The following is a 121146-nucleotide window of genomic DNA, read 5'->3' as shown; positions in this document are numbered from 1 at the left end:
TGTTGACCTTGTTTGATTCAAATCTGAACTAGCTAACTGTAAAAAACATTTATGAGCAATCGGGGGAAATTCGAACTCTGATGAGATATTTAATGATATTAAGGAATTATGGTTAACTTTTCAAGGGGTGATAATGGTATTCGTGTGTGCGTGTGTTATGTGTTTAAGTCTTCAACCTTGAGAGATTCATTCTGAGGTATTTATAGGTGAAATGACGTCTTTGCTTTGCTTTTTAAAATAACCCCAAGGTTAGGGATGTGAGTATGGTCATAGGCTGGCTGTAAGTTGATAATGGTTGAAGCTGGGTGATGGGTACACAGAGATTTGTTAAATTCTTTAAATTTGTGTTAGCTTGAAAATTCTATAATACAAAAAAAATTTTTTTTTAAAAGATTTTATTTATTTATTTGACAGAGAGAAATCACAAGTAGATGGAGAGGCAGGCAGAGAGAGAGAGAGGGAAGCAGGCTCTCCAATGAGCAGAGAGCCCGATGCGGGACTCGATCCCAGGACTCAGATCATGACCTGAGCCGAAGGCAGCGGCTTAACCCACTGAGCCACCCAGGCGCCCCATATAATACAAAAAATTTTTAATGGAGAAATCTCTCCCCGAATCTTTGAGATTGGGCATGAGGTGGTGGGATCCTGTTTTGTTGGTGAGGAAACTGATGGCTCAGCGAGACCTGCCCCAAATTACGGTTAGTGGGAGAGCCAGGATTTCAACCCAGGTCTGAATACAGGTCTGGGCTGTTCTGCTGCCCCTGCCTGGCTGACTTCCAGGTGGAATTCCTAAGTGGCCTGCGGGGGTGGGGATGGGGAGGAGGGGTGGGGGTGTTTTCCCTTGGAGAGCCCCTCCCTTCTCTGTAGCCCTGGTCTCTGGCTTGGGCGGGGGGGGGGGGGGGGGGGGGGGGAGGGGGGGGTTGTCCTGAAGTGACCCTGAGAAGGACCAGCCACCACAGTCAGCCCTTGGGCCAGGCTTGTCACCCCCAACCTTTGGGGCTGGGGAGCCAGGCCTGTCAGACAGAGTGAGGAAGATAGGCCTCATCCACCCTCTAGCTTAGAACCTTCTGGGGACTTACCCTGAAGAAATTACTGCGGCCAGGCATGAGAGAGGTACCGGTTTTGTTTTTTGTTAGCAGGACTCCCTCAGGCAGCAGGGACCAGAGCAACCTGTTGCCTGCTGCCTGCCATGGTTTCCAGAACCATCCCATCACCAGCTCCTCCTCGGGCCTGAGCTGACTGGTGCTGGCTATGTGACTGGCCAGGGATACCCAGGTCCCCTTCTAAGGTGTGGGTGCTAGGGGTCCATGCTGGGGTGGGAGAAAAGCAGCCAGAATGAGTCATGTCCAGGCATTTAAGCTGTATTTATAAAGCCCGGTGTCTCTTCATAGCCTGAGGCACCAGTCAGGGGACAATGACCTTCTATGTCAATCAGCTAATTAGAGTATGTGGCACAGATACGGTTTTCACTTCATGCACAGGAAACTGAGGCTCAAAAAGCATGACCCACCTGAGGTCTTATATGGAGTTAGAGGCAGAGGTCAGACTCTGCCCAGCTTTAGGTGGTAGAACGTAGCCCTTCTCTGCCCTTCATTCTCTGCCCCCTCTGTTCTTCTTCTTTTTTTTTTTTTTTAAGATTTTATTTATTTATTTGACAGAGAGATCACAAGTAGGCAGAGACGCAGGCAGAGAGGGGGGGGGGGGAAGCAGGCTCCCCGCTGAGCAAAGAGCCAGATGCAGGGCTGGATCCCAGGAACCTGAAATCATGACCTGAGCCAAAGGCAGAGGCTTAGCCCACTGAGCCACCCAGGTACCCCTACCACCTCTGTTCTTAGTGCTGGCTACTGTGAAGGACCTGGACCACTGGGGACCCTTTGAGGAGGCAGCTGGCTTGACCCTGAGCAGCACACTGGCAATCAACAGATGAACGTCCTCACGGGGTGGCTGAGATCTCTGACTTCTTGGAGGAGAGGCAGCTGCTGAGAATGTGGGGGACAAGGGCCCCTCAAGATCAGCTTGCAGAGGGATCCAGGACAAGACTCCCCAGCTCTGAAGACATGGGAAGGCTGCTGTTCTACTGCCGAAGAGGCTGAAGCATGACCCACAGAGGCCAGACGGCAGAAGGGACTTCCATGGACAGCTGCAGTGTGGCTAGTGGAGGCTTGTGGTTTTGATGGAATCTGGGCTGCTGGGAGGGCAGCAGGGGCCTTGTGGAGAATGTACAGACCAGCACCTAACAAACTGTCTTTTCAGTATCAAGCTATTGGGTTTGATTTTAAAAAGTGTATGTGATTTTTTTTTTTTAAGATTTTAGTTGAGGGGTGCCTGGGTGGCTCAGTGGGTTAAAGCCTCTGCCTTTGGCTCACGGCATGATCCCAGGGTCCTGGGATAGAGCCCCACATCAGGCTCTCTGCTCAGCGGGGAGCCTGCTTCCTCCTCTCTCTCTCTGCCTGCCTCTCTACCTACTTGTGATCTCTGTCTATCAAATAAATAAACAAAGGCTTAAAAAAAAAAAAAGATTTTATTTGAAAGAGAGAGCGGGGGGAGGGGCAGAGGGAGAGGGAGAGAGAGAATCTCAAGAAGACTCAGCCCAGAGTTCAGAGCCTGCCTAATGCGGGGCTCGATCTCACAACCCTGAGATCATGACCTGAGCCAAAATCAAGAGTCACATGCTTAACCCACTGAGCCACCCCAGTGCCCCAAAAGTATATGTACTTATTAAAGAACATTTCAGAAATCAGAAAAAGACTTTGGAAAAGAAAAAAGAAGATTCCCTGTCATCTCCCTGAGGGGGAGCCAGGCTTTGACAGGGGGTGGCACATGGTCCCTATCCAGGCGCTGGCCCAAAATGGTCTGTAGCACATCCTGGACACCAGCTCTTAGGGCTATTATGACTGGTGTGAGCCTGGAGCCGGGGTATGTGGCTCACCCCAGGCCTATAGGAGGACGCGGCCACAGGGCTGACCTCCCTGCCCGGTCAAGTGTGGAGGGCAGGGAGGGCTGTTGGCAACTTTCTGGACTTTGAGAACAGGTGAGCATGATTCTAGGGAAGCCCACCTCCCCCAGGATGCCCTAGGTGGGACATCCAGACAGACAAAGCTCTGGACAATTGATGCTTTCACTGATCCCCAGATATCCTGTTCAGTGAAATCTACACGGACTCCAAGTTCATGGGTGGAGGGCATCCTGGTGCCAGCGGTGGGTTCAACACTGGGTCAGTGATCCTGCCTGGCTCCTTCCTTGTGCCCAGTGCCAGGCACCCTGAGGAGGGAGAGAGGAAAGAAGAAAAGGAGATAGGCAAGAGAGACCAAGGCTATTCAGAAGGATCCTTTCTTCCAAAACATCTACATAAGCAGTTTTCTTTTTTTTTCTTTTTTTTTTTTTAAAGATTTTATTTATTTATTTGACAGACAGAGATCATAAGTAGGCAGAGAGGCAGGCAGAGAGAGAGAGGAGGAAGCAGGCTCCCCGCTGAGTGGAGAGCCCGATGTGGGACTCGATCCCAGAACCCTGGGATCATGACCTGAGCTGAAGGCAGAGGCTTTAACCCACTGAGCCACCCAGGCGCCCTACATAAGCAGTTTTCTACTGCCTTTCTGCAGTCCAAAGGTTCCAGCAGGAGTTGGGAGGCAGGTTGGGGTGGGGTTGGGGAGAGCATTGCCTTTGTATATGGTAGTTCGGCTTCATGGTATAGTTGGAAAAAAAGGCTTCCATGACTATAGGACTGGTCTGGTCTAGCAGACAGAAAAGAGGGCCCAATCGCACAGAAGTGGGGTCTGTGGCAGAGTCTGCTTTCCTGTCCCATGCTGTTGGCAGAACCTTAGCTTTGCGGCTTGGGAGTGAGATGCAGAGTGTGACTTCTTAGGACAGGATTCTCAGCTTCCAGCTGGGGCAGGGAGTTGAGCAAGGACGGAAAAGACATCAGGATCTTGGGGAAGTTGGTGTTGCAGAGTCTAGAGCCACAGAATGGGTGTCCCTGGGGGCTGAGGCTGGTCCCCAGGGGTTCTCCATGATTTCCATATGGGTAGGGGTGTTGGGAAGTGGGGGTACTATCTGGGCTGAGATGGATTGTGCTCTACCGGGCCTTAAGGAAGTCTGAAATTCAGTCCCTTGTGGGGTGAGCTGTGACGGTAGCTAGCGCCCTATGGGAGGAGGGCTGCATCTGGTCTGAGGAAGAGGCAGGTTTTTCTTTGCTGGGTACCTGGAGAGGTGTTAGCTGGAGTTGCGTTTTCATGGTGGGAAGCTTGTTTTTACTTGGATCAGGTTTATCTTGGAGTGGTTTAGGGGCGACTGAGGGAGACTGGGAGGTTACCTGCACCTCCACAGAACTGCTGCCGAGGCAGTATTCCTCTACGTTTACCTGAACACCTCGGGCCCCGAGGTAGATGCAGGACGTGATAGAAGTTGGTATTCCCACTAGACACGAGCGCGATTTTTCAAAGGATGCCAGGGCATCTCCTCCCTCCCAGCCCTCTTACATCCATCAGTCCCGATACAGGTTCCCACCTTTTGATTCTCTTCTTTCCAGCTGAGCCACCACGTCCCACAACAGCTAAGGAACGAGCTGGAGGTGGTGGTGGGAAGGGCAGCGGCATGAGTAAGGCGAGACCTGAGTTGGACGAGGCAGGAGTCACCGTCGCTCTGGTCCCCCAGCACGTGCGGAACGCTCAGGTCCCCCACCCTGCCCCCGCTGCCCGCCCCTGGGCTCCCTTCTTCCCGCGGCCTGCGCGCGGTTGCTGGACGGAAGGGCGCCGAGCCGTCTAGGGGCTGCGGGCGCTGGGTAAGTCCGGCCCGCTTCTCCAGAGGGCGCGCTCGGGGGCCGCAGAGTACGCGCTTCGGTCCCCGGTCCCCAGGGAAGGAGGCTCGCTTGGCGCCACAGCCGTACGCCCGTTCGTCTCGGGGCAAGGAGTTAGGTTGTTCTTCACTCGAGTTGGTGGGCTGCGTGGGGGCCTCCGGACGCCAGGCGGGGAGGGAGGCCTGAGCGCCGCAGCCAAGCTTCTCGGGACCTCAACGGCGAAGGCGGGGCAGGACCTGGTGGGCGCCGCGGGCCGGACGCTCTGGTTCCTCGGGACCCGCGCCCCCGCCTCCTGACGGCGTCCGAGCCTCTCAGCCGCGCGGCGGCAGTGACACCCAGTGGCCGTGGCGGGAAGTGCAGGCGCCGCCCCTTGACTCCCGCTGCGCAGGTCGACGCCTCTCGAGGTTCCCACTCGTGGTTACGCGCGGGCACCCCCAGGAGAGAAGGCCGCGCTCTGCAGACTGCCCCGCGGGGCACTTCCCCTTCCCCTCCCCCAGTTTCCTCCCCGGCAGTCGCCCGAGCCCTGGGAGATCCTGCGGGGCTGCAGTGCCCGGAAGGGCGGGGCGGGGCGCAGCGGCGGCGCTGGGCTGTGACCCGGAGCAGTTTCACTTCTGGATCCCACCCCGGTGTGAAGGGACAGCATCTGGGGTGGGGGTGGAGGAGAGGGGGGGGACACACAGGCGTGCGGAGGGCTGGCGCTCAGGACCCCGGAGGAGGGATGGCCTTTTACCCCCGGGTGTCACGCGCCCCATGCCTCCCTGCATTTTCCACCCCCACCCCACGCCACGGGTTCCACCACGCTGTCCCCGGAGCTACCGCTCCTCCCCAGCAGCCGCCTCCGCGGGGGCTGTCGACCCCCGGAGAGGCCCCGAGCGGCGTGGGCGGCAGGAGGAGCGAGCTGTGAAGCCGCAGGCAGGGGGTTAGGCTGCGGGCTGCTGAGACGCCGAGCTGTTTCTCAGAAGTGCAGCTGCCCCTCCCCTCACACCCCCCCTCAGCTCCCACCTCGCACCGCACCCCTTCCCCCTCCGCCTGGCCTTCGCTATCCTCGTCTGGGCACTCCCAACCCGGGAATCTGGTGTCTGAGTCCACGCAGAATTCAGAGAACCTGAGAGAGGCCGGGGCCGGGAGTTAAGACCCAGGCTCCGTGCCCATATTCCGAGGCCACAATTCCACTGTCACCTCCCTGTCCCCCAGACTCCTGTGGGCCAGGATTGGACTTTCACAGAATGGTTTACAACGTGGCCACTTGGGGAGATCATAGGCCGCCATAACCCTTGCTTCCAGGGCCCCACCTCCCTCAGTGCCTGAGTGTGATGGGGAGAGAAGGGAGAGGGCACAGGACCCTCTTTCTCTCCTCTTCTTTCTGGAGTTAGAGGAAGGGCCTGGCTGGAGCCATGGGGTCGAGGCTAGGCTTAGTCTCCGTTGGAAGGAACTTGAGAAGATTCAGTTCCAGGGAAAAATTAAGGCCGGGAGAGGGAAATGGAAGTGTCCAGGGTCACCGAGAGAGTGACAAGGCTGGGGTTGGAAGCCAGGAATCCAGACACTGAGCTGGAGTCTGCACCGGGTTGTCATTTGCTTTATTCATTGACCCTGTACCCTTCTCCCCAACCCCAAGAGTCTCGGGAGGGTGGCTAGGGCCCGTGAGTGACAGGGAGGTTGAGGTGCTGAGACTAATCCAGTGGGGGTGGGATGGGGATTGACCTGGTGGAAGGACAAGTCTGGGGAGGAGGTGGCATCTGCCCCCCTAGTTCCCACCAGCCGCCCCCAGGGCTGTGGTTTATTTGACTAGGCAGCTCTTCTAGGGGGCCTGCGGGGTGGGCCGGTGATGGGGAAGACTGCTGGAGGGCTTCCTGCCCCTTCAGTCCTGGGGAACGGGGGCAGCCTACATCACCCACAGGTCCTCTAACCTCCATACTTTCCACTGCAGTGCTCTTTCCTTGGGTAAATTCATGTTCTTCTGGGGGAAGATCTGTTATTTGGGGGGCAGGGAGGCAGCTGCCTACTTTACGGGTCAGGACAGAGTTAAAAACAAAACCGCAGCAAATTCAACACCCCGTGTCCTTCAGGGACTTTCCATGACACCTTCCTTCCCCCTCTCCCCCAAGCCAGGGAGTACCTCCCCAGAGGGCCTCCCCACCCCAGGTGCAGTGGCTTTTGGCTTTTATGCAAACAACTGTCTGACCGGGAATGCTCCCCAGCCAGAACTGGTATCCCCAGCCCCGCTCACTCTCCAACCAGCCCTCAGCATTCCTGGCCTTCCCTGAGCTCTCTTCTCGCTTTTCCTCAAACTCCGGGTGCTAGGGAACAGGAGGTGAGGGAAGAGACACAGGTCCTTGTCCCCCTGCTTGCCCTTGGATGGCAGTTGCCTGCAGGTGGAGGTTTGGCCTGGTTGTGTTGAGGGATGGGGGAGGGGGAGGAAGAATGTGCAGGTGTGGGGTGGCCTCCCCTGCTAGGCCCACTACCCTCTGAAGTGTCACATGAGTTCCCAAGAATTAGGAAAGGAAACTGTCCTTAGGCTGGAAGCCCAGCCAGTCCCCAGGCTGTCTCCATTGCTCACTGGCAACTAGGAACAGGTCTACTGGTCTTCCTTACTCTTGGAGCATCTTTTGCTTTGGGAAGGGAGTGGGGAGGAGGAGGGCCACATACCACTCTCTCTAAGGCTGGGACTTAGCCACCCATAGACCACTCTGCAATGTATTTAGTGTTACACTAAAAAGGCAGGCAGCAACACAATTCCTCTCTCCCTGCCCTGAGCGCTGGGACTGCAAAACCTGCTGGAGGACCTCCCAACAATCTGGCCCTGTGGGAGGGAGGTGGTGCTGAGCCGGGAGCCAGAGGAGGCTGCCACCAACCCGACCCCATCTTTGTTAACCCTAAACTTCAGAAATGGCTTCTTCCTGCCTCTCTCACAAAGGAGGGGAAAGGGAAGATGTTTTGGAAGAGGCTGAGCTGAAGGCCAGATCATCTCCTAGACTCTTTACTGATATGTTCTAAGAGAGAACAGAAGACAGCAAGTCAGGGAGAAAGCTGGATAATTTTTATGTCATTCTCCTAGGACTTTGTCTTCAGCGCCTTAGGTTTAGGCCTCCAAGTACCTTAAGACTATATTTAAATGCAGCTGGGGCCCCTGGCTGGCTCATTCAGTAGAGCATGTGACTCCTGATCTTGGGGTTGTAAGTTTGAGCCCCACATTGTGTGTAGAGATTACTTAAAATCTTCTTAAAAAAAAAAAAAAGTAAAAAGGCAAGTGTGGCTGAGTTTAGTGATGGTGCTTGAATTTCCCAGATTCCCAAGAAATTTGGATGTTTCTGAGACCCCAGAGATGAAAAAGCCAGGACATGTCTATCTTCTAGAAATAGCCTCTGCTGAGAGCAAGGGCAGAGCTGTGTCTTGGAACTGGGAGACACTGCGGTGTTGATCCTGTCAAATCCAGTTCCCAAATTTCTCGGGCCCCCTTAGAGAGCTAAGGGCCAGTGGAACCAGTATCCCACTCTAGGGGGCTGGGAGCCAGCAAGAGGACGCCAATGGCAGGCTCAGCAAGGCATCAGAACAGATGCCTTATTTTGGTGGTCATTTGTTTACCTTGGTACTTGGACTAAGAAATAGTCAGAGGGGCTAAATTAAGAAAATAGTCCTAGGGGCGCCTGGGTGGCTCAGTAGTTAAGCATCTGCCTTTGGCTCAGTTCATGATCCCAGGGTCCTGGGATCTGGAGCCCTGCATCCAGCCAAGCACCTGCTTGGCAGGAAGCTTGCTTCTCCCTCTCCTGCTCCCCCTGCTTGTGTTCCTGCTCTCACTGTCTCTCCCTCTCTCTGTCAAATAAATAAATAAATAAATAAAATCTTAAAAAAAAAAAAAGTCTTAGAGGCAAAATTAAACCCTTCCATTTTCTGACAACTACAAATGATAGGCATGCACAATGACTAATTTTAAACACACCAGTATTTTTTATTTCTCAGTGTAAAAATCAAACATGATACAGAAACCTTGAAATCTATCAGCAGGGTTTTTTTGTTTTTGTTTTTTTAATGTGACTGTGCACTCATTATGGTTCTAGCAAGGTTAGCATTGCTACATTTCAGAAGCTGACTTTCTTTAAACAGTCTTTACAGAGGAGTAGGACACCTTATAGTGCTCCCAATGGTTGACTCTGGGTAAAACTCAAGAGGAGTTAAGAGGGAAGGTCACTGCTGGGCAGGGAGGGCATTTCTGAGAAACCCAGATGAGAATGTTATGAGCACAGGCCGTGTCAAAACCACTCGGCAAGGCCTCCCTCCCTTCCTCCCTGGGGGAAGGCCACCCTGAGCCCCTTTGAACCCCCAAACCAGGTTCCCTTCTTCCTCCGCCATTCTGCAGACAAGGGTCATCCACAGACCACACGTGTGGTGGCTTTGGCAACCAGAAATTAAAAATAACCTATGGTTTTTCCAGTAGCCAAAATGATCCCTCACCAAAGCTCATAGACTGAGAACCTGAACATGCAAAACCACAGTCTGGGTGAAGAGATGTCTGCTTTTCAAATGACCTGCTAATTCTTTGCAACCCACAGTAATTTGGTTTCTGTGAACCCACAGAAGCAGGCCCACCAAAAAGGGTTTTTGTTTGCTAACCTGGAAAAGTCCTTGTATAAATGAGTCACTGGCACTGGGATCATTTTGAATGCTGCCCCATTTTCCTAAAGTGTTAAAATATCTGTTCTCAGTCTATTTAGGAGAGGAAGAAGCAAAGTAACCTCAGAAGCTAGGTCCCACATGCTTGAGAGGAGGTGGGTGACATTTTGGGATGCTCTCCAGGATTTCTAGAGTAGGGTCAACAGGGAGATGGACAGTGAGGACCATTTGAGGAAACTCTAAGTTACTTGGGGAGTCGATAGTCGAGAGCTCATGAGACAGGGAGGGAGCAAAGCCATTCTACTTCCCTGGCTACAATGTCATGAAGTATCTTTAGCATGAAGTTCACTTATACTGGTTCTAATTGTCAGCATATTCTTTACTCTTACACATTAAAATAACATGAAGGAAACTCTGTGTTTGAGATTAAAGGCCTCCACTGGCTACTGAATTACTGAATCATGGTCCTAGAATGGCCTTTGAATATCTCCATGTCTTTAAATTCACATATAGTGCATACAGTAGAAAACTTGTAACCATCTCAAACAGCCCCTGCCCAGTAACACCATCCCCTAGACAAAATTACGTAAGAGCTCATAACATACTCGGGAGGTAGATACTACATCCTTACATTTTTTAATCAAAACATTAACATTCCATTTTCAAACGTCAGCTCAATCAACATCAATGTATACAATAGTCCAGTCTTGTAATATTCAGAGGAAACTTGCATTCAGCTTTTTCAAAGTCCAAAGACCTGGTTATCATGTTGACGGCATGGTGGGGTACACACTATCTACAGCTTGGGTGAATGGAGCTACCGTCCTGTGTTCTGAGCTCATGCAAGTCTGAAGCCTACACTTCTCTTGAGGGCTCTTCTAAGTCCACGGTCCTTAGAGACAATGGTTCCAGCCCTGGCTTCACTGATCATTCAGAGAACCATTCAGTCCTTCAGCTTTAGAGAACAGAATCCTTTTCCTAGGGTGGCCCAGGTCTAGCCTTTGGTTTCAGGCCAAAATTGTCTTCTTTACAGGCACTTAAGTCCCAAATCCATTGTTTTTCTGAACTCTGCTTATAGAGAGAGGTTCTCTGATCTATACTCTCTGAGCATAAAAATAGCTCCCAATTCTTTAAAAGAGAAGAGACATCATTGTGTATCTCTTATCTTCCTCTGCAAAGCCTGATGGTATTTTCTAGGACAAAATTTACCTTGCTCCACTATCTTTTTATTTTTTATTTTTTAAGATTTTTATTTATTTATTTGACAGACAGAGATCACAAGTAGGCAGAGAGGCAAGCAGAGAGAGAGGAAGGGAAGCAGGCTTCCCTGCTGAGCAGAGAGCCCAACGCAGGGCTTGATCCCAGGACCTGGGATCATGACGTGAGCCAAAGGCCGAGGTTTTAACCCACTGAGCCACCCAGGCGCCCCATTCACTCCACTTTCTTGTCTTTAGCTCTTAAATCTCAATTCCAAGTCTTTGTGAAAGAACTTGGCTGTCTCTGAAGGTTCAAATCTTGAGTGGTTTGGTTTCTAGATCTCCACTAGAGACCAATGGATCTGTTATCTGTGGGGTACACTTTAAAGTTAGGATAGTAGCCATTTATTTTATTTTATTTTTTTAAAGATTTATTTATTTATTTGACAGACAGAGATCACAAGTAGACGGAGAGGCAGGCAGAGAGAGAGAGAGAGCGAGAAGCAGGCTCCCTGCTGAGCAGAGAGGCCGATGCGGGACTCGATCCCAGGACCCTGAGATCATGACCTGAGCCGAAGGCAGCGGTTTAACCCACTGAGCCACCAAGGCGCCCCGGACACTAACCATTTAATATTTCCATTATGATCTTACTGCCTGTGTTGGGCTTTTTCCTTTAAAACATGCTAAACCTCACATTTGGCAGAGGGGAAAAAGCAGAGGAGGAGAGTAAGAACGGTGATACAGAGACTACTTGGAAAAACTTTATGTTGGTGTGAGATTTGTTCATAACACAGTGTTTCAACTAAGCAAAATTTTGTGCTTTTTTTCTTTGCAAAAGAAATCTGAGGTCACTTTATATCTGGGCCACTGTGAATATGGGCCTAGCAAAATGTTAAGCACTGCATTTAAAGGGTGAGAAAAGTTGTCACTGACAAAGTCAGAAGCTGCGTCAGGAACAGTTCAGAGTCGGTAATAAGGGAAAAGATTAGTTAGCTTATCTGTGTCAAACAAGGATCTTTTAGGGAGAATGACTTAAGGAATCTAAAGGCTGGTGGATTTATCTATATCTTTTTTTCCCCTGGTAGTGGTGGTGGAAGTAATGGGGGAGACACTTCTGTTTAGTTCTTGCCAGTAGGAAGTACCTGTGCAGCAATTCAAGAGGAGTGATGAGGAACATCTGGAGAGCCAATTCCCTTCCCTTCCCCCCTCATCCCAATTCTGTCACCTTGGCTGCAAGGGAACTTTTCGTGGGGTTGGTTATTCCCTGGATTGTGGCCCCCTGGGTGTGTGGTGGGAAGTGACAGACAGCTCAGATCTACAGGCTGCTGCAGGACCTCACTGTCCAATGTGGTTGAATGTGAATCCTGACTCTGCCCTTCTCTTTCAGCGACCGTGCTAAGATTGTCCTTCACCCTCTCCCCGACCCCCAGCACAGGGAAAGGGCATTTATTGACATAAGCGGTGCCTACAGAAGGACATGTTTACCAGTGTGGTGATAGCCACTACATACTACCTGGTTCAACTTGATGGTTTACAAACGTGCAGTTTGCATATACAAATTTTCTCTGCACTCCATGTGCTCCAGCTAGGCCCAGAAGGCTACAATGAAAGTAGCATTTGTGAGTGGTCACTGCACTTAGAAAACTGACCTCAGAAGAATGGAAATCATTCAGAAAATCTGTTAGTCACAGGGAAAATGAGGCATGTCTTCAAAAAAAAAAAAAAAAAAAAAAAGTCCCCAGCTTAGTGGGATGGGCCTCTTTCACTATCTTAAGGAGCCAACACTGGTTTCTTCAGAAAGACTTTCCCACTAATCTGTTGGAAATGCTTGCTTTCCCCAGTTTTCTCTCCAACCAAATTCTCTTTCTTTTGTCCCCTGAAGAGTCAGCAGGACGTGTGGCATTTCAAGAGTATAACAAGGAGCTCCTCTGCCACAATGCGTGTCAGTAACCTGGCGTAGCTTGGAGTCTAGGATTACGGAAATACAGTGAAATGCTGAGGACTACGAACTGAAATACATCCAGTCTTTTAGCCGAAATCTCAAACATGTTGGGACTGTTACCATGGAATTTCACAAAATCTGTTTTCCTGAGACAGACACCATGCTACAAAGAAGGCTAAGCCATTTGTGCAGTCTGAGGGGGAACATTTTAATTACTGGCAGCACATAAGTTAGTTGAGTTTGAATCTAATGCCTAAGCCCTTTTGAAATACCAAGGCAGATACGTAAAATGCAAATCTAACAGGAATTGGGGATTCTTGACTCTGGTAGAAGTGTGCATAAAACTACTCTCGATTTGTAAATAGATTCCATGAAGTTGTCCCTGGAAGCAGAATTTATTCTAACACCAGTTCTTAAAAAAGAAAAAAAAAAAAAAAAAAGGCTTTGGCAAGCAGCTGCAGGTGCCACTTTGTGTGTACACTTTGGGGCAAGATCAAAATACCTTCCTGTTTTTTGTTCCTCCCCACCATCCTCTTCACATTCACAACTCAGTAGTTAAAGGAAAAATTTAACACTACCATTTTCACACCAAAGAAATGTGAAACAGGTATTCACATACATATTCTCCTGCTTAGTACCCATACATGAAAAGGCTTAAAAGATAACTGAAGCTACAGCATAATCACATAAATTTAAAGCTGGAAGGGACCTTAGAGAGCGTTTAAGCCCAATTCTTTATTGTTAAAGAAATTTAGTTTTAAGAGTTTAGTGATTTGCCCAAAGTCATATAGCTAATTAGCAGCCAATATGGAATTTGCAAACAGATCTTGGGACCTCTACTGCAGTACTAATTTTACAATTATCCCTGCACTTTTCCTTGATAGCATATCTCTCATAATTAATGACAAAGCTGGCCAATAGATCTGCAGAGCCAAGAGCAGACTTTCAGGAATCTTCCTGGCATACAGCAGCTTAAAACAGGGAGAAAACCTTATCCGCCTTGATGAAGGAGAACCTGTTAGCAGGGGTACGCCTCTCTTCACTTCTTCAGGAAGCTTAACACTGAACCAGACAATACTCATGATATCTGTCCCTCATTCATCTCCTGTGGGAAAGGGGAGACTAAGTCATGCTTTTTGGATTGTCTATTTTCTGTCAAAAAAAAAAAAAAAATTATCGGCAAGTGTGCCTTAGGTCTGTATACTAATGCTCCGTGAAGGAGACCAAGAACGTTCACAGAGCTGCCCCTCTCCTCCTGCTGCTGAACTATTTCCCCATCAGAGTCCAGTTCTGCCAATTTCAACGACAGGAAATGTATGCCTTAACAGACAACTTTGTGAAGTTTCAATGATAGTCTATGTTTAAAACCATTAGTTCTTCTGGTATAGAATTTCTCTTATACAGGACTGGTTTAACCCAAAGCAGTTTTTTAATTGGTATGGGAGGCTAGAAGCAGAAGTATCATCGAATAACTTGATTTTTTTTTTTTTTTTCCTTGTGTGATAAGAAATGGGTCTGCTGCTTGGAGACTGGGGTCTTCAGGAACTGGTAACAGATACTTATTTTATCACTGTTCTTTTCCTTACTATTAGACTCTAATTAGGGATGAGGAGATTATATCCTAGACTTTCAGCCTCTGTTAAGTGCAGAAGGGCATGTCTTCCCACCGAAGTTAGCTGGTGAGCTCTTCTTATGGACCTGGGTGTATGACTTTTCCACATATGGCACTGTATCTCAGAAAGAATGTCTCATGCAGCACAGCTGGGGGACTCTTTTGACTGGCAACAAACTCCAAGGACTGCTTGTTCTATTGCTGCAAAAGGTAATGACCAAATACTTCAATGGCTTTTAAATGTCATAAAAACTCAAGTCCCCGATGAGAAAACAAAGGTCTCACAAAAATGATAACATGATATAAAAGCAAACAATTTCTGAATGAAGACAGCATTTCTCTGTTGTCCATGTGAACTTGACCCTTTGGACACTAAAAGTGGTATGGAAAGGGGTTTGGAACTGAGTTTGTTTGGAGAATAGCTTGTTAGGCGGGGTGTCGGTTTTTACAAATTATGTTGAATGCTCAGGCATAAATCATCTCTGGGACCAGATGTTCACTTTAGCATGGCTCTGTGCTCTCCTCTGGCTATGTGAGATGAGAACTCATACCGATCATGGCTTCGATATCCGCACATGTTACACTCAAAAGGGTCACGAAAGCCGTGGCAACCCATGTGAATAGTGAACATCACGTAATCCAGGAAGAGGACTCGACAGTGGTCACACCGATACACATCCATCACCTCCCCTTCTTTGCTGATCACTTTGATGGAGTCTCTCGGACAGATGGGTGGGGGCTTGAGGAGTTCATAAGAGCGGGGGACCTCCTTCAGAAGTGGTATCCCATTGCGGGCCCTAGCGGGGACCATGTGATTTTGCTGGTAGATGTGATTCTGGCGTTCTTCGTGGTTGCTGTCAGTGTCCGTGGAGTCATGGCCACTATTGTTGGGGGAGAGGCCTCTTTCAGAGGGCAAGCTCTTCTCTGGCAGGTGGATATTCTTCTTTTCTAGGTCTTGGGGGGTACCGTTTGGCATTTCGGCACGGGTGAGGGCTATCGGATACATACTGCTAATTACTGGAACCATCTCTGAGGTGGGAGCAGGTGGGGTCTGGACCAAGGGGCGCAGGGCTTCAGCACCAAGGTAGCTGATGGCATTATTGATGGCTTGGTCCATCATCCGGGTCTGGATTATCTCACTCTCTTTCTCGTACATATAGCTAGGATTATAGTTGACGTCAAAGCAGTGACGCTTCTCACCTAGAAGTGAAAGAAAGAATTATAAGAGGAAGAACACAAAGGCAGAGCTTGTTAAATAATCTTCCGGAATCCTTGAAAAGGGAGGAAAGACATGCGGCTTGCTTAAGAACACCCAGCCCAGGCAGGATGCTTCCATTCGGAGCTGGGGACAATCTCAAGGGACAGTGGCTGACAGCACACATTTGGATAGTCAAAATGAACTAAGCCAGTAGGCAAAAGGGGGAAGTCAGAGATGTTGTTAAGCTGAAGCTACAATGTGAGCTGTTTCTACCACTCACATCAGAAGGGTGTGCTGGAGAAAAGCAGAGAAAAAGAAACAAGAGGACAACAGGGCAGGGTGCCAGGGAGCCAGGGAGCTGCCCCTGTGCAGGAGCGTGGCCACCTGTGCACTCCGACTGTCCATGGCCTCTCAGCACCCAGTCAATTCCCAAACTATTATTGTGCTTGTTATTTTCTGCTTGTAATACAAGGGAGCTCGGGGGACGGAAGTGCTGCAAGAAGTGGAGACACTCAGCAACTGGCCTCGGCAGCTTTTTAAATAGCTACAGAGGCAGAAAAAATAGCCCCCAAACCTCCAACTTATCACTCCCCAAACACATCGTCACCAGACCGAGATTTAAGTAAAAGAACTTCAAATGTAGAAAGTTTTAGAAAAGTTTTCTTGAAAGATCATGGTCTTTGTCCCTTTTATAAAGTACATTATTATTTTGCTTGAAAAAAAAAAAAACAGTATCATTGATACACATGTGATCATTAGGGCCCATCTCACATTTTTTTTTTTTAAAGACTTTATTTATTTATTTGACAGACAGAGATCACAAGTAGGCAGAGAGGCAGGCAGAGAGAGAGGAAGGGAAGCAGGCTCCCGGCTGAGCAAAGATGGAAGACTCGCTTCCCCACTGATGGAAGGCTCGATCCCAGAACCCTGGGATCGTGACCTGAGCCGAAGACAGAGGCTTTAACCCACTGAGCCTCCAAGGCGCCCTGGGCCCATCTCACATTTAACTGAAAAATTTATTTGTGGTCACCCTCTCCCACTGCTCATGTCAAACTGCTGAGAAATTCTGAAAACAGAGTTTAGCCACCTTTGGGGCGTGTGGGTGTTGTGTGTTAGAAAACAGAGGCTCTCTGGCCACAGGGAATGCAGGAGCAGGGTCTGCCGTGATGGCAGATGTGCTCGGTGGTGAGTGGCTGGTAGAAGGCAGAGAAAGCAGGATGTGTTAGGTACTGAAAGTGAGGCTACCGTATTGCTAATGCTTTTCCATTCTGCAGACACTAGATTCTGGAGAGATTTGCTGAACCATATCCTCTCTTCTGCAACACTCCCTAGGCATGTTATGGTTCCCAGACCTGTCACTGCCACACAGTAAAGGGTCCAATAATGAAAGAACACAAGGAAACAAAATAATTGGAAAAGCCGGTTCCTGTTCTTGAGGAATTTCCAACTTAGTGGGAGAGAAACAAGACCTGTATCCGTGGAATCGGAAAAAAAATAAATGTTAGAAGTTGTGAAAGAGTTGTCCTGCTCTGTGGGGACCTTTGATTTTATTCACTTTTTTTTTAAGACTTTATTTATTTTGAGAGGTGGGGAGGAGAGCACTCATGGGTGCAAGCGGGGAGAGGGGCAGAGGAAGAGAGAGAATCTCAAGCAGACTCCACATTGAGGGCAGAGTCTGACAAAGGGCTCAATCTCATGACCCTGAGATCAAGATCCGAGCCGAAATCAAGAGTTGGACCCTTAACCAACTGAGCCACCCAGGAACCCCTGATTTTATTCTAAATGCCATGTTTGAGGCACTTAAGCAGGGGAGTAACATGTCTTCTGTAAAAAGAATTATAAGGCACGATTACAGCAGGTTGGTGTAAATTGCATATTTAAGTGTTAAGGAAGTGCAAAAAATTCAGGAGTACCTGGGACAGGGAAAGCATTTCTTAGAAAACCCAGATTTTGAGAAGAGTCAATATTACTAGTACAACTTAGATTTTCAGAGAGGTCAACAAGACAATCGAGGGAGGAGCCTGACTGAAGGCAGGGAAGTGGGACTACATAGCACATGACCAGGGAAGAGTAAGAGAGTCTGGCTGTAGCTGTATCTGGAAGTATGAAATGCAGAATTTTCAAACTTCACTTATTCCTTCACATTCTGCAATACTGACACCTCAGGGTAATGTGGTGGTTGAATGCCTGGGTTCTTGGATCACGTGGACTGGATCTGACACTGGCTCATCAGTTACTCGTTGGATGACCTTGGGCTAGTTATTTGACATGTCTGTGGCTCCGTGTCCTCATGTGTAATGGGATAATAATTGTATCTACCTCCCACGGTCACTGAGAAGTGCATGGAACAATGCCTGATATATAGAAAGCACCTGGTAAATGTGACAGTGTTTTGTTTTGTTGCAGTGAGCTCACATTTTTTTTCTTTCTTTCCTTCTCTTTCTTTTTTCTTCTTCCTTTCTTTCTTCCTTCCTCTCTTTCTGCCCCTCTCTCTCTCTTCCTTCCTTCCTTCCTTTCTTTCTGGCTAAAATAAATTTCCTTTTTTTAAAAAAAATTTTATTTTATTTTATTATTTTTAAAGATTTTATTTATTTATTTGTCAGAGAGAGAGAGAGCGAGCACAAGCAGACAGAGTGGAAGGCAGAGTCAGAGGAGGAAGCAGGCTCCCCGCGGAGCAAGGAGCCCGATGTGGGACTCGATCCCAGGACGCTGGGATCATGACCTGAGCCGAAGGCAGCTGCTTAACCAACTGAGCCACCTAGGCGTCCCTAAAAAACATTTTAAAATTTATTTTTGAGAGGGAGCATGTGTGAGCTCACAAACAGGGGGGAGGGGCAGAGGGAGAAACAGACTTCCCGCTGAGCAGGGACCCCCCCCCTCATTGCAGAACTTGATCTCTGGACTCTCAGATCATGACCTGAGCTGAAGGCAGAGGCTTAACCAACTGAGCCACCCAGGAGCCCAAAATAAATAAAATCTTTTTTTTTATTGTTATTTATTTATTTTGACAGAGAGAGAGATCACAAGTAGGCAGAGAGGCAGGTAGAAGAGAAGGGGAAGCAGGCTCCCCACTGAGCAGAGAGCCCAGATGCGGGACTCCATCCCAGGACCTTGAGACCATGACCTGACCCGAAGGCAGAGGCTTTAACCCACTGAGTCACCCAGGTGCCCCTAAATAAAATCTTAAAAAAAAAAAAAAAAAGAAAGAAGAAAGATAAGGAAACAGAGAGATTTATTTAAGTTTTGATCATATATTGTGAATACCTGGACACAAAGAACCCCTCTCTTTGTTAAAAACAGAGATTACCAATTGTGAGATCAGTTTGAAAGAAGACTAACATCAAATTAAGTCTAAATCTTTTTCCTTGGTATAATCAGGGAGATTGAGAGAGAACTTAAAAACAAAATAATTTTCTTGCCTTGTGGGCTTCCTGGCACTTTGCATCCCAGATTTAGGGAGATATTGAAAAAAGTTAACACGTGGTAGAACCAAAAGATGGGCATTCTGAATGACCAACCATATGATTAGATTTGAACAAAGAGCAAACCGCTTCATGCCCTTAAGCAAGGTAGGCTTGCATCAAAATGTTATTTTCCAAATATTACTGGAAGAACCAAGTGTAAGACCAGAACAATGAGGAACTGGAGCCAGAAAGACCAGCTAAAAGATCTAATCGAGTAAGATGGATTTGTCCTGTGTCCACACTATCTTAAGGCCAACCTGACAGTTTCTAGAAAAAAATCTGCAAAGAAAAATACCCTGCCTTAGCAACTCAATGAAAAACAACAGGAAAGTAGACCTTTTCCAAGGTCACCAGTGGTTCCTATTTTCAACTTCCAGATTGGATATATCTTTGATCAAAGGTGTTTGAAAGAGTGAGGCTGAGAACATGAAAGCCAGCTAAGGTCACAAATATTCATTCCCCTGAAAGTGACACAGAAATAATGAACTTTGGTTTCTTGGCCTTTTCGAGGTCATTGATGATTTCCCAGTGTGGCTGGCTCTACTCTGCTCCTCAAATACCAGGGTCCCCTGAGAATGTTTTTATCTTTTTGTCTAACGGAGAGGTTCCAGAAAGTTTCCGGGGTGGGGCAGGCACATCACAAACTCTGCTTTTATCCTTTCTCCCAAGAGTTTGCTTTACTGAACTAGACCTACAGTTTCACAGTCTCTCCCACCTGCAGCACATGTCAGAAGACAGCTGAATGCTCAAGTTGTAAGAGGCAAAACAGTAAGAGGAAAATACACCCCTGGATGAGTGGAAATATGTGACTGAGTTCTGTGGTTAAGGCAGACCATTGTTCATTGTGAAGACAGGAGAGCCTCAGATCTTCACGTGCATGCAACCTGCAATCATCAGATCCCCTCATCTCTGAGTTACGGTAACTTGAGTAGTGCAGATGATTATCAGTCACCTGTAGACACGATGACTCAATGTGTATGAAACCCAGAAGGGGTAAGCTACAGTAATTGAAAAGCCAACAGCTCACGTTTCTTTAGTAACACACTCATAAAAAAGGTTAGTCAAACCACAAGAGTATAACTTCTCCCAAACCTGCACGGAGCCTCTAGTCCAGCTTGTAGTCAGAATCATACCACACCTTTGAATGATTAATGATCGCAGCTTCAGGCTGAATTAGAGGTTTCCTTCTGATCACAACTGGCAACAGCAAGTCCTGACTTTAAGAACCAGGACCATTCCTTACCTGTGCTATTTTTTTTTTTTTTTTAAGGTGTCCATCCCTACCATCAAGGCTTTGGTAAAGATTTTAAAGATTTTATTTATTTATTTGACAGAGATCACAAGTAGGCAGAGAGACAGGCAAAGAGAGAGGGGGAAGCAGGCTCCCCGCTGAGCAGAGAGCCCAATATGTGGCCTAACCCAGGACCCTGGGATCATGATCTGAGCAGAGGCTTTAACCCACTGAGCCACCCAGGCGCCCCAAGGCTTTGGTAACTTTAAACCGAGTAACTGGCTGACCCGAAGAGCTGCACTGGGGAGAGGGTGTACGGTTGTTGGCTTCCAAGTGCCAACTTGAAAGTACAGAATCACCACCTAGAGCTAAAAGGGACCTTAACTGAGCACGTGAATTCAGACCTCTGCCTTTGGGGCCGAGTGACAAGATCCACCACCCTAATCTGTTTACCTCTGGTTTTTATACTTCACGCTATCTAGCACTCTGCCTTATATATACTGCTACCAAGAACAGCTATGATTTATTGAGCATTTACTATATATCCAGTATTGTCCTAGGTACTTCTTGCATAAAATGAATTAGCATCTCTGAGTCAGATGAAAAGCCTAACCTACAAACAGGTTAACTTGCCAAGGTCACTTAGTTAGTAAATGGAGAACTAGGATGCAGCCTAAGGGCCAATATATATAATCTGTCTGTGTCTTACCAGGGAGAGGGAGAGAGAGGATCTTAAGCAGGTTCCACGCCCAGTGTGGAGCCGGACGTGGGGCTCTATCTCACGTCTCTTGAGATCATGACCTGAGCTGAATTCAAGAGTCAGATGCTTAACTGACTGAGCCACCTGGGTGCCCCTGTGCTTGAGCTTTAAGTGATGTTTCCTGGCTGCTACCATGGCTGCACAATCTCACCACTGGGAGTGGCTTCAGATTCTCTGCTGGGATCGTCCCATAAGCAGTGGACAAACAACTGTGCTTTGTTCCATGTGGACCAGCACCGTGCATTCAAGAAATATCTATGATGCACAGAGTTGCTGTGGTGTTTGTATGTGCTTAACAGAGTGCCTAGCATATGTAAGCACTCAGTAAGTGCTAGATCTTTTATTATTACTATTGTTATTATTAGCCTCACACCATGTTAGGTGCTTTGAGGAGTACAAACAGAACTACAGTCCAACAGGAGATGCAGCATTTACACAATTTCATTACAAATTGGTACCCCTAAAACTATGTGGTGGGACAAAGTATAGTCAACAAAGTGAAGAGAGAAAAATACAGCTTCTCAAATATGCCAAGTAATGTGGGACAAATATTACGTTTATTTTTAAAACTCTCCTTGTAATCTGAGGAGGTGGCAGTGGTGGTGGTGGAGACAGTTCTGTACATCATAACAAACTGTTAAACTCATCCTGAGTACAGTGGGAGAACAGAGCAGAAAGAGAACTCAGGAGACTATGGGAATGTAGACCACGTGTACTTTTTTTTTTTTTTTTTTTAAGATTTTATTTATTTATTTGTCAGAGAGAGTGAGCACAGGCAGACAGAGTGGGAGGGAGAGGCAGAGGGAGAAGCAGGCTTCCTGCTGAGCAAGGAGTGTGATGTGGGACTCAATCCCAGGATGCTGGGATCATGACCTGAGCCAAAGGCAGCCACTTAACCAAGTGAGCCACCCAGGGAATCCTTTTTTTTTTTTTTTTAAGAGATTTAGGATGCCTGGTTGGCTCAGTCGGTTAAGCCACTGCCCTTGGCTCCAGTCCTCCATGGGGCTCCTTGCTCAGCGGGGAGCCTGCTTCTCTCTCTGCCTATGTCTGCCACTCTATCTGCTTGTGCTCTCTCTCACAAATAAATAAATAAAATCTTTAAAAAAAGATTTATTTATTGGGGCTCCTGGGTGGCTCAGTCAGTTAAAGGTCTGCTTTCAGTTCAGGTCATGATCTCAGGGCCCTGGGATCAAGCCGTATGTCGAGCTCCCTGCTCAGTGGGGATTCTGCCTCTGCCTCTGCCTCTCCCTCTGCTCTCTCTCTCTCTCTCAAAATAAATAAAATATTTTAAAAAAGAAAACAAATAAAGATTTATTTATTTGTTTTAGAGGGGGAGGGGCAGAGGGAGGAGAGAGAGTCCTAGGCAGACTTGTCACCAAGTGTGGAGCCTCAAGCAGGGCTCCATCCCAGGACACAAGATCACCACCTAAGCCGAAACCAAGAGCTGGATGCCTAACAGGCACTCCAACCACATGTGCTTTTTTTTTCTTTTTTTCTGTGTGTACTTTTAAGGGCAGATGGGAGGGAGGGCATTCCAGACAGACAGCCTGGACAGAACCATTACATACAAAAGGGAAAGTATTACACAGAAGTGCAAGTAGTTCACTGTGGCTGAATTAAAAGATTAGTTGGCTGAAATGATAAATTTAGAAAAGGTAACTTGGAGACAGATTGTGCAAGGCTCAGAACACCTGGGTGGTTCAGATTTTATTCCAATGGGAAGCCACTGAAAGGTTTTTTGAAGGGGAGGGGGATGATTTGAACTTTAGAAATATAACACATTTCCACTATTATAGGCACCATGAGGGGTGATGGGAAATACTTGGGTTTTCTTTTTAAGTTTCTTCAAGTCACTGAACTGTACCTTCTTTTTCTTTTTTTTTTTTTTCTTTTTAAAGATTTTATTTATTTATGTGACAGAGAGAGAGATCACAAGTAAGCAGAGAGCCTGACACAGGGCTTGCTTCCAGGACCCTGAGACCATGACCTGAGCCGAAGGCAGAGGCCTTAACCCACTGAGCCACCCAGGCATCCCTGAACTGTACCTTCATGCCATCTCCCATGTGCACTAACGCTTACAAAAGAGTTGGGGACCAGGCAGGAGGGTAAATGGAATATCTGTGAGGTGATGGCTCTGCTCTCAAGCTAAATGAGAGTAAAGTGACTAACATTTCTTTCAGGAGGAGGAAAGTAGAAGGGAGCCACAGAATAGGCAGGAAGGAGAGCAAACACAGAGAGAGCCATGGGGTGGCGTGGGGTGAGGAAAACTGAGGTGAAGACCATGTTCTGTTGGGGCAGAAACCTTGTCCTCTACGAGACAAGCTATTCGGGTGTCACCGGTTCCGATGGAGTCACCAGGGGAAAACTACTTTTCTCAAGAAAATACACCCTCTGGGCGGGAAATGACCACCCTTCTTCAGGGGCTTTTTCTTCCACCAGCTTTCAGTGACTACATTCCTCTCTGTCCAGAGCCTTGGTGCAGCACACATGACACACGCTGCTCAGGGTGACCTCCCAGGGCAGGAAGGCCTTGGACTGTAGCTCGTCGTAGGCCTTTGGTCCTTACCCTGCTCTGTCACCGCTAGGTGCATCTCTCCATCTCTCCAATCCTCTCTCCTTCCCTGGGAAAAGACCTCTGCTGGGTGTTCCTGATATCCCTTCAAGCTCTAAAACGTTATGATTCTGTAGTACTTATAGGATTATAATTTCAGCCCTTCGGGAAGGGGTAGTAGAAGATACTTTTTGCTGTTAGAAACGGGTATTCAAACTGCTTCCTGCCGCTCTGTTAACCAAAGCAGACAATTTCTCATTAGTTACTTCACAGGGAGAATAGATGGTGTTTGTTGAAGTGTCAAAACCTCACTAACATGTTTACCGCGGGTGAGTGAGATCTTTTTTCATGTTCTTTTCAACATGCAAACTTCCTTTAATAAAATAATACATAAAATTAAAAATAATAAGGAGATGCTATGGTAACCACTTTGGTCGGAATAACACATCTGTTTTTGGAGAAAGAATGAAAATCAGAAAAAGAAATATGCAGAAATGTAGTCATTTTCCTCCTCCCTCCAGGAGAGAAATCTGGCCTCTATTTTGAGCCAAGTATTTGAAGATGGCCTAGTTAGAAGTCTAGTCAAACAAGTTTATAATAGGAGAATAAGATGCAGAGAAAGGACAACTTTTAAGAGGGTTAGGTGCTAAAAGAGCAATGAAGAATTATTTTGATGATGTAAAGATGCTGATTTCTAATGAAGGTATGTCAATTTATGTCTAAACACAGAGAATGAAACAAAATTTCTTGGAGAATTAAGAAAGAAAGGATTTTATTTTTCATCTACATGGGCAATTTAATTGTACTTTTACTCTTCAATAGAGGAGTGTTTTTGTGTTTCTAAATGCACTTAGACTTAACCCAATCTGTCTCTCTTCCTCAGTTCACTTCTAATGTGTGAAAAATGCTACCTACTGGTAGTTCTCTTGAGCCTGCTGAAAAAGTAGCAGGCTGCCCTGAAGGCATAATTTCACCTTTACCCTCATAGTTCAAGAGGTCAGGGAAGCCAAGGTTGGTCTGAATGCTGTGCAACTGTCAGCAAGGATTAAAGGGAGTGACTCATTCTTCCTTCACACTTTACTTTTTGCCATTTCTCTGGCAGCTGAATCTTTTCAGAAGACGGCGCCGTGGAGAGGAAATACAGGAGACAGGAGAGAAGAGGAGGGAAAACATTAGCCCTGTATGTTCTGCAGCTCTTCATCCCATTCAGGGTCAAAATGCTCCTTCTCTCTCCCCAGTATTACTGTTTTCTCTGGAAAAGGTTGATTCTATTAAATGACTCAAGGGGTTTCCTTTATTTGAAAATGATCTCCAAAAGGGAGGTTCAGGTTATAAGCTAATTCCAAAAGATTAGAACAGGGCTTAGGAACAAGAACATCGTGGATATGGCAGGAGCGCTGTCGCCACTTCCAGAAGGGAATGAATGGGTGGGCGAGAGAGCAAATGAACAAGCAGTAATGAATGGCCTCAGTAAAAGAGATGAATGTTGGGCTAATGCAGCTGTTTTACAGATTCCCAGATTTAACCACACCTTCCTAAAAAACAACAACAACAAAAAACCCCACAAAAAACCTAAAGTATATGACATGGTTCATAACATAAACATGTTGCCTGTATAACCTTGAGAAAACAGTTACCTGAATCTACACATATGGGCTTAGAAACACAAAATGGTATTCATAATTGCAGCCTTTGCTAATTCATCGTGCAGACTTGTAGAATGAGAGAGCTGAGAGGGACATTCCCGATCACCTCATCACCTATTCAGTCTCCTCATTTCACAGATGAGTAAACAGAGGCCCAGAAAGGTTATGTGATTTGTCTAAACACACACAGTTAAGAAATGACTGAGCTAGAATCGGAACCTGGGTCATTTGGCTTCAAATCCAGTGTTCTTCCTACTATGCAATACCAAATTTACCAAACAAAATTTCCCCTGGTTACTCAGGGCCCTGAAGCCCTGAAGTTGCTACCTCAGCTTAAATCAAGAGCTAACTCTTACTAGGTTTCCTGATTCCAGCATAGAGAGAACATAATGGTTCTGAAGATGATAGACATCAGTACCTGTAAGCATCTCTCCTGAGTCTGGAAATGAAGGAGTAAAAATCCTCTGCTTACAAGGGTAACAAATGGAACAGATCCCTGATGCAACAAGCAGAATGGTATGGACTTGGACACAGGAAATGTGTTTTCTTTTCTTTTTTTTTTTTTAAGTTTTATTTATTTATTTATTTGAGAGAGAGACAGTGAGAGAGAGCATGAGCGAGGAGAAGGTCAGAGGGAGAAGCAGACTTCCCATGGAGCTGGGAGCCCGATGTGGGACTCGATCCCAGGACTCCGGGATCATGACCTGAGCCGAAGGCAGTCGTCCAACCAACTGAGCCACCCAGGCATCCCAGGAAATGTGTTTTCTTAAACCCATGAAAATATCACAGCAAATTTTATTATATTAAGTAGGGTTTCAGCTCAACTATAGGTTAGGACAGGGGCGTCTGGGTGGCTCAGTTGGTTAAATATCTGCCTTTGGCTCAGGTCATGATCCTAGGGTCCTGGGATGGAGCCCTGCATCAGGGCTCTCTGCTTCTCCCTCTCCCTCTGCCTGTTGCTCCCCCTGTTTGTGCTCTCTATCAAATAAATGGATAAATCTTAAAACAAAACAGGGTGCCTGGGTGGCTTAGTCGTTAAGTGTCTGCCTTCAGCTCAGGTCATGATCCCGGGGTCCTTGGATGGAGCCCCACACTGGGCTCCCTGCTCAGCGGGAAGCCTTCTTCTCCCTCTCCCACTTTCCCTGCTTGTGTTCCCTCTCTCGCTGCATCTCTGTCAAATAAACAAAGTCTTTAAAAAACAAAACAAAACAACAACAACAAAGCAACTATATAGGTGTAGGACAGCTACAGGAACCAAGCATCTTCTTTCTTATGTTAGTTCTCTTAGACCAAAGAGCCTTGACCATAATTCCATTGAAATTGAGTCACTTCACATTTTTTTCCTTGCCCATTTCTCCCCATGTCCCTCTCCACATCAAGTACAGGCATTTCTAGAGTCAAAACTGTCCCCAAATCAAATTACAAAGTAAATTACACTTACAGAATAAAAACCTCTACTTTGCTTTGTTCTGACTCCAGTCAGAACTTCTTCACAGAAGTGGAAATCAAAAGATGTATGAGCAATGTCTTAAGATCATGTCTTGGAATCACAATTGGCCCACTTGATCCACTGCTCCTAAACCCCAAATGAAGGTCACTACACGCCCCCTGACATTTCTCACAAAGGAGGGGGAAGATGGTAACAGGGGTGGGGGGTGGAGGGGTGTGTCTCTCTAAACTGAAGTGCACCAACTTTATTCAGTCTGACACAATTCTTTAAGTGATTAAAAGGATACAAAACTCTCCAGCTAATCACAATAAAATAAATAAGGCATAAGCACTTAAACAAGCATAAATATTTACCTAGGTAATTTAAAAATATATTAGTTCTTTTTATAATGCATATAAAATATCTGCCTGTAAAAAAAGATCTAGACCAGAATAAAATTTAACCAGATTTAAAAACTAGGCAGGTACTTAGTATCTATAAAAGCTACTGAAAAGAATTAAGCACAAAAGGATTGTAGTAAGACATCAGCAGCACCAAATAGCTTTGGAAAAAGAGATTGACAGGTTTCTAAAATTCTACTGGTTTTGAGGGAGATCTATTTTCGTGTGATAACTATTTTTGTTTGATATCACCAAATTTCAGTTTATAGCAAAACTGATACATTCAATTCAGCTGCCCCCTTTACAAATACAAATCTATTTTAAATACCATGGTCACATTCATGTAAACATCTGGGAGAGCTGGGCAAAACATCTCTGCCGTTCAGCAGCCTGAACACTTTAAAGAATATAATTCTTTCTTTGCCATTTCATTCTGCTATATTATTTGACAATGTGAAAACCGGTGGCAAAAAAATTAACTCCAGTGAGACAAATGATTGAATCCAGACTTGTTATTTAAATCTATGTTTTCCCAACTTTCTCTTAAAGCCAATCTTCAATTAAATTCAAGAAAGTATGAAAAAAGAAAAAGGGAAAGTATGGCAATTAGTTTTAGAACGTGAAAAAAGTTGGGGCATGATTACGGAACCCACTTGTAAAATATAATTACAAAAGATTACAAAAATGCTATCTCAAACATCTTACTGGTGTCAATTGCCTAAACTCTCTCATGCAACATATGTCATTCAGAATAAAGAGGAAGGAACAGCATTTTTAACACCAACTCCATTTAGGAAATTGGATGTCAAATACTCCCACCATCAGGAGTTAAGATTATTCAGTTAAAGTATTCTGTTCTATTTGCCCTAGTTATCAAAATGAAGCACGAAGAATAAACGTGTATAATGGAAAACCAATTATCTTATTTTAACAGAGATTAAGGGCCTGTGTAGTATATAAGCATCCTACGTTATCTCATTTAAACTATCTACTAACAACAGCAGGAAAAAGGCTCGTATTCTTACCAATGAATTTCTGAGGCATTGAGCTTTTTCGTTTTGCCACATTGCTTGCTAATCTGTCCAGAACGAGAGCTCTTTCACTTCCCATCTCTGCTTTGATGTGTCTTGCCTCCGCACTTGCTGGTTTGGAAAAATGTAAAAAGAAGAGGGAAAAGAACACGGTGGTAAATGAGGGAGAAAAAGGAAATAAAATGGAAGGAAAAGTGTCAGAGATCTGATGCACACTCTGTTGTTACCTGTTATTACTGCTCAGATTCTTGCCTGGGGTACCTGCTGTGGTCAGTGAAGCCAGCACCAGGGCACGTTCAAATCTTGCAGTCTTATGCTGAGATGGAAAAGCCCGACCCATCCCCAACGAGTATCTTCATTAGCAAGAGGAAGTATTAAATAAACAGCCTGGACGTGGTTGGTTGCAAAAAGATAGATAGATGGAGATCTTCTAACCCCTGATCAGCCTTCTTTCTGATTCTGAGTAACTGCGTGTGACACCTGCAGACTGATATAATTCTTCTTAACAACTTAAAAAAAAAAAAAAAGTATGGTGCCCCAGATTTACTGCTCTGTTTATGTTAATAGCACTTTTGAAAATAGATACACTTACCCAGACAGCAAGAAATCTACTCAGTGATTTGTGTATTGAGATTTTTAGTGTTTTTTTTTCTTTTCTTTTCTTTTTTTTTCCCGGCATGTTCCTTTCAGTTCCTATCTTTTAAATTCTATTTCTCTGGGCTCTGCATTATCTGTTTCATATGCTCCTCACATTTCAAAGTTGTCTCAGCTAAAATTTCCCTGAGCAACACTTCTGTTTTGAAATTAAAGAGCAATTTGTATAATTCATCTTTATTATATTTCTAATGAACAATGTGAATAAAAACTGCCTAAGAATATGGTCTAGTTGTTAATCCATGAATAGACCATTAAGTGGTTTAGGCCTGTGGTTCTCAGACCTGCTTGAACATTAGAATCAATCTTTCTGAAGAGAATGTAGGAAAACACCTATGCCCAGGTTCTCCTTCAGATCCTGAAATCAGGATCTCTGGGGTAGGCGCCTAGGCAACAGTATTTTTAAAGCTCTCCAGATGATTTTAAAATGCAGCCAGAATTGGAAACCACTAGATTATATAAATAGTACTAACATCTAGTCAACTAAATAGTACACTAGAATAAATAGAGTATAATTTACCCTGGTACAGCAGGCAGTAGTCCATAAGAGTCCAAGCCTAAAGTTCAAAGAGATACCAGCTGCTCTAAATGTTAAGGCTTTGAACCTGAACACATGATGCCAGCCCAAGCTGCAGATCTGCAAACTTTTCTGTAAAGGGCCAGATAGTAAATACTTTAAATTTTGTGGGACACATCTAGTCTCTGTTCCATATTCTTTGGTTTTTCCCCCAACCCACTACCCTTTAAAAATGTAAAAACCTCTGCACACTGTCTGCTGCCTACATTTGGCCCAAGGGTCACAGTTTGCTCACTCCTGTCCTACACATTCATATTGTGTTACTACAAACATTTCTTTCTGTTTTAACATAAACATTTCAGCAGAACCAAACTAAAATGATGTATCCATACATTTCTAACATCTCTAAGGAGGAAGAAATTGAAATTAGCTTAAGAGACTAGAATAAAAAGAAGTGATGGTTGCAGAATAGATTTTTCCCCCAAACATATGCACAGTTTTAGGAATGGTCAGTGATCATTCTGTAGTTGAAGAGTTTGCTGTGTGAAGAGATTCTAATATACAGAAATAATGTCACGAATTCTATGGTCCTCTCAGACATTCAGTACCACAAACTGACATGTCCAGAGAGGGAAAAAAAACCAGTCACCTCTGCAAGTAAACAAGCGAAAAACCTCCAGGGCAAGACTGTCAAGTAAGAAAACTGTCAGGGCAAGAAAACTAAAGCCAAATTAAAGAAAGAGAATTCAAAATATTAAATATGTTTTATTTTATTATTAGCATGTTTTTGTTTGTGTTCCCAGTCATTGCACAATAAATTATAAAGCTGATGGTTTTTAAATTCAGGAATAAAATGAAATCTGGCTCCAAAAAGGATTAAAAGGACAATGACCATATTTACTAGACTTTGGGAGTTTCTTGTCAAATGTAATTATATGCTTCAAAGAAGTAAGTCCCAGGCTCCGGGTTCAGTTACTAACAATACTATTTGTGTAAATGAAAACAGTAAAGGTTAGAATAGGGGGCCTGGGCAGCTTTGGGCCTGGTGGTAAAGCACTATCACTTTGGCTGACCTGCTGTTGCAAATAATGGGCACTTTAGAGACAGGACATTTTGTTACTGAGTGAAGTGGGTCAAATTCTGTCCAGCACAGGGATAGGTTTAAATGACCAAACAGGAAACTATTATATATATATTATTTCCTTTCACACAAACCACCACCAGATGTGGCACTACCCAGAGCCCCAAGAGCAGAGAGATGAAAGACAAAGGCCTGGGATTTGAAATCAGTTCCTGAGGCTGTTACAAAGACACTTTTTCTTAGAATCATCTGAGAGGCAGTGAAGTGGTGCTTTGACTGAGAACAGTCATTCTGGTTTGAGCAACTTTGAGGGGATTAAATCCAGGTTAACCCCCCTTTCCCCCTCCCACCTCCCCTTCCAACTCTGTATTATTATCAGAAAGCTTTACAGCGAAACATGAATGAAAAACAGTCCTGTGGGAATTTTTAAGTCCACCCCCATTTTACCACTATTCATATTGGTTCTTCAGTCACTCTTCTAATGGGCTAATCATCCCCCAGAAATCTGTCCCTTTAAGCCCCAGGACTCACCCCAAGCATTATATCACCAGCCTACTTTTCCCGTTCAGCTCTCTGCAGTCACTGTCTACATTTTACCAAGTCACTATCAATTACCACTAGCAGCTTTCTGAGGACACATACTCAATACCTTCTATATTCAGGAGGATGCTAGAGCGGGGATGCATGACCTAAATAACATAATGAGGGCATGTCACTAAATGGCAGCCTTCGAGATAACATCACCTTTTATCCCTGGTTACTCACCAAGCTTGTCTTGACAAGTCATTTCTAGATAAATCTTACTCTGTAGAACAGTGGCCAAATGCCTGACATTTAAAAAGATAACATTCTGAAGTGTTTGGATGGACAGATAATTGGGGGCATGGGTGGAGACTTTCCCATCTCCACAACTCTGGTTAGAGCCTCAGTCCTCTGAGGCGAATCGAGAGGGCTTCCCCCACCCCACCCCCTCTCCCTGGTTTGTTCACTCAAAATATGAACTCCAAGATCCCAACTGTCATTGGACATGTAAACACACTCTAGAAATTAAGTTCATCTTTACCAAGTTAACTGTTTTTTATTTGGCAAGTTAGGCAAAGGTTCCAACTTTAACAGAATATGCTGCACTCTTTTTTTCCCCCAAACTGCTGGTCTTTTGCCTTGCAGTCAGTTGGACAGCTTGCTGGGTACTACTACTACTTGGGCACGCTTTAAAACAAAAGGAAGTCCTCTGGAATTAGAGGATCTCTCGGGATTATAAACTTAGGCAGTACTCTTTTCAGCAGAGGACCTCTGCCTTTTGGTCCTCTGCTTCAACTTGAAGACCCAACTGTCTATTTATATAGTCTAGACTTGTTATCTTGCCACATCATGTCTCAAAAATGTAAGTGGAGGGAAACCAGTTTGGCAAGATAGCAACGGGACAAGATAATGGGTTTAAATGATGAAATAGGAAATCCGTTCCTGGGTGGTGTTTGGCAGTTTAATGTTGCAAGAGGTGGGTGTGGAATACGGATAGTGGCCAGGAGTACAATTTACATACTTGGTTCATGAGAGCCTTGGAGGAGGGCTGTAATTCTGGATCAATTCCTCATGTCACTTGCCTACTATATAGTGGATGTATCAATTTTCATTAGCAAAATGATTTTAAACACACGTTGAAGATATAAATAATAAAACTAATATGAAGCCATAATTACAGAACCGGTTTCTATCTTTCATCTCCATATAAGTATTAATTGTCTGGTTTTCAGTTAACTATTTCCATGATGCAATTCCTATCTCAAAGTGACTGCAGATTTAACCATGTAATTGGTTGTGTTTTTGTGTTTGTTCAGAATCTTTCATTTGATCTTGAAGTGTTAAATGGAGCTCAACTAAGAGGCATTGCTTCCTGTCTCTTCTCTGGTGTGGTCAGTAGGTAGCTGATGGACAGTGGAACAAAGGGGTGTTATTGTGTAACAAGAATTGTCTAACAAAAGATTGCTATCAAAGATTGAGGCAGGTTCTAGCAAAAAAGTTACATAAAATTGTTGCCTTTTTGAGCAAGTAGAATAAATACTACCTGTCAGATGGTAGCACTTTTTAAGAAGAAAAATCAGTTGAGAAAATCAACTTTTAAAACATTTTAAAGTTTTTCATTGGCCTCTTACTTCGCAAAAAATGTAAGTTTATTTGAAAATTCTCGTGCTTGTATTGGCTCAGCCAAAACAATGAGCATGAAGATAAAAGGCTGTGACTCAAAGATTCATAAAGAAATTTAATCATTCAGGGAGCCTGGGTGGCTCAGTGGGCTAAGCCGCTGCCTTTGGCTCAGGTCATGGTCTCAGGGTCCTGGGATTGAGTCCCGCATCGGGCTCTCTGCTCAGCGGGGAGCCTGCTTCCCCCTCTCTCTCTCTGTCTGCCTCTCTACTTGTGATCTCTGTCAAATAAACAAATCTTTAAAAAAAAAAAAAAAAAGAAAAAAAAAGAAATTTAATTATTCAATTACTTAAAAAAATCTTTTTTTAAAAAGATTTTATTTATTTATTTGACATAGAGAGAGATCACAAGTAGGCAGAGAGGCAGGCAGAGAGAGAACGGTAAGCAGGCTCCCCACTGAGCAGAGATTCCCAATGTGGGGCTCGATCCCAGGACCCTAAGATCATGACCTGAGCCGAAGGCAGAGGCCTACCCCACTGAGCCACCCAGGCATCCCAATTACTTAAAAAAAATCTTGTTATTGCTAGAACTCACGGTCAAAAAATGTCCCACTTCAAGTACTCATAATGTGTGTGAAATTAGGCTAAATGAATCTCTATTCCAGTCCCTTTCTGGAATAAGAATCAAGCTAATGTGAAAATGAAGTTCGTGCTCATCTCTATTCTTCTTTTCATATGTACTCCATTAAGACCGCAGAATTGGAGCATCGGATGACATCATCTGTGAGGTCAGGAGTAGAAACCTGGACTGATGTAGCAATATCACATGTGCCTCTACTAGACCTTGGTAGTTTATTAACAGATCAAGTACCCATTGCCTTGCTGGATTGCGAGTTGTCCAAGGGTAGGGGCTAAACTTTCACTCATTTTTATGAACAGCTCTGGCACACAGAGAATCCAACGACTGCTATCTGAATGAAATAAAAATTATTAGTAAGGCCAGAAGTCCCATTACCTAACACAGCATTCTTTTGTAGACTGGTGCCTAGCCCAGGGCTTTTTTTCTCTTTTGCTTCCATAAAGACCTGCTTACCCAAAGCTAGGGATTTACACTAGGCTGCACTTAATTGACAATAAGCACTTGATGAATAAAGTGCCATAGCCACAGTAGCAATGGAGTGTCATCTCTTTAAAAGCAAGGGAGGAAGGGGTAAGATGTACCACTGGTCAGGTTGGTCAGGTTCAGAATGGAACATGATATCCAGACTGGGACTCCCAATTTAAAGAAGAAAACAGAAATGAAAACCACATCAGGAGTAGTGGCAATAACAAAAGGCTTGGCTTGTGTGAACTGAACATTCTTTACATTTTAGGGGCACCTGGCTCGCTCACTCAGAAGAGCCCATGACTCTTGGTCTTGGAGTCATGGGTTGGAGCCCCATGGTGGGTGTAGAGATGACTAAAAGAAATAATAAACTAAAAAAACCACATTCTTTACATTTTGGATTTCAGGAAAAATCATGGGAACTATCTGAAATACAAAAGAGTAATATATCGACTGACATGCTGTTTTTATTTTACTTGATTAAACTGTGACTTTATACATTTTATAACATGAAACCAACATTACAAAATATTTGTTTTAAACAAAGAAATCAAAACTTGCTGACTTAGTTAACCCTTTATTTTTTGCTGAGACTTAAAGAATTTGCACGCATCAAACCACCCTATGAAATGCAAATTAACTCAACCTCTGTATTTCAGCATTTCCTGAATCACCGTAAACCACTGAAGATAGCTAAAATATTTCTTTCATACTTTCCTAATTTGACATTCCTAAAAAAATAAAAAAAGCGTTATGGGGATGGGAAATAAGGTGGTAACCTCACTTTGAAATCAGTATTTTGAACTTAATACTCATAGAGGATAGTATACTGGTTTTCCCCCCTAACTCCAAGAAACTCAAGATACACATACACGCATATGTGTCTACTGGTGTGTGTGCTTCTCTATTTCTTTCACAAACCAGATAATATATAACTTTAAACAACAACTAATCAAGCCATATTTTCCCAAAGTGGAAAAAAACCAAGATGTGTAATTTTTTTAAAAGATTTTATTTATTTAGGGATGCCTGGGTGCCTTAGTCGGTTAAGCCACTGCCTTCGGTTCAGGTCATTATCCCAGGGTCCTGGGATCGAGTCCCACCTCGGGCTCCTTGCTCAGTGGGGAGCCTGCTTCTCTCTCTGCCTCTGCCTGCCTCTCTGCCTGCTTGTGCTCGCTCTCTCTCTCTGACAAATAAATACAATCTTTTAAAAAATTGTCAAAAGAAAGATTGTATTTATTTACTTGACAGAGAGAGATAACAAGAGAGGGAACGCAAAAAGAGGGAGAGAGAGGGAGAAACAGGCTTCCCACTGAGTGGGGAGCCCCATATGGCGCTCGATCCCAGGACCCTGGGATCATGACCTGAGCCAAAGGCAGACACTTAACAACTGAGTCACCCAGGCACCCCCCAGATGTCTATTAACTGATGTACGGATTTAAAAAAAACAACAACACTAAATCCATACAATGGAATATTATTAGGCCATAAAAAATAATGAAGTGCTTATATGGGATACAACATGGATGACCTTGAAAACATTATGCTAAGTGAAAGAAGCCAAACAAAAAAGGCCATGTATTGTATGATTCTATGTATGTGAAATGTTCAGAATAAGTAAATCCATAGAGACAGAGAGTAGATCAGTGGCTGCCAGGCGCTAAAGAGGAGGGAACTGGAGAATGACTGCTAATGGGTACAAGGTTTCTTTTGAGGGTGATGAAAATGTTATGGAATTAGTGGTGATGGTTGTATAACTTTGTGGATATATTAAAAACTACTGAATTATACACTTTTTAAAAAGGTGAATTTTTTTTTTTAAAGACTTTTTATTCATTCATTTGGCAGGCAGAGATCACAAGTAGGCAGAAAGGCAGGCAGAGAGAGAGAGGAGGAAGCAGGCTCCTTGCCGAGCAGAGAGCCTGATGCGGGGCTCGATCCCAGGACCCTGGGATATGACCTGAGCTGAAGGCAGAGGCTTTAACCCACTGAGCCACCCAGGCGCCCCTAAAAAGGTGAATTTTATGGTAGGTATATTATATTGCAGTGAATTTTTGAAAATAAATATAGCTAACCATGAAAAAAACAAAACTTCCAGTGATTTTGAAGCAAGTCACTCAATTTTTTATGAGTTTCAATTTCCTCACCTCTAAAATGAGGTGGTAGGATTAGATGCTGTCTTTAAACTTCTAGCTTTAAATATTAATAATTTTATTTGGAATATAATAGATTTTTATAACCTGGGAATGTCTCACAGAAAGAGCTCTATTGCAAACATTTCTCTTTAGAAATAAGGAGGAAATCCAACTCTTTGATAAAACCAAAGATGCCATCAGGATAAAAAGCAGAAGCATTGCAAACAACAGAATTCAGTTGGCCAGCTCCTAACACCATAAAATAGGCTTTATCTAAAAGAAAAGTTTCCTCTCACTCAAAGTAAGTACAGCTAGGCTACTAATGATTTCCACTCCATTTTCCCTGAGTTTCACATTATTTTTTTTCATATTTTTGTAATCTTTCTGTTTTACAATATTCAAACCATTCAACAGCACCTACTGCTGGCAAACAACACATCCCCTAAGGATTCAATACTCGGAATACACAACATGTCCAATTAACCAAATAAAAATGTCAGGCAACCCAATCTATGGAACCAGAATAACAGTCACCTGCATGGGACAAAGGACAACTGCAAAGATGTGACACAAAGACGTTTCATGCTGTTTCAACTGTAGAGTGAGAAGGAAATAAAACCACAATTGATATATGAAAAGCATCTAGTGTTTCAACCAATTGCCCCTAGGCATATAATTCAAAACACTGAATAAAATATGATATTCCTGAAGCCAAAGACAGACATCACAATAAATCATATGAGTAGATAAGTATATGATTTGAGGGCTTTGGGCAAAGAAAATCCTTGTAGTGTTGTTGTTGTCAGTGTTTAAAGATATTTATTTATTTATTTATTTATTTATGAGAGAGAGAGAGTGGGGAGGGGGAAAGCATGTGCATGGGTAGGGTCAGAGGGAGAGGGAGGAGACTCCCTGCTGAGCAGGGAGCCCAATGTGGGGCTCGATCCCAGGACCCCAAAATCATGACCTGAGCCAAAGGTAGACACTTAGCTGACTGAGCCACCCAGGCGTTCTGAAAATCCTTGTAGTTTTAACTGACTCAGCCTCAGCCAGCCCTCAACCTGCTCTACTCTTAATTGCTCTTTCAGGGAATGGCAACTGCATTCTTCATCACATCCCACATCAATCTGTTAGGAAATCCTGTTGGCTTTACCTTTAAAATGTTTAGAGAATTAGAACATTTGTCATCACCTCTACCACTACCCCAGACACAGTCTTCTCCCACTTGAATTACTATAATGGCTTTCTAACTAGACTCTCCAAATCCCAATCTTGCTGCAAATAAAAATTTCTTCTTAATAGCCAAGTAGAGTGATTCTTCTAAAATGAAAAGTCCAATTATGTTACCTCTCAATTCAAAACCCTTTGAAGATCTTCAGTTTCACTTGGTAAAAGCCACCCTTTATAATGGCCAACAAGGCTTGATAAGATCTGGTTTCCCATTTCCTTTCTGGCCTCATGTTCCCTTCCCCACTCTGCTCCAGCCACACAGGACTACTTATACTTCTTCAAATTCAAACTCAAGCCACAGGGCCCTTGCACTTGCTATTTCCTAGTTCTCTGCAGGGTTTTCTCCTTATCCCTTTAAGTCTGTTCAAATGTTGCCTCCCTGACTTACCTTCTTTCCCCCCAGGACGTACTTCATTTTGCTTAATAGTACTTACTACCTTCTAATATACTGTATATGTTACTTATTTACTTTGCTTATGGTGGTCTGCCTTTCCCCATTAAAATATAAACTGCAAGGACAGACTTTTGTTTGTTTGTTTGTTTGTTTGTTTACTATGTCTCCCATCACCTAGAAGAGTAGATGCTCACTACATGTGTGTAGAACGAATGAACTCACCAGTCTCACCCAGGTCCGTGTTCTGAAGTAATGTACGGCAGCGCTCCTTATGCTCCTCGAGGGAACTTCTCTGCTTGTAACTCCTTCCACAAAACTCACATTTATAGGGTTTCTCAACTATAAGGAGAGCACAAGGGGGCACTCAGTGACCTTTAGGGGTTACAGAACAAGTGGTGTCGTGGGGCTCTGTGCAAATTGTCCTTTAGGAATGAGGCTGCTGAAAGAAGTCAGGGTATTTGGATACCTATGCAGCTATATTATTTTTAAATTTAGTAAACTGAAATAAGATGATAATCTTCAATTGACTGTTATATTTAAGTTTTCTTTAAAAGAATAGCCTCCTTTCACATGTGGAAGGATTTGGATTTAATGACTATCACTGAGCACAGTGTTTTGGTTCTAGATGAAATGTTATTTCTTTAGGAAAAAATATAAGGCTGTTTGTTTGTTTTTTTCTCCTCAAGGAGGTTAGTGTGGCTTAAAAATGAAATAGAAAGAAATCCCTTATTTTGTGACATCCATCTGGTTGTAAGTAAAGAATGCTGGGAATTAGACATTCAGCCAGAAACTGATGGATTTTTCAGAGTTCTGACATATTTGGATAAATTTAGTTTATCCTTGCTAAGTGGTTATAGTGAAGTCTGGGCTTGAAAAAAACTGAGCTAATTATAAGTAATAACTTCAACTCTGTGTCCAGGGCTGGCCTTTCTGATTTGTTGATAAATGTACCCTATGAATATGTCAGAGTTTTAGGAACTGAGATTTTTATTTTCTAATCCTGCTGCTCTGGTTAAAACAGAGTTTTGGGACTTAAAGTACTAAAAGATCCCTCTCGAATCCCAAATTAAAATAAATGCAGGTTTGCTAGGGCTAAAAATGTTGTTACTCGCATAGTCCTTGAGAATCTATCTAAAAAGTGACCACTATGTTTGGATCTTACTTGAAAAAAGCAACAAAAGAGAACTATTCTAATTTATTTGGACCAAATTCATCCTTAATTCATTACTTTGAACAATGAACTATAAAAGAAACCTTTCTCTCACTACTTATGGTCTCTCATGGTGGGTTTTGCTTGGGCTGACTTGTTTAATCCTTAGTCTCTGAATTGTGACCAGTTGTGGGTTTGGGGCTGGGTTTTAGTCAAAGCAGTATGTGGATTGACATAAAAACAAACCTTTTTTTTTTCTTCAATTAAAAAGTTTGTCAGATAACATCAAGAACATGAGGTCCCAAATTTGAAAATAAACTCAGTTTTATTTTTCTAGGAGGGAAATTCTAAACGTTGAAAAAAGTTTTATTATCTTGCTTGGTTAAAATAAAGAGTGAAAACATCAAAATAGAACATAGTTGGGTTTTTTTTTTTTTTATGAATTCTTTTGCTGCTCATCTTCTAGAGATTAAAAATAAATAGGCTGACCAAGAAGAAAGTTAGGTTTAAGAGATGCACACTTAAAACCAATACAACGTTATACTGTCAATTATATCCCAGTTTAAAAATTTTTAGCCCAGAATGGCCAAAAGGAACCCTCTGACAATGATTTATACTCCATTTACACTTTTATGTAACTTACAGACTGTATGTACATCATGTGCTTGTCCAGACTTCTGAATGAAAAGTGTGTCTGTGTGTTTTTTAGGAAAGTAATCTCTTAATAAAGTTTACCATAAGAAAATACTGATGACCATAATTTTTTCACAAAAAATTTAAAAGGCATTTTTATAGAGCAGACTTTTCCTGTCTCACTGTCTTGTTCTCTAGGGGAGCAAGGATGGTAAGGAGATGATCATCCCCATTGAGCCAGACGGAGAGCAATTAATGCCTTAATGGAAGTGTAATTAGCCCTAGAGGTCTCTGCTGTTGTAACCCTTCAGAACAGGAATGACGGATTGAAACCTCCATACTTAACTCTTTCTAGTTTCCTCAGTGGGCACCAAGGAACACATATTTACTAGATATGGAACGCTCATTGCTCTCACTTACCAGAATGTGTCCTAAGGTGACCTGTGAGTGCGTCTCTTCTCTGGCATGCATAGTTGCAGAGGTGACACTTAAAAGGTTTTTCCCCTGTGTGCAGTTTAATGTGGCGGAGGAGGTTACCTTTCTGAGTAAAAGATGCCCCACACTGATTACACTGGAATGGGCGTTCACCTTTAAAAAGGACAAAAAGGAGACTTCTGATCACCCAGCAAGCAAGTGGCAAAGCATATGCACAGATTAGATGCCTATGGCAAAAGCTCATCTTTTAGATAATATCTGTTCATATCATATTGGGATCAGCTGGAGCTATACTTCAAGGCAAGTGTACAACTTACTTCTGGAGTCTTCCCTGTAGGAGAGAAAAAACATTTCCCTTCTTCAGTCCTCCATTCCCAAATAGCAAGACTATTTTACTTATCGTCTTGGATTACAGCAAAAAATAAAGAAAGAAAGAACCAACATTCCCCCCCCGCCATCAAAAAAACAAGAGTAGCTCTGGAAGTGCTTTCCAGATGTAAGTTTGTAACACCACTTACCATTCTTTTTTAATATAATCTCAATCTGAGAAAAAAAGAATCACAGACTCAAATCTTAATAAGGTATGGAGGGCCAGAAGTGCTTCTTTTTTAAAGTTTCAGATGTCAGATGGAGTCTATTGGGCTCAGTGGGACTGTGCGTTTGTATGCATTTCTACAGGCTGGCTGTTTATTGTCTGAAAATAAAATTTTTAAACTGGTAATAAAAACTATATCGTTTCAGCTATCAAATTTGAACCCAAATTGTCTGCTTTTTAAAAAGTTATGCAAAAATGTATGAATGATGCTTAGGAAGCACATCACACAATTCAACTTTTACTTATTAAGTGAAGAAAAATATTTGGCTGACCTAGAACACTCAGCTTACTACAGTATTTTTATTCATGACATTTGCAATGTTTGCCAAATGGATAGTAAAACAGGAATAAAAATCACTGGGTAAATGAAAAGGCAGAGAGGGAGCAATACATCAGAATTACAGCAAAAATCAATGGAAGTAATCAAAAGTCATCCCAAATTCCACCATTTCACTTCTCACATGGTTGCATTAGGACAGTTTTCAGAAGAATGATAAAGAAAACTATTTACCAGTATGGCTCCGCTTATGAACCATTAAGACATTGAAGCTAATGCAGGATAATCCACACACATCGCAGTTCATCTTGCCACTGGCTGGCCTGCTACTATCATATGAGACAACATGTCTTTCCAACTTAATGTTTTCATATTCATTATATTCTCTTGAATAGCTGTATGGAATTTCAGGCTCTTCCATATTTCCCATGGGCTCTGGCTTTAAAATATTCTCATCCCTTTCAGAGTATTCATCTTTCACTTTCATGCAATCATCTGCAGGGAAGGAAATGCAAGAAATGAACAATGATTGTATTTGGAGTTATCAAAGCGGCTCAAAGAGAGAGACCCACAACTGACAATTAAATACCAAATGAAGCTAATATAATACAAGAAACCACCATTAGGATGAGCATTCATTATTTGAATTCAGAACCACAGTCAGTGGAAAACACACACACACAATCACACACACACACACACACACACACAAATAGATAAGAGTTTTAGACCATCCAGAAAATGAGAGAACGGATTTAGCCGTCACTGCTTAAAGCAACCATGAAAAAAACATTCTGAGCAACTCTTCTCCAGTACTGGGGGAAAAGAAAGGTTCTCAGATTTAGTACCTTTTCTGGTGGCTGCAGTTAAAAGGCAAGGTGGTGGAGCTCTTCAGTTTCAAGAAGAAAATACTGTTTTAATCCTTTAAATGCATTCAATTTAAGCAACTAAGAGTGAGGTTTGAATATTTAAAATGGTTTTTCTGATTTTAAGAGCCATGCTTTGCCTCTTCCCCTTCCATGTATATGCACTGCTAAAATGAGTCTTATCTCTCTGTTTCTCTTGGAACTGATAATGAGACAACCTTGTATATAGAGGAAGCTGGCTGTACTAGTGAAATACTGTTGAGAAAGATAAAAAGAGAAGTAATTCTTTAACATACTCTTCTAAGGAGTCACTTTCATTGACATAGGTAAATGGAGCTCAGCCTAAGCAAGGGGAAGCACACCTACACCCATGGCAGGGCAGGTGGAACTCAAAATCTTAGAACTGTAGGACTGGACAGGAGAGGAGGGCCTGGCCCACATGATTCAGCTGACCAGGCACTGTCTTACAAAGAGCTGCAATACTCTTAAGCTGAAGAAATAAGAAGTGAAGAAGGCAAATTTATGTAGTGACACTAATAACACCTAAATAATTGCCTGATAAAATCATAATAAATACTTGCCAGGGATTTTCATATATAAAATAAGCTGTATAAATGCTTACTTTTTCCCAACATTTATTTTTAGAAATTGGAAGTTATGCTTCCTCATGAGGAATCATAAATCAGTGGAGTCTTTGGCTGGAAGAGATCACCTAGTCCAACCCTTTGGTGTTTTGGGTAAGAAAATCTGGCACCAGAGATCTTTTCAGTGACTTGCCCAAGGTTACACAGTCAGTTAACAGCCAGTGGGTGATTAGAATGCTGACCTCACACACTAGATGTAGAAAGTCTAGGTGGCTTCTTACTAACATATTCCACTCTCCCATCAGTGGTGTAGACATTAAAAAACAAAACACTGAACAAAAGATACTTTAAAAAACTGCATCCCTTCCAAAAAACACCAGTAAGTGCAGCTCCTGTTGCCACATAGGAGGAAGTACAACTGCAGCTGTGCCTGGCTTGCTACCTTCAACTCAAGTTTCAATTTTCACTTCTATCAAGGTTACCTTTTATCTATATTAACTGTGTTTGCTTAATAGAGCAAGACAGGGCCTAACCACCAACCGAGGAGCCATTGCTGCAACACTGTTCCTCTGCTTCTCACCACGGTTCATGGTTCATAGCATTTCACTCTTTGCTTAGAAGAGATGTAGGGCTGTAGGATCAGTCCAACATGTTTAAAATTTGCCCATTTAATGCATCTGAGTCACATATGAATTCATATCCATTTCCTACATGGAGAGAGATTCATTCCCTTCTTTCTCTGGATAGGTCTTGCCTGCCTTTCAGATAGAATTTGTTTGCTTAAGAGGTTTTGTTTAAGAAAAAAAATTTAAAAGAAGGATGCACCTGAGGCTTGTACCCTCCTCCCTTCCTTCATCACTCCAGCTGTGGGTGATATCCCACCAAAGCTTGAGTGCTCTTCAGTTTGCATGTAGGCGTTTAAAAGAACCTCAACGGAAAACTTCAGCTACTGAAAACCAAAAACAGCAGATAGGGGCCAGCAGAAAGAAGATCCTTTTCATTTTGGTTATAAAATGTTAATATGAACAGACCCAGGCCAATCCATGGACAATGACAATTAAAAACTAGGAAGATAAATGTGTGAGGTCTTTCTGAAAACACAGGACAAAAGAGAGTTGTTCCTTCCCTCAGTACTTGGTCTTTAATGGGTTTGACATCAAATTGAAATACTATACCGACCCGGCTCAAGAGAAAATCTTGGATTTTGTCCCTTAGGATTTAGCTGTAGAACAAAAAAGATGGTATTTGAGACACAGACCTCTGAGGGAAAGATAAGAGACACATGGATAGGATATAGGAAAAGTCCCTGGTACTTAATGGACCAAGAATTCTTCGGACAGTTGTTGGTTTGTCTTTGGAATTGTACTATTTTTAGATGAAAGAACTGAATGGCCTCTCTGTATGGTTACTGGGGATGAACAATTCATCATGCTCTACCATGTAAAGATACACAGAATTGAATATTAGAATACATTAGTACTGAGATACACATGGGATTTCTGAGAGATTACTGGGTGTAGCACTTAGCCTCCAAACAGAGCCCACCACAAAGATCAGCAAAGACACTAATCTCCTTCTCTTGGGAAGATTTATTGGAATCAAAGGGGAGCATTCTACTACTTAGTATCCCTTGAAAATATTAAAAGTATGTCTAAAATCAAACTTGTCATCTTTGAACCCAAGCTTGTTTCTAATTTTTTTTTTAAAGATTTTATTTATTTATTTGAGAGAGAGTGGGTGACAGAGAGCATGAACAGTAGGGAGGGGAGCAGCAGAGGCAGAGAGAGAAGCAGGCTCCCTGCCGAGCAAGGAGCCCGATGTGGGACTCGATCCCAGAACCCTGGGATCATGACCTGAGCCGAAGACAGCTGCTTAACCCACTGAGCCACCCAGGCGTCCCAGCTTGTTTCTAATTTATGACTTCATTATAATTCCAAGTGGCATCTTCCTTCTTCCCGTTCCAAGTCTTAAAAGTGGAATCCTTTTCCTTTAAATCTCCACATCAAATCAGTCTTCAAGGCCTACAGATTCAGGGTGCCTGAGTGGCTCAGTTGTTAAGCATCTGCCTTCGGCTGGGGTCATGATCCTGGGGTCGAGCCCCATGTTGGACTCTCTGTTCTGAGGCAGAAAGCCACTTCTTCTCCCACTCCCTGTGCTTGTGTTCCTCTCTCACTGTTTCTCTGTCAAATAAATAAATAAAATCTTAAAAAAAAAAAGACCTATAAATTCTATTTCCTCAGGCTCTCTGGTGACAATTCCTCTTTTCTGTTTCCTATTGCAATTTGGTCTAGCCTCTCATCCCATCATACCCAAACTCATCCTGTCTCAACACTCCTTTCCAGACAGATCTACTACAAAAGTAAGCTATGCTTTCTATATCCATATTCTCAAATCTCATGTAAAATTCCCTCTAATTGGGCTCCCACTTTCACAATTCACTGAATTCACTGAATCTGCTCCCCTGAAGATTATAAGTCATCTCCTGATTCCTATACCAAATGGCCTTTTGTGTGCTATTCTCCCCAACTTCTCTGTAGCCCTTTATACTACTGACCATCATTCCTTCCTCTTCTATACTCCTATTTGTTCAGTGAAACTGTAACTTCTTTCCTTACCTCTCTGATTGCTTCTTTCTATCTCTTTTTCTCCATCTGCCTCCTAAACACTACCTGTAATGCTCTTTTTCCTTCCCTTGACATCTTATCCCCTGTGGTAATTTCATCTACTCTTCAGGCTTCAACTACTGTTTTATATATGATTAATTCCTAAATGTGTGTGCCTGATCCAGATACACACACACACACACACACACACATGCAGGTGTAATCTCTCTCCCCTTCTTCAGTCCTTCATTCCCAAAGGACTCCATAGGTATCTCCCCAGTTACTCAGGCTAGACTCCTTACTCCTTATCTTTCCTTCGTCTTATTTTTGCGTCCCACTTAATCACCCATTGGTTCTATTTTTTATCCTCTCTCCAATCTGTTTCTCCTCCCCACTACTTTGTATTCCCAGTATCCTGGATCTCAGGTAATCTCTGATTACCCTCCACATTGTTCTCCCTGCTCCCTTTCTCTCTCCTTCCCAGTTCATCCTATACTATACTACCATACTATCCTTCCTCTACTATAGCTCTGGTCATATCATGACCCTGTCAAAATTCTTCAATATTCTCTATTGCCGAGTTTAAAAGGCCTTTCAGCGGGGCGCCTGGGTGGCTCAGTGGGTTGAAGCCTCTGCCTTCGGCTCGGGTCATGATCTCAGGGTCCTGGGATCGAGCCCCATGTCGGGCTCTCTGCTCAGCAGGGAGCCTTCCTCCTCCTCTCTCTCTCTGCCTGCCTCTCTGCCTACTTGTGATCTCTGTCTGTCAAATAAATAAATAAAATATTAAAAAAAAAAAAAAAAGGCCTTTCAGCATCTGGCCCCAACCTGTCTTCGTAATGTTTATTTTGAATACTCATATATCTTTAACCAAACTAAACAACTTCTAAATATTCTTGCTTTTATTTATTTATTTATCTATTTAAGATTTTATTTATTTATGACAGAGACAGTAAGAGAGGGAATACAAGCAGGTAGTGGAAGAGGGAGAAGCAGGCTGTCTACTGAGCAGGGAGCCCAGATTCCAAGCACTGAGATCATGACCATAGGCAGATGCTTAATGACTGAGCCACCCAGGGGCCCCTATTCTTGCTTTTATTATTTCCACTGCCTATAAGGTCTTTCCCCAATGTTGCCACAGGTGGGTCCAAAACCTAAAGATTCTTTAAAGCCAATACTAGTATGTTACTTCTTACCCACCCTCCATCCCCTCCAGGTGCAAAATAATCTGTTTCTTGTTTCTCTGAGTTACTTATAAATTCACCTCATCTCCCATATGATCATATAAGCTATCTGAGGTCAGAAGCTACACAGGTTGTTGTTGTTGTTGTTTTTTTTAAGATTTTATTTATTTATTTGACAGATCACAAGTAGGCAGAGAGGCAGGCAGAGAGAGGAGGAAGCAGGCTCCCTACCGAGCAGAGAGCCTGATGTGGGGCTTGATCCCAGGGCTCCATCCCAGGGCTCCATCCCAGGGCTCTGGGATCATGACCTGAGCCGAAGGCAGAAGCTTTAACCCACTGAGCCACCCAGGCGCCCCCCTCCCCCCCCCCTTTTTTTAAACTCAGTATCCCCTTTGACACTACTTGACCTGTATCTGTAGAGACCAGAGGCTTTGTGGTTTGAAGATAGAAATGTTGGGGGTCTCATCATAGACCTACTAATTTGGGTGTGGAGACTGGAAATATGCATTAAAATTATGCTCTGCAGGTAAATCTTAGGTACAAATGGACTTTAAGAACTGCCACTCCAGGGGGATGGGATGGGGGCAGAAAAAAGCACAGCTGCTCTACAGTTTGATGCAATGCTCTGCATAAGCTACACACACATTAAATACTTAGTACACGAATATACCACTGCATTAGCCTCCTAACTGGCTCACAGTGTATGTGACCTCTATAATACATTTTATTTCCAGATTAATCATCCTGTAACACTAAAACTCCTTTTCAGAAACTTTCAATGATTTCATTTTGCTTATAGAACAAAATCCAAACTCCTCAGCAAGACCTTCAAGGGCCTGTCCAGAACCTGCCCTGTGCCTACCCAATCATCTCATTCCTCCTCAATCAACCTTTTCTCTATACTAGAACCTTGCTACTCGAAATGGGGGCCTTGGATCAGCAGTTCCAGCATCCCCTGGGAGCTTGTTAGAAACACAGACTCTCAAGTCTCACCCCAGACCTACTTGATCAGAATTTGCATTTTAACAAGATCCTCAAGGATTTCTATGCACATTAAAGTTTGAGAAGTTACAGCAGCAATTTAATGGCAATTTTCCAAGCCTGTTTTCTAGTCTTTCCAACACCCAAATGCCCTTCCCTCACATCAATATTCTATTCAAACTTCCAGATGCTATTTAAATGCCATTTCCTCCATGCAGTCTTCCTCGATATCCTAACATAGAAAAAAATTCTCATTTCTATTCTTTCTCCTATACCCACTTCACTCAACTTTATGTATATAGCATGATGCCATTAATCTCTACAGATTCACCTTAATGTAGTTGATGTGTTCATAAAATGTTACATGTAAAACTGATAATATTGTTCCACTGATTTACATTACACGTTCAGAGATGTTTCTCTTCATTTTTCTTTGATTTTCAGTTGTCAGTGACTAGCAACATTTGAACTGTTAATAAAGGCCAAAAATCTTAAAAGATCTGGCAAGAAATATTTGAATATAGTGAACTGCTCCAAAATACCCTAAAGTTTTTATGAAGCGAATACAACTTTTGTGATGTGAATAATCTCCCATTTTAGTTTTGTAAATTCCAGTTTCCTATAATACATGTCATGTTTCTTAGACACTTAAATTGTCACTTAAAATACTATCAAGAATCTTCACAGGCACTAGCAATATTTTATTTCTTTTTTTTTTTTTAAAGATTTTATTTATTTATTTGACAGAGAGAGATCACAAGTAGGCAGAGAGGCAGGCAGAGAGAGGAGGAAGCAGGCTCCCTGCTGAGCAGAGAGCCCGATGCGGGACTCGATCCCAGGACCCTGAGATCATGACCTGAGCCGAAGGCAGCGGCTTAACCCACTGAGCCACCCGCGGCTTAACCCACTGAGCCACCCAGGCGCCCAGCAATATTTTATTTCTTAAGCCAGGTGGTGGGTCCATGGATGCTTGTTTTGTTGTTATTCTTTAAAGTATACATGTAATTATATCTGCCTTTTTGCATGTATGATGTATGTCATACTAAAAAATGTTAAAGGCTTCCTGAGTAAATTTTTTCTAAGTGAACTTGTGGAGAAAAGAACATACCAAACCACAAATTGCTGATAAAGGTAATTGCTAAACATTCCCAGAGGGGGGAAATAGATGTCTAAATTGAATCTAACCCATAGAAAATTAGATTAAACTGAACTTCTTCCTAAAGGAGCTACTCTGGGGTACAATTGCTCCCATCTTTGTCTATGTTCTGGAGACCTCTTAGGAAGATGACACACACTAACACACACACACCCCCCCAGAGAGAATTTTGTAGGCTGAAGAGAACAAAGGCTTGGCTCACTGGGGCTGATGCACATGGTTTCATTTCCTGGGGTGATGGTTATCACATGAAAGGCTTGCACTCCAGAGTAGACATTTTTGGTTTCACCTGAGACATTGCAAAAACAATGGGTCTTGGAAAGGATCCAAAATCTAAATCCTTCAGGGGCAATAGCAGTCTCAGCCAACTGTGCCTCAGTTTGTTTTTACAGGCACATAAAATGCTCAGTTGGAGAGAAGAACCTATCAAAGATGGCAAATGGAACAGACAACTTGGGTGTCCTGGATAACATGTTAGTAGGAATTTCCCAGTGCAAAGAGGGGATTCTGAATTTCCACTCTGAATTACGGGCTCTCAGAATCCAACTCAAAGAACAACAAAGTTTAGAGTGATAGCCTTAAGTTTGCCAGAGATACTGTGAGAAGAGGCAAAACAAGATAGAGGCTGTTAGACAAGGAAGACACAAAAGGGTGATGTTGTTTAAGTGTTTTACAAGGATTAGGGGTCATAACCATGAAATCCTCAGCACATGCAAAAGTCAACTGGATAACAAAGAAGCTTAATCATCTTAATGTGGCATTTTAATGATGCCACTGATTTGCTATGCCAATTCAGAGATAATGAGGCCCTAATGCTACAGATGTTCAGCCAGGCTAAAAGAAAGGGGGGGTAGGGTGGGTGGGCTTTTCTAGTATGCCATTTTCTAACTATCCAATTAAACAAATTGTGAAAGCATCTAAATAGTTTACCAGGTTTTGACAGCTGTTAATAGGATTTAGAAGCTTGAAGCACTAAAGAGCAAAATGGGAGATATATGTATGGTAGGTATTTAGTCTACAGAATTTGTTGCTATCATCCAATACCTTAGAAATAGATAAACTAAAACAGTCTTCCTTATAAAATTAATATCTCTAATCCTTTCCCACAATGGCCTCTTTGTATTAGGAATAAGAACACTGAAATCATGGGTCATTTTCATTTTCTAATTTACATTTTTATTTGTAAAGTGAGGAGGGGGGAAAACCAATGATATTTTGCCAACTAAAGAATACAAAGTTCTAGTATTTGTTAACCCGTAAAATTATAAAGCTTCAACAAAAGCAAAACTTCTGGGCATTGATTTACAGGATCCATTGTGTTGTCATGTTTCTCTTCTTTTAAAATTTAAAATGATAGGTATCCATTAATTTTTAAAACATGTATTTAAAAATTAGGGGAAAAAACTGGAAAGGGTGAATCAGACCACTAAGAGATTAAATATTAATATCTCATTAGTAGTGAAATAAGAGATAAGCAGTTTAGGTAATACTTGGTTTAGTTAAAGTTTGCATTAAAACATATTCTCATCAGACTTTCAAATTTGCCTTTAAAAAATCTAAACTGGTAATTACTAAGTCATGTCACTTCAAATTCAAGAACATTAGCATGAAAACATGAAGAAAGTTTCAGTTGCAAAGGAACCACCCTCTGTTTTACTAATAACATTAATCTTCGTGTTATTATCTGACTATAAAATAGATTATTCATTGCCATAATAATAAAAATAATTTTAATAATTTCAGTATAATGCTTTACTTCCCCATTAGAACAAGAGGATATTTATTGCTTTTAATGACAGGAATATACTACATATCAGCAGTAGGTGAGATTCTCACTGCTCAGTTAGCCTAACTTTACTCTTCAGATATGTGGTTGGGTGAACTCTTCATCTACAGTTGTGAGGACTGAAGAATATGATGTGTGGAAGTTCCTTCTAAACTATGAAACAGTATATAAATGTAGTGACTTTTTCATTTCTGTCCATTGTAACTATGAACTCTTCCTATTGATCATGTAACCTATATATTATATTATTTTATATTTGTATTTCTGAGAAATAACAGCAATCCATTAGAAAATAATGAATGAAAATCTAAAAAAGATGCAGTTTTAGATGCTGCCCAAACTTACTAGAGATAGATTAAGGTATTTACGTGGTAGACGCTTCATTTATAAACCCAGAGGAAAAATATTATTTTTCTTTTATAATTCCTTTGTATAGAATATTCTATTTTTTGACAGAGTTCAATCAAAAAATTTAAAGCACATTAAAATATGCTACTTAGAAAAACTAAAAAATTATCACCCAAATACAGTTAAATTGGCTAAAAACATTCTGATTGTCACAACATCAACCTCAGGATCATATGTTAGGGAAGGAATGAAAATGTCTCCATATCTACAACATAACTTCCTGGTATGCATAGTATGTGTTGTGTTACATGACAGTTAATTTATTCCCCACATAGATTAGGAGTATCTTCAAACCATGGGCCAGGTTTTGATAATATTTTGTGTCTCCAGAATCTTTCAGAGGACTGGCTTATAACAGATGTTAAATGAATGAATGAATGAATGAATGAACTCTTTGATCAGCCTGAATCAATTTAAGAAGAAGGCGGCCAGGCAGGGAAGAAGGAATAGGGCACTTTTCTGTACCATTCTCTAATTTGTCTACAACATTCTGAGGCTGATACATAGTATGCAGAATTTCTCCTCATGATACATAAGAAAAAGACACAAGCCCCATAGTGATAACCAGTCCTCTAGCTTACATCTTTGCCCATGGTGGTCAGCTTTTATCTCCACTATTCCCTGCTTTGGAAAAGGATGCCATCCTTTGGAATAGGTTGACCAGTTCCTGCTTCTTGAACCTCTTCCCTCAGTTCTATTCCTGCCTGATTCATTTCTACCTTACTTATTTCCTCTGTCTACTCCTCTTTTTCTATTAAGTGTCAATGGTTTCCTCAGGTCTGTTTCTTCAACCTTTTGTTTTCTCACTTTACATATTCTCCTGATCCAACCTTCTGTGGCTGATGACTCCAACATCTATATTTCCAGCCTAGTCTTCCCTGTTCAGTCCAACAGATATTTCCAATCACTTCTTAAATTTCTTACACTTGTTCCACACTCAACGAGTTGCAACCTAGCTCATTATTTCTCTCCCTTTGACTTCTCTTCTAAATCTGCTCTTTCTGATAGTCCCTGTTTTCCCCCTCTACATAGTGGTTGCTTGATATCAATGTCTGTATATTATTCCACTCACACCCTTAACATATAGTAGCACTGAGCCAGGCACACAATTTAGCAATTGCTTACCAAATGAACAGAAGGAAGGCAGGAAAGAGGGCAAGAAGGAAGGAAGGGGTGAATGATTATCCTGTTCTTTGCTTCAAATACAAAATTAAGGTTGGAGACTTTTTAAAAAAATTGCACATATTGCAATTTTGCCCAAGGCTAGCGTATTAGGCCACAGCAACAACAAATTGTATTTCTAACTTAAGGTATGCCAACCTGACCTGAAGGGCATAAAGGGTTCTTGAAAGAGAGGAAAATTAATATTAGGATCAATAATGAAAAGATTCTTGCTCTTTTTTAACATTAAATCAATTAAAACAGAACACATAAAAAATAATATAAAATTTACTATTTGCTACATATTAATACTCTTCCTCCTCTATGCTTCCTCCATTCTCTTCTCTCTGGCTAAGAAACATGGAAGGACTCAGCACTGATTTGTCCTAGGTGAATGTATAACACTAAAAGCCCATTAGGGAATAAGCTATCTTGTCACTGGAACAGGCTTGTCCCTGGGGGTAAAGTATAACAACTGCTTAACAGCTGCCCAGTAACACACTTCAAGGCTGCAAGCAAAGATGCATCCTTGCTCCACTAGAAACAGTGGAGGGAATATTGTCTGGAAGACTATAACTAGAAGGAATCTAACCAGTAAACTGGAGTATAAGTTTTTCTTCATTTCAAAAGGCAACTTCCAATGATCACGAATAGAGGGGTTTGTACTAACAGTATTCAAATAGCACCAGAATGGGTACTGATAATTACAAGGAAAAGACAGTATAGTATTTCACTCTTATTTTGCCCACTGAAAATGGATTTAAAAAAAATTTTTTTTAAGTTCTGATGAAAGAGCACAGGCTTTGGAGTAAGATGACATCTAGGTTCAAGTTGTACTCTGCCTGTATGATCTCAGCAAGTCACTTGATTTCTGTGAATTTTCTCACTTGTGCAATGATGATATTATCTACCCTTAACAGGGTTGTTACTGTAATTACATTAGGCAAAATAATGTACAGAAATATAGCATAGTAGCTGACACATATTATCTTCATGACTTTGAATTAGGCAAAGATTTCTAAGATATGATATCAAAAACATGAATCATAAATGAAAACATCTTATAATTCAATAGTAAGTCAAATAATCCAATTAAAAACGTGAAAAATATTTGAATTGACATTTTACCATAGAAATTATACAAATGAGCAATCGGCAAATGAAATTATGTTCAACATCATTAGTAACTAGAGAAATGCAAATTAAAACCACAATGAAATGCCACTTCACACCCACTGGAATGGCTATCATCAAAAAGACAGACAACAATGAGTGTTGGTAAGGAGGTGGAGAAAATGGAACTGTAATCTGTTGTTGGTGGGGGTGTAAAATGGTATAGTCATTTGGAAAAAAATTTGGCTGATAGCCTTCTGAAAATGTTTCTAACAATCCCTGACTCCTAGTATTCGTATCCTTGTACAATCTCTGCTCCTTGAATGTGGTTTGGACCTGGATGATTTGCTTCTAATTAAAAGACCATGGTGGGGCACCTGGGTGGCTCAGTCAGTTAAGCATCTGCTTTCAGCTCTGGTCATGATCCCAGAGTCCTAGGATCAAGCCCCGTATTGTGCTTCCTGCTCATTGTGCTTCCTGCTTCCTCTCCCTCTGCCTGCTGCTCCCAACTTGTGCTCTCTCTCCTTTTCTCTGTGTCAAATAAATAAATAAATAAAATCTTAAAAAAAAAAAAAAAAAAGAACATGGTCAAAGTGATGGGAAATCACTCCTGTTGTTAGATTATAACTGTGACTTCCATTTTGTTCTCACTCTTTCCCTGGTGCTTCTCGTATGCTTCTCTGACAAAGTACGCTAGGGAATCCACATGGCAAAGAAGTGAAGGCTGTCCTGGCCAACCTACAGTGAGGAAATGAAGTCTATTCCAATAACTGTCAAGGAACTGAATCCTGACAATGACATGAGTGAGTTTGGAATTTTATCCTTCCCTAGTCAAACCTTCAGATAAGACCACAGTCTGGGTCAATACCTTGACTGCAGCTTCATAAGAAGCTGAGGACCCAAACAAATCATGCCTGTATTCCTGAGATAATCAATTTGTATTGTTTTAAACTGCTAAGGTTTGTTATATAGCAATCAATAACAATATAGATGTTTCTTATAAAATTAGACATAAATTTATCATACAACCCAGCAGTTTGACTTCTAGGTATCTACCCAAAAGAAATGAAAACTTATGTCCACACAAAGACTTGTACACAAATATTCATGGCAGGATCATAAGAGCCAAGAAAATGGAAATAGAAGGCCTACTATTTCACAAATTAATAAACAAAATGTATTTTATCAATACAGTAGGATACTGTTCAGAAATAAAGAGAAACGAAGTACTGAAACATGTAACAACATGGACAAAGTTAAAAAAAAGAAATATGCTATGCAAGTGAAAGAAGCCATAAGCAAAAGATTATATACTATATCATTCCTTTTGGGGTGCCTGGGTGGCTCAGTGGGTTAAGCCTCTGCCTTCAGCTCTGGTCATGATCCCAGGGTCCTGGGATCAAGTCCCATCAGGCTCTTTGCTCAGCGGGAAGCCTGCTTCTCCCTCTCTTCCTGCCTGCCTCTCTACCTACTTCTGCCTACTTGTGATTTCTCTCTCTATCAAATAAATTAAAAAATATATATATATAAATATATAATATGTAGATATATCAATATATAGTATAGAAATAAATAAATATTTTAAAAAACAAAACAAACAACAACAAAAAAACCTGTATCATTCCTTTTATACAAGATGTCCAGCAATTGTAAATCTATAGAGACAGAAGTCAGATTAGAGGTTGCCTGGGGCTGGGAGTAAGAATGGGGATTCACAGCAGACTAGAGATTTTTTTTTGGATGATAGAAATGTTCCAAAACAGTGCTAGTTGCACAATTCTGTAAATTTACAAAAAATCCTTGACTTGAACACTTAAAGGTATGTGAATTAAAGCTGTTAAGGGAAAAAACTCAATAAGTATTTAAAAAAAAAACAAAACCGGGGCGCCTGGGTGGCTCAGAGGGTTAAGCCTCTGCCTTCAGCTCAGGTCACGATCTCAGGGTCCTGGGATCTAGCCCCGCACTGGACTCTCTGCTCAGCAGGGAGCCTGCTCCACAGCCCCCCGCCACCTACCCCTCTGCCTACATGTGATTGTTCTCTCTGTCAAATAAATAAATAAAAATATTTTTAAAAAACCCAACAACTGATATTTAGCTACACTGATACTGACTCTGTCTTAAGAGGGTAGAGTTGTTACTCATTTACCAACTATTACAAGAAGCATTGTGACAAGTGTAGCTTTTGGTCTACGATTGAGCCTTTATGACAAATCCTCACGAGACTATCTTTAACCCCTTTTGTTCCCATGTAACTAAAATCATGTCCTTTTCACAGAAATTAATAAGTGTTGTGTTAAAAAACACAAGGTGCATCTGTTACTTGGCAGTAGGGAAGACTTCTAAACCAACTCGAAGAGTTGGCCTCACAGGACATTTCTCATACTTAACTATTTTATTATCAACTTCAGAGAACACCTAAGTAACTACTGATTTTGCTATTTTCCTAAGTTGTGCTAGAATCCATAAAGATCCTGATTTTCTAATTACATTTTTTCTTTATCATATTTTGTACTTTTATGTTTTCATGTCTCACTTTCTATTCTGTTAATAATTTAGTGCCTTACTAGGCTATGATTATTAATCAATGAGCACTATTCCTGACCTACAAGTCAGCAGTAGTATAAAATCACATGGGGAAGCTCTCTGAGGGTTTACTCAGTGATATGAGAGTTTAGTTCTCCCATGAGAAAAGAAAAAATAAAGAAAAATCTTTTTTATATCATCTCAGAGACGGAACTAGTACAACCTGAAGTATTAGACCCAGAAAATCAAGATGATTGTAAGGAACAGTTCATAACAAAATGCCAGGAATAGTCCTGGGCTCCAAGCAATTAAGGGACGTAATAAAGGGACAGTAAATTGTGTCCAAATTTTGGTGAATGAGAAGTATGGCCATAAGCTTAGACTGACTTAAGAGAAGCTAATAAAGAGCCTTTCCTGTTTTCTCTAGGGCTGCTATGAACTTCCTTAAGGGTAACAAAGGCATGACTAGGATTTCTGCTTCTATAGACGCAGGTGCAAGAAAGCCTGGTTCTAACAAATCTTGTCAATGTTTTTAATGCCACCAGACTGACTAATATAGTGAAATATCTACCACGATCCCATTTTTACTTATTCACTTGACATAATTAAATAATCTATTAAGGGTAAGGTCACAAATTATTTTTAATTATTAAACCATCGGTCTCCATATGTTACTGTTTAGACAGCATCACCCCCTGCACAATAGAGTTTTCAAGACTGTCATTTCTACAGCCTCAAATCTAGATCCAATTGCAGTCAGTTAAAAAGCAGATTTCAACCACACAGCTGAATGAGAAAACATCTGGACCTAACCAGTCAGAATGAGAAAGGTCACATGTTAAATCCAGATAATCTTGTTTATTGGTGTTTGAAGGTTATACACCAAGGGCTGGATTACCAGGGTCCTCCTTTAGGCTTGGCTCTGACATCTTCACTCATCTGCTGTGTGTGTGACACTTTAAAATCCAAAGCTTTCAAACTACTGTGCTGTCAGTCACCTCCAAATATAAACTTCCTAATTCTAAGCCTGAATACTACATCAACCTATTATTAGACTGCTGAGTATTAGGCGCTAAATTAGATGCCATATAACAGAATCATCAGGGGTAAATGCTGTCTATCTATTCTTTAAAAAACTGTTTTCAGAATTTCCATCTGGAATTTTTCTATGGATGAAGCATCTGTAACTTTCTTTATCAAAATTAAGAAAAAGGCCTTTGATTTACCCATAAATAAAATCAAAAGTTTGCCCTACGATAGCTTTCAGGTTAGTGAGAAAGGAGGATTATGCCTATTTCATGATTTTTTATAATAAGTATATGTTATTTTATATACATACAGAGCCGATCCAAAATTCTTTATGTTGGAAGCTGTTCTATAGACCATTACATATGGAACTATTATAAAAACAACAAAGTCTAGAAGCTGTAAGACCTTATATACCTTGGTCAGAGCTTTTTAATCTTTTGAGTTATGGACTTCTATGAGAACTGTACTCTTGGCCTAGATAAAATACACACATACCCATAAACACAAAATTTCATATAGTTTTGAGACATTTCCCAAACCTTGAGATTTCAGGTTGAGAATCTTTGTATTAGGCCTTTAAATAGGCTGAGGCTTAAACTGAAGGCTCCTCTGTGCTACACTGTCTATACTTTATATGACAGGGGTTGGTCTTCAAATTATTGGCTCAAGTACCCTAAAAAGAATTTTTGAAAAGTTATGTTTCTTCCTTATACACAGCAGATATTAAGTGGAAATCAAGTTGACATCTACAATTTTTCATCATAGTTTAAACATTTTCTAAACAAATACAAATTTTGTTTACTATAAATAATAATGATTTAAACTGTTAATGCACTCTTTGAAATGTTTCCAATGAAATATAAATATTAGTAATTTTATTTACTCCATCATAAATTTAAAAATATATAAATAAGTTTAAAAAAAAATCAGAAAAATTTCTCCCTGAACTTCTATATCCGTTTCACTTTCCCCATTGAACTTCATCCTTAGGTACTGTTCTTTAAAGATTTATTTATGAGAGACAGAGAGAGAGTGCATGCACACACACGCACATACACCCCTTTGCACTTATGTGCATGCAACTGGGGGGAAAAGAGATTCTCAAGCAGACTCCTTAAAGAGCACCAAGCCCTACATGGGGCTCCATCTCACAACCCTGAGACTATGACCTGAGCCGAAATCAAGAATTGGATGTTTAACTGATTGAGTCACCCAAGAGCCCCCTTACATACTGTTCTTTTTTTTTTTTTTTTTTTTTTTTTAATTTATTTGACAGACAGAGATCACAAGTAGGCAGAGAGGCGGGCAGAGAGAGGAGGAAGCAGGCTCCCTGCAGAGCAGAGACCCCCAATGTGGGGCTCGATCCCAGGACCCTGGGATCATGACCTGAGCTGAAAGCAGAGGCTTTAACCCACTGAGCCACCCAGGCACCCCACATACTGTTCTTTTATTTTTATTTATTTATTTTTAAAAGATGTTATTTATTTATTTATTTGACAGACAGAGATGACAAGCAGGCAGAGAGGAGGGAAGCAGGCTCCCTGCTGAGCAGAGAGCCCAATGCGGGGCTCCATCCCAGGACCCTGGGATCCTGACCCGAGCCGAAGGCAGAGGTTTTAACCCTCTTATCCACCCAGGCGCCCCATATACTGTTCTTTTATGCCTGAATCTTTATTGCTCATCCTATCATACTTTTCTACAGCAACAACAATATATGTATGTATAAATAAAAATATTTGTTAATATGAAGTGCTAGGGGTAGAAAAATTTCTTCTGGATTGAGTTATTATAATTATTAGCATATAATTGATTAAAACCATATAGGTATGTTACAAATCTTTATGAATAATTATTAAATATAAAAAGTAAAATTTGTTGGGAATGTATCTTTTTAAGATTTTATTTTATTTATTTGAGAGACAGAGAGAGAAATGAGAGAGAGCATAAGAGGAGAGAAGTCAGAGGGAGAAGCAGACTCCCTGCTGAGCAGGGAGCCCAATGTGGGACTCGATCCTGGGACTCCAGCCAGTATCATGACTTGAGCCGAAGGCAATTGCCCAACGAACTGAGCCACCCAGGCACCCTGGCAATGTATCTTTTAATGAGATGGATGGAGGAGGAAGGATTTACAAAAGTTTGATTAAAGAAGTTATCTAATTGATCCTTTATGTGGCATCTTGGAAATATTTACATATTAGGGCAAAGAGTAAGGTTTGGGATAGGTGAATGATGTGTCCTTCTTTTATAAGAAGGATAATTGTGAAGGATAATGAGAAGGATCATTGTGAATGGGGAGATGGGGAAGAAGAAACTTAACTATAGCAGTCTTACAAGGCAGATCAGATTTAGGAAAGAGAACATACTGAAGTTGAAACCCCTGGAAATTGATTCACTTAAAATTATCCACACCCACTTAATCTTTGAAAAGTCTTCCCGTATCTCAGTTTGATGGCTAAAAGAGACCCAATGCCAAAATGTATTCACATGTGCGCTTCCTTACTCTGCTTAACTGACTGACAGTTATTTAGTGAGCACTTAGAACAATGCAGGGGATGAATGGATAAATGGATGGCTGGATGGTAAGGCAGAAAGAAAAATGGATAAATACTGAGTATTAACTATATAGCCCAAATTCTGGCATAAAAGAATAGTACCACTGAAGAAGATTCTACCCTTGCCATGTTGTCAGCTCATTGGTGGACAAAGTACAGGAGCAAGTTAAAATTCTTATGTTATGGGATTCAGAAAGAAGTAACTGATTCATGATTACTTGGGACATTGTAAGTTTAAGGTACGGTCAGTTGTGTCTAATCTAAACCTCACTGTTGTTGCTTTGTGCTTTTTGTAACCATATCTACCAAAAAACTCCTATTATTTCATTAACTTTACAGTAATGTGATCCTCATTCTTTAAAGATAAAATGTACTTTTCTCATCTCCAACACTGTTTTCCTTCACGCAATTTACCAAAGAAAAAAGAAAAAGGTCCCCTCTGACAAATTATGAAAAATGATGAGCTAGGGAGGAAGAACAGGATTTCATTCAGTCAGTCTGGTGGTGTGCTAGCAAGTGCTCAAAAACCAACTCAGAGTTGGGGGAAGGGCTTATTTGTAGCATTTGCTGATGTCAGTGGTATAAATACCATGGCTGAATTCAAACTACCAACATGAAGCCAGCCAGCTGACAAAATTCCTGAAAGTTTAATAAGCGATTATGAGCTGACTCAGGCACACCACTGGGATTCCTCACTTATTCCTCAGCAGGGTGCCTTCGTGTGATTACCAAATTGCACTAGAGTACACAATGGCCCAGGTCACCATGCCCAGTGCCAAACTTAGTTTGAGAAGCTGAACTTGCAAGGCAAGATGAGATGCTATGAGAATTATCAGGCATACATGGGTGTTTCATGCACACAGCTAAATAACTGGACCGGAATTTACATTTTATTTTGCACCTTGTTTCTACTCCAAGGAGGTACAAACACTATTGCTCCACAGTTTAAAAAAAAAAAAACACACACAAAAGAAAGGGGGAAAGAGTCTTCAAGGACCCACTAAGGACAGTGAGCAGATCCATTTTTCTGTCAACCATTACAATTACCCATTCCTCCTTTGCAGATGCCAAATATTTTCCTATTAAGTTCCTTTTAGTTCACTGTGCTACACAGCTTGGTTTAAAAAAGAAAAAAAAAAAAAAAAGAATCCAGAGATGTTTTTTGTTAAAAAATTCACGGAGGTGTTCTGTCACCAAAAGAACATACCCGTTTGACACAGTAGAAACGGTAAAGCCTCTGCCCATTGTGAGCACTTACAGAAATCCCCTGTGAGTGAACTTCTGCAGCAAAGCACTGCTGATTTTGTAAGATAACCCCTGCATCCCATGAGCGACAGGTCTTGATCTGGGCTTGAGAGATGTAATATTTTGATAAAAAACGGCACTTCCTTTTGAAGCATATATTTGCGTGTGCTGAGCAGTACCACTGGAACCTCAGTGAGCGCCTCGGCGAGGCTCACTTGGTCTCTCCCAGCTCGCTCCAGCCATAGACCCCTCCTTCACACATCTAAATGTAGCAGTAATTAGCATCCATAAACCACAAATGTGGCTTGGGTTTTCTGCCTCCCCCTTTCAGAAGCATCAAAGTAGTTTTTATTTCTCATGAGCGCAAAAATGTTGTACACCTCTGAAGAGACAGACTTTGACATGGAAAGCTACTGAAGACAGGAGCTGTATCTCCTGAGGTGGGAAGAATTTCTTTTCAGCAGACTTTCTAATTAAATTTATCTTTGATCTAAGGTATCACAATAGAAAATAACACTGTACAAATAATTAAAAAGCAATCTATTTCATCTATTTTATTTCAGGCATATTTGATAGTTGTAAAGATGAGAGAGAGAAAAAGTATAGTCTGTTGAAGTGTCTCCCCAAAATTCATGTTTGCCAGGAAATTGAAAATGACTTTTGTAGATGTTATTAGGTAAGATGAGATCACACTGGATTAGGGTGGGCCCTTAATCCAATGACTGCTCTCTGTATAAGAAAAGGAGAAGAAGGCCCCTGAAGGAGATGGAGGTTGGAGTCACACTGCCACAAGTCAAGAACACCAGGGGTTGCTGGGAGCCAGCAGAAGCTAGACAGAAGCAAGGCAGGATCCTCCTAGAGCCCTTAGAAGGAGCATGGTCATGCTGACAACCTGATCTGAGACTTCTGACCTCTAGCCCTGAAGTCCAGTGGCTTATATTTTATTGTGTTCCTTGGGGAACATGGGGCCCATACAAGCAATAGGGATATTCTTTCTTACAGTATGTTATAAATATTTCTTTAACTTCTGCTTTTGACCTTATGGTATCTCAATGACATTTTAGGTCCAACACAAAGGTCCCAATGTCCTTTGTATTCAGTGAAGTGCCTATGGTACCCCTGCACTCATCAAATTGCTAAACAAAACCAAAAGACTTGGAGATCCTTGGTTATTTCCTACTGTTCAAGATTAGTCTGATGAGGGTTGTGGTTGGTCACTGAAAAGAGAAATAATAATAGTTCATAGGAGTCAATGGCCAGGCTTAAAAAAGAACTCTGAACCTCTTCATTTCTTGTGTTTTTAATCCACTTTGATTACATTACTTTATATGGTAGGTATTTTTACAAAGATATAAATGTGGGCTATTAGGGCTCTTTTTTTCAAAAAGCTTATAATGTAATGGGGTGAAAGTTTGTCATGCAGAGTTTCAAACACAGTATAATTAGGTGCTTAAGCAAGTACTAATTAAACACACTCCAAAAACTCAGCCCTAAGACTACACTTGAGGGAGCTGAGATAGTACAAGGAGGTCTCATGGAAGAAATAAACTTGAATTGATGTAAATATCTCCAGTGTATTAGTCTATTAGATTTAAATTTTCAAGAAGAAACAATGAACCAACTAAAACCAACTAAGAGGTAACACATTTAATCCACAGATCATTTTATTTGTGACCAATTAATTTACATAAGGAGCTAATCTATGTATAAGATAAACAAAGCTGTTAGTGATATATATTTTTTCTCTTTACAAAATAATAGCATTAGACTCCCCATTGATGTTCTTTTGAAATATTTACATGATCATTGTTCCTTCAAGGAGCAAAAACATTCTTAACTCATCACACAATAAATGTTACATCAGGCCAAGAGTCAGCAAACTATGATCTAAAGGACAAATCTGACTCACTGCCTGCTTTTGTACATAAGGTTACTGGTATACATATGGCCATGCACACTCATTTATATATCTTCTATGCTGTTTTACAATACAATAGAAGAATTGAGATGCTGCAACAGAGATCATTTGGTCACAAAGCCCAAGATATTTGCCATCTGGCCCATTACAGAAAAAAATTGCCAACTCCTGCACTAAGCTCATAGGAATATATAGTTTTAAAAAAAATCATCTCTGGGTCGTGAGTTGGAGCCCCACATTAGGCCTGGGGATTACTTAACACAACAAAAACTCTAAAAAACGGTCAATATCCGGATGATAGGAAACAAGTGAATTTATGTTAAATGTTAATATCTTTTAGAAGTTTTTTTTTTTTCTGAATATTTTTTGTTTCTCACTCAATACTTCTAGCTGGGTAAACACTTTTTCCCCCTAAAAAATTTAGTTTTCTTTCCATAAGAGAAAAATAAAGTGAGCACTTTTAATCTTCTATAAATAATTTTCTAAAAGCTGGAAACTTAGAAAGATACAGATGAAATTTCATTATCTTTAACATATAAATCAGACATGATTACAATATTCTGAGTTTAAAACATTCTAGGACAGATCTTAATTTCTAAAACTTTTTGGAGAACTTAAAAAAATGCTTTCATTAAACTTAAATAGAATAGGATCCTCTAAAGCATGCTTTTAGATAGCTAAATTTCCTTTAAAGGTATAATTCTAATTATCTTATCTTTTCTTTTTTTAAAAAAGATTTTATTTATTAATTTGACAGAGAGAAATCACAAGTAGATGGAGAGGCAGCCAGAGAGAGAGAGAGAGGGAAGCAGGCTCTCTGCTGAGCAGAGAGCCCAATGCGAGACTCGATTCCAGGACTCTGAGACCACAACCCGAGCCGAAGGCAGCGGCTCAACCCACTAAGCCACCCAGGCGACCCTCTAATTATCTTTTCTTAAAAGATTTTTATGTATTTGAGAGAGAGAGAGAATGAGCAGTAGGGAGGGTCCAAGGAAGGAGAGAGAAAGAGAGAGAAAAGCAGACTCTCTGCTGAGCAGGAAGCCCAATGAAGGGCCTGATCCCAGGATCTGGAAATCATGACCTGAGCTGCTTAACCGACTGAGCCACCCAGGCACCCCTAAGTCTAATTATCTTTGAAAGTATAATCCTAATTAGTTTTAATGTTTCCCTATGCTGAATGTAACAGTAGTACTTTATTATGCAACACACATAACTTCTTCCAGGCAATGCTACTTTCCTTTTTTTTTTTTTAAAGATTTTATTTATTTATTTGACAAAGATCACAAGTAGGCAGAGAGGCAGGCAGAGAGAGAGAGAGAGAGAGAGAGAGGAGGAAGCAGGCTCCCTGCTGAGCAGAGAGCCCGATGTGGGGCTCCATCCCAGAACCCTGGGATCATGACCTGAACCGAAAGGCAGAGGCTTTAACCCACTGAGCCACCCAGGCGCCCGCTACTTTCCTTTTTTTTAAAAAAATATTTATTTGAGAGAGAGTGAGAGCGAGAGCATGAGAAGGAGGAGGATCAGAGGGAGAAGCACACTCCTCACTGAGCAGGGAGCCTGACTGGATCCCAGGATTCCAGGATCATGACCTGAGCTGAAAGCCGTTGCTTAACCAACTGAGTCATCCAGGTGCCCCAATGCTACTTTTCAGTTCTATTATTTTACAGTTTAGCATGTATAACTTGTATCTACTGATAATATTTTATGTTTTTAAAAAGTAGAGTCCTGGTAACAATCTTTCCAAAGGTATATGACTCAGATTAAGTTCCAACATTAATAGTAATCAGTTTGGAGCTTAATTGTGAAATAAAGGATTAATCTTTTAAAGCTAAAGTCAGCCTGTTCGTTTCTTTCTTTCTCTTTTTTTTTTTTTTTTAAGATTTATTTAATTTAGAGAGAGAATGTAAGGGGGGGGAGGGAAAGGGAGAGAATCTCAAGTGGACTCCCAACTGACCACAGAGCTGGAGCCCAACTTGGGGCCTGATCTTGCAACCCTGAGATAATGACCTGAGCAGAAATCAAGAGTCGGATGCTTAACGAACTGAGCCCTTCAAGTGTCCCTCATTTCTTTTTAAATCAGGGTTAGTGGAAAAAGCCATTTCTTCTGTTTTTCCCAAATTATTTAGAATGACTGATTATATCTTCTAGTCTCTACCAAGAAATGTTACAACACTCTTAGATCCCTAACAACTGGGAAAAATACACTGATACTCCATTCATCAACTGACATAGAATTGGAGGTAAGGAGATTGAAATGACATTGGAAGCTATAACAGTCAAAGATGATCCAAAACGAGTGGACCACAGAGGCTGAATGTCTCTTTTTTCTCCTTGGATGTACTCCTGGAACAGGGTCAAAATGCAGAGGCCTGGAATCTATTGTATGGATTCCTATGGAAGTGCTATATCACATGGGTTTTTACAATATTTCTTTTAAATTCCTACTATTAAATGGAGTTGTTTGGGTTTTTTTGTTGTTATTGTTTATATTTGAGTATTTATTTATTTTAAAGATTTTATTTATTGGTTTGAGAAAGAGAAAGAGTGTATAAGCCGGGGCAGAGGGTGTGGGGCAGAGGCAGAAGGAGAGAACGAAGCAGACTCCCCACCAAGCAGGAAACCCAATGTGGGACTTAATTCCAGGACCCTGGGATCATGATCAGAGCCGAAGTAGCTGCTCAACCAACTGAGCCACCCAGGCATCCCAATATATTCATTTGAGTATTTAATCTGGTGCTTACTTCAGAAGCAAGTATACTAAAATTGGAATGATTGAGTATTTAATTTTCTGTGTTTTTTTTCTGACCACCTGAGTGACTTCTAACATAATTATAAATTTCCAGACCAAAGGTCCAAACATAAACTTAATGGCATCACCTATCAAAATTCAGAAACCCTAACTCAGAAAAATACAAGCCAAAGGCAGAGTTATCACTTGCTTCATTATGAGTATGACTCCATGGATAGCATCTTCAAGAGGTTGCAGGGTGAAGTTGGTAGAACATTGTATGCCTTTCCTCAGCACAAATGACCACATCCTGTGCCAGGCAGCATTTTTCGTCTCTGTGGTTAAGAACTGGTACAAATGAATGTATAGCTAGGCAGAGCTGGAATGTTAGTTGAAGCTGTGATTTGAATCTCAGAAGTTTTAGACATAGAACTATATTTCTTGGTCCCTTAAGAATCTAAAACAAAAGAAAAAGATCTTGAGAAGGCCAAGTACTATTCTAAGTGTTATAAATACTAGCAGTAAAAAAGCCCAAGACCTTGGCTCATAAAAGATAGAGAAAGACAATAAAGAAATAAATAAAACTCCAAAATTATCCATGGTAAGTGCCACGCAGAGAATTAAAATAGGGAATGTGTTAAAATAGTGACTGGGCTGTCAGGGAAAATCTTTTGAAAAAATTGACATCTAAGATGAGATCTGAGTGACGTTCATAAAGTAATAGTGATCAGATTTATCAACATAAATATTAGCATAAAACGTGTGCAATGTTAATATAAATATAGTGCTCAGAATTCACAAAAAAACCTAAAAGTATTCCATAGTGCTGATAAAGACTAACTTTGGGTGGTAGGGAGAGAGGTAAGTTTTTCTTTTTTCATTCTATGAACTTTCTAAAAGGTGGTAAAATATTAAGCCATACTTAGTCTTTGTCCCCTGTTCCTGACAGAGTTCCTAAAACCCTTGGAATTTCCCAAGGTTTAAGAGTGTCTTTTGTTATTCATAACAAGCTCCATTCAATCACACCTGAGTTTATGCTAATGAACATAGGGTGGGGCTTCTAGATAACCTCAGGATGGGAAGATCACTGGGAAGACAAAGTGACTAAGGGTTAAAGGTTTCAGCTCCAACCACCAACCTCTGGGAGGGGGAACGGGACTGGAGATTGAGCTCTATGAAAACTCTTGAACAATGAGATTCAGAGAGTTTCTGGATTGGTAAACACAACAAGAGGATGGAGGGTTGTGTGCCCAGAGAGGGCATGGAGCTCTCATGAAGTTGTATCCTTTATAATAAACTAGTAATAGTAAGAAAAATGCTTTCCTAGATTCTGTGAGTCATCCTAGCAACTTATCAAACCTGGGGTGGATAGTGGTGGAAAACCCTGCATATGTAGCCAAGCAGGACAGAAGTGCTGGTAATGTGGAGACCTGGTAGCTTCAATTGGTGTCTAAAGTGAGGGCCGTCTGGGGCACCTGGGTGGCTCAGTTGGTTGAGTGTCTGCCTTTGGCTCAGGCTGTGGTCCCGAGGTCCTGGGATTGAGCCCCCATCGGGCTCCCGGCTTAGTGGGGAGTCTGCTTGTTCCTCTCCCTCTGCCCTCCTCTTTCCCCTGCCTATGCTTTCTTCCTCTCTCTCTCTCTCTCAAATAAATTAAATTTTAAAAATAAAATAAAGTGAGGTCACTGAGCCCTTCAACTGTGGGTTCTATGCTAACTCTAGGAGTTATTATTACGAGAATTGAATTGAATTTTTGGATGCCCATTTGGTTTATGGAGAAATTATTGGTGTTGGAAAATAAATCCCAGAATTGGTGTCAGGGGTGGGATTTGTTAAAACAATCTGGGCTCATGGAAACATGTGGTTTGGGAAGAGAAAAGAAGAGCAAGGAAGGAGGAACCTCTGATTCCTGGCCACATGTTATGGAAAAGCAGCTGTGTTATGATCAGTGACTAAAGGTAAAATTACCAAGGGTTTTCAGAGATGGATCTCCTTCCTGTGGAGCTGGCTCACTGGCTGCATAAGGAAATGCAAACTAGCAGGAAAAAAGTTAAATTGGTTACTGTTTTCTGAATTAACTAAAATGAAATGAAAAAAGAGTGTTAGATCAAACCTTGATGCTGGACCAAGCTCAGACTTCAGTCACTTTAAGCTTCAGATACTAAGCTCAAAGCTGCCCCAAAAGGTAAAATTTTGAGGGAACAATAGAGAGTACCTCTAAGGCCTCTGGTCACCAAAAAGATAGTTCACACAGTTGGAGGGCAAAATCGAGGGGATATAGTGTTGAAAGGGCTGGGCTGTCTCATTTTGTGAATCAGTATCATTAGCTCCTGAAGAACCATTACTAAAATGGACAGTAAGAGTGACTAATTTAGGGACGCCTGGGTGGCTCAGTGAGTTAAAGCCTCTGCCTTCAGCTCAGGTCGTGATCCCAGGGTTCTGGGATTGAGCCCTGCATGGGGCTCTCTGCTCAGCAGGGAGCCTGCTTCCTCCTCTCTCTCTCTCTGTCTGCCTGCTTCTCTGCCTACTTGTGATCTCTGTCTGTCAAACAAATAAATAAAATCTTTTAAAAAAAAAGAGTGACTAATTTAGGGGAAGTATATTTGGTTTTGATTCTATAGAGAAGAAAAGCATGTTTGGGTTGATATCCAACCCACAGCACACTATGGAATAATCAGATGGCTGTATGTGATCCAGAAGCTCAGCAGCCTTGTAGATTAGATGAATGCCACTGTTAGAGTCAGTTTTTTACTCTGAGAAGAGGACTATCTGACTCCCTCTATAAATGCCAGTGGAACATCCAGATGAAACAGCTGATAAACTTTGTATGTAAGCCATATGGGACTGGCTTTACGATAACAGAGATATTAATTCATTAAATATGCCTGTTCCCAAGGTCATGATAAATGCTGTGCTTTAAGGGGGTGTTATAAGAATGTGCATATTGGATATGGTATGGTAAAGTTAGTAAAGCCATAGGAGGAGATGAGGACAAAGATTGGAAGGAAGAAGTTTATTATATTCACAGGATCCATAGAGGGGTAGTGCCCTCACAGGGCTGGAAAGCACCAGTGTCAGTCAGGAGGCAGAAAAGAGCAGTTAAGGATATCCTAGGCCAGAGTTTTTACTGGAGTTTCTGAGAAAAGGCAAGGCAGGCAGAGTAAACAGTTTAGGATTGGCTGCTTTGAATAATCCTGGAAGACTTTGGGAGACAGAATGGTCTTTAGTTACCTGATATACTTGGCTGTGGGATGATTTTGGGCAGGGAAATATTAGCTTGGTATATGAGAAATAGGTAAGGAGATAGTTGGGAGGTACAGGCTCTGGACTGATTGGTTTGTATATGAAAAGCATGATCCTGGTTAACCCTTCTGCCATCTGTAAGAATTGGCTACCCCTGGGAAAAGCAGTCTTTTCCCCAGTCTATAAAAGCCTCAAATATCAAAGCGTACAAAAATAAGACAATACAATTAATAAAACTGGTCCTATGATGAATGGATTCCAAAGAGACAAACACAGAATCTAAGAAAACACAAAATAGGGAGCCCCTTTTGTATGGGTACCCCATGTAACCTTCCTACTCCAAAATCAAGCAACAGTAGAAGAAACCAGAGTGAATCTGCAGTCTTAGCTTCCCCTCTTGGGTTTTACAGAGGCTAATGAAAACATTAAGTTAATTAATGAGAAAATGAAGAAAGGCAGAAGGGAGAATCAAGGGACTTGTCCCAACAAGGTGGAAAATTGTAAATGGTTACTAAGAAATAAGAAGAATAAAGGAAACATTGGTTAAGGTCAAAACAAAGAAAAAGAAAGGGGAGAGTCAAAGGACTCATTTCAGCAGGGTGAAAATCTTTAGATTTTTATTAAGAAACAGGATAAAGGAAACAGACATTGAAGGGTTTGAAACAAAGATCTTAAGACAACACTGTGCAAGATTGGGTGGACCAGACTTCTTCCATTAAAGTGCCCAAACAAGTCCACTCTATTCATTCCAGTGTAGAGGAACTTACAAAGCCAAAAGACAAAGATTACAAACAGAAATCTGATCTGAAATTAGCTAAGGCAATAGGCAGATTAATCTTTGTTATGACAAAGGGGACAGGGCTCAGCCTCTCACTAGGGATGAAAAGCCTTCTGCACATGAAAGGGTAAAATGGTCAGGGGGTGGAGAAGAAAATTTTCTGGGACTCCCTGACATGGCAACCTCATCCACTGTGGTATCAAAACTTGTTAGTGGGGTGCCTGGGTGGCTCAGTTGGTTGAATGACTGCCTTCGGCTCAGGTCATGATCCTGGAGTCCCAGGATCGAGTCCCGCATTGGGCTCCCAACTCCATGGAGAGTCTGCTTCTCCCTCTAACCTTCTCCTCGCTCATGCCCTCTCTCACTGTCTCTCTCTCAAAAAAAAATAAAAAAAATAAAAAAAATAAAAATTTAAAAACAAAACAAAACAACTTGTTAGTGAAGCCCATCAGGAATATTCACTTTGAGAGAATATAGAAATGTTTAAGGGTTGATAGGATTAAGGTGGAAGCTTAGATGGAAATAGGAATGTTTAAATAGGCTCTATGTGAAGAAATTGTGTCTCCTTTACCTGAAAGTATTATGAGAATGGATATTTGTCTGACTGGGGAACATCTCCCTTACCTCATTTTATAAAACCAAAACCTGTTGATAGGTCACAGTTAGGAACGGAAGGGTTGAAGGATTAAGACAAAAGTCTGGAGGAAAGCTAGTATGTTTGAAGCGGCTGCATCTCTTACCTGAATGTCTTATGGCCGTGGATATTGTGTGTGACTAGGGAATTAACTGTTTCTATAAAACAGAAGGCATGTAAATCTGTCATATTAATTCAAAATGCTAAATGGGGATGGATGAGATTGCCCAAGTCCACAGTGTAGGTGAGAAGTGGCAGTGCTGGGTGGGGACAGAGTCTGTGTGGTAGCTCTATGTGGAGCATAAACTGGGGTTTATCGAAAAAACCTGAAATTGCTTCCCAGCAGCTGTTAGGACTATGGGATGGAGAATTCCATTTGAAGGGCTATTAGCAGCCTGCTATTGGACATTAACTGAAACTTCCCCTATGACTGCAGTACAAAAACAGTCTTAACATCTGAAATACACATACTGTCTTAGGTGATGTCACAGAAATGCTCTAAGGCTTTTGGGAGAGCAATGCCCAGGAGAGTTCCATAATAAGACAGAAATGGTTTATACAGGATTATGTTACCTGAGGCATGCAAGCAGGAGGTACTCACAAGCAGAGAATCTTTCCCCCTATGGACCGACTTCGGAACAATGTGAAGCTATATCATTACTTGGATGGTGCATGATAGACAGCTGTGACTGAACAACAAAGAGCTTCTTGGTTTATGGGTGGCAGTTCCAAGGTAAATGAAAAATGTCCTGTGTGGAAGACCACCACTCTGACTGAAGTTGGAAAAACAAATCAACTCAGTGGATGAATTCCGTGCTGTTTTCCTAGCAGTGATGGAGGAATAGAACAATGACAAAAGCCTCTGTCTACATTTTGGGTTTTACCTGAGTCATGGGTGAGGGCCAGTGGCCTGGCCATAGGGATAGGCAGAAGGAAAAAACTGATCTTTTAAAGGGATGCCCTTTGAAAGCATGACCATACAGAAATTTGAGGGGTACATTAAAGTAGGACATGTTGATGCCCATCAGAAGAATCCCCTTCCAGGCTTGGAAGGTCATTAGAACCAAGTGGATATCACACTGTACTTATTTGAAGTGACTACCTGGGTTCATAAAAGGAGGAGACATTTGGGGACCACAGCAATACAGAGAGCTGAATCTGGACATATTCCCTTTGCACTCAAAATGCCAACAAGAGAGACAGAGGCAGCCTATGTCTATGGGAAAGGGTCCTCAGAGGGAAGGCCCCTCCCACTAGCAAGTAAATTATACTGAACCAATGCCAATAACCAGGGTAGAGGGCTACAAATGGGTTTTAGACATTGATTCTGGACTGTGCATTGCTTACCTGGTGGTAGATGCAAATGGTCAGAGTATTAGCAAAAAAATGGATTGGAAGATACTGTACCAATTTGGACCACCAAATCACATTTCTTTAAGACAAGAAATACACTTTACAGCCTATAATATTAAATGACAGGCAGAGAGATATTGTCCTCAGAAGAATAGTTTCATAGAGAATTGGAATAGGCAGCTGAAACGTTTAAAACAGGGAAACTTGTAGTCATGAAGGGCTTGTGTATGTCTTTAAGAATGTGTGCTCACACTCAACATGAGCAGGGCTAAGGGAGTATCCTCACTGATGGATGCCTGTTTTTCTGGTGGATCTGGGGAAGAGGGTTGGGGGAGGGCACTAATGTGACTATGCAATTTCTTTCCATGGGGGGAATATATTGGTATGATTATAATTCTTCCCAAGGGGAGAGGACACTGGTTTGATGACCATACTTTTTCTTTCACCCAATTTTTTTTTTCTTCATCACCTCAACTTTCTCTTTCCTACTTGTTGGAGTAGTCATGGGATACGGCTGCAACAAGTGCTGGAAACAAAATGATTTTCAGGCAAGAAACCATAACTACAGTTTTAAATCTTTATGTTGGAATAGCTAAAGGCCTGATAGGGCAGGTTATACCTTCAATCCATTTGCCCAAACTGAAGATAACAGTGAAACCAGCTCTGCTGCTAGTGGTGTAAAGATTCAGCAGGTTTTGTACCTGAGTACCTCTACCCTGTAGGAACAAGAATGGATTGAGGGGGAGGCACTTGCTAGACTAGTATTGCTGCCTGCAATCTAGACCAGCGCAGCCATTAAACCTAAAGTTCCTTCCAAACATGGAAAGGTTCAGGTAGAAATTAAGACGGAATAGTAGCTGAGGGTAAAGAAATGAATCAAAATGAATGAAATGAATAAAAATGAAATGAATCAAAGGGTAATGAAGGAAATCCAGTATTACATTAAAATTTTAAGAGAGGCTCAGAGTAAGATGATAATGTATATTGTCTCTCAGTTCAATTATACCAGATGCTGAAAAGGGGAAGCTATATATTGCGGAGACCAGTCCTGTTTTTGGAACCTGACAAAATCAAATGGAAGCCTGCAAATCTAAGTGGCCTCACCCTGGGAGACATTTTCATATGATACAATGATGGGCTGGAATAATTATTATTTTTTAAAATTTTTTATTTTTTATAAACATATATTTTTATCCCCAGGGGTACAGGTCTGTGAATCGCCAGGTTGGGCTGGAATAATTATTAATGACTGAATGTGACTGTAGTAATGTGTCAGTTCCTTGACTTTATTTATTTTTAAAAGATTTTATCTATCTATCTAACCTATCCATTCATCCATCTATTCATTTATTTAAAGCCCACGGACAGGGGGAACGGGCAGAGGAAGAAGGAGAGAGAGAATCTCAAGCAGCCTCTGTACGGAGCATAGAGCCAAACACAGGGCTTGACAGCGGCTCAATCCCATGACTTTGAGATCATGATCTTGATAATGTGACCTGATAACCCACTGAGCCAGCCAGGCACTCTACCAGTACCTTGACTTTTACAATCCTTTTGCTGTAAGAGATTCATGGTCAAAGACCAGTAGGTAGCTTATGGTAAAATACAAAAATATATTTGGTCTTTGTCCTAGGTTCCTGGCACAGGAGTTCCCCAAACCCTTGGAATTTCCTGAGTGAGAGGAGTATCTTTTGTTATTTATAACAATCTCCTTTTGATCTCGTCTGAGTTTATGCTAATGAGATGACTTCGGGTAAGGACCTTAGATAACTTTAGGACAGGATGGTCACCAGAAAGACAAAGTGATGGGGTGAGATGGACTGAAGACGGAGCTCTATAAAAATTCTTGAACAATAAGTTTCAGAGAGTTTCTGGGTTGGTGAACACACCAACACGATGGGAGGGTGGTGTGCCCAGAGAGGGTGTGGAAGCTCCATCCCCTCCTACTTCATACCTTGCCCTATGTATCTCTTCCATCTGAGTTTTATCCTTTGTAATAAACTAATAATAGTAAGTAAAGTGTTTTCCTAGATTCTAGCACCTTATTAAAATTGAAGGTAGTAGTTGTGAAAAATCCTGCATATATAACCAAGCTGGACAGAAGTGGAGGTAATGTGGAGACCTGGTAGTTTCAACTGGTGTCTAAAGTGAGGGCAGTCTTGTGGGACTGAGCCCTTAACCTGTGGGTTCTGTGCTAATTCCAGGAGTTAGTAAGAGAATTGAATTGGATTGTTGGATGCCTAGTTACTGTATGAAGAATTGGAGAACTGGTTGTTGGTGTTGGGAAATACCCCAAACTTTCTCTAATGAACATTCCTTATTTTTAAAATGGAAAAGAGTCAAATACACATTTTAAAAATGAAGTTGGTATACTTGAACTCTGAATAAGCACCTCAAATTCTCAAAGTTTGCTGATATCCTTTGGCAAATAATTAAATATTAATTTCTAAAAAATATTTTTAAATATCTCTAAAATATTTTTTTAGAAATTAATATGAAAGTGAGACAGAGTGGGTGAGAAAGCACAAGCAGGGGGAATGGCAGAGGGAGTGGGAGAAGCAGACTCCCCATTAAGCAGGGAGCCCGATGTAGGGCTCCATCCCAGGACCCTGATATCATGACCTGAGCCAAAGGCAGACACTTAACCAACTGAGCCACCAGGAGCCCCTAAATACTAAGCTTATAAAATGAAGAAAACTTAATTACTCCCAACTCAATCCATAAATCCATGTTTTCCTTAGGAGATCCTGATTTCTTCTATATATTAAGCCTCAACCATATCTATAACTATTTTTAGTCCGTAACAATGACTCACCTCCTAGATCTTCATCTTCATTGGTTGGGCCTTCTGCACTGTCCACATTTTCTGTTTCATGTGGTTTGGTTAAATCATAGTCATTCAAAATCACTGGGCCTTCTAGGAGATAAAAAGAATTTTAACTGTGTAGGCCAACTTTAAAGGATTTTTACAATATAAAATTTTTTATATGTAAAAATGTAATATTTTTATTAAGAAGAATCCCATTTTAGCATAATCTCTTAATGACCCAGTATCCCTTTCATATATACCCCAAGTGGAATATATGTGAAAACTCTTGAGGTTCAGAAATATGCCCAGGGTGCACCCGAGTTAAAATGCATTCACGTTCTTTCCTGGCAGAAATTCTCTCTCTTTTGGGATGTCTCACAATATTCAGTAGAACACTACTGCTATTTATGAACAAGAAGCATTTATGTAGTGTTGAGAAATACTGAGCTCAACAACACTGGCATAACCCAATTTGGGAAACATGTTTTCCTGAGAGAAAACCATAAGCAACAGTATATCAAAACTTATTTTCCTTTTCTGTTCACATTATAAATGTGATTCTGAGGAAGATGTATTGACCCTCGTGTTCCTTTATTTCCTTGAACATTTACTAAATGCAGACAAGGCTGCAGATATGAGTAAGTCATAATTCCTGTCCTTAAGGAGCTTATAATTTACAGATGTAGATAAGACAAGATCATAACTATAATGCAAGACTCAGACAAGAGATAATACAGGTCTATAATGTAGACTCAGACAAAGGAGTAAGGGAAATATAACATATTACAGGAGTTCATAAGTGAAAGGGAACAGACATAATAAAAGCATGCTTAAACAAATAGCAAAGATATTAAAAATCAAGTTTAATAGAACTATATTTAAATATATTTGTATATTATATAAATACTGATAATATTAGATATTAGAAAAAAAGGAATATGTAGCTGGTATTATTTCATATTCAAACATGGTAGCTTAAAAAGATGTTATCAAAAGAAATAAACTAAAAATTCATTCACTTTCTATCAAACTCCTAATGTCCTCCCTAATGTTCAGTGAAATATTTATTGAATAACAATTACATACAACAAATAGTCAAAGATACTGAATCCTATGGCTTTTAAAGCTAGGTGAAGTAGGAGAAGTGACTAGAAACTTTGGGGTGGCATTCCTTTCAGCTGCACCCTTGACTGAACACATGGAGCAGGACTTTTGCTGGAATCCAGTAGTAAAATGGAAACATATTTCATAAAATCCATGATGAAGAAGTGCTAAAAATATGGTTATCATGGACTCATGTTTTTATTTATAAACACATTAAATTGCTCATTTCTGCATGCTGTAATATATACTCTGTGAACTCTAAAACACTGTTCTAAATAGTAGCTCACTTTTCTCAAGCTCAAAATGACTAATATAAAGTGCACACCTGAACAACTAACATGAGGTACAGGTTCAATTAAAATATAAGGTTATAATTGATAATATAATTGACAAAAAGATACTTGAGTGATAAATTTTGTAATATAGCATAAATTTTTATCCAAAGTGAGTTAATCAATCTAGAAAACATATAAGTTATTTTTAGGAAAATATTTTAAATGTTTATAGTTTGTTTTGGAGCAGGAGTCAGCAAACTATGGCTTGAGACCCAAATCTAGCCATGACTTGTTTTTGCATGGGCCTAGGAGGTAGGAATGGTTTTTATATTTTTAAAGGATTATTTAAAAAGTAATATGATAATTAACTCGCTTCTTGATTTATTTCACTCAGTATCCAGTTATCACATGGTTTCACTTACTTGTGGAGCATAAGGAATAACATGCAGGACATTAGGAGAAAGAAAGGAAAAGTGAATTGGGGGAAATCAGAGGGGGAGATGAACCATGAAATACTGTGGACTCTGAGAAAAAACCTGAGGATTTTGGAGGAAAGAGGTGTGGGGGGTTAGGTGAGCCTGGCAGTAGGTATTAAGGGGGCCACGTATTGCATGGAGCACTGGGGATGGTGCATAAACAATGAATCTTGGAACACTGAAAAAATAAAATAAAATTTAAAAAAAATAAATAAAAAGGAATATGAAACAGAGACTATATATGGCCCACACAAAGTCTAAAAATGTACTAACTTTCCCTTTACACAAAAAGGTTTGCTGACCTCTATCTATAGTGAAAAGCACAAGTAGATAAAACAGGAGCTACTACACCATTCAACAAAAACTGTCTTTATTTAAACCAGTCCATTAAAAAAATTTTTTAAGGAAAAAAAACAACAGTGATCAACATTAAGTAGGGTGTGATTTGGCCCAATAATGCCAAAGAATTTATGTAATCTAAATGGATGAGTTATTTTTGTGTCAGAAAGAGACAACCAAAATTTTTCCAACATACTTCCATAGCATTTTTATTGTGATCAGAATATTCTTCTACCTTTGGTAATTTCAGTAAAGATGTATTTCTAGAAAGACCTGATATTACCTGTGGACACAGACTGTTCCTGAGTGCTTTTCAGTTCCACATTTGGTTTTGTATCTGAAAATAAAAAGGATTATAAATATTAGCTACTTAGAGTAAATTTTTTTCAGATTTGGAGCATTTAATAAGGATACCATTTTGGAAGTTTTAGCAGATTTCCTCTTCAGAGCAGGACTGTTCTTTCCTCCCTCTATCCTCCCTAAAAAGTACCTCAAGGAGAATAAAAGGAATTATCTATACAGTAATTGTATTTTAAAGAGATTAAAAGAAAAAAATTATTACTTTGTACTTAACATTTCTAGTACTTTTCCATTTTTTCCTGAAAACATGAGTTCCCATCTGATATCATGTTTCTTTGGTCAAAAGAGTTTCTATTAGCATTTCTAGTCATGGAACTATGTGAATGACAATTTTTCTTGGTTTTCATTTATTTGTAAATATCTTTATTTTGCCTTCAATTTTAAAGGTTTTTATTTATTTATTTGAGACAGAGAGAAAGAAAGACAGCAAGGGAGGAGTGGGGGGGAGTGACAAAGATGGAGGAAGAGGGACAAGCAGACTCCACACTGAGTGTGGGGTCCAACATGGGGCTTGATCTCGGGACTGTGAGATCATGATCTGAGCCAATATGAAGAGGTGGCTGCTCAACAGACTGAGCCACCCAGGCATTGCCCCCACCCCTTTTTAAAGATTTTTATTTAATTTCGCTTTTAATTTTAAAGGATATTTTTACTTGATACAGAATTCTGGGTTGACAGTTTTCTTCCAGCACTTCAAAGATGGCATTCTACTACTTCCTAGGCTCTATTGTTTCTGATGAGAAGTCAGTGATATTTGTATTATTTTTTTCCTATATATAATGTATTCTTTTTCTCTGAATGCTTCAATATTTTCTCTTTATCTTTGATTTTCAGCAGTTTGACTATGATATATCTAGTTGTGATTTTATTTGAATTTATCCCACTTAGGATCACTAAACTTCTGTAAAATTATGTTTTCCACTAAACTTAAGACATTTTCAGCCATTGTTTCTTCAAATACTTTTCCTCTTCCATCCTCTTGCTCCTTTCCTTCTAGGACTCCAACTGCATGTATGTTAGATTTTTTAATATTTTCCCACAATTCCCTGAGTATCGTTCTCCCCCAACCCCAGTGGCTTTTCTTTCCTCTGTGTTGTTCAGATTGAATACTTTCATTGATATGTCTTCAAGTGCACTTCCTATTTCTCCTGTCATCTTAATTTGTTAAGTTTGTCCAGTGAGTTTTCTATTTCAGATATTATAACTTTTAGTTCTAGAACTTCCATTTTGTTCTTTTATCATAGTTTCCTTGCCAAGATTTCCTATCTGTTAATTCATTACAAGCATATTTTCCTTTACATCTTTGGGTATAATTAGCATAGCTGTTTAAGATCCTTTCTTCCAGTTCCAATACCTGTGTCATCTTGACGTCAGTCACCATTGATTTCCTTTTATCTTGAGTATGGGTCCCATGTTCCTACTTCTTCATATGACTTAATGATTTTGGATTGTACTCTGGACATCATAAATGAAATGTTACAGAATTTCTGGATTCTGTTAAATTCCTCTGGAGAGTATAGGAGTTTTTCTTTGTTTATTTTACTTTTTAAAGCATGCAGTTAACTTGCCTAGACTCAAACTCAAATTCTGTCTCTAGTGAGCAGCAACTAGAGTAACCAAATGTTCTAGCATGCCTGGAATTGAGAATTTTTCTAGATCAGAGAACTTTCATAGTCCCAGGGAAATTGGCACAAGCTGATACCTTGCAGAAGCATAAATCTCTGTTCAATATTTTAGCCTCAGATGGGCTGCTCAGAGTGTGACCCCATATATGTGTGGTTCAGTGATCAGCTAGAGATCTGGAGCAGCCAGAGAATTTACAGATAAAAAAGCCATCTGCCGGGGCGCCTGGGTGGCTCAGTGGGTTAAGCCTCTGCCTTCGGCTCAGGTCATGATCCCAGGGTCCTGGGATTGAGCCCTGCATCAGGCTCCTTGCTCAGCAGGGAGCCTGCTACCCCTCTCTCTCTCTGCCTGCCTCTCTGCCTACTTGTGATCTCTCTGTCAAATAAATAAATAAAATCTTAAAAAAAAAAAGCCATCTGCCTTTTTCATATCGATTTCCCTCCTTACTTCCCAGCCTTCTATGGTTGCTATGGCTTCTTAAGCTAGTGTAACTGCAGATTATCTACCCAAGTTTTGGTCACCCTGAGGCTAAAATTGGTGCCTACCCTTGGGTTAAAACAAACAAACATAAAAACAGGTTGGTTCTGACGTTTTCCAATGCTTTCGTGTAATAGATTTTTTTCATATTTTGTCCAGAATCTATCATTGTTATCTGTTGGAAGGCTGGGTCAATAGGAGGTACTCCTCCATTGCTGGAAAAATCTTCTTTGTTCTTTAGTTTAATGATGATCATATACCCAAAACTGTTCAGGACAGTATTAATTTCAAATATTCAATACTGTTGTCTGGTCATATTTTAATTTTTGTTTTGAAAAATATAGTCACTGTATTTATATTCTATTTTAATTTTAAAATTTTAACAGATTATCCATTAGATGATAGCAGCAAAGCATAAAGGCAGGAAAAAGACACATATTTTTAAAATAAGCAAAGGAGCAGACTGGTATGGAGTGTCAAAACCTAAGATGGGAGAGAGCAATATCTATGCAAGGAAGGGACAGAGCTCAGGGCAGGCTGCTGGAGACTAACTACCCTGAAGAGTATGACATATAGAATGGGCAGTCTGAATGAGGTAAGGACGGATTCTATATGGAAAGCAGACAAATGGGAAATCAGATCCTGAGTAGGCTAAAGAGGGCATTCGGGCAGGAGAATTGCCTGACCTGGAATGCTGGAGTTGAAGAAGGATAAAGAAGGTATCCAAGATAAGGGACAGCTTAGCATGAGTCAGAACCTAAGCACGATACATAGGATATCTATGCATAGAGGTGGTCTGGTGTGAGTTTTAAGAGCCGAAGTGGATTAAGCAATGCACCTACATGGGGACAGTGGGCAGAGCTTCCATGCAGAGGGGTGCTCCAGTGTAAAATACCAGAACTTGAGTGGAATGAAGAGGGCATTTACATGTTATGGACAGCCTTGCATGGAGTGTCATAGCCTGAGCAGTTGAAAAGAATGTCTACATAGCACCATAGCTATTGTACAGGATGTCAGAACCCAAATGAGGTAAGAAAAGCATCCGTGCTAAGGAAGGGATGATAGAGGCAATGGATGATTGATTGTACAAAGAGGCTTGATCCAGTAAGTAAATATAGCAAAGATAAGAGCCAGATTTTTCTCTGTCAGAGGAGGGAGTTACAAATACAAAAAACCCTGTGGTACTGTATTGGAAATGAAAGTACTGGTGTGAACACATGACTTCTACTCTATATAACAGATATAAAATACAGATGTAAATGTGTGTATATGTATATGTATATATATATAGTCCCTAGCCCTGTCCACTGAGAGCTCCTGGGAGCAATGACACCACAACAACTTCTGGCATCCAGTTATTAACTTCTAAATATCATTCTCTGCCTAAAGGAACCAGGCTCCTTGGAGAAATGGCTTGAAGAAATGGCAGGGAAAAGTGTAAGATGGGCCTGGAATATTTTGTTGTGTTGCAAAGCAAGGAAGTGCTTTCTGAATAAAGAGGATATGTTAAAGGATACAGAAATCATCTTGAAGGGGTTTCTATTGGACAAATATGAGACAGGGAAAGTATCAAAATAATAATGATAGTACTGGATTATAACTTATTGAAAAAGACAAATTCATGAGTCCATATTGACATTAATAAGTAAGTAAACTGAAAGTCAGATGTTGAATGGAATATTTATATAGTTTCAAGGCGCTTCTCCCAAATTACTTATTATTACAAAGATGAAAAGAGCACTACTGTAACTAAACAAAGTGATCATCATCAGGAATGGGACAAATGAAAGTTATGTGCCATCTGATAACAAAAGGCAGAATCACTTCTGTGATATTTCTGCCAAACACATACAAGATGAATATAACCATGAGAAAATGAACTCTAACTGAGGAATATTTGACACGATAACTAGATTTGTAATACCCAAAATTGTCAAGGTCATGAAAGATGAGGAACCAAGAAGTTGTTCCAGACTGAAGGAGAGTGAGGAGACTTGACAACTAAATACAATGTGTGATTCTGAGCTGACTCCTCCTGCAGTAAATTCACACTGTAGAATCAAATGAAGAAATCTGAATAGGGTCTGAGGATTAAATGGTAGTAATGTATCAGTGTTTATTTCCAGATTTGGACATTGTTTTATGTTATGTAAAGTAGTACACTTTAGTACATTTAAGTTTTCAACTGTGATAGGGCATCATGTCAGCAACTTAGCCTCAAAATACTTTTTTTTGTTTAAAGATTTTATTTATTTATTTGACAGAGAGAGATCACAAGTAGGCAGAGAGGCAGGCAGAGAGAGGAGGAAGCAGGCTCCCTGCTGAGCAGAGAGCTGATTCAGGACTCGATCCCAGGACCCTGAGATCATGACCTGAGCCGAAGGCAGCGGCTTAACCCACTGAGCCACCCAGGCACCCCACGCCTCAAAATTCTTGAAAAAATAGTTTTTGTGCTGCACTGCAACTTTTGTTTAAGTTTGATAGCGTTTAAAAAAAAGTTAAAAAGAAAAACCTAAATGTGAAACTTTTAACTGCACACGAAAGGGATTTGTAACAGGAGAAAAAAAGAAAGAAAACTAGCTCAAAGGTTTCACATAAACAACCTTCATGTGAAAATATCTTTTAGTTACTACAGAGCAAGGTGGCTTTTGATTTGGTGACCTAAAGGAAAAAGGTCCCAGTCCCCTGAACCTTTTAAAGTCTCTGACAATGGCATTTAAATAGCTCTCAATATTTTTTCAAGCAGCTTTTGTATGCTGTAAATAACACTAGAAACAACTCAGTACAGTTTCTAAGAGAAAAAGGAGATTCTGACTAGCTTAGTATTCAGATAAAGGAAACATTAAAATCAATTATAATCAGGCTACATGGATATTCTTCGTAGGCACTAAAAAAAACCAAAAACAAACAAACAAACAAAAAAAACCCCACAAAACATAAAGACAAAAGAGATTGAAGTACATTTTTTCCATCTAAACTTAAAGGTCCTTATAAAAACATAAAGCCCGGTAGTGGGTAGTGAAGGAATTTCCAACTGAAGACTAGAACCTGTTAAATAGTTCTAAGCACAGCAAAAACTTTTCAGTTTTTAATGGATCATTTTGTAATTTCTTTAACTTTAGTCCAAACTCTCAGAAATGTTCTATTTGATGGGGTCTGCTAGGGTTTTTTTAATATGTTGGCCATCAACATAGCTTTAAAATATTTTCCAAAAGAATCCTCTAGAATGTTAAGAACGGAGGGTCTTTATATTTCTTTTGAAATAAATATAATTTCCGGGGCGCCTGGGTGGCTCAGTGGGTAAAGCCGCTGCCTTCGGCTCAGGTCATGATCTCGGGGTCCTGGGATCGAGTCCCGCATCGGGCTCTCTGCTCGGCAGGGAGCCTGCTTCCTCCTCTCTCTCTCTCTGCCTGCCTCTCTGCCTACTTGTGATCTCTCTGTCAAATAAATAAATAAATAAATCTTAAAAAAAAAAAAAAAAAAGAAATAAATATAATTTCCTGTGCTGATGTTTACACATAAATGGTGCCAATGATGGAAGAATTCCAAAATGGGTTAATTTTAAGTATAGATCTCCTCAAAAAAAAAAAAAAAAAAAAACAAAAACCTCCTCTATTTTCTACATCTCTTCTCTTACTTGATAAGTAAATCATACTCCTGCCTCAAGACCTTTATATTTACCTTTCCTTCTGGCCAGAATGCTCTTTCCCTAGATCACCATGGGGCCCACTTCCTCTCTTCATTCAGGTGTGTGCTCAAAATTCACCTTACCAAACAAGCTTTACCTAACTACCTTATATAAAACATCGTCCTCTATGGGTGGAGGAATTGCAGGGTTGGGAGAGGGTGGGTAGGTGAAACAGGTGATGGAGATTAAAGAGTACTCCTATCATGGTAAGCACTGATTAATGTAGAGAATTGCTGAATCACTATATTGTACACCTGAAACTACTATAACACTGCATGTTAACTCTAGTGGAATTAAAATTAAAAACTTAACAAAAATGTCATCCTCCACCACTATGTTCTTCTCTTTTACCCGTCTTTATTTATCTTCATTAAAATCTCTTGTCACCACCTGGCACATATACACACATATTTGGGAGGGGCTGGGCAGAGGGAGAGGGAGAGAGAGAATCCCAAGCAGCTTCACACCTAGCATAGACCCCAAAGTGGGGCTTGATCTCACAACCCTGAGAAAATTACCTGAGCAGAAACCAAGAGTTGGACACTTTACCAACTGAGTCACCACGCACTCCTTGTCTATATTTTTTATTGCTATTTTGCTGTATCTTCAGGTCCCAGAAGAGTGTTTACTCATGATCGACACTCCATAAATATTTATTGAATAAACACATGAATTTTTGCATCTCTATTATTTATCCTTATGGACACTCTAGATCAAGGTTCTGCAAACTACAACTTACCACCTATTTCTGCATGGCGTGTGAAATAAGAATGGATTTTTACCTTTTTTTCCTCCTCTCCTCTGCTGGCTTTTACATTTTTATTTCATTCTATTTTATCTTATTTTGGTTTTTACATTTTTAAATGGATAAAAAAATTATGATACTATTTTATGCCACTTGAAAATTATGAAATTCAAATTTCAGTATCCAAAAATAAAGTTTTTATTGGAACACAGCCAAACTCCTTCATTTATATGCTGTCTATAGCTGCTTCTGTACTCCAATGGCAGTCAAACAGTTGTGACAGAGACTATATGAGTCAAAAAGCCTAAAACAATCACTGTCTCTGGTCCTTTACAGAAGCTCTGCTCTAGATCTTTTATTAATACTAACACTATATCATCCAATACAGTAGCCATATGTGGTGATTTAACTTTAAATGTAAATTAATTAAAATAAAAAATTTAGTTTCTCAGTCACACCTGCCACATTTCAAGTACTTAACAGAACATGTGGCTAGCAGTTATTATATTGGACAGCACAGATAAGGAACATTTCAATCATCACAGAAAGTTCTACTGAATGATTCTGCTTTAGATTTTAGAATACCCTGCCATTGCTTGGGATACCGCTATAAAGCTATTTCTTTAAAACAAACAGTAAATCTCTGGATCGGGAAAAATTAAACCAAACCACATATAAAAATTATGGATGCCTGGGTGGCTCGGTCGGTTAAGTCTGCCTTTGACTCATGTCATGATCTCAGGGTCCTGGGATCAAGTCCCGCATCAGGGTCCCTGCTCAGCGGAGCTCCTGCTTCTCCCTCTGCTTGCCTCTCACTCTGCCTGCTGCTCCCCCTGCTTGTGCTCTCTCTCTCTCTGACAAATAAATAAATAGAATCTTTTAAAAAAAGGCATATAAAAATTAAATATAAAGCAAAATTTTAAAGATACTATGTCAGGAAACAACAATGACCTTCTCCTACCAGTATTTCCAAAATTCCTGCAATTGGAATTTCAGGAAAAAGTTATGGTTTCCAGTAATGCAGTAATCAAAGATATAAAGCACTGAGACAGCCCCTTTCATACTCTTTGAAATATTAATGTTACTCTTTGGAGGGTAAAAAACAAAAATGAAGCAAAAATAAAACACTATATGATACCAAACACCCAGATACAATATTTTAAAAATATACTTATATGTATGTGTACAAATAAATATTTAGCATCATATTACCATTAGGGTTATTTTGCTATCATTAGATAAAACTATTTTTCTTATCTTATTTGTTTTTAAGATTTTATTTATCTTAAAGAGAGAGAATGAGAGAGACTGAGCATGAGAGAGTTGAGGGTCAGAGGGAGAAGTAGACTCCCTGCTGAGCAGGGAGCCTGATATGGGACTAGATCCCAGGACTCCGGTATCATGATCTGAGCTGAAGGCAGTCGTTTAACCAACTGAGCCACCCAGACGCCCTTCTTACCTCATATAAAAGCCAGAATTATAATCTAGCAGAAAATCCTAGCAAACACTCTTTTCCAATCATTTGCCCTCTTGCCCTTCCCACAACTAAATATCTAATCTCCTGATACAATTTAATTAAATCATCAGTGTTATCCATTGACACCTTATGTCTTAAATAACAAATCTTATAAAAGGTATAACCATTCTATTACTGAGATAGCTGACAAAAGTATTGGACTGTCTTCTGAAGCTTTCCAAGTACTCTAGAATTTCAAAGTTTTACTAGCAATCCCAAACAGTTTTCTACCGGTATTGAAAACCACCCTTTATCATGTTTACTGAGAGATGACAATTTCAAATTTGTTTTTATTCCTTCAGACTCTCTTCTCATTGACAAAGATGGCTTTGAAAACAATTTCACTTGTTAGAATTTTTTGTTAAGATACTGAGATTTTTCTCAGAGATTCTAGCGATTTATGTACTGCTAAATGAAAGGAGGTAGATTACAAATAAAATTTAAACTTGGAAATGACAGTAGTCTGGTTAATTGAGAATTCATCAAAGTTCCTGGGTGAAAGTTTTTACCGCTTAGCTCTATTATAAATTATCTATGAACAAAACCAAATATTTATATTGGCAACAAAATTTGTAATCTTATTTTTAACTCAAATGGTTGTAAACTTGCCTTTATTTTAATACTATTATAATTACCATTCAATTTAAGAATACCAGCTAACAAAATTCTCTTCTTAGTTTCAGAAATCAGATTTCTATTCACTGGTCTGTTCTCCTGGTAGAAAGTGGAGGTGCTAAAGAAGAGCCAGATGTTAAATCTTAGAGAACTCCTCCACTGAGTTTGCCAGCTGCCAGCGACACTGATGCCTGACAGCTGCCAGAAAGCTGTCTCTCAGTGTTGACACTCCTTTTAATCTTCATAACGGTAAACTGACTGCCTATCCCCATGCCTCTTTTGAAAAAAATATTCTCTCTTACATAAAATGTTCACTTTTTCTCTTTTACTAAAACCTTTGTAAATTGAAACGCTGACTACAAAAATGTTCAATCGCAACGGTAACAGTCAGTACAGTAAATGTGGCAATGCAACAGAAGTATGAGTTACTATTTCTGAAAGGTCTTTCACCAGTTCTCTTAACACTACCACTTAAAATCATTCCTGGATTCTTAACACCACAAGAATAATATTATGTATAATGTATAGTATAGTATTATAATGTATAATGAAAAATAACCTCTATAAACAATGAAATTAGAATATCAGCTTTAGAGCGGTTATCTTAGCTATCTGGCTTCTTCTTCCCCTGAATTTCCTCAAATATCCCATTTGAGTTGCACAGTCTCCACTTAGACACTTCCAGTAATACAGAATGTTATTCCTTTCCATTTCAGAAAAACTCAAATGATTTTAAAAAGTTCCTCCTTAAATATAGCTGAACTCAAATTTCCTGAAATGTCCATTTTGGGTCCTAGTTCAGCTCTCTGGAAACATACAGGATAAATTATCATCCAGATGCTACCACTCAGTTCCTAACAATGTTGTGAGAGCTTTCTTCTGAACTTGGTTTTGTTTGCTTCTGGCTCTCCAAAAATGGGACATTCAGCACATAGTCCTGTGGTGCAAATGAGATTTCATATTATCTCACAATATTTCTGCAAGATAAACAGGTGCAGTGGCATTTATTATTCTCCTGATTATACACACCAAATTCAAGGCACAAAGACAAAAAAATACAAAGTCACAAAATTGTCTAGAAGTATGATGTCAGAGACACATTAAGAAGAGAAGCAGGATTCATGTCTTGAATTATACTTAGTTTCAAGTAATTTAAACAATGTTTTAAAGTATTCTATATAAATTATACATTTTAGAAGTAGGTCAGATATTGCAAACACTTCAGTTGACTATGATCGAGGAGAAAGGAAGATATAAAATGAGAGTAATTCCTCTAACCCCAAAATACTTCTTTCCTTTCTACCTTGGGCTAAGGTAAAAGTTGAGAACTAGCAAGGTTACTTCTGTAGGGACACCAGATCAAATACAACCCACATCACCATTCCAGTTTTTCCTACCTTATTCTTTTTAAATAAAATATCCCATTTTCTCCCTAGATTAAATGTCTAATGAGGAAATTAAAAACTGTTGGGCACAGGGCTAAAATAAGCAATGCAACATCTAGTGTTATTTTCTTTAAAAGGTCAATTACTCTAAAATTGTAGAAAAATAAATATGATTTTATTTTACCATAGATATCATGTGCCATCAAACAAACATGTAGAGAGAAAAGGAAGAATGGGCATTTCATGTCATTGCTTCTTAAAAAGAGAAGTGCTAAAATGATTGAATCCAACATATTCCAAGTAAGATTTTTATCTTATAACCACAAAATATATAGTTTCTGTTATAAAATAACTGGAGTCAAAAACAATCATTCTTTTGGATGTCTGGGTGGTTCAATCAGTTAAGCGTCTGCCTGCAGCTCAAGTCACAATCCCAGGGTCCTGGGATTAAGTTCTGCATTGGCTCCTTGATCAGCAGGAGCCTGCTTCTCCCTTCGCCTGCCTGTCTCTCTCTCTCTCTCTCTCTGACAAGTAAATAAATAAAATCTTTTTTTAAAAAATCATTATTTTGATGTGGGTAATAAAGCTAAATGTGAAAGTTAACACAATCAAATTTCTAGAGAAGAATATTTTTATGGTCTTTGAGTAGGTAAAAATTTCTTAAACAGGATGTAAGAGGCACTCAATTCCAAAAGAAAAAAAATTGATATATTTGCCTTAATTACAGTTAAGAATTCGACTTATCAAGTAGATTAAGAAAACAAGCAAGTTATAGGCCGGGAGAAAAAATTTGCAATACACATCTGACAAAGTACATATTTCTTTTCTTTCTTTTTTTTTTTTTTTGCTTTTTGTTTTTGTTGTTGTGGTGGTGGTGGTTGTTTTAAAAAAGATTTTATTTATTTACTTGACACAGAGAGAGAGATCACAAGTAGGCAGAGAGGCAGGCAGAGAGAGAGGGAGAAGCAGGCTCCCTGCTGAGCAAGGAACCCGACGTGGGGCTTGATCCCAGGGCCCTGAGATCATGACCCAAGCCAAAGGGAGAGGTCCAACCCATTGAGCCACCCAGGTGCCCCCAAAGTACATATTTCTAAAATATTTTTTAAATGTCTATAAAATCAGTAAGAAAAAATACAGACAACCCAACTTAAAAAATTGTACAGAAGACTTAACAGAACTTTAGGAAAGAGGATATCCAAATGGCCAATAAACATATGAAGAGGTATTAAATATCATTATTTATCAGGAAAATGTGAATTAAAACCACAATGAAATACCACTACACATACACCAGAATGGCTAAAATTTTAAAAGATCAACTGACAATAACAAGTGTTAGCAAGATGTGGAACAACTGGAACTCTCCAATATTGCTAGTGGGAGGGTAAACTGGTCCAACCACTGTAGAAATTATCTGGCAGTATGTATCAAAGCTATATATATACCTAACCTATGACCCAGAAATGCTAGCCCTAAATCTATATCCAAGAGAAATGAATGTGTATGTCCATCAAAAGACATGCATATGAAGGTTCATAATACAAATAAACACTGGAAACAATCAAATGTCCATCAAGAGTAGAATACCTTTTAATGATAAAAGAAAATTAACTACCAACAAATATAACAATGTGGGTAGATCTCAAAAGTATGTTGAGCAGAAGAAGCCAGACACCAAAAAAACACATACTGTATGATTCTACTTATATGGAACTCAAGAACAGGAAAACTGATCTATGATGGTAGAAGTCTGAATAACATTTAACTTATGGCTAAGGGGGCATGCAAGTTATAAATGAGCATAATGGAACTTTCTGGGCTGATGCAAATGTTCCATAACTTGATCAGAAAAGTGTGTATATAGGTAAAAATTAATTAAGCTATATAATGTAAGATGTGTACTTCATTGCATAAATTATTGCTTAATTTTTAAAAAATCTGTTGAACGCTCAAACATATTCAAATATCTAAAATCGCAGACCTTAGAATTGCCATTATAGCACTATCTTCCCACTTTCGAAAAAAGTAAATTTCAAGGTTTTCTCATGCTTCTTTGTAGAAGAGTACAGATTATACCAACCATTTACTAAATGCACAGCATACATCTTAAAAATTTTCACAGTGAGGAAATATATTTACATGGCATGTGTTCAAGTAGATATGAAGATATACTCAGTGACAGCTAATACTGCAATCAAACCTCCCTGAGAATTGAGATTTCAAGATTTGTGTCAATTTTGCTCCTGGAGTTGTTGTTGTTGGTGGTGGTGGTGGTGCTGGTGTGTGTGTGTGTGTGTGTGTGTGTGTAATAAACTTAGGCTACAGATAGTTTAACTCTCATTCATCTTTGGAAAACAAAAACAAAATCTCTTGATCCACATTTCTCTCCAGCAACAGCTCCGCTTACTTCTCTGCTTCTTTCCTAGCTAAACTTTTGGGGGAAATGGTCTACATTTCTACTTCCTCTATTCCCATCCTTTAACCACTTTAAATTTGGTATCCACCCCCACCACTCCACAGAAACCACTTTTGTTAAGACCACTAGCAAGTTTTATGTTGCTAAAACCAATTTGTACTTTTTCCTCCTTATATTACTTGATTTTTCAGCAACATTCAACATAGCTGACCACCTACTCCTTCAGGAAACACTCCTATCTCTTGATTCCATTACACTACACTCGGCTGGTTTTCCTCCTGTCTTTCTTTTTCTCTTTTGCTGGCTCTTTCTTTTCTACCTGACCACCTAAATTAGATGTTTCTCAGAGCCCAATCCTGAGCCCCCTTCTTTTTTTTTTTTTTTTAAGATTTTATTTATTTATTTGACAGAGATCACAAGCTTGCAGAGAGGCAGGCAGAGAGAGAGAGGAAGAGGAGGAAGCAGGCTCCCCACTGAGCAGAGAGCCCGATGCGGGACTCAATGCCAGGACCCTGGGACCATGACCTGAGCCGAAGGCAGAGGCTTTAACCCACTGAGCCACCCAGGTGCCCCCTGAGCCCCCTTCTTATGAAACATTCTCTTTTTAGGTGATCCCATCTACTCTCATGGCATTAAATATCACCTATGTGCTGCAGATGACCAAATTTCTATCTCTAACCAAACCTCTTATTTAGAGGAGAGGTTCACCAACCATGTCCCTGACCATTAATCTCCATGTTAGCACTCTTTCTATTTCCTTCAGAGCACTTACATAATTTTAATTATTTCATTTGTTACTTACTTATTGGGAGGAGGTGTCTGTCTTTTTTACCCAACTATAAATTCAACGGCAGCAAAAGCACTGCCTATCTTGCTTACCATTGTATTGCCAATATTTTGTATACATGGCATATAATAGGCATTCAATAAATATTTTTTAAATGAATAATGAATGAAGATTTCTGGTTTTGGGGTTAGGTTGTGTTATAAATATTGTATTACAAAACAAATAAAAAACAAATGTTATAAAGCTTTTTGTTACTCAACTATCTTTTAAAATCAGCATTTAAATAAAAAATATATGCTAAATACATATATAAAAATGATCTACCAACATTTACTATGAGACTGATGATAGGCTGCACTGATACTTTTTTTTTTTTCTGGATTTTAATGTTTATTCATATACTTTCAGATTCCACCTTGTAATTTACCTATATAAATTATTAGTTGTCAAGTTTTGGTTTAATATAATGAAAGAATACCTATAATTATCAAATAGGCTATTAAAACACTCTTCCTTTTTCTAACCACACAGATGGAAAGACCAAACATTCTCTATATTCTTGAACCAAAACAATATATTGTAATATGCTGAATAGAGATGCAGGTAGAAGACTCAGATATCTTCTATTAAACCAGACATTAAAGAGTTGGGTTTAAAAAAAACAATGTAAAGCAATGTTACTCTTCTCACTAATTGTTTGAAAATACAGTTATCTTCAACAAATACAGTATATATTTTTAACATGTAGTAGATTTGCTATTATTTTAGATGAATTAATACATAACTATTTTTAGAAAAGTCTAAATTTTAATTTCTAATACAGTAAATATTGATATAACCCAAAGAAACAGATGCTCCTTGGAGTTAAAAAAAATTAAGAATGTAAAATCTAATCTTGAGGCTAAAAATTTGGTCTAGAACCACTGCTTTAAACAATGACAGAGTTTGCATTTTATTCAAAGTGCAGTGAGGAGCCATTTTATTTTATTTTTAGAATGACTTAATTTAATTTTTTTTATTGTGTTACATTAGTCACCATAAAATACAACATTAGTTTTTCTTTTTTTTTTTTAACATATAATGTATTATTTGCTTTAGGGGTACAGGTCTGTGAATCATCAGTCTTACAAAATTCACAGTGCATACCCTCCCCAATGTCCATCACCAAGCCACTCCTCTCCCCTCCAGCAACCTTCAGTTTGTTTCCTGAGATTAAGAGTCTCCTATCATTTGTCTTCATCCCTGTTCCCATCTTGTTCACTTATTCCCTCCCTTCCCCCCATGAACCCCCACCCTTCCTCTCAAGTTCCTCATATCAGAGAGATCATATGATAATTGTCTTTCTCTGATTGAATTATTTCGCTCAGCATAATACCCTTTAGTGCCATCCACATCACTGCAAATGGCAAGATTTTGTTTCTTTTGATGGCTGCATTGCACTGATACTTTTCAAACTGTGGGCAATGTTTATAAGGCTTCAACATGCACAAGAATTCCCCAAAAAACTTGTTAAAATGCAGATTCGAATTCATCATGTCTGGCCTAAAATTCTGCATTTGTAACAACTGCCAGATGTTGCTAATGCTGCTGGTCCACAGACTCTATTTCTATTAGCAAGGGTCTAAAGGATCTTTTAAATGACTTATGAACTGAAATAAACATTTGCTGGACCTCACCTTTATGTCTAGTACTATGCGAGGTGATTTTCATATGCATTATCTTATTTAGGCTGTGGCTATTCTCTTGTAGTATAGTAAACTCAGAGCGGTTTTCAACCTTACCAAGGCCAAGTATCCCCCTTTTGTTTTTTAGTTTATTTTTTTGCACCTCATGGTTATATTTATTTGCACCACAAAGGAAACAACACATCTACAAGTGTATAGCAATACTCCATGTTCCCATCTAACAGAGCTTCTGAGATTTATAGCCAGACTAATGTGCCATCTGATGCGTACTCCAAGTAAAGCTGGTTAATGGTGACCATGAACAGGTGCAGGATTCAAAGCTTTTAAGGCTTTACTTCTTTTATCAGCACTCCTGATTTCATAAATGATGAAGTCTATCAACCCCATTCCTACCCAAATCTGGCAAACTTGGGTATAGTAGGACTTCAATGGGACCCAAATATTTTTAACAAGGCTTTGAAGCATCTCAACACAGAACCCCTAGTTCAGGCCACCTTCGCCCACACAGCCAATGATCTGGAAAGAAGTGTCCTCCTTTTAGGAAAATATTTTATAATACCTCTTTTATCATCACGAATTAAATACAGCCCATCCATACATGTAAGATTTTTCCTTTTTTAAAATAATTATTTGTTTATTTATTTATTTATTTGAGAGAGAGAGAGAAAGCATGAGTGGGAGAGGCAGAAGAAGAGGGAGAGAGAATCCCAAGCAGACTCTACCCTGAGTGTGAAGTGTGACAGGAGGCTTGATCCTTGGCTGAGATCATGACCTGAGCCAAAGCCAAGAGTTGGAGGTTCAACCAACTGTGCCACCCAGGCACTCCTTTAAGCTTTTAATAAAGCCACATTTGTCAAGCAAAGGTGAAAAATGATAATAAAGTATTCTGTATTTCAATAGGTAAGTGTACCAGCACAATTATTTTAGAACAGATAATAAAGTAGTCATATATATTTGTAGAATCAACATGAATGCAAGACCTAAAAATACAGAAGGATACAGGTTCTATCAATAATGGCAAAAGAGCCTTGGCTCTGAACATAATAAAGAATCATCTTCCCTTCATTTATATAGTAATTTCATTCTTAGACAATTTAGACTGTATTGAAACGATGCAAAAATACTGTTTATCCATAAAATGGAGTTAGATTCTGACAGTCATTAGACATAAAAAGCTACTGAGTTTCAGAAAAAGGGAAAAACTCCAACCTGGAATGAAGGATGGCTTCCTAAAAGGGATGGCATTTGCAATAGAACATAATGAATGAACAAAGATTTCAATGGGATTGTGATGCTATTAACAGTGATGGGAAGTCAGGAGAAGTTAGTTTGGGTTGAAGAGATGAAATCGTTTTTGGACTTGCTGGATTTGAACAGCAATAAAAAATGAGAGGGTAGGAAAAGTAATGCATGTTCAGAGACCACTAACCAGCCCACCAACAGTAGAGACAGAGGACACCACTGGCAAGGTATACTGAAGCTACATTGTGGATTTTCTTAAATGCTCTACTAAGAAATCCTTAAAATGGTTTTTCAGTAGGGGAGTAACTTGATATTTTAGGATGATCATTTTGGCAGCAATCCTCAAAATGGATTGAAGGAAGTAAGTCTAGATACAGGGTTACCAGTAGAAAAAAAAACCATGTAAGAGTCTGAATCCATAGTTTTCAAAATGGGTTCTATGGAACTCCCCGAATATGGAACTCCACGGCAGAGGGCTCCCACAGGTGCCACTCTGTTTCAGGAGAAGAAAAGGGCTAACAGTAGTTGTTTCTCTCTCCTTCATCTCAACTGGAACATCACCCTTGCATCTGTCCCACAAAAGATTTTTGTATAAAAGCGTGTTCTGTTGATTAAAAATAAATTTTTGTCATTTTTTGTGTGTCTCATTCAATTCTTTTTTTAATATAATTTTTTATTTTTTTATTAACATATAATGTATTATTAGCCCCAGGGGTACAGGTCTGTGAATCGCCAGGTTTACACACTTCACAGCACTCACCATAGCACATACATTCCCCAATGTCCATAACCCAACCATCCACTCCCTACCCCCCTCCCCCAGCAATCCTCAGTTTGTTTTGTGAGATTAAGAGTCTCTTATAGTTTGTCTCCCTCCCGGTCTCATTCAATTCTTGTTGAATGGACCATGGCATACCTCAAGGAGTCATCATATAATATCAGTGTCATTGTATAGAGTACTTGCCACAAGATCTATAAGCATTACACTAATTTTTACTATAAATTTTTTTAAGTCATTATTGTTCCATTATACAGAGTATGTCTCCATCCCTAAGTTAGATTACCTGTATGTTAAAATGGTGACATATCCTAATTCTTTTACCCATTAATTCTGAGGAATTTTGTTTTTATGGTGGCAAGCAGAAGTGTGTTGGTCAGGATGGTCCATGAAGTCTTTTGTCCTGCTGAAATGATTCTCAAACCAAGAGAGAAAGAGTATCAGTGGCTTACACCAGTTATAAATAATCTCTCTCACCTGGTCCCCTTGAATCTGCTGGCATACAATTGCTTTAGACAACTATTTCTTGTAGGCCAATGGGCCAGCTATTTCTCAAGGACTGAATGATACAGCATAGTATTTACAGTACCAAAATGAAGTTAGGAAACTTAGTCTTAACAAAGGAAGTTGTAGAACCAAAGGGAAGGGGTTTAATTTCTAATACTCATAATTTCTACAGAACTTGCTGAATCTTAGACAACAGTGGTTTCCAGAAACTACTTAGTTAAAAAGGATCTGTTTCTATCCCAGCAGTTTTTAAACTTTTCTTGAAGAAGCACTTCATTTTTCAAATGAAATCTTACATAGATTACCATACATAAAACAGATAAAGTAGTATCTTAGTAGTATACAATACACTAAATTCAAATATATAATAATTACTGAAAGGTGAAACAATGAGAACAATAAGCTGTTTTAATAAACAAAAACCAAAAATCTATAGATACAGATGAAACTTGCAGCTTTATATCAGCTTCAAATAAATACATTATTACTGTTTTTTTAATTTGTCAATATGAAAAGAAATGAAGATGCTTATATATAAAAACTGTTACCACTTGCAAGTGTTTCATCTTATTATTTCAGAATAGTTTTTAAACTATTCCCTGAAATTTGAAAGAGGATGGAAAAATAACCTTTCTTTCAGAGTTGAGTCACTAAAAATATCTAATCTTTACACTCTTAAATTATGAACATAAAAATCAGCAAGAAATAACCAACCTTACAATAAGTATTTAAAAAATTTATAATATAGAATCATGGTTACCATGCTCACATTCTTATTATTGAGCAGTTGGTTACTACACTGGTAAAAGCATGTTCCAAGCACATTAGTCTGAGCCTTTATGGGCACTTAGTTAAATAGAGGGAATAGGAGAGTTAATGATGTTCTTATATAATTTTACATGCGCAATTATGGACAGGAAAAAAAATACAGGTGTGGAACCACAATCTTACTCGTCACATTTATAAAATGTTAATATTTCAAAGAGTTTCAAAGAATTGGTAAAAAAAAAAGTTTCATTTTGAGGTCAGAGTATAAATTTATACATTGATAATCTTCAATGCATTTGGTAAATGATACTCAAGAAAGTCAAATAAAATTTAAATCAAGTTAGCTTCTGATGCACATCTGTGGTACTGTCTACATAGTATGCAAGCATAAAATCAACTATTAATGGCTATTAGTGAGTGATTTCCTAATTACAGAGATAAAGGCAGATGATAACAAAAATGATTGTTAGGCATAAAAATTAGTAACTTTCAGTTTTCAGACCAGAGCTATTATATATAGCTGTGATGTAACTCCACATCTATAAACTATTTACAGGTTTATGAGCATGATCGTTTTTTCATATCCACTGACTCTGTATGACGACTATTTTAGGAAACTATTTTGATGTGCCAAATATTCAGATAAGTTAAAAGTCTTTCAAATAGGTATCACTTTGCAAGTGAGCTGATAGTGCTGCAATAGAAAACTCAAATTAAGAGAAATATGTTGTCAATTTTAAGAATCACAACATTTGTTATAAAGAAATAGTTTATTGTGGAAAGTACAGTGCTTCACTGAAATAAAGAATGTAGCAAAATTTTTTTTTTAAATCCAAAAGTTAGAAGACACTCTATTATTCTGCCCAAAGTAGAGCCAATATTGGATTAGAAAAAGATGGTAGTATTCATATTGTTGGATTTAGCCAACATTCTAAACTCTTCTATCAAACCTTTAAAAGCTCCACTGACAAATTAGCCAGCAAAATTAGTTTCAATGTCACTCTTCTCCTTATTTTCTTTACCCTAAAAGCTGAACAAATAATCAAAAGACCAAACACACAGGCAACTGATTCATTAATTTATTCATTTAATATGACCATAGTTCTACTATGTGCTAAGGAATGGGCTGATGATAAAAAGATACTTACACTTTGGAACCTGACAGTCTAGAAGGATCTACAGTTATATTAATTACCAAAATAAGCAAGAAATCTAGTTAAATAATCTTCAGATAATTAAGAGTTACAAGTAGAAAATATAGCTTTATATTGTTTCATCAGTGATGCTATGGAAATAATTCAGTTTTGCTTATTTTTTAAAAGTTTCTGTATAGGGGCGCCTGGGTGGCTCAGTGGGTTAAAGCCTCTGCCTTCGGCTCAGGTCATGATCTCAGCGTCCTGGGATCAAGCCCTGCGTCGGGCTCTCTGCTCAGCAGGGAGCCTGCCTCCTCCTCTCTCTCTGCCTGCCTCTCTGCCTATTTGTGATCTCTGTCTGTCAAATAAATAAATAAAATCTAAAAAAAAAAAAGTTTCTGTATAAGCCCACAAATAATCTGATGTGCCAAAAATTTCAGCTCTAAGAACATATATTAATAAACACATTTGTGATATAAAAAGTTGGGAGATAAACTGATTTTGAATTTTTGACAGTGAGTAAAGAGTATTGTTTCATAAACACATTTTATTCTATTTCAGATCTATTATTAAACACCTACTTTTTTAATCTCTTCTAAGAGGAACACATATACACATATCCACTATAATCCAGTATCAACTCCATATTATTTTGATTTACTCTACACTACTTTGGACTCTAAGAATTTTAATTTTGGATGCAGAAAGTAGATTTTCATTAATGCTGAAAAATTATCTCATTCAAAATCGTGGGAATTAAAGTGTTTTGATAATTATATAGTACTAATAACTAAAAGGTATACATTGGTCATATTTAAAATAATCTACATATAATAGAAATCTAATTATTGTTTAATTATTTCATTTCTTTTTTAGAGATTCAAAAGACCTTAGAGTCATCCTTATGGTTTTAAATTTTTTTTTTTTAAAGATTTTATTTATTTATTTGACAGAGAGAAATCACAAGTAGATGGAGAGGCAGGCAGAGAGAGAGAGAGGGAAGCAGGCTCCCTGCTGAGCAGAGAGCCCGATGCGGGCCTCGATCCCAGGACCCTGGGATCATGACCTGAGCCGAAGGCAGCGACTTAACCCACTGAGCCACCCAGGCACCCCCTAACTGGTATATTTATAAAAATTTAAAACCAATGTTTTAAATCCTTTTAAAACCAATGTTAAAAATCCTTTTATTGAGCACCTACTACAGGCAGGTTTCTGTATTAATCTCTCAGTTCCTCTCATACATGATCTAGAACTACAGCTTGAGTCAGGCGCCAATTAACACTGGATGTCTAATAAAAGATGTGTGAATAATCTTTTAGTCCTAAATAAGTGAATATATACAGTTAATATGCTGACAAGCTTATAATAATGTATAAAAAGGTATTACTGGAAAGTTGTATGCTAATTTTATGGTATCATCTATATCTTACTGAGAAAGCAAATTTCTATTCATATTTGATCCATATTTTAATGGACTAATACGTGATCCTGAAATCTGTCAATATAAAGTTAATAGAATACATTTGATTTTAGGAATAGTTTAGCCAATAAAACCAATAACATTTTTGTTTTCTTGGCATTCTTTTCTATTATACTGTTTAATTAAGTACTTTAAATTTTTCTGAGTTCTATCAAAAAATTGCTATCATCAATAAACTACTACTCATAAAAATTAATCAAATAAAAGGCATCATAATAAACATAACAGAAGTTGCTTTTCAGCACTATTTTTTTTTCTTTTAAAGGTTTTATTTATTTATTTGACAGAGAGAGATCACAAGTAGGCAGAGAGGCAGGCAGAGAGAGGGGAAGGCAGGCTCCCTGCTGAGCAGAGAGCCTGATGTGGGGCTCGATCCCAGGACCCTGGGATCATGACCTGAGCCGAAGGCAAAGGCTTTAACCCACTGAGCCACCCAGGCACCCCTCAGCACTATTTTCTTAATTGAATGCAACAAACTCTGAGGTTCTTTTATGAACCAAGAACTATTCCAGGAACTAAGTACACAAAAATAAGACATATTCTCTGGGGACGCCTGGGTGGCTCAGTGGGTTAAGCCGCTGCCTTCGGCTCAGGTCATGATCTCAGGGTCCTGGGATCGAGGCCCGCATCGGGCTCTCTGCTCAGCAGGGAGCCTGCTTCCCTCTCTCTCTGCCTGCCTCTCCGACTGCTTGTGATTTCTCTCTGTCAAATAAATAAATAAATAAATAAATAAAAAAATCTTAAAAAAAAAAAAAAAAAAATAAGACATATTCTCTGCCCTCTAGAAGGAAAGACCAGGGAGAATAAATATTTAAATCAATAAATAATTTCAATACAATTGGCAAAAATAGGCACAGAAAGGAAAGGCTCTTAGCTTAGGTGGAAGAAGGTGAGGGACCAGAAGGGTGACCACCAGAAGGCACCAGAGAAGGTCATCAGAAGGAGGGCATCTGCAGAGCCTTCAGGGTGTGATGCCTGAGCAGAATCTTGAAGGACAAGTAAGCATAATCATGTACAGAATGGGTTGAAGACTTCAGTGAAGAAACTGTGAAATCCCATGTTGGATCATAAAAAGCATGAACAGGAATCTTTTTTTTTTTTTTTTTTTTTAAAGATTTTATTTGGGGCGCCTGGGTGGCTCAGTGGGTTAAAGCCTCTGCCTTCGGCTCAGGTCATGATCCCAGGGTCCTGGGATCGAGCCCCATATCGGGCTCTCTGCTTGGCAGGGAGCCTGCTTCCTCCCCTCTCTCTCTCTGCCTGCTTCTCTGCCTACTTGTGATCTCTGTCTGTCAAATAAATAAATAAAATCTTAAAAAAAAAAAAGATTTTATTCATTTGCCAGAGATAGAGAGTACACACAAGCAGGCAGAGAGGCAGGCAGAGGCAGTGAGAGAAGCAGGCTCCCTGCCAAGTAAGGAGCCCGATTCGGGACTTGATCCAAGGATCTTGGGATCATGACCTGAGCTGAAGGCAGTGGCTTAACCAACTGAGCCACCCAGGAGTCCCACGAACAAGAATCTTCTAAAGTTATGTTCTATCAGGATCCTGTGGCCTTTCTGTAGCTTTTGTTCTTTTGAACTTTACCATTTCATCCTTCATATGCTCATAATGGAGGGCTCAGTAAACTCCACCATTTGGAGGCTGTATCTCTGTAAACGCAACCATCCAGAGCATAGAAAGGGAATTAGAAATGAAAAATTGCTTCCACAAAAGCCATGTGGAAAGAAGCAGAAGCTGACATCAAGAAGAAGACAAAATTTGTTCAATAACCCTGGAATATTTAGTGTGGGGGACATTCAACTCTACAGTTCAAAACACCCGCGAGTTTATATTATAGAATAATAATAAACCACCTGATGGTCAGAATAGTAACCCAGGGTCACCAAGATAAAGTTATCTCTTGTGTACTTTGTTTATAAGACAGGGAGTTGTGTAATAAATACACTTAGAAAGATCTCTATCCAAAATAGAAAAGTTTTTTTTTTTTAATTTTTTTTTTTTTTTTAATTTATTTAGTCAGAGAGAGAGTGTGAGAGCGAGCACAGGCAGACAGAGTGGCAGGCAGAGTCAGAGGGAGAAGCAGGCTCCCCGTGGAGCAAGGAGCCCGATGTGGGACTCGATCCCAGGACGCCGGGATCATGACCTGAGCCGAAGGCAGCTGCTTAACCAACTGAGCCACTCAGGCATCCCCGAAAAGTTTTATATTAAATAAGAAACATGTCAATACCTATGAAATTTATATTTGTGAACAACCTCATTTCTCAACCATAACAGATAGAAGAACTACTGCTATTACAACACAAATAACAAAATTTAGCAACATCAAGAGTCTTTGGATAGAAAATATCTCAGATCACAGATTGTGAGAAAAGAAAAGAGTTACAGTTTCTGAGTTATTTATTCGATGTACTAACTTTTCATTTTGAAATTGAAATTGACAAAATTTCAATTTCAAAAGCTTATGTCATCTGACATCTTCATAGATAGAATGTCTCAATAAATGTTTGCTGAAGAATGAATTAAAAAATTTTTATATGCTGAGAGTATGAATAATTAAACAGCTTTACATTTCACAATAAACTGTAGTATGTTAATTTGATCACCAAATTAGGCAGAAAATAAAGGTATTCCATAAAGTCTTCTACTTTCTTATACTGCCAAGAAATGAGAGGTATAGGGGCACCTTGGTGGCTCAGTGGGTTAAAGCCTCTGCCTTTGGCTCAGGTCATGATCCCAGGGTCCTGGGATAGAGCCCCGCATCGGGAAGCCTGTTTCCTCCTCTCTCTCTCTCTGCCTGCCTCTCTGCCTAATTGTGATCTCTATCTGTCAAATAAATAAAATCTTAAAAAAAAAAAAGAGAGGTATACACTGTAGTTCAAATCTCTGTATTTTGAGTCCAAAATGTCAGAATAATAAAAAATATTTTAAATATCAAGCACATGTGCCAGATTAGTCAATCTGTTAGCTATAATAAACTAGATATTTTACTACATTGACTACTCCATCTTCAAGGACCTGATGATAGAAAAGCCAAATTCACATCGTTAATCATTTTTAAATTTTATTTTTTGATGTAAGTGTTGAAGTTTTTACATTAAGCACACTATATACTATCCATCTCTATGGACCTATGAATTTAATCTAGATATCCAGACATACAACTGATCACTGCCTATATCCTATATCCCATCTTTCTCCCTTTATAGTTTGTACATTCTAACTCAAATTCTATACAAGGGTTCATTCCTTTCTTATTCAGACAGTCTTTATTCAGGCTTATCTAAAAGTTTGTTAGGGCCATTACTATCCCAAATTATGCTATTAAGCTAGTAATTTATTTATTTCACATTAAATGAATTCAGGAGTATTAACATTTACTAGGAAATATTCTCCTTCCCACAGATTTACACTATTCTGTATGTTAGTTTGGAGAAGCGAAAGGACTAAGAAAAAATGGTGTTGAATATTAATTTATAACTTCACAAAAACAAATTTAGCAAATCATCTATAATAATGAAAGCATGAGAGTTTTTTAAATTATTTTTTCGTAATGTATAGTGACCTAATTTTTCCCTGTTCTTGGACAACCAGACCTTTACATGTTAACAATTACACTTCATAAACCATTTTTAAATATTCACAATGTCAAATTTTAGAGCACCCTCAATAATTTAAAATTTAATAGCATAGTTTTTCATAAGAGAAAACACCTGAAGCATTATTCATAATGGCCATTTAAAAGTTTCCATATCCATACTAAACGCATTGACTTGTTTGGCATTCTATAAGAAAAAAAAAATTATATGGGCCACAGCAGTTAGAAAAATTGTAAGCATACCCATGTAAATACTTCAGGATCATAATATTGCATTCAATGATATTATGTTTGTGGGGGGGGAGAACCTCTACCTCCTAGACCTTGTATCCCAAAATATTTAATCAAATTTAAATAACTTCATATATTCTAGATTTAGAGTTGCCAAAGATCAAGGTTAATTGACAACAGAAAATCCTTTGATTATTATGAAAAAATCCATGTTATTCATAAGATTTATCAAATTAACGTTTTTATTAGATGTCAGTATCTCATTTATTAAGACAATGAATATGTTTCTCACAAATTCTGATCTTCGAAATATCATCACCTTCCCCAACTTGAAATGCATCTGCCATTTTCAAGGTTTTACAAACATTTGTTGAACAGACCACTGAGAAGTTTACAATAGTAGTGTGAATTTTTAGTTACCCAAGTAAGTATATACTGTAAAATTTTTGAGAAACGAGGAGTTTCACGACTTTCAAAATTAATTCAAATGAAATTTTTAAATGGAGCTTGATTTTTGCTTTGGGTAAAGAAAGATCATTAGAAGATAGAGTTCCAAGGGAACCACCAGTGCCAACCACATAAAAATTTACCTTTCCCATATGATAACATTAACTCTTAGAAGAAAAAAACTGTCACGTTTCATTCTAAAGAAGTCACTCAGATTAGCATAATTCCAATGGACACTAAGCCATGGAGGAAAAAAGCATCCAAAAAGATCAGGGATTCCAACCTAGTTTGCTGCCATTTCAGGGACGCCCCACAAGTACTCTTCCTCTGCAGACTTTGAGTTGACCCCTCATGTCTGACAACCCTTAAGACATAAAACTGAGGAGAAGTTACCACTTTCCAAAGTTAGGTGGGGGCTTGGGGGGGGCAGTATGAGAGATGTATGAGAACCGACACGCTTTGCCTTCTGAAATACCTATTTACTTTTGACAAAAGAAATAAATAGAAGCAAAACCGAGATTCAGAAGGAACTCTCTCTGCTGCGTGCACCGGTCGAACTTTTCAAAGACCCCTTAGAAAAGAAGCGGGCTGGAGGCTCACCTTCCATCTCGCCGCCGGGCTGGGCTGGGCTGGATTGGATTGGAGTTGCGCTCTGGCTCCCCGGCCGCTCCACGTGCTCCTGCCGTCGCCGGGACGCTGCGCGCAGCTGGCGGGAGATTCCCGGCGTGGGGAGTCCCCGGGATCCGGCAGCCGCGTCGGCGCAGATTGAAAGGGGCAGGAGCCGGCGACTGGCCGGTGCGCGGGGTTACAGCGGCGCTGGCTGGCGGCGGCTTTAAAGTACGCCCGCCAAGGAGAGCCCGAGGTTCCGCACCTCCAGCCCCCTTTTGAATGTCAAACCTGAGAACCAGATAGGATGGAAATGGCGCATCAGTAAATTGTCCCAAAGTATCTATTTAAGAAGGATAATGGATGGGAGGGTAATATGTGGGGGAGGGACGATCTGGATTGTTTTCTTAAGTTCAACGTTTAAGTTCAAAGAGGTTTGTCTTAAATTTAACAAGATCTGGAACTATTAGTCTAGATTTCGGGGATGATAGCAATGAATATCGTCAAAGAGAACTCACTCCGTTTGAAGTCTTGTGTTTTTCTTCCTGTTTTTCTTTTCACGTGATAATTCTTGGTCCAAGTTTTCAGAAAATTCTAAGACAGTTCAAAGGGATTTGGACCCTTTTATCAACTTTTTCATTTCGGGAAGCAAAAATTCTCTCACTTTTGTTTTCATTTACTCTGTACTCTATGGGTTTATTTTCTACTACTCTGCTTTCTTCCAAGTAGGATCTGAGACAGCTTACAAAAAACATATACATATACATACATACAATGTATCAGAAAAGTAAGTAAAGAAAATAGAGCTAAGGGGAGGGTGTGATAAGATAGTAAAATTAATTAAAGGATGTTACTGCACAGAAACATACCAGTCAACATCTTTTCCTAGTATCCTTCTTGCTTTATAGAGGTAAAGCACAAATTTGACTATAGGAAAAGGAAAGGGGAAGTGACCGGATGACAATTTTTCAAAAGCAGAACTTTTCTTCACATTGAAGTCTAAGGGACATTGTTCCAGTGAATCCTTATAAAGATATCCATTGTGTTGAATTGGACAACATGTGAATGATTCTCAAAAAGGTCACTTCCACCCTTGTTAGAAAATTACATTGTTACTGCATACAAATCTACTTCAGACTTAAGGTTGGGGGGTTGTGCATCAGCAGACCATATCAGAAGAAACCCACACTTACAAACTAAAGTGTCCATATTGTAATTTATGAATTTTAGTTTATTTTAAATATGCGTTGGTATAGAAGGTCAACATACATGTGTGTGTATCAATATACATACACATTTATGTGTGGTGGGTGATTTTTTTTTTTTTCCTGAGTAAACAGCTTGCATTGTCTTTGTTTTAAGATCATGACACCATGGAGGTATCTCTGTAGATTGTATGGTTTAGAGTTCTGTGGGATAATATCAATTTTGGAGAAATACTCTAAACACCAGGTCTAATTATAGTATTGAAAGGGGAAATTTGTTGTTTGTTAGTTTCTAAAAGCAAAAATAGCACATCAAAAGTAGCAGAAGAGGAACTGTAAAATTTCACAGGGATGGTTTAAGGATGAATAGTTATTTGGTTATTAAAAGGATGTAAAACTGTTATTATACTTAGCAGTGGAACGTGTTACTGCTCTGTAAATAATTAGTTCAAAATGAAGTATTTCAGACTCCAGAGAATGGTACTTAGGGGAATAAATAAAAAGTAGGTGGATGAAATAATTTATGTAGCTACTCCACCCTCAAGGAGGTGGAGCATAATACCCACTCCTTAGTGTGGGCTTTCGATAGTGACTTTCTTCCAAACAGTACGGTGTGTAAGGGAGGGAAAAGAGTAATTTTGAAGAAGAGAAATCTGACAAACACTACCTTAGCCAGGTGATCAAGGTAACGTCAACAGTGATAAAATACATTGATAGTATGTACGTTTAATACAATTTTATGGGAATGGCACTTATCTCTATAGTTATCTACCCAAAAATCTATGCCCTAAGTAAAATAATGAGAAAATGTCAGACAAATTCCCGTAGAGAGGCATTCTGCAAAGTACCTAACTAGTTAAGGTCAGGTAATGGCATCAAAATGGTCATTAACTCTCAAGGTTGTCAAAAACAAGAAATGTCTGAGAAACTGTCACAGCCAAGAAGAACCTAAGGAAACATGATGACTTAATGTAGTGTGGGAGTCTGGATGGGATTCTGGAGCAGAAAAAGGACATTTAAGTAAAAGCTAAGAAATCTAAATAAAGTAGATGCCTTATTTAACAACCATGTATTGATGCTAGTCCATTAATTGTGAGAAATGTACAATACTAATGGCAAGATGTCATTAGTAGGGAAAACTAGGTGGGAGTACACAAGAACTCTGTACTACATTCACAATTTTTCTGTAGATCTAAAACTGTTTTTTAAGACTTTATTCATTCATTTGACAGAGAGAGACACAGCAAGAGAGGGAACACAAGCAGAGGGAATGGGAGATGGAGAAGCAGGCTTCCCACTGAGCAGGGAGCCGGATGTGGGGCTCTCTCCCAGAACCCTGAGATCATGACCTGAGCCCAAAGCAGATGCTTAAGGACTGAGCCACCCAACTGTTCTAAAATTAGAAGTTTATTTTAAAAGAATGGAGGGGTACTTTCAACAAACTACTACTACTACTCATTTGGTTAAGTCTCATGTCACAGTATTCAAAGTTTATAACACAGTATTTATAAGAATCGATTGCTTCTAATAACTGGGAAACTAATTAAAAAAAAACCCACTGTGGATTATAATGTACTTTGACTAAAACTGAAATGTCAAACTGCTAGGGAATTAAAGATAATCCCTAAATTTGTCTTCATCATCACCACCTCAAGAAGGAAGAGAACAGTTGAGACTAAACCATGAATCTAGACACAGTAACCGACATGGGTGGATCTGACTCACTGAATCACATCTCATGGCTTAAGCTACGTAGGTATAATTAACAGTGACTAAAAATGAAATCACTGACAAAGTTTGCTCCTGGATCATCTGAGATAGTCCAAGTACTGACTTGGCTCAAAGGAAATAAAACTGAAAACTCTTGATCTCACCCAAAATAATCATTCTGCACCCTGTCTGAACCTTGGTTTCTTTACCCACCGGCCTACTCAAAACCACCCCTGAGGGTGTCCCGCTGCTAAGAAATAGACAACAAACAGGCTGCCAAACTGGTCGCCAAGAAAGAACCATAGAAGACCCGGGCATGGTCTCTTTCTGACCTCTGTGATCTTTACTCATCTGTCATCCGTCCCCACAGGAAAAGCAGACTTGGGGGAATCTTGCCTTTCGATTGGGCCCCTTTTCAAAGGCAAGGTTACTTCATGACCCTAAGCAAATTTGCATGGGGTGGGGGGTCTCCCAACGCCGTCTCATACTCGATGTGGAAAATTAAAGGTTCAATGTTCCTCTAGCGTGCGAAAGGGTGGGGACGCCTTGTTGGCACACGAGTGGTTCTTCGGGTTCTTCGTTGGGGCGGGGGGGCAGAAAATGCAGTTAGGTAAAAATTGGGTGGAAGAGTTTGGAAAAGATGTTGCACACAACTTTAGGCAGAATTCGTGAGAAGCAAGGCACCAGAAATTCCCGCAGGCTCTTTGCTTCCTGTAAGGAGTAAATTCTTAACACGCTTCTCCCTCCCTCCAGTTCTAATGTAATTGCACCCTTCCGTGCCTTACCCCATTGTCCTACATGGGATCCACACTGTTCCTCTCCTGGACGTCTTCAGCCTACAAAAAAGGAAATAACCGAACCGCGAAGGGTTGTCTTCCTTAACATTACTCTTTCCTTCTCTCAGGGCTAGGGGGGTGCTACTCAAAGAACGAAATCACAGAGAGCGCGGGAAAATGGCGCCAAGCGCGAGGCACTCGCACAAGGGTGGGCGCATGCGCGCGAAAGGGGGCGGGGCGCTCGCCTCCAGTGATCGGGCCCAGCACGCGCCCGCCCTGCCCCCGCTCTCGAGGCGGCGGAGCGCGCACGCGCTCTCCTGCGCGTCCGCTCCGGCTGTAGCGACGGACGGGTAGGGGAGCTGACCCCGGCGGTTTGCTCCGCTCTGTGGAGGAGAGATGGGGAGGCGCTGGGCCTGGGCTGAGGTAGGAAAGAGCCCGACCCTCGACGCCTCCCGCGAAGCTAGCCCCTGAGCCGTGATGCGAGCGTGGGTCCTACTCTCCGCGGTGCTCTGGTACCTCACTGGAGGTGGGGCTCCTCCCGCCTGCCCGGTCCCCCTCCACCCGCCTGGCCCCTCTTCCCAGTTCTGCCCCCTCTGCTTCGCCGCGCCCTGCCCTACTCTGTGCCCCCCGCTCCCCTTCTACCTAAAAAGTCAGTGGTTTCTTTCTTCCACAGCTGGATGGCAGCGTTCTTCTGAACGTACCGGGAAAGGCCTCATTTATGGCAAGCCGGGACACCCAGGTACTAAGGACCTCTTCGCCCGCAGAGTCTTATCAGAAGAGCCGGGTGTGCAGTGGACCTGCTTAGTGTTCTTCCAGCGAAGGGAAAGGGAGAGAGAGCTCACTGGCCGTCCACCTGGTGCTTGGCCCTCGCATCATTTCATCCTTACAGGGATGCCTTAGTGTTATCCCCTGGGCTAACACTCATAAGGAGCTGGGCTTCAATCCAGATCTTTCTCTGATGCCACCTCACTTCCGGGTGTCTCTGCTGCTTTGCAGCGCGCAGGGCCCGCACAGAGTGATTTCCAGGGCTGCAGGTCCCTCTACTTGGAGCTCCTACACATCCTTTAAGGCTCAGCTCAAATGTCGTTTATCACGGTGATGACACTTAGCGGCACTCCCCAAGGAAAATTGGTCACGCGGCTAACTTTAGATAATTTGGGGCCAGTTCACAGCATTTGTCATGTTTGGGATCTCTCCATGTTTGGAGCCCTTCCCCTTTTTCCCACCCCCCCCCCAAATTGTGGGACTGTATCTTCTTTGTATACTGGTATTCAGTAGACTTAAAATCAGTATCTTGTGGGACTGCGTGGGTTCAAAGTGCCTCTACCAGATCCGAACAGAATAGGTAACTGCAGAAAATCTTTCTAGTATGCCCCCACATAGGCTTAATTATTGTTCCCAAAAGAGGAGGTTTATACTTAAATATCAAGTTCCTCTTAGGGATGACAGTGATTATCTTGAGAATAGTTTCCTTTTCTGATCTCTAAATCAATTCTACTAACCCTTCAAAGAATTGTGATTCAAGTGAGTTCTGAATTTGTACATTAAAATGAATTAAATATACTATGTACATTTTTATAAGCAAAACTATAATTATGTACATTTTATAAGCAAAACTATAGTTATAACTATAAAGAATGCTATCAGCCTAGAGTTTTAAAAACTTATAGGAGAAGAAATTTATATTAACATTTTAAGTGTTCTAATGATATGCTGATTTTTAAAATACTGAAATCCAAAAAGAGCTAATCAGTATGTCTTTGGGACAAAATGGCAGGAAGTGTATTTCTTAATTTTGTTTTATATTTTATTTTGTCGCAGTAAAAATATATGTAAAATTACATCACAGTAGCCCAATCCTTGCCTGTATGGATTTTAAACGTGCTAAAAAAGAAACAGTGGACCCCACCTACTCATGGATCGGGCCTAATGAAAAGCCATTAACAGGTAATTTATTTGATCTTAGTTATTTTGTTAAATGATAGGGACTTTTATTTAAAGAAAAGCACTGTGACTTATTAGGATGAACAAACTGAAATTTAATTTTAACTGCAGTTTCACCTGCTCCATACTTAGAGTAAATCATGTTCTATTTTGGTCTGTGCCTTATTTTCTCTTTATTAAAAAAGATGAAGCAATAATTTTTTTATCCTACGTCCCAGAGCTATATTAGTTCAAAAGTTTTTATAAAACCTAATATTTGGAGAACCTGGGTGTCTCAATCAGTTAAGTGTCTGTCTGCCTTTTGCTCAGGTCATGATCCCAGCGTCACAAGTCCAGCTCCCTGCTTAGCAGGGAGCCTGCTTCTCCCTCTTGCACTCCCTCTGCTTGCGCTCTCTCACTCTCTCTGTCAAACAAATTTTTAAAAAATCTTTTAAGGGGTGCCTGGGTGGCTCAGTGGGTTAAAGCCTCTGCCTTTGGCTCAGGTCGTGATCCCAGGGTCCTGGGATCGAGCCCCACATCGGGTGCTCTGCTCAGCAGGGAGCCTGCTTCCCACGCCCCCTCTGCCTGCCTCTCTCTCTGCCTACTTATGATCTCTGTCTGTCAAATAAATAAATAAAATCTTTTTAAAAAATTTTTAAAAACTTAAAAAAAAATTATCTGTGTAGCATCTATCTTGGAGATGAAGTATTTGATGTGGAATTTTTCATGATGTTAGAAGAGTGTATTGGGGTATTAGTATTATTAATTTCTGTCTTATATGAGGAAATTGTGTAGTACTACAGAGTAGTGTAATCTCATTTACTAAATTACCAGCATAAAGCAAACGAAATTAGAGGCCAACGGGGTGCCTGGGTGGCTCAGTGGGTTAAGCCTCTGCCTTCAGCTCAGGTCATGATCTCAGGGTCCTGGGATCGAGCCCCGCATCGGGCTCTCTGCTCAGCGGGGAGCCTGCTTCCTCCTCTCTCTCTGCCTGCCTCTCTGCCTACTTGTGATCTCTGTCTGTCAAATAAATAAATAAAATCTTAAAAAAAAAAAAAAAAGAAAAGAAATTAGAGGCCAAGAAATGAATTTAAGAAAACCAAAATATATTTTTAAAGTGTACTTATGTGGTTTTCCATAGAGATAACAGAATTAATATTTTTTAAATTTTTAAAAAAGATTTTATTTATTTGACAGAGATCGCAAGTAGGCAGAGAGGCAGGCAGAGAGAGAGGAGGAAGCAGGCTCCCTGCTGAGCAGAGAGCCCGATGCAGGGCTTGATCCCAGGACCCTGAGATCATGCCCTGAGCTAAAAGCAGAGGCGTTAACCCACTGAGCCACCCAGGCACCCCAGATTTTTTTTAATTCTTGAAGTTAAATAGTCCATTAATTTTTTAAGTTTTGTGTTTATTTATAATCCCATTTACTAAATAATGTTTGAATTGTTATATGTTAAATAACCAAGTAATTTACTATTTCTGTTTAGAAAATAATCAAATAAATATAACTAAAACAGGAAAGCTGAAGATGGAAGATTTTCAGGAGGCTTTGTCTGGACTTTACTCATGTACTCTTTCTTATAAGACTGTCAAAGCAGAAACTCAAGAAGAAACAGTAGTAAAGCAGAGATACGACTTTATGATCTTTGGTAAGAATATGGGCACATTTTAATTTATACATTTAGTTTGGATAAGAATTAAGTGTATAGTTTCTTAATTTAGTGAAAATGAGCCTATTATATATAATTATTATGACTTACGGAGTATTTTGGCATATTTGACCATGCAAACTCATAAATTGACATCTAGATAGTATGTCCTAAATATCCTCTTTTAACCTCTCACTTACCACCATCTAGGTATGCAAGTACAATCTACTTTACCAAAATTTTGCCAGGTCATTTAAAACTGATGTTTAATTCTGTAAAAGCAAATTGATCATCCTTTTCATTGGACTATACTGACAACAATAACACTTTCTGCAAATTAAGACATTCCCCCATCTTACTGTTTCTGATACTGTTAACTTATCTATATATCCAGCCATTTCTTCTCTTGTACTGAGTAGATAATGTATCAGATGAAAACAAGCTTTTTCTTTTTTCTTTTTTACGTATTCTTTACTGCTTTGTCAAAATTGACCATATAGTTGTGGGTTTATTTCTGGGTTTTCTGTTCTTTTCTGTTCTGTTGATCTCTGTGTATATTTTTGTGGCAGTACCATACTGGTTTTTAAAATTATTTTTATTTTTATTTCTTTTTTTTTAATTTTTAATTTTTTATAAACATATATTTTTATCCTCAGGGGTACAGGTCTGTGAATCAGCAGGTTTACACACTTCACAGCACTCACCAAAGCACACACCCTCCCCAATGTCCATAATCCCACCCCCTTCTCCCAACCCCCCTCCCCCCAGCAACCCTCAGTTTGTTTTGTGAGATTAAGAGTCACTTATGTTTTGTCTCCCTCCCAATTCCATCTTGTTTCATTGATTCTTCTTCTACCCACTTAAGCCCCCATGTTGCATCACCACTTCCTCATATCAGGGAGATCATATGATAGTTGTCTTTCTCTGCTTGACTTATTTCGCTAAGCATGATACGCTCTAGTTCCATCCATGTTGTCGCAAATGGCAAGATTTCATTTCTTTTGATGGCTGCATAGTATTCCATTGTGTATATATACCACATCTTCTTGATCCATTCATCTGTTGATGGACTTCTAGGTTCTTTCCATAGTTTGGCTATTGTGGACATTGCTGCTATAAACATTCCGGTGCACGTGCCCCTTTGGATCACTACGTTTGTATCTTTAGGGTAAATACCCAGTAGTGCAATTACTGGGTCATAGGGCAGTTCTATTTTCAACATTTTGAGGAACCTCCAGGCTGTTTTCCAGAGTGGCTGCACCAGCTTGCATTCCCACCAACAGTGTAGGAGGGTTCCCCTTTCTCCGCATCCTGGTCAACATCTGTCCTTTCCTGACTTGTTAATTTTAGCCATTCTGACTGGTGTGAGGTGGTAACTCATTGTGCTTTTGATTTGTATTTCCCTGACGTTGAACACTTTTTCATGTGTCTGTTGGCCATCTGGATGTCTTCTTTGCAGAAATGTCTGTTCATGTCTTCTGGCCATTTCTTGATTGGATTATTTGTTCTTTGGGTGTTGAGTTTGATTAAGTTCTTTATAGATTTTGGATACTAGTCCTTTATTTGATATGTCATTTGCAAATATCTTCTCCCATTCTGTCAGTAGTCTTTTGGTTTTTTTGACTGTTTTCCTTTGCTATGCAAAAGCTTTTGATCTTGATGAAGTCCCAGTAGTTGCTTTTTGCCCTTGTTTCCCTTGCCTTTGGCAATGTTTCTGGGAAGAAGTTGCTGCAGCTGAGGTCGAAGAGGTTGCTGCCTGTGTTCTCAGAAAACAACTTTTTTTCATTAAAGTTATTAGTTTTGTATATATTTTTAGGACAAACATAAAACTTACTAGATAAGTTTCTATGCTAATTTGCAAGATTAATGAGATTTAATATTACATATTATTTGCAAATTGTTTAGTAGCACAATGGTAAGCACAATTGTTTTTATTCTCATCATTTTTTACAGCCTATCGGGAACCTGATTATTCATATCAGATGGCTGTACGTTTTACCACAAAGTCTTGTGAAGGAAGATACAATGACCTGCTTTTTAGAGTGCTGAAGAAAATCTTGGATAATTTAATCTCTGATTTGTCATGCCATGTCGTAGAACCATCATATAAATGCCATTTTGTTAAAATTCCAAAACATGGCCTTGTACATGAACTATTTATAGCCTTTCAAGGTAAGAAAAAAAATTTAACATTTCTTTAATGTGAGATATCTTACAAATAGGCCTTAAATATTTGTTAAGCACTAAAGTATACTGTTGGTTCCAGCCTGGTTAAGGTTTTAAATTTTAATATATTAATTATTTACTTTAAACAATGATATATTGTTACTTACCTTTTTTTTTAATTTATTTTTTTAAGTAGGCTCCACGCTCACTGTGAGGTTTGAATTCACAACCTTGAGATCAAGAATTACATGCTGTACAGACTGAGCCAAACAGGCACCCCAATATTGTTGTTTATCTTTTAGAAGTCACTATCATTTTATAAATTCTATGCAGCTAATATTTAACTTATAAATTCCTGAAAATTTAAATTGTATTTTTGAGAAGAACTTAATAAAAGAGAGGAACCAAACAAAATTGATTTCCATTTATTTTAAAGCCTTGTAGTTACTTTGATTAGCCCCCAGATGGAGTGAAATCATAATGTATAAGTCATTCAAATTGTGCACTTTATTACTAGGATTAGATAGATTAAACACATGCATGCATACATACTGAATTCAGCATTCAAAGCTTTATTGGAATGGATGGAACGTTTTAGAATTCTTTTGTGACGATATCATTTTTTTTCCTCTCCAGTTAATCCTTTTGCACCAGGGTGGAAAGGTGCATGCAATGATTCTGCTGACTGTGAAGATATAACTAATCATAATATCCTCCAGGTGAGAATTTCAATGTAGGGGGGAAGTATTTAAATAATTAATAAACTATGTAAAAATTTTTGTAAATACTTTCTTATTAAACATTTCTTCAAAAATTGATTTTTCCATGTTGTGAATATTAATAGTAGACATTCTAAGCAAGTAGATTTAAATTACTGTTTTTAAAAATATAAAGTATTATTGATTTTTTATTTCAGTTTTTTAAGCAGAGAGTCTTGGCTTTATCAAGATGTTTTGTTTTGGAATAATACATCTAGAATAATAGATAGCTCCCCAAGTTAGTAATATGTATTTTTTCTATGTTGGAAGGATGGATCTCTGGTTTTTGTTTCCCAGAGGGAAACTAAGCAGCAGCTTGAAGAACAGCCCCAGCCCCACAACCATGTAATCCTAGGTTAAACAGTAGTTCTTCCAAAATTGTGTCTCTGCTGGCCATAATAGTTGCTTCCCCTCTGCCATTCTCAGAGGCTAAGGGCATAGTCTAAAAAATCCCTTTACTCTCCTGACCTAGTTCCCGAGCCCATACCCTTAATATTATGCATGGCGTATGGAAAGCACTAAGTTAGTATTAGTTATTATTAAACTCTGTGTTCAAAAAATAAAATTTACATCACTGGTTTGTAATATTGATTAGAGAACAGTTTTGGTTTCCATTTGGCTTGCCTCTTTGGAATTAGAAATAATGAACTCTCCGTTATCCACACATGAAATAGACATGCTGCAAATTATTTAAACCTCAATTTAATTTTTCTTAACTATTGTACATATGAATTGACAATAATTGATAAGGTCAAGACTAGACTAATTTTAGTATTAACACACAACTTTTCAGGAATTCATCTGTTGGATAAAGCATGACATGCTTATTACTATGTTTCATTGCCTCTGATACTGGAGGATAAATTTGGTTCACAATTCAGTAATTGTACTTCTGGTATTTTAAAATCTTAGGCAAGAGATCGGATAGAAGAATTTTTCCGGAGCCAAGCATATATTTACTACCACGACTTTAATAAAACTATACCAGCTATGCATTTTGTGGACCACAGTTTTCAAGTAGTACGTATGGATAGCTGTCGTCCAGGCTTTGGAAAAAATGAAGGTCTACACAGTAATTGCGCTAGCTGTTGCGGTAATTATAAAATTTAAATATCTAAATATTTAGGTTATATAGTCAAGAATAGATTATTAATTCCCTTAAGATAATTGAATGTAGTGATTCTTTCACAATACGTTATATTTAGTTAAAGGGAAGTAAAACGTCAAAGACCAAATTTCTAAATATAATCATTTTTATGTGTATTAATTCTTCCTAATGCACTCTTCTGTGTTATAAAACATTTTTATAGTGTTCTGAGTTAAGCTGCTATGCTACGACGGAAAAAAACAGAATAATGCTATCTAGAAAACAGAATTGGAAACAGAAACTAGAAAACTAGAAATAGGAACTCATAAATGGGACATTACAGAAGATACTGTAAAATGCTGATATTGAAAAAATAAGATTCCAACTTTCTCCTACCTTTAAGATCATCAAATTAAAATGTTTCAAACTCACAAATAATCTTCCACAACTTAATTGGTTGAATATTACTCAGTGTAACATAAGTATAGAAACAGTGTGATACTGAAGGCAGATTTATATTACTGGTATAAAATACCTCTAACCGAAATGATAATAATGTACTCCATGTTTTTTCCTCTGCAGTGGTTTGTAGTCCTGGGACTTTTAGTCCTGATGTTGATGTTACTTGTCAGAGCTGTGTTTCCATCCGTGTTTATGGAGCTAAATCTTGCACATAAACTTCAAACAAAAATCGTATTATGAAGACTAGAGGTGAAAGTATTATTACTTGCTTGTGGAGGTGGGGAACATAACATAATTTGTTCACATCCCGGAGCATCAAAGATTGATTAAGTAAGACCAATAAGACCAAAATATTGGAAAACATACATTTTAGAAACTTTAAAAAGATAGTTGACATGGCATTTCTAAGAAGGAATTTAATATCTCCAGTGGACAAAGGAAAGTGTATTAGTGGATGATTTTCAAAGAAATATGTTTTGCTGTTTACAGACTGAATCTCTTGCTCTGTACCTAAGACTATATTAAGGTCAAGAAGAGTAGCAAAGTATAATATAATAAAAACTTTATACTTTCCGTATATTAATTTGTTTGAAATCACTCTGATATGACATAAAGGCATATTTACTACCTTCGTAATTAGACCCAAAAAAGGTTGTTTCTTTTGATCCCTTTGCTATTAGTTTGTTTTTTAAATAGTTTTAAAAGTATAGTTTCAGATTTATAGAATAATTGAGCACATATTACAGTTTAGTATACCCTCACCCCTCCCCAATATACCCTACTACCCTATTGCATCAGTGTGATACATTTGTTAAAATTAATGAAAAAAGTTGATACTATTATTAACTATAGTTCATAATTTATATTAAGGCATTCTTTGTGTTACACAGTTCTATGGGTTTTGACAAATGCATAATGCCTTGTGTTTACCATTACAGTTTCATTCAGAATAGTTACACTACCCCCCCAAAATCCCTTGTGCTTTACCTATTCATCTCTCCCTCTTGCTTCAAAACTCTTGACACTGCTGATTTTTTTTAAACGACTCTATGGTTTTGCCTTTGCCAAAATGTTATGTACTTGCAATTATACCATATGTAGACTTTTCAGGCTGGCTTCTTTCACTTAGCAATATACATTTAAGGTTTCTCCACGTCTTTTTGTGACTTGATCATTTTTTATTGTTGAATAATATCCCATTGTATGGATATATGAAGGGCATCGTGGTTGCTTCCAGGTTTTGGTGATTATGAATAAAGCTGCTGTAAACATTCGTGTGCAGGTTTTTGTGTGGATTTAAGTTTTCAATTGCATAAATATCTAGGAGTGTGATTGCTGGATTGTATGGTAAGATTATGTATTGTAAGAAACTGCCAAACCATCTCCCAAATTGGTTTACCATTTTGCATTCGCACAAGCAAGGAATATGTTCTTGTTGCCTCTCATCCTCACCAGTGTTTGGTATTTTCTGTTTTTTGGATTTTGCCATTCTAATAGGTATGTAGTAAAATTTCATTGTTGTTTTAATTTGAAATTCTTTAATGACATCTGATGCTGAGCATCTTTCATATGCTTATTTGTATATCTTCTTTGGCTAGGTGTCTAGATCTTTGTTCATTTTTTCATTGGATTACTTAATCTCTTATTGCTGAGTTCTAAGAGTTCTTTGTGTAGTTTAGCTACAAATTCCTTCTCAGATACATGTTTTGCAAATATTTTCTCCCATTCTTTCTCTTCACTCTTTTAAGAGTGTCTTTTATCAAACAGAAGTTTCTGATTTTAGTAAACTCCAACTTACCAGTTTTTCTTTCACAGATCATGATTTTGGCATCATACTTAGAAACTCTTCACCAAACCCATAGTCATCTAGATTTTCTCCTCTTATATTCTAGAAGTTACATAATCTCATGTTTACATTTAAGTGTAACATTAATTAATTTTTCGTGAAGAGTAGAAGTTGTGTGTCTAGATTCCTTTTTTTTTTTTTTTTTGCATATGGATGTCCAGTTCCAGCATCATTTGTTGAAAAGACTATACTTCCTCCATTGAATTGCCTTTGCTCCTTTGTCAATGATCAGTTGACTACATTTGTGTGGGTCTATGCTTGGGTTCTCTCTTCTGCTCTACTTATCAATTTGTCTATCCTTTCATCAGTACCATGGTATCTTGATTGCTGTATAGTAAATCTTAAATCTGATTAGTATCAGTCCTCTGACTTTGTTTTTCTTTAGTATTGTGTTATTCTGGATCTTTGGCTTTCCATATAAACTTTAGAATCAGTTTGTTGATAACCACCAAATAACTTGCTGGGAGTTTGGTTGGAATTGCATTAAATCTATAGGTTAAATTGGGGAAGACTGACAAATATATCAAGTCCTCCTATCAAGGAACCTGGGATAGCTGTTTATTTAGATCTTCTTTGATTTATTTAATCAGAGTTTTGTAGTTCTCCTCGCATAGATCCTGTACATATTTTCTTAGATTTATGTCTAAATATTTAAAGTTTTGGGTGCAAATATAAATTACATTGTATTTTTTGCATTTCAAATTCCAGATATTCATTGCTGGTATTTAGGAAGGCAATTGGCTTTTGTATATTGACCTCATATCTTGTGATCTTATTGTAATTGCTTATTAATTCCAAGATGCTCTTTGTTGATTCTTTGGGATTTTCTTTTTTTAAAAAAGATTTATTTATTTGTGAGAGAGAGGAAAGGTACATGATGCATGTGTACATGTGTGTGCATGGGAGAAGGGCAGAGGGAGATGGGGAGAGAATCCTAAGCAGAGCAGACTCTGCGCTGAGTATGGAGCCTGATTCTGGACTCCATTCCATGACCCCCAAGATTACAACCAGATTGGAAACCTACTGGAGTGGAAACCAAGAGTCAGACACTCAACTGACTGCCCTACCTAGGTGCCCTGATTCTTTGGGATTTTCTATGTTAAGCAATCATCTTATCTATGAACAAAGACAGTTTTGTTTCTTCCTTCCCAGTCTGTATATTTTTCACTTTCTTGTCTTGTCTTATTACATTAAATAGAACTTCCAGTATGGTATTGAATAGGACATCCTTGCCTTGTTCTGGATCTTAGAGAGAAAGCATCCTATTTCTCAGCTAGCTATAGTTTTTTTAATAGATATTCTTTATGAAATTGAGGAATTTCTGTTCTATTCCTAGTTTTGCTGGGAGTTTTTATCATGAATGGGTGTGGATTGTACCAAATGCTTTTTCTGCATTTATCCATGTGATCATATGATTTTTCTTCTTCAACCTGTTGATGAGATGGATTGCATTAATTGATTTTCATATTGAAGAATCCCAGCATATTTAGAATAAATCTCTTTTAGTCATGGTATATAATTATTTTTATACACTCTTGGATTTGATTTATTAATTGTCTATTGAAGATTATTGCTTTTATGTTCATGAGACATATTGGTCTGCAGTTTTCCTTTCTTGTAATATCATTATCTGGTTTTAATAATAGGGTTATTTAGCATTAGTATTAACATTGTAGATATGTGAGTCAGTCATGATCCTCTTAGGGGACAGAAAACATGAAGTAATTTGAACAGGAAAAGTTTAAAGAAGTATTAATTATAACAGGGAGTTAGAATAGCAAGGAATTGACTAGGAAGATATAAAGAGAACCCTAAAGAATATAGGAATAGCAGATATAAAGAGCAGCTACTGCCACTAGAACTGAGATAGAGTGTCCAAGAATGAGCCACCATCTCCCAGAGCAGATATCCAGACTTTATTGAAGGGGGCACAACCATGGGTCACTGAATGGCAGAAGTCACTGATGCTGGAAATTCACTCTCTGTAACTTCCCAGAGATCCACCCTTCGGGATGCCAAGGAAAGTTGTTCATGGGGTAATTTCTCACTCAACTACAAAACCACACAAGGAGGAGAGGATTTTGCCAAATTGCTGGCCACCATGCACTGTGGGATATGAACACTGGAAATGTCTCGGGAGGCTGCCAAGGCAACAATCTAGAACCAGAAAGAAAATTCCTTTCCTCCTCTAGGATCTCCCCAGCATCATCTATGACAAAATTTAATTCTGTGCCAGCTGGTAAAGGAAAACATTTACAAGACCCAAATCCATTTTCATAAAACAGACAAGAAGGATATATTTGGAGCCGAGAGGCAATAAATTAATAACTGACAAGGTGCAACCCTTTGATTATTCAGCTTCCATATGTACCTTTCTACTACCTGTGAACACTTGTACATTGACAAAGAGCTTTTATATTTCTACCTAAGAAGGTCCATCATACAAGTATTCACCATTTCCTAAAAATACAATGAAACATAGTTCCAACAGTCATTGTTTATATCGATGACTATATTAATTATTCCTCAAGTTCATTCATAGTCCCATTCATTTCCTAAGGACTAAATTGTAAAATTCACAACCAACAACTTGAATATAAACTAAAAATCAGGAAGAAGAAAATGGGTAGTGAATATAATATAATAATATAATGAATATAACAAGCAAAGAGAATATGTGCAAAGTTTCTGTAATTGGTCGTGAGGTTGTAATTGTTATCTTTGCCTTCCTTTTTCAAGTACTCAGTCCATCTTTTTCTTGGCCTCAGCCAGAATTTCAGTTGCTCTGGGTTTTTTATCTTGTGGAATGACCCAAACCTTCACACCCAAAGGGTATGGGTCCTTATGTTCGCCTTTTTAAATTATTGTTGTTGCTATGTAGTTTTCTGTTGACCCTTATTATTGGAGAAGGAAGAACTAAGTAGTACCCCAGAACATCTAAGTCCTAGAAAAGTTCCTCCTTGCTGCCATCATGTAGTAACTCAAATCTCCCTTGGTAATCAGGATAATCGCTCCAGTCAGTAAGTTAACACACCACTTACCTTGTTTCTGGCCTGTTGGTTCCATAGTATATGGAACTTAAATGTCCAGGTGACAATCTCATCTTCCAGTTCAGGAAAGAAGAACCACTGGTGTTGTTCCTGGTGGAAGCATTCCCCCACTTGAGGACAATGATCTCCAAACCAGTAGAGCTCACAGTTGCCAGGATAGAGAGTAAAAATTCTGCAAGTGGGTTACTAGGTGTAATTTTGAGAGGGCCCACTTCTACTTCCACCTCTGATTTCTAGACTATTCTGGCTATGAAGGAGACAGCACCATATATATTAATCTCTGAGTCAAAACATATACAGAACCCCTTTGTTTCAGGGTATTATCTCTCAACTGACACTGTAACTGAGATTTTGGTAAGCCATTTCACCTTTCAGTTATGCCAGTTGCTTCTAGGTGATGGGGTGGTAAAACCATTTAATTCCATGGTTATGAGCCCATTGCTTCACTTCCTTTGTTAAGAAGTGAATTCCTTGATCAGACAAAATGTGCTGTGGTATGTCAGGAAGGTATACAAGGCACCCTATGAGTCCACTGGTGCTGGCAGAAGCATTCTGAGCACAGAAGGCAAATCCACGCCCAGAATTTGTGTCTATTCCAGTAAGGATGAATCTCTGTTGTTTGGACAGTTTTACTTCATCAGTGTAAAAAGAATTAGTCACACAGGTTAATGGATATAATGCTGTCCTGAGACAGACTAATGCATTATTCTTTTTTATTTGTAATAATCTGTCTCATTTTGAAAAAGAATTTTATAAAAGTGAGAAACAGAATGTGAACTTTTTAAAAATTAACATATGATGTATTATTTGCTTCAGGGGTACAGGTCTGTGAATCAGCAGTCTTACATAATTCACAGTACTCAATTCATAGCACATACCCTCCCCAATGTCCATAACCCAGCCATCAGCAGCCCTCAGTTTATTTTAAGAGTTTTTTATGGTTTGTCTCCCTTCCCGGTCCCGTCTTGTTTCATATTTTCCCCCTATTCCTAACATCCCCTGCCCTGCCTCTCAAATTCCTCATATCAGAGAGATCACATGATAAATGTCTGTCTCTGATTGACTTATTTCGCTCAGCATAATACTCTCTAGTTCCATCCATGTCATTGCAAATGGCAGGATTTCGGGGGTTTTGATGGCTTCATAGTATTCCATCATATATAGATACCACATCTTTATCTATTCATCTGTTGATGGACTTATAGGTTCTTTCCATAGTTTGGCTATTGTGGATATTGCTGCTATAAATATTAGGGTGCACGTGCCCCTTTGGATCACTACATTTGTATCTCTAGGGTAAATACCCAGTAATGTGATTGCTGGGTCATAGTGTAGCTCTATTTTCAACTTTTTGAGGAACCTCCATGCTGTTTTCCAGAGTGGCTGCACCAGCTTGCATTCCCACCAACAGTGTAGGAGGGTTCCCCTTTCTCCACATCCTGGTCAACATCTGTCCTTTCCAGACTTGTTAATTTTAGCCATTCTGACTGGTGTGAGGTGGTAACTCACCACACTGTGGTTTTGATTTGCATTTCCCTGATGGCGAGTGATGTTGAGCACTTTTTCATGTGTCTGTTGGCCATTTAGATGTCTTTTTTCCAGAAATGTCTGTTCATGTCTTCTGGCCATTTCTTCTTCTTCTTCTTCTTCTTCTTCTTCTTCTTCTTTTTTTTTTTTTTAAGATTTTATTTATTTGTTTGACACATAAAGAGTGAGAGAGGGAACACAAGCAGGGGGAGTGGGAGAGGGAGAAGCAGGCTTCCCACTGAGCAGGGAGCGCGATGTGGGGCTTGATCCCAAGACTCTGGGATCATGACCTGAGCTGAAGGCAGTCGCTTCTTAACAATTGAGCCACCCAGGCACCACCACCACCACCACCACCACCACCACCACCACCACCACCCCGGCCGTTTCTTGACTGGATTATTTGTTCTTTGGGTGAGTTTGATAAGTTGTTTTGTTTTGTTTTGTTTTTTAAAGATTTTTTTAAATTTATTTGACAAAAATCACAGGTAGGCAGAGAGGCAGAGAGAGAGAAAGGGAAGCAGGCTCCCCACTGAGAAGAGATCCCAATGTGGAGCTCCATCCCAGGACCCTGGGATCATGACCTGAGCCGAAGGCAGAGGCTTTAGCCCACTGAGCTACCCAGGTGACCCAAGTTTGATAAGTTTTTTAAAGATTTTGGATACTAGCCCTTTATCTGATATGTCATTTGCAAATATTTTCTCCCATTCTGTCCATTGTCTTTTGGTTTTATTGACTGTTTCCTTTGCTGTACAGAAGCTTTTGATCTTGATGAAGTCCCAGTAGTTCCTTTTGCCCTTGTTTCCCTTGCCTTTGGCGATGTTTCTGGGAAGAAGTTGCAGCAGCTGAGATTGAAGAGGTTGCCATCTGTGTTCTCCTCAAGGATTTTGATGGATTCCTGCCTTGAGTGTAAACACTTTAATGACTGAATTCTAAAGGGAAACCTCTGTCACCTTAAGAATTAAAGTCTCGGGGCACCCGGATGGCTCAGTCGGTTAAGGGTCCTCTGAGTCTTGTTTGGCTTAAGTCATGATCTCGGGATCATGACATCAAGACCCATGTTAGACTCCACCCTCAGTGGGGAGTCTGCTTCAGATTCTTTCTCTCTCCCTTTGCCCCCCTCCCTGCCACCCCCCACTTGTGCTCTCTCTCAAATAAATAAACACATCTTTAAAAGAAAAAAAAGGAATTAAATGTCTACTTCTTGAAGGTGGAACTACCACCAGAACCATCCTTGAGAGACAGATGCCCAGGGGACCAAAGGAGGCAGCTCCATGTGCTCGGAAAGAACAGCTGACACATACATAGCACTATGTGCCAGGTGCTGTCCTAAATGCTTTTGATGTAGTTATTCAGTAGTCCTCATGTTCATCATAGTAGGTACATACTCATTATTCACATTTTATAGAGAGCAAGCAGAAGGACATAATTGTTAAGTAATTCGCCCAAAGTTACACAGCTAGTAAGTAGAAGAGTTGGCATGGGAAGTCTCCAGAATCTTATTTACTAGCTATTCTGTCTTTCTTAGCAAGTTTTATTTTAACAAGTAATTAACGATTCCTAACATTTTTTAAGGATTTTATTTATTTATTTGACACAGAGAGGCACAGTGAGAGAGGGAATACAAGCAGGGAAAGTGGGAGAGAATGAAGCAGGCTTCCCACTGAGGAAGGAGCCCAGTGCAGGGCTCAATCCCAGGACCCTGAGATCATGACCCTAGCCAAAAGCAGATGCTTAACAACTGAGCCACCTAGGTGCCCCTCCACCTTCTGCTTTCTGATGGTATGAGCTGTGACTTGACTTTTCTTCTCCAGCTCTTTTAGATAATCCCACAGAATGTAGGCACTGCTCTTG

At 39.7% G+C, this 121146-nt stretch overlaps 3 protein-coding genes across 6 annotated transcripts; 1 reads left to right on the top strand and 2 right to left on the bottom strand.

Moving 5' to 3' along the window:
* Positions 1–8717: 8717 nt before the first annotated feature.
* IKZF3 (IKAROS family zinc finger 3) lies at positions 8718–101546 on the bottom strand. 3 transcript variants are annotated; one of them, XM_059148129.1, is made up of 8 exons: positions 101132–101541; positions 75337–75390; positions 72866–72967; positions 40446–40706; positions 39325–39492; positions 37344–37460; positions 27859–27975; positions 8718–15353 (listed from the first exon to the last, which is right to left on the bottom strand). In XM_059148129.1, exons 1-8 carry the CDS (start codon positions 101136–101138, stop codon positions 14650–14652), a joined length of 1530 nt encoding a protein of 509 aa, XP_059004112.1. In that variant the 5' UTR covers positions 101139–101541; the 3' UTR covers positions 8718–14649. The 3 variants fall into 3 exon arrangements, with proteins under 3 accessions (XP_059004112.1, XP_059004113.1, XP_059004114.1); XM_059148130.1 differs by lacking the exon at positions 27859–27975 and having other exon boundaries at positions 101132–101546; XM_059148131.1 differs by lacking the exons at positions 37344–37460; positions 39325–39492; positions 40446–40706; ... (1 more) ...; positions 75337–75390; positions 101132–101541 and adding an exon at positions 28092–29685.
* On the bottom strand, positions 90096–90924 carry LOC131815947 (ATP synthase subunit ATP5MJ, mitochondrial-like). Its single transcript, XM_059148132.1, has one exon. It carries the CDS (start codon positions 90813–90815, stop codon positions 90636–90638), a length of 180 nt encoding a protein of 59 aa, XP_059004115.1. The 5' UTR covers positions 90816–90924; the 3' UTR covers positions 90096–90635.
* A 3570-nt stretch (positions 101547–105116) lies between the features above and the next one.
* Positions 105117–114127, top strand: ZPBP2 (zona pellucida binding protein 2). 2 transcript variants are annotated; one of them, XM_059149918.1, is made up of 8 exons: positions 105117–105251; positions 105502–105567; positions 106650–106775; positions 108238–108399; positions 110353–110571; positions 111202–111284; positions 112236–112416; positions 112993–114127. In XM_059149918.1, exons 3-8 carry the CDS (start codon positions 106697–106699, stop codon positions 113085–113087), a joined length of 819 nt encoding a protein of 272 aa, XP_059005901.1. In that variant the 5' UTR covers positions 105117–105251; positions 105502–105567; positions 106650–106696; the 3' UTR covers positions 113088–114127. The 2 variants fall into 2 exon arrangements, with proteins under 2 accessions (XP_059005901.1, XP_059005900.1); XM_059149917.1 differs by having other exon boundaries at positions 105117–105354; positions 112993–114126.
* Positions 114128–121146: the final 7019 nt, after the last annotated feature.

Source organism: Mustela lutreola, chromosome 15 (assembly GCF_030435805.1).
Source record: "Mustela lutreola isolate mMusLut2 chromosome 15, mMusLut2.pri, whole genome shotgun sequence".
In the NCBI taxonomy this organism is placed as follows: Eukaryota; Metazoa; Chordata; class Mammalia; order Carnivora; family Mustelidae; genus Mustela; species Mustela lutreola.
Note: the sequence above shows the minus strand (reverse complement) of the source record. Positions and strands in the feature narration are given on the sequence as shown.

What these genes read in the sequence shown, in the direction of transcription:
- ZPBP2 (XM_059149917.1), top strand. Translation starts at nt 105,306, where the DNA reads ATGCGAGCGTGGGTCCTACTCTCCGCGGTGCTCTGGTACCTCACTGGA. An exon ending in CTAATCATAATATCCTCCAG is followed by an intron (nt 111,285 to 112,235) that starts GTGAGAATTTCA and finishes TTAAAATCTTAG; the next exon opens with GCAAGAGATCGGATAGAAGA. An exon ending in TAATTGCGCTAGCTGTTGCG is followed by an intron (nt 112,417 to 112,992) that starts GTAATTATAAAA and finishes TTTCCTCTGCAG; the next exon opens with TGGTTTGTAGTCCTGGGACT.
- LOC131815947 (XM_059148132.1), bottom strand. Translation starts at nt 90,815, where the DNA reads ATGCTTCAAAGCCTTGTTAAAAATATTTGGGTCCCATTGAAGTCCTAC.
- IKZF3 (XM_059148129.1), bottom strand. An exon ending in TGAAGATGAAGATCTAGGAG is followed by an intron (nt 40,707 to 72,865) that starts GTGAGTCATTGT and finishes CCTTCCCTGCAG; the next exon opens with ATGATTGCATGAAAGTGAAA. An exon ending in TCATAAGCGGAGCCATACTG is followed by an intron (nt 39,493 to 40,445) that starts GTAAATAGTTTT and finishes TCCTTTTTAAAG; the next exon opens with GTGAACGCCCATTCCAGTGT.